Source organism: Lytechinus pictus, chromosome 18 (genome assembly GCF_037042905.1).
Source record: "Lytechinus pictus isolate F3 Inbred chromosome 18, Lp3.0, whole genome shotgun sequence".
In the NCBI taxonomy this organism is placed as follows: domain Eukaryota; kingdom Metazoa; phylum Echinodermata; class Echinoidea; order Temnopleuroida; family Toxopneustidae; genus Lytechinus; species Lytechinus pictus.
Genome location: NC_087262.1, coordinates 18,203,927 through 18,348,105, shown reverse-complemented (window position 1 = coordinate 18,348,105; position 144,179 = coordinate 18,203,927). Strand labels below are relative to the sequence as shown.

Below are 144,179 nucleotides of genomic sequence, written 5' to 3'. Positions count from 1 at the left end.
TTTCACGTCAGAATTATAGTGATGGTTTCTACCACTGAAGGGTCTAGATTTGAGAAAGCATTCCATTCTTGGCCGAGACTGAAACCATCTATACAAAAATGCTGTATTATTGAGCAGGGGAAATGATTGCAAGTGGTTGCCTAATTGTCAGAAGAGAGGAGCCTTGAACTTTATTTACTGGTTTAGTATTTTATCAATTTAGTGAATGTATTGCCTTTATTACATCTCTTGTTCTCTATAATTATATCCCCCATCTATTTTTTTTCCTATTAATTGATATTTATCTTTCAATAGACTAATTCATACTCCCTTTATCATTGTACACATACACTCATCAGACATCTCCTGTACATGCATAAATTAATCATAAAAAAACACAAACAAAATGCAAATAAATAGATATGAATAGATACATACATAAATAAATAACTGAATAAGTATTCTAAATAAATGAATGAATGAAAATCTAAAAACAAAATAAACAAAGGACTGGTCTGCTTTTTCTGGCATAGACCCTAGACCACTGCCTCCCTAACATGATAAAAAGACAGGAAACATAAGGGTGTGGCTCCGATGTCTGGCTACACGAATTCACAAAGACATGATGTACATAAGAACTATATAAGGATAACTGAGAAAAATCCATGTACAACATAGGCAGTTTGGGTAATAATCTAGACCACTTTTCTGTTAAGGTCCCATACTGTACAATCTAATAATTATTTCGAAAGCTAACCATGATAATTTCCAACAAAAGGAACAGGAATGATCTATTTGTTAATATTGCAATGGATTATCTTGAATGAGAGGGTAAGTAGATCAGGGTGCGGCTTCACGTTGGAGGAATCTGGAATAGGGTTTTCTTTTGACAAAATATTTCCCATGACCTCATGAGGTCATCAATGTGGCCTGCTTTCAAGGCTTTGGGGCCAATTTTGCAGACATGTGATCGTTTTCACAAGTCAAATGGAGTCTCACAGAGGGATATTGTATCATATTCACTAGCACTGTCAGACCAATATAGTCTTGCAGTAGTAACAATTCATACAGGCAGAAGGCTATATTAATGTCACCAAAGCTATTTCAGCATCATTTACAGTTTTTTAAATGCCTTAATTAAAGAATAGGGCCTACCCCTTTTCATTGGTGTTCTTCTATTTTTATTTAAACACTTCACCTCCTGCTAATGATTTTACTTGCTTGTAACCAATGTGATTTTTATTTCAAAGAGTTCATGCATTTTAACCCAGACAAAGAATTCCCATAACATGACAAAACAGAAGCATGTATAGAAATTCATTCTGATAACAGCTAGCCAAGGACAAGTTCAAAGAAGGTGCAAAGGGGCTAATAAGTCTTCTATACTTCATGCCCAACATCAAGGTAAATTAACATAAATAAGTTGTAAACATTTCAGCATTTCATTTTTAGGGTTATGTTTTGTAAAAAAAAAAATAAAAAAAAAAAAAACCAAACTAGTAAAATTTAATCAAATTTTCACACGACTTCCATTTCTTCTTCCCTTCCAAACTAATGTATATAAACACTTTGCAACATAAGTGGTACTCCCAAGTCCCAAGAGAAGTATTTTTTTCGCCCCTGACATTTTTCATTACCATCAAAATGACAAAACAAAACAGAACTGGTTAAATTCAAACAAATTTTCACATGACTTCATTGCTCCTTCCCTTCCCAACTAATGTACACATAACACATTGCAACATAAGTGATACTCCCAAAGTCCAATGATAAGTATTTTTTCACATCTGACACTTTTCATTGCCATCATCTCCTCATCATCACCATCATTAACCAGGTCACAATCATCAATATCAATCATATAATTCTTTAATTCAATCACTTCATAATTCATCATCAACAACTACTGTGAAATATATATTTGTGGTAGTTTGCCCCCCCCCCCCCCATATCATAAGTTAATCCAAACCAATTTACCTACGCATTGCCCATTAATTATTGGTGGATGCATCAACCATGACATGAGACCGGCCATTCCCAATTCCCATCCCAGTTTTTAAAAATTGGACCTACATTTTGCTGAGCTTCAGATAGAGGAGTAAACTCAGTGTAAAATCATGTCAAGTCAGACTTGCCGACTTCCATATGTCCCTCCTCCCTTGCCTTGCAAAATTTCGAAGAGATGGTCGTACATCTAATTTTGGACTCCACTAAGCTTCGCACGTGTACAGTAATAGACCGCCCCGAGCCGCGCTTACAGGTGTCCGCAACTCACCAGCTCACCTCCGAGTAGCGATCGGTGGTCGTGGTGTGCGCTGCGTTGCATGGTACTGGAAAATTCATATTCATATCAACTTAAATGGGTCGACTTACCGAAATATACTGCTTTGTTGCACTTTGGACAGTTAGGCATGATGTTGGATGTTCTTAAATCAAAACACGAAATGATCAGAGAGTTCTGACTGATTTAGTAGTATTCTTGTGTGAGCAGATTCATGAGATTGGCAGCTGCAGAATACTACACATTTTACTTCCGACGTTCGAGCAAATTTGTTAGTAACGTGTGCAAAATTTCCTCCTGTTTTCATTTTTTTAGCACGGACCCAATCCTGGTACACGCCCACTCCCCCCCCCCCCCCCCCACCAAAATGGGGGGAACATGGGTGAGGGGTTGAATTGACCAAATGGGGGTAGAAAATAGTATGTATTCTGCCCCATCATCGCACTGTGTGTCCATCGAAGTCAATGTCATAGCGCAGTCTGTTCATAGAATTCGAGTATACGACACCGCACTGCATGCGCTTCACTGGGGCCGCACTCTCGTGAATGCGCGCGGAAATCGTAAACTACATTGGGAAGGAGGGGGAACTCCCCTCCGTCCATCTCCGAGGTCGAGGATGTCTGAACGGGGTGTATGCAAGTATTTTATAAGAATGACGTTGTCATACGTACCAAGTCCCGTTTTAAAACAATTAATTTGGAACTATTTATAAAAATAACATTCACTTTACGTCGGATTTTGATGACATAGGGTCTCACTGAAAATTCAGCAGCACATCTCAGTCCTATATGACCAAAATTAAAGCACTCACGCCCCGGACTCACGCCTCTTTGGGAAAGAAAGAAGTTAGAAATCCTAAAACAAATAAATTGTTCAGTTCTTAATATAAAATTGAGAAACACAGTTGCTACCCTCCCAATCAAAATAATAACAATAAGAAGAAACATGACTTCAGGAGGCCGCGGAAAAGGAGAAGAAAATAAGAGGAAAATAAAACTGAGAATTGAGTGAAGTATGTGTTTTATTTCCTCTTTTGCAAGTTAGCGTAAAACAGGACAATTACGTCCATCCGAACAGCACGATCAGCTTAATAAATAGAGAAAATCAATCAAGCATTACAATCAAAATTGTATGTTAAATGCATGGGAAAAATAAAAGGGGAAAATACATTTAAAAGTTATGCTATTTGTAATATAGGCCTACGCGCGATCTTCAAATGAGGGATCAATTACTATTTCTTTTTTATTCGGATGAAATATCCACCTGAGATCGGAGATGTGAGATCGCCGTTCTTAGCGTATGATTCAATAAAAAGGTGTCTATTATTATTATTATTAATATATAACTAATATATTGAAATACAAAAATAGCGTGTTTCATCGCTGACTCCCTTTACTTTATAGATTTGAAAAATAAAGCAAAACCTGGAAGTGTTTCGATTTTACATCCTATTTTCGATTAGTTTTTATAAAGTCATCACTCTTTTATTCATATAAACATAATAAAAGGAAGTTTGCTAGCGAGTTATGCAGAAAGAACATTACAGAGGGCGGTATTGCAAATCATCAATTTAGCCATGGTCATTCATGTGCCTCTCCTTCAGACCATTTTTTTTTTTAGAGAGAGAGATCATACCCCTCATACAATAAAAGTTTCTCAGCAGCAAAGACATTTTTTATTACTGTCCATACCACACAAGGATAATAATAATTCTGATATTTCATTAAAAAACAGAAATGATTAAAATTGAAATAAGGAAACAAAATTAATGCCACAAATCACAAGCATCAAATTTATTTCATCTTTATTCAGAGTATTTTAATACTTTTTTAAATCAAATGTCCAGGTTTATGTCACAATATGACAATGCTTATGAGACATAACTTAGACTTTAAGAGGGTGGAATAAGCGTTCAACATTAATTAATGTCTATCATCCCTCCCATTTTGAAAGTTTTCAAAAAGTGTCTCAAAACTATGTTTTCTTTTAGGCAGCAATTAGATAAAAAAAAAAACATCTCATTTTCTTTTCTTTTCTTTACCACTTCATTTTCATCTTTCACACACAGAGCTGTAAACTTACCACCTCGGCCCTGTAACACAAAGGTTAGTGATTAATTGCGGGATTGATCGCTAATTTGAAAGAGCAATTCTGATTGGTTCCAAGTCAGTCTACTCAGCAAAATGCGCATGCAACGGTAATCGTAATAGGCCATTTCATTTGGCGATTGATTGCTAACATTTGTGTTACATGGGCCCAGGTTATCATATATCTTCAGGGGTGGCGCCACAGGGGGGGGGGGGACCTTACCCTGTGATTTTCAAATAGTGGGGAAAATGAGAAAAGGGAAGAAGGAAGTAAGATAAATGAAAGAGTACCAACAAGAGAGGATTCGGTCTATAAACTAGTAACCCTCATTATTCAAGAGAAGGAAAATGATGTCATCTTTAAAGGTCGTCTCCCCCGCACCCCTTCCAAAATCAAAATACTCTGGCATCACCCCTAGTAGTTCTTCAGGCTGCGTCAGTTAAAAAACAAAATTCAGACATTCAGTGAATTGTATGGACTCTGGAGCATATGGGAGAGGGGAAAAGGTTGTTGGTTCCCAAATAGTTCTGTATAAATTGTAAAAAAGTAAATACAAAAAATATACTCATATAGTTTTCCTAATCGCACTAGTAAGATGATAAGAACAAGGTCGAATGTCAAAGAAGTAGAAGTTGTTTATGTTTCACGAAGTCCAAAGATTTCAGTATCATAAAAACATCCCCACATAATATTTATTAAAAAAAACATTTCTATTTTGAAAAAAAAAATAAAACAAGTACAAACTAAATGATAAGAAATGACAAATGCCTGTTGCAATTATTTGTTTTATAATGTTTCATTTATCATTTATTAACAATAAATGGAAACTACAATTTCTATAAAATAACTCAACTTGCTTTTCTATACAAAGAAAAACAGGTAGGGTACTATTATACATGATAACAAGGTAGACTAAATACTTTGGTTTAGGCAAAATCCTAAAATACAATTCTCTTTACAGTCTATATAAAATATAAGTTGGACAATTAAAATATATTGAATAATAGTGAATAAAATTGAATAATATTGAGTAAAAGTTATAATTATGAATCAATTATTGACAAATACAATGTACAAAGGCAGTTATGTGTTGATGAAAACATTTGTTTCCCCTTTTCTTTTTCAGGAATGTTAATAACACAAGTAAAATTGATGGATGGGTAATACAGGATTTATGTAATTTGAGAAAATATCCTGCCAGTTAAAATTGACAGTGATTCTTAATGTAATAAGAATGAACTTAATTGAACAAATAATAATTCACTAAATATTACAAATATAAATAAAAATACATTACATATTATATCAACACGAACCACAGAAATTATACAAATTTCCAAATAACATTCTTATTTCCATATCTTTTGATTAAATTAGAATTCATTCTTTGGGCATGAAGTGACATGAGAAAACTCGCCAAGCAAAGGGTGCACTCCTGAACTTATACAATGCCTATAACAAAGAACACCACACCAGATTACATGGATGGGTCTAGTCTATAAATCACACCTAATACTGCTTCCAAACGGGAGGTATATTTTAACATTTTTTAACATCTACAAACAAGAAACAAGAGTAACTTTTGTGTACACAAGTACATGAGCGGTATTTGCTATTATATCCCGCAATACTTTATACAGAGCTAAAACAGCACACGCATGAATACAGTCGCCCACTCCAATAGAAGAAAATTATAAAGACTTAAAATGCCCAGAAGAGCAGTTTCGGAATACAAATTTAAATAAACAAGAAACAATACCCCCCTTTTCCAAAATAACTTTTTACGCAAAATAAGTTTGAGCAGTCATTTAGAAGGGGTGTTCCTACCAATAGATGGTCAAATATTTTGACCAAACGTTTGTATGTTCATTCACTGGTGGTTCCAGGGGGGGGGGGGGTACAGCCGGCCCATCCCCCCCCCCCCTTTTGAGAAGCAAATTAAAAATTGTAATATAAAAACGCCATTAAAACAGAAATGTGCCCCCCTCCCCCTTTTGAAAGTGAAGACCTTTTTGGGGTTTTTTTTCTAATTTTTTTTGCTTGTCAAATTTTTTCGGGGACAAAATATTTAAAAAATTTGGTTAAAACCTTTTTTTTTAATTAATTAATTTTTGTTTTGCTGGTCAAATTTTTCCTTGGAAAAATGTGCCCCCCCTTTGGAAAATCCTGGATCCACCCCTGTGTTCAATAGAGTAGATGATGCACCAACGTTGGTACAAAACTTGTCCTTTTTGCCTTTTTGCAATTGATGTACCCAAAAATAGCCAGAATGAATTTTACTCATAACACCACATATTAATGAACCCTGATATACGTTGGGAGTACACAGTCAAAAGATCAATATACATTTACATACAAAACTGATGAAACATCAACACTGCACACTTCAGCAAAACAGTGTTTTACACACCATTTCAGAGGAAAACTAAGAACACAGCAGAGATTGCAATAACAACAATTAGGAAATACACGTCAGCGACAGTTTGATGACAGTATATACATGAATGATCGACTCAGATAAACAGTGCAAATAATTTCAACCTCAACATTATTTGTTGAAAATTGATGGGCCTGAAAGCACTCAAATCTATTACAGTGCCAAGTGGTTTAGCTTGTTCATATCTTATACTTAGTCAAGATAAAAGCTTATCTTGTACAAAGTTCAAGAAAAGTTATTTCTATGTTTTGCACAAGAGGTGTTTTATCACCATTTCAAGTTATACGTAATGATCCTACTTAAAAAGGATGTGTACATAAACAATATTAGATAACGGAACTGAGCTTCCTTTTGTACTTAATTGCATATTTTGTTCTTATTTTACTTGAATACAATATGAAAATCGGTCTCTCCTGAAAAGTTTAAAGAGATAGAGATGAAGTTTAGCATTTGATGAAATATGTACAATTAAAATGGAATATAAGTTAAAAGCTAGCACATGCAAGGTTTTTGCTTTTGTACATACTTCAGCCGCTTTATGTATATAGCACAGGGATAGAAATGGCACATTATAAACACATTCTAGCTTTGCACAAAATAACATGAGCATGTTAAAACTCAGCCATCAAACCATAATATTACATTTTGGAAATTAAAATATACCGAACAGTAATGGACCCAATTAATAGTCATATATGATGATTTAAAAAAAATAATAAAGTTTTTTTCCAACATCATTTTCTTTTGTAATTTCATTCAAAAGCATATCTAAAATCTTGAGTTGCGTTATTTCATTAACATGACATGGAAAAACATGTCAGAAATATATTTTCATCAATCTTAATTTTTACATATAATTTAGAACATAATGCCATTATGAAATTACATTTATTTGAATGTTTTTCCTTTTACTAAAAATATCAATGAAATTTGATTTTGGAAATACACCTATAATTTTGAGTCCTCATTGTATTTATTGGTGATCACTGTAAATTGTTGCAATGCATGAACATATAAACATAACCATGCCCACACCAAACAAATATGTACATTATAACATTATTGGGTATACAAAATGAATGCACAAAGGCCCAAATTAAAAAAAAAGGTGGTTTAATTGTACTATGGTACGAAACTGTGGAATATGCAGATTTCTTGTATTATCACGCTTCATTCAAGCATAACATTGCACCCTTCACCAAAAGCGTGCATCTATAATTGGACTTTTCTCAGTGTTTATGATGAAATACGCGTAATTATGTACATACAATCTGCAGAGTCAAGGGTTTGTAGCGTGGTACAATTAAAACCACCTTTGTAAATTTGGGCCTTTTGAGTATAATACTGTAGGACAAATACACAATACATAGATACATCTTACTGTTACCCCAATCACAGTAAGGGACATAACAAAGGAGAGAAAAAAATGATGAATTGTTGAAGTCCTCCCCACCCTCTTTCCCCCAAAAAACCTCTTTTTGTATAATACCACATACTATCTGCCATAGTCCATAAATACCATTGTAGATTTATAATGATTACCATGCATCAAATTGACTTTCCTTCATTGATTTCAGTTCATAATTTGCATATATCACGAGGTACATTTTTTTTACAAGTAAAAATTAAGAAATCTTTAACATCATCATTTACAGGAATCACAGCCTAAACCAAAATAACACTCACTGATGAAAAATATATTAAAAAGTTTAACCTGAGACACATAGGCCCGAATTCACAAAGGTGGTTTTTAAAACCATCGGTTGAACCCATGGTTTATGAAGATTTCCTGTATAAATTAGGCTTATTTACCGCGTATATCAAGAAATGTCCAATGGCGATGCGCATTTTTGTCACAGTGCGCCAAATTGATACCTGTTGTCATGGTTAGTATGCTATTTTATTCATGAGTCCACTGTTTGATGAGTGGACTCATTAATTCAAAACAGAAGACTCATGAATAAAATATCGTAGATAACCACGGCAACAGGCATCAATTTGGCGCACTGTGACAAAAGCCTGCATCAGCATTGGACATCTTTTAATATACACGGTAAATAAGCGTAATTTATACAGAAAATCTGCATAAACCAAGGGTTCAACTGATGGTTTTAAAAAACACCTATGTGAATTCGGGCCTTAGAATTTTACCCCTAAAACATACTGTACTTATAATCAACTACTATTTGGCTATTTGGAATGGGCTACATGAGAGTACTGTAAATTGAATCTTAGATTAAAAGTAAAAAACTAGCTTCTAATACATAACATAAAGTAAACAAATAGAATTATTCACATTTCCTATGAAACCTGATACTTTACATTCATTTACTTTTAAATCATGAATAGAGGGAATGTATGAATAACAGTATTTCTTGAATACCCTTTAAACATCTGATTCAGTACAAATCGATGCGGCAAAATTCCAGTTTTTGTCACATTCTTACAAATAACAAGTGATGATAGAAATATGTCATTCAAAGATTACTGATACCATTTGAGTATTGATCAATGTTACATAACATTTTAAAATATATTCCACACAGAACAGTTGTATCTGTATAGGTTGAAAAAAAAATGTTTAAATGACAAACACATGGAATCAAATGTCATATGTCATAATGGGTTGAACTTATTAGATATATAAAGCAGAAACATTATTACTCACAAATACCCATTATGATAATGGGTATGAATTATCGAGTTACTCCAAATATCTCCAATCAATCCAAAGTCTTTTGGAATGCACAGAGATGTTAGATGATAAATATTGACTGTTTTGTTGCACTTTGCATATATGAGTTTGAGCACAGTATATTCACATCATTCAGCACCTTTGTATGGAGCACATCAGATCCCCAACCCCCATGCATAAATAACAAGTATCATAACCGATAAAGAGAGGCATACTGTCAAACTTGATCACTTAAACTTTCAATAAAGGCAGCAATCTACATACACATTTAACTGCACTGAATTTTCTCCTCAAAGCCCCCATTTCATTTACTTGTAATTTCAATAATTGTACTTAAAAGGGGTACTCCATGTTGAAAATGTTTATATCTAAATAAATAGAGCAAAATTCACAGAGCAAGATGCTGACAATTTCATCAAAATCAGATTAAAAAAACCAAAGTTATTGAATTTCAAAGTTCAGAAATCTTTTGTGAAAACAGTTATATGCACATCGTCATGAATATTCATTAGCTAGGCTGATGATGTCACATCCCCATTTTCCTTTTTCTTGTGTTATTACATGAAATCACAATTGTTTCATTTTTTCATACATCTGTGAATGATATATACCCCTTATAATGAAATAAGTTGCAGCAATGAATAATTTTGCAAGGTTGACCTGTCAGTAAAAAATGAAAGATTAAGGTAATTTGATTTGGCCTAAGGTAGGTACAGGCTTGATGGTGTTTGGACAAAGTCATGAATACAATAATTTTGTGATTGGAATGCCTCATAAATTCATTGAAGCTGCAATCAGAATACATTACATCTTGACGAGCTAAATAGGAAACAACATTAATTAATGATATAAATGTACTGTGAAGCAGCAATGTGACATGTAGACCGTTACTAGATTTTCTTGAATATGAATAATCTCATAAACATTATATCGTCACTTCACAAGACAATTGAACTACAATTGAACTAAGTATTAAACAGAGCAAAAGTATCATTTACAAATAGTTCATCAATGCATTAAAGTATTACTTAAGCCATCAATAAATGATACACAAATGAAAGTGTTTCTGAAAGAAAATTCTTTGGTATAAATAGAAAGAATTTGATTGAAAGGAATAGCATATGAAACCTCCCCACAAAGGCCTTGTACAGTATAACCCTTCGTTACTTTTTAGGTAATACACTGTACTGATATTTGTCATATGTCTTAACTTTTCAAGGCAGCACCTCTCTTTCATAGTTCAATAGTTGAGGAATTTTACAACATAAACCATAAAGTTGGCATAAAGTTCAGTGCAATAAGTCATGCAGCATGTTTAGAAATATATATGGAATGGCACAATACAGATTTGAAAAATTGTGAATGAATATTTTGTAAAGAAAAAAATCCAGAACTCCCTCACAGTGTTGACAATCTTTCAGAAACACAGGTTTTTATAAAAAACCAGCATGGCTCAATTTTATTAGGAGTTTGCCTTAAATTCATGATAAACATATATGTATTTCAAAATTATATGAGGCACATGCAAATGAATCAAATTTATTTATCTTGATTTTGCGTAGTCCACCAAATCCTGATGATGTTTTGGTTTATCATGAATCATCAAGTTACATTTTATGTTTAAAAAAAAATCAGCTTTAGGGTTACAAAAGCTTCCAAGATGGATAACCAGTCATATATATATATATATTTATAGTAAGAACATAGATAATGATGTTATATGAGTGTTGTGTACGCAGGTGCATAGATAATAAAGTGATTTATAAAAGGAAAGTGAATCATGTGATCATTAATTACTTAATATTCAAATTCATGAAGGAAATAATTATATACAATTTCGAAAATACTTCAGATAAATATGCTATAAATAGTACAGTATATTGGATTTGGTTGGGAGAATATAGGGGTCTTTTGTTGGAGACATGATCAGGAATGTCGTGAGGCTAAAAACCATTTTTCTGGGGCTGTCCCTGTCCTGTTCACTTGGAATAGTTGTAGGAGTTTGGTTGGTTTGCACCGCCGCTTCTGTAACCTGGAATTACAGGGGAAATAGGAATGGGAGAAAAGACAGAGAAATTGTTTGATTGATCATTACTTTTATAAGAATTGGTATAATCATATTATTTTTTATTAATGGAAAGTATGAGCTAAGTTGTTAGAATTTGGTCAAGATGTAGTGAAGAAATATAAATATAGTTGTGCTCAAGGGTAAGTGATCCCCTTCACAAAATCATGCTGAGTGTTTATTGTACACAACAACACTATAATGTTCAGTGAGCCAAGAGAAGCAAACTTTATTAAAAGTAATATTTTATCACCTGACTTCACAATTAAATATCTAAACATGGCAGAACTTGAACACTTTAAATATGTTCATTTTCTGGTGGAGCACTGCTGTATACCACATATATCACTCAAAGAACGTAATGATGCAATAACATAAGGGAGACGGGGGAGGGCAGCAGAGAGGGGAGGGAAGCTTTGGGAAGAAAACCAAAAAAGAGATTGGGAATGAGGGGGGTGAGGGAGGCAGAGGAGGGGGCAGGGAGGAAGAGAGGGGAGGCAGGCAGGCTGGGGGGAGGGGGTGTAGAGGAAGAAAGGGAGGGGCGGGAAAGAGAGAGTCAAAAGGGGTAGAGAAGGAAATCACATTTAATCGCTAACCCTATGCTTCAAACTTCAATTACAATGTACATGTATCAGAGAAACAAAACTGAATAAATTGTCTTCTAGAGCACCACCTCTCCACAAGAAGTACATGTAATCCAGGATTGATATTCATATATCTGAGATTGAATGAGCTGTCACCGATTCAAGTCAATCATAAACTGTGAATAAGAGAAACCAGTTGAAGTTCTTGCAAAGATTAAATCTTATCAAACTGTACAAGTTTTTTTTACAAGGTGGTGAGCTTACCCTTTGGTCCAAATAGTTTTCCATAGCATGATTTGCAGAAAGGCTCCTTGTTGTGCTGTAATCAAAAGATAATTTCAATCAAAATTAAAAAAGAGCAATAATGATGGATGACAACAGTAACAACAGAAACTAACAAAACTACCGTATTAATTATTATAATAGCAAAAAAATAATACCATATATATTAAACGGGTAGTTCACCCTGACATCAAGTTGACATTAAAAGAATCTGAAAACTAGAGATGCACATTGACCAAGGTTTCAAAATTTTCTCACAGAATAACAGAAAAGGGAACTTTTCAATTGGGTACTTCACATGCAAGCGGCTGTTTCATATTGTTCGCATAAATTTGTTAATTTACCAATGGATCATGATGACTGAAAATAATATTTTGATAATGTATGAAATGTGTCTGATTATATAATGAATGCATCTACATGTAGACGGTAGACCAGCTCTTCTTAATGTTCTGGGAAAATGTAATTTTATGGATTTTATACAAATATACTAGGCTTTGAGGAAGTACAGCGGGAATTATTTGTCCGAGGTAGGACTGGCAAGTGGCAATTACTATTTTTCGCAAGGGGCGATAATAGTGCCAGGACAACCAAGGATGAAAAGTTCCCTCTATACTTTCGAAATAAAGGCCTGGTATATTTGTTGAAAATCCAACAGTACCTTTAATAAATTAGATAAATTGATACTGGCAATCTAGTCATCCCTAATAATCTGCACCAAAAATATAGATAAAACGCTGCGCTTGCCGAGCCCACTTGCGTTACTTCCGTTGAGTGTCCTACTTTCCTGAAGCCACCGCGCACAGCGTAACCCGTCCCTTCACCATTACAGCCACCTAGCTGATAGGCGCGTCCAACAGATGGCATGATCTGTAACATCAATAATGGAATAGTGCACTATCATGGTTCAATAGCAAATTTCATGGGCACTTTGTTCCAAAAGCATACATGATGCTATTTGAACTAATATAGAGAATTTAATTCATACAATACAGCACATGATTGAGGAGCTGCTTGTACAGTACATGTATGTATATGATGGAGGGCACTCTTTCAACATTTTATATTTTTATAAAACTGTCTGAATTTACATTCAAATGTGTACTGTTGAATAATCTAGATTATAATTGCCATTTTTTCTGATTCTCGATCTGGTCCTTAAAATATAAACTCTTCATTTTCATATCCCTCACACCTTCTCTAATTGACAATGCCTCAAATTACTGTCAACTCCCGCCCCGCCTCCGCTGTCATCTCAACAACACTTCTTTATCTAGCTTTGTTTATATTGACCTCTCAAGACCCTTGGTGACAGTCATATTCTTTGTAACAAGGCTTTCAGAAGTTCCATTGCTATGGTGATCATATAATACAGTACTTAACTTGGGTAGGATACCTATATCATGCCCAGCACATGGTGTACAAAATATGAATTATAAGTTATTTTAATCACTTGGTTTGATATTCAGTTTAACTTTTAATGTTCCAATATGAGTTTAATTACTGTATTATATTGCGTACAATGCATATGAATCACCAATCAAAATTAATTTATATTGTATGATTACAAATTGGATTAAATATTAATGAGGAATTACATTTACGCTGTAATCTGATACCATCTTAATGACTTAATATACTGTCATACATGTACAAGTACTATATCTTGTAACTAAATTATTTTACTAATTGAATCAAAAGTACATGTACTGAGATAGATTCTTACAAACAAAAAATTCAATCTGAATTGAATTTAACCTGTATTTATTCTGATTTACCAGATGAATCAAATTTTTGATACCAGTAATTCAATTTATGTCAGTTCTGGAATTTAATCTGAATCATCAATCGTGATATGAATTGAATTCATTGAGTTAACCTGCATTTCAAACAAAATTTAATCTGAATTACTGAAATTTACTTTAATCAGGATTTAGGACTCAATTTCATGGTCATAATCTGTAATTTTGAAGTGACATCCATGCAGATAATGTGAAAATATCCAATAATACATGATGCAAATATATTGATTGTATCTCTTCTACCTGTTCATTTGATATTGTTTGTTTAAAAACGATGACAATGATCCTAATCAAATAACTCGCTGCCTCAGTCCATGTGACCAGTCATTTATGTCTTGATGGTAATGGTATTAATATTTTATACAGTATTTTGATTTTCAAAATAGGCTTTATTTGAGTAATTTAAAAAAGTCTTAGACACCATTCTCACTACCTTCCTAAAACTAGTTGGAAACTAGTTTAGTTGAAACTACATGTAGTTTAACGATTACGTGTAATGAGAACGGTCGAAGCGATCTTGGAAGCGATCTTCCAAACCGGTTCATAAAATCACCTCACTACATGTAGTTTAACGATTACGTGTAATGAGAACGGTCGAAGCGATCTTCCAAACCGGTTCATAAAATCACCTCGCGATGTAGTTTTGAAGATCGCTTTGCCTCGTTAAACTGGTTTTATGTTTTGTTATTAGGACACATCCGTTCTTCGGGAAGTGATCTTCACACACTGTGTGTAGAATGCCTACGCTGCGGTTTTGAATTTCGTGCGAAACGTGTCTTCAATCAAAAATGAAGGTTATTGTACCAGAAAAAAAATTGACAAGCAAAAAAAAAAAAAAAAAAAAAAAAAAAGGTCTTCAATCAAAAATAAAGGTTATTGTACCAGAAAAAAAATGGTCTTCAAGCTCGTCAGGGGGGTTAATAGTGGTCTTTCAAGCTCGTCAGGGGGGGCAGTGATATGTATTTTGTATGGGTTGTGGCTCGTCAGGGGGGGCAGAGTGCCCCCCCCCCCCCGTAGGTACGCTAGTGCATAGACTTTACACGCATGCAAAATACGAGTATCTCAAATCCAATTTTGGAAGTGAAATACGGGCATGATCCCGGCATCTGATCGGAAAATGAAGGCAACACTACCGAAAGCTTAGAATCTCAGCTACAACATACTAAAAGCTCAGGGATAACTGACATTCTGACAAGAAGAAATGGAGATATGGCTCACGAAATAGAGGAATGTAAAATCTAGATTTGACAAGTCATGTCCCATAGAGATTACATGCAAAATGAGTAAAAATTACATGCCTTTATTATTTGCAATTCTTGAGGATGATCCATTTATTAAAATGAAAAATAAAGGCAATAAATCAGAAAGAGTAAGACCTAAGCTACAACATATCAAAAATTGGGTGAAAATTTACAAATATTCACGGAGTTAGAGCCAAATTTGCATAATTATAATGATCTTCACACACTGTGTGTAGAATGCCTACGCTGCGGTTTTGAATTTCGTGCGAAACGTGTCACCACACTGAGAGCATTCCCATAGCAACAAGATCGCTTTACCTGAAGTGATTTTGAAAATCACGTACGGATGATCAAATGGGAACGCTAGCAAAGCGATCTTCCAAACTGGTTTCCTGAACCGGTTTCCAGTAAACTAGTTTCAGAAAGCATACATGTAATGAGAACGGTGTCATATATCACTTTGTCTCCACACCCCCCTTTCTCTCTCTCTTGCTCATTTATCTACCTATCAATAATACAATTCAAATTATTTAAATGAACTGAAATCATTGATTGCTCAAGGGATGCACCATTAGATATCGGGGGGGGGGGGGCTGGAAGTTTTTTCGAAAAAAAAAATTGACTCACCATCAGAGCATTAAAACAAAATTAAAAAAATTGGTCCACTGACAAATCATCTGAAAGGGGAAGAAAAAAAAAACTTCACTCAAAGAAGAAAGGAAAAAAAACAACCAAACTTCCAGCACCCCCCCCCCCCCCCCCCCCGGGTATCTAATTGTGGGTCCCTAACTACATACATGTATCTCCTCATTGACAGAGCAGGATTCACACACACATTACAAAATCAATAAATGTAAATCATCATGGATATGCATGTATTACATAATACCCAAGGGCCAAGGCAATTATCAATTTCAACACTGCATCATGATATGTGTGTATACTGTGTATATTACATGTATATGATCATTCATAATATTGCAGGTTTATTAAAATCATGGCATGAATTTAGTCCAACATGTGTAGTTTTCTTGACATATTTTCTAAGTAAAGGTGCTCATGTCAATGGGAAGGTAAAATCACTACTGTCTCCAAACAAGGTCTGGGAATAAATACCAAATTCACCATCTAAAAGAGAAATGTCCAGACAGTCCAGTTGTGATATTGTATTCAAATGAACGATGATTAAAGAAAGCAATGAAAAAGTTTTACATGTACATGTATGTGCAAAAGCCAGTCTGATTCATTTATTTTTGTCAATCAGCAATATCAAATTTAAAAATTGAGCTATGGGTTGGCTCAAATGAATATCTTTGGCCTGCCAGTTGTGATTATGCCCGTGCAACCTGAAGCTTTGACCAAGGGGTCAATAACATGCATGTATCAATATGATTTGCATTATCTATCATTCCAACCTTGCTCTGCTTTTCTATTGTGAAAATGTGAAAAATCATTTTCAGAAATATCTTTTATATATATAGCACACTCTCTTGATAGTTTTTTTATTTTTCATAAATAAGGGTGTGTTTTTTTTTACAATGTATCATTCGAATTTCGTGATCAGATATGAGAAAGCTAGAAACATTACATTACATGTAGGCTATATCCTGAAATTTTCAATCAATTCCATACTTGAGAATTGCTTGAATATAAAAAGAACAGATTAATCTAATTTTTTCTTTCACTACATCACTAAGTTCAAGATCGGGACACATCGCTGAAGAAGGCTACAGTTAGTAGTTGAAAATTTCAAGATAATTCGAGTTTTCTTTGTGTGTTGAGAAAAAAGGTTCATAATTGCCTTCATTATTTTTTTCATCATGTACCTATTAAATCAAAATGACTTCTCATACAAACATATTTGTTTTGTATCCCACACATCATAACTGTTTTAGGGAACACAGGTTCAAATAGTTCAGTAATAAATAGGAATTGCGACATGTACACTGTACTATTGGCAGTTTAGCAAAACTCAAACTAGGCTAAGTTAGTTAAAGATTGCAGTTCAATGCACAGTCCCGGAGCCTGTTTCATAAATACGGTGACACATTTTTTCAGCTGCAACAATTTCTCTGGCCTTAAAAGTATCTCAGAGGGCATAGAGAGTTACATAAAGGAAAAAGAATTAGTATTATTTAGTTTTGGTGGATAGGTTTTATGTTTGGGGCGATTCCACAAAATCCACGGTCAGTCACAATACACTTAACACTTTTACATGTTTTTTTTCTAATACTTGGTGCTGTCTGTTTTACAGGGGTGAGTCTTTCTGTCAAGTTTATACTTGACAAACAAGGCTTTATAAATTATAACAATATATACAGAAAGGTTGTATGCTGTATATTGCGGACGCTATGATGTCCCAAATGTTGGTCAGTCGCATTACACAAAAAGGACATGGAAAAAAGTGACTGATTACTTGTTAATAGTTCTTTTAAATCAAAACACTTTTACCAATTTCAATACCTGCAAATCATTACTTAATACATATATATATAGAAGTCTCAAATAAGGCATTTGAATTTGGGAAGCCACTTCGAGTTTCTTTTGCTGATATAAAAACTCTGGTCAATCGCATTACACTTTGTCTGGCACCAGAAATCTTTTGTTTATCTGGGGTGTCAATCATTCAGTTGACAGAAGTGAACCAGCATTGGTGAAGAAAATGTTACAAAATGTACAAATCTACATGTATTTTCAAGTAGGAAATACTACGTGTACATCATTTCAGATTTTTCTAAAAATCTGAAGAGAAAGAAAGAGAATATAAACCTACCTCAAGTTGCTCTCCAGCATTTAATCTTTTGTTACACTGATCATATGAGCATTTGAAGCATGTTCTGTGCCAGTCTTTGTTAAGAGCCACTAGTTTCTCAGCTGAAATACAAGTCAAATAATCAGACATTCATTTCAATATAAATTGTCTCGACTCTTTACCTCCAATAACACGCACACAAAAAAAAAGGGAAAAAAAGAGCCACTGAGTCTCTGGCAGTCTCACCTGCAATTCAATATAGCAGCAGTGCTGACTTTGAAAACGACTAGTATAAAACAATTATTCACAAAAAACGCCATTCATATAATATTATACTACGTTCATTGACCCTAAATGACATTTGACCTTGAACATGTGACCTACGACTTGTGCAAGAAGATCAGTTATACTTGATTACCCCTATGTCCACATTTCATGAACTACATGTACATACTGTAGGCCTACATAAATATTCAAATTTGTGATGGCAATTCAAGAATTACCCCTAAAATGGCAAAATTTCATTGACCTTTGATCTTGGTCATGTGACCTGAAACTTGCATGGATGTTAAGTGATACTTGATTACTCTATGTCCAAGTTTTATGAACTTGATCCATAAACTTTCAGTTATAATGGTAATTCAACAAATACCCCCGACATGGCCAAAGTTCATTGACCCTAAATGACCTTTGACCTTGGTCATGTGACCTAAAACTCGGGCAGGATGTTTGGTCGTACGTCATTACCCTTATGTTTAGGTTTTATGAACTAGGTCCATATACTTTCTAAGTTACAATAATATTTCAAAAACTTAACCTTAGGTTAAGACTTCGATGTTGATCCCGCCCCCAAACATGGTCTAAGTATATTGACCCTAAATGACCTTTAAACTTGATCATGTGACCTGAAACTCAAACAGGATGTTTAGTAATACTTGATTAATCTTATGTCCAAGTTTCATAAACTAGGTCCACATACTTTGTAAGTTACTTAGGTTAAGATTTCAATGCTGATGCCCCCGCCACTGCCACCCGCTCTGCTTTCTGCTATGCAGGCGAGACAAAAACCAAGGTTCTAGCAAGAACCAATTTAGAGCCAGGTACAGTATGAAGAGGCAAAGTGGACATTTCATAACAAAATAATTTTGCTTGTGATCAATGTTTAGTGTCTTTTGCAAAATAATGCATGCAAAATTGCAATGCGTATAAACTTCAACCTTGCTAGCTTGACATAAATTTAATGACCATTTCAAATTTCTTGCAGAAGAAGAAAATTCTAACAAGCTTTTATCCTATTAGTTGTTATAAAATGAATTTTTATGTTAAACAAGTTACCGGTACATGATACATTTAGATGTCATTTCAAGTTATCAAAATTCAACTAATTCACTTACCACTCTTTTTTTCTAAGTTGATAAATTATGTAATAAATCATACATTGAAGGTTTTTTTTTATGAATAATTACATGTTTACAATTACATTTGTCAAATTTACTTTATTCTATACATGTAGGCACCAGCCAATGTGGAGAATCTCTTAACAGAATTTTCGATACTTTAAAAATTTAAGTGATTACCTGGCATTGGCTGGGGCCCAATTCACACTACACTTGTAATGTTTCTATTGCATTTGTCATGATTGTATCATCTTGCTTGGAAATGAAATTAATAAATAAGTAAATTGAAATACAATGGAATTGACACAAATTCAACCTTTTTTTACTACTGGTCCAAGCAAACATTACACACACAAACATCATTATTCATGAGAGCCATTTTTTGAGACGCCAGAGCCATTACTATAATTTACAAAAGAGAAGAAAAAATCATTTATTTCAGTTATATATATTTTTTACTGGTCATGTCAGACCAGTACATCTGGCCATTTTTGAAAAGTTTACTGGTCCGACTGCAATTTTTACCGGTCTGGGACCATCGCCAGAGTCCGGGGTGCGCCTCGGATGAGATTTTAGGGACCATCAGAACTTCCCTTAACAATATTAGAAACAACATTTAATGAAGAATATTTTTCAAATAAGAAACTAGAAGTTTACATCAAAAACACAAAATAATAGATGCGCAGGCATTGTATTAAAACTAAGTATTATTACCGTACGTGTGCATTTATGCTTTAGAAAATACGCTTAAAATTTTGCAACATCCTCCCAAAGGGAAATTGAAAAGACAAATGATAAAAAAGGGAGTTAACACATAATTTTTAAAGTGTTCATTTTCTAAAAACATCAAAGTAAGGTCAAAATAGCTGATCAGTCATTTTGCAAATTTTCCCAGTCTGTTTGGTATTATTAATAAACCTAGGCCCTATACGATACCATTTTAATTATTAATGGTGGAAAATTGGGAATTATAAAAAATATTGAGTTTGATATGATTGAATTTATGAAAAGTATTCAGTAATACGATCCACTACCAGTACCATACCTTGTCCTTAAATAAACCCTTATTATTAATTTCAAATCATACCGACTGTTTAAAAGCAAAAAAAGAGAACGCCAATTTAAATTCGTGGGACCAGACAATATTTTTATACACAAGAATAACAATTAACATCACAAGCTTTCTTAGCTTCGTTGATTTAAAATATTAAGAAAGAAAATATTATTATCATGATACCAAATACTTACCAAAATAAACTGGCTTACTGCATTTTGCACAACTTGACATGATGACAACTAATTCTCGTCTCGCTTTCGCGCTTAATAAACTAGAAATTTTAGAGGTTAGTGGAAACGCGACAACGCTGATAATGATTACAGATGCAATTCACAACTTTAATAACGCCCTCTACGTCGGGAGCTCTACTATGCAAAAAAAAAAATAGGATGAAAATAATTACCGGGTACTCATGATTTGAATGGATTGAGTATAAAACCAGGCCAGAAAATCACTAAAAATGTAACAAAAATCGGATGAAGAATAACGAATTTATTACATTTAAAATTTTGTATTATTCATCTGCGTCCTGAATTATATACCCACTTAAATTACGATTAGGCTATTTTTCCTTAAAAAATTGAAATATGGGATAGACTAGACAGCTGGCAGCTGATTGGAGCCAACGGAGATCAGCGGAACAAACACTTTAACAGAGACCGAAGCTTTTGGTCTAGGGATAGACTAACTTTACTGATTTAAGATTGTCAGTGCTGAAACTTATTTTAGTTATCAGATTTTGATAACATTTTTCCTATATAGTAAAACAAAAATCAATAAAATGTCATTGCCCCCCCCCCTCCGCAAAAAAAAGTTTTAATTGAACATATATAGAGAATTTATTTCACATCGGCTCCCGTGAAAAATGGGTCATCATGACCCATTATGCATCTTATATTATCTAAAACATGGGGCAGCTGCTCTATTACGTCACAAATAATAGAAACCTAATAATTAATAATCTTTATGGATTTTCCTCAAACCTTCACCAATAACTTAATTTTCTTAAAGGTCTTAGCTTATCACAACGGTCCTGAGAAAAAGTACCTTAAAATGTAAATTTAAAAAAAATGAAGAGCTCACTTGCAAAAGGGGTTAGGTCCATTTTTCATCAAATTTGATTTTTATGTCTCAATGTATACATTTTTAGTAGCTCTATAAGGTGATACCAATAAAAATTTGAAATTCAAATGAAAACGTGAATGAAAGTGTCAAAGAACAATCACTTTTTAATAAGAATAGATTGGATTCATTTCAGTTTGCTTGCAAAAGGGGTTAGGTCCACCATAATAATTTATTTTAGAAAATATATAGAAAAAAATTGAAGACAGGTAAATTTCTTTTATACCCAATTTTATGTTTACATGATAGGGTGGTACATCATGACAATTGTGTTTCTCATAAGAATATTGCAATAAGTGAGAATAAAAAACATGGTTTTTTTCGGAATGGTCCACAGTGGACCTAACCCCTTTTGCAACTAAACTCTTCAAATACACACTTTAATTTTAGTCCAGCAAAGAATCATTACAAAAAAATTGTTAGTCCTAGGCGATCATTAAGTTTTTAAAAAGTTTGTGGCTCTTGGCTCAATTTATTGACTATTTTGTTCATATATATATATATATATATATATATATATATATATATATGACGATATTACGTTCCGCGTGTTGGACATAGAAGATATTAATGAGGCAAAGTGGTAATGCATTGTACTTTGTTCCAACAGTTTATTTTGAATTCCAAATTTTCGACGTTAAACATACGCCTTCCTCAGGGATACAATAAAGCTTTATTGTATCCCTGAGGAAGACGTATGTTTAACGTCGAAAATTTGGAATTCAAAATAAACTGTTGGAACAAAGTACAATGCATTACCACTTTGCCTCATTAATATATATATATTATATATATATATATAAATGTGTAAAGTTATACATGTACAACAGCTTTGGCAACTCTTTTATTTAAATATATTGTAAAGAAATGGATGAAGAAAACAATGGTAGGCGTAGCTTAAATCAAGGTTCCCCATGCAGAGCTATCTAACATTTGGAAAGGGTATCTTCTAAACAGAGGCGTCGATCCTGGGGGGCAGGGGGGACGATCGCCCCACCAATGAAAATATTGCCCCCCCCCCAATAATTCCGCATATGCATAAAAAAAAACAAGATTGTAATGTTCAGCAAGCGAGATTGAGATACACAACTCGTTCTTTATTTAAAATCGTGCTCAAAATGTCCGCTTTTCAGATTGGAATATAAAAATTTTCAGCAGGCGCTTCGCGCTCGCATCATTTCTGTAACAAAAACCCATACTTTTCATGATTAAATTGGTGAATGTAAATGTCCCGTTTTCAGTTCTAAGCCTCAAAAGAACTGCTTCAATTTGCAATCATCTTTTCTTGGATATATAGCTTGTTCTTTATCAAAAACGTCCAGTAAACTGTCATTTTTTCAGATCGAAATATCAAAATTTTCAGCTCGCGCTTCGCGCTCGCATCTATTCTTCTTTTAGATACAAATCTTAATCATTGGTACCAAAAATGCTTAGAATAACAAGTTTTCAGCTCAGAATATAAAAAAATTTGAGCTCACTCTCGGCACTCGTACTATCTGTGTAGTGAGATACGTGTCTGTGTCTCATGAGTCATATATATATATGTGTGTAAAGTTATACATGTACAACAGCTTTATTGGCAACTCTTTTTATCTAAATATTGTAAAGAAATGGATGAAGAGAACAATGGTAGGCGTAGCTTAAATCAAGGTTCCCCAGAGCTATCTACCCTTTGGAAAAATTGGTGATGCCGAAAAAATGTCTCTGCCGGGAATCGAACCCGGGCCCCAGCTTTGAACGCCGGTGCCTTAACCAGTGGTCTAGTGGTTAAGGCACCGGCGTTCAAAGCTGGGGCCCGGGTTCGATTCCCGGCAGAGACATTTTTTCGGCATCACCATGTAAGTTTGTAATCAATAGTAATTTAAGACCTAACAAAATTGTTTGGACTTCTTTGATTTCAGTGTTATCGAAAAGTATTTGATGCGGCAGATATTTCAATGAATGACTAAAAAGCATATAATTAGTTTTTTTTTTGCAGATTCAATGACAGTTTGCTGGCTTTGATCCAATTTATAACCTTTTTAAATTCTGCATTCATAGTGCTCATAGGTACATGTGGATCATGATGTGTGTAGAAAATATTGGAATCATCAGCAAAGAGAATAGAATTAACATGATATGAATTTTTCATATCATTAACATACTAAAGTACAAATAGAAAAGGGCCTTGTGGAATTCCACAGGCAACTGGCCTTGCGAGATTCTGATTCATTTACTGTAACAAACTGAATTCTATCAGTAAGATTACTCCTAAACCATTGTAAAGCTGTCCCTCTGATACCGTAATTTGATAGCTTACATAATAGTATTTCATGATATATTGTATCAAACGCTTTTGAGAAATCGAGACAACCCTACGGTATGATCAGAATTGTCAAAAGAAGTAGATATTTTATTTGTTAATGTAAATATAGCATGAGTTGTATTATGTTTTTCTCTAAAACTGAATTGATTATCACATATAATACTATATTTCTTAAGGAAAGCAACTGTATAAATTATTCTTTCAAGAATTTTTGAGAACGAAATTGACAAAGATATTGGGCGGTAATTACTAGTAATTAATTGATATCCCTTCTTAAAAATGGGTATAACTTTAGCTATTTTCATCTTATTGGGACCTGACCAAGCTGCAATGATAAATTAAATATATGAAGCAAAGGATCAGCAAGAGAATGCATGATATTTTTCACAACTCTATTAGTAATGCATGCCATCATAACCAGGAGTCTTTTCTGCTTTCAAATTAAATACAATCTCAAGTAATTCTTGTCTATGAAATGGAGTAAGAAATATTAAACTATCATTTTGTTTATCCAAAAAGTCTGTAAACGAATTTCCTACAGGCATAATATTTCTAGCTAACTGTGGTCCAGTTTGAGAGAAATATGTATTAAATTCATTTGCTATGGAATGAGTATGAACTTAATACATATTTCTCTCAAATTGGACCAAAGTTATCCTCTATCCTCCATTTTGCCAACTGGTACATGACTTTGTCGACTGTCATGAATGTTGGGGGTGTCACCCCCCCCCCCCTCCCTAGCTACGGCCCTGCTGGTTATTAGTAGGCCTATATATCTCTATGGGATCCGCATTCTCACCACTTTTTTTTTCCTTTTCTTATTACGGACACGGTACAACAGATTACGATTGTAGAGAATAGAGAATTCTGGGGCCCGTTTCTCAACACCGTCATAAGTCTAACTTCTTGACTAAATCAGAGATAGTGAGCTACTTGTCCGCTATCCGTTTCACGAAGCCCTCTTTACCAAGATCGGGTACAACAACCTCACTAAATATTTATGACACCTCCGAACCTGTCATAACTTCTTTCTTAATGACGTAGTGGTATCACGTGGGTAGACTATGACATGCAAAAGTGCCTAGAAATTTTAAAATTACAATCTTACGTAATCAATCATAGAGGTTGAAATTACATCACAAAACAAGTGGGTTAATGCATTCAATGATAATTGTAATACAAAGAAACTATAAAAACTGTCGGTAAAACGCCACAAAACGATTCATTTTGAAATAATAAAATGATTTAATCGATAAAGATTCTACCACGTCAGGCCATCCATAACTGAACTCGTATTTGTTGTTTTCAGACCCCTATACAGTGGGATAAATTCTATCTCTAATTTATGCATATAATTTGTCAAATATCGTATGTTTCGGTATAAGTGATTGAAAATGTTTCGTTAAACTATATTTTGATGACGTTTGGAATCGTAAAAGACCGTATAGTTATCATCATTTTACAAAGAAAACCGTTATGGTTTACTTTCGTAAACTATCAAAATTGGATATCCCGGGGGTACCCATCTCAACGTCCACAAGTGATTTTTTAGTCATGAAATGAATTATTCATAATTTAATTTTCTGTGCAATTGAATGCTCCAGTCTTCATGGTCTAAGTATGTATGATGCATAATTCACCTGTGCTATTATTTTAAAAAGATTTATTTCCCAATTCATCACAATATTTGCAATTTTGTCATAATTTTTCTTTTTGAAAATTATGCTATATTGTGACTAAGACCCCTGTTACACATGCGTCGGCTTTCAAAGCCGGCCCCGGAGGCGGCCTCACGCCTGCAATTTGAAGCCGCCTCAAAATCATCAAACCCCTGTTACACATAGTCTCGGGCCCGCAATTTTGCGTCTACACATAGGCCGGCCTCACGTCGCCTTTTCACGAGCTGACGTTGGGGCGCACTTCATGTAAACAAACGCTTAATATTTTCGCGCGGTTTGCAGGTCTTTTTAATTGCATTGGATCTCATCGACATCGCGACCGATCCGTACACATATCTTACCTCCATATTTTGTTTATATAATTGCATTATGAAGGTTAAGAATATCGTAACTATTATTTCTGATCGAAGGAGGGAATTTCGACGTGCTCAAAAAAGGCGATTCCGGGAGTTTGAAGCACGTCGTCGGCGAGTACGGTACTATTTTTTGTTATGTGCTATAACGTTTGCCTGCACCGTGGAAAGGAGTGTGTGGATGAAGGAGCGATCTGGACATTTCTGGGAGAGGATAGTGGAAGGGAGATTCACGGCAAGAGATTTTCGTGAAAATTTCCGTGTGAACAAGTCGACATTTGATTTTCTGTGTGGTGAGCTAGCACCGGCTATTCGTCGCCAAAACACACGATGGCGTAAAGCAGTTTGTGTCAGAAAGAGAGTTGCCATAACTCTGTGGCGTTTATCCACAAACTGCGAGTATCGAACAATCGGGCATCTTTTTGGGGTAGCGAGATGTACCGCCAATGTCATCGTCAACGACACCTGCCTTGTAATTGTACAAGAACTAATGAGAAGATATATTACCTTTCCTTCTGGAGATAGATTACGGGCAACTGTTCAGGGGTTCGAGGACATGGGGTTTCCCCAAGTTGCAGGTGCCATTGATGGAACCCATATCCCTATAATTGGACCTGTTAATTACCATGCTGATTATCATAATCGAAAGGGATGGTACTCTGTCATTCTCCAGGCAGTTTGTGACCATAAGTACATGTTCACAGATATCATGGTAGGATGGCCAGGACGCTGCCACGATGCCCGGGTGCTGGCAAACTCTTCTTTTCACCGAAGAGCGGAAAATGGAGAACTGCTTCCAAATGTACGTTTACTTTTAAATCTAATTTATAAAACTTGAATTAAATTTCATTTTATTATTAAAGATTTAAGCCACAAAAGATTATGATAGACTACAATCATTTAAAATCTCATAGATCTACAAGTCAATAGTAACATGCACATTTCATTTTTTTAAAGGGATAATATAAACAAAGGATTTAAAACAATAAATAAACCTAGAGAAATCAAGCCTAGAATAAGGGTAGATCTTCTTTTAAAATTTCATAAGTAATAATAGGCTACCATTAGTTTGCTCCACCTATTCATCTAAAAACACTGAGGTTTGTGTGATTTTGATATTTCATCAGCAGGGCCATAGCCAGTGTTTGATGTTTGGGGGGCACATACATGTAATTGATCAACGTCCTGGGGAGGGGTCTATAAGGATGGGTGTGTGATCTTGGGGGGGGGGGGGCACGTGCCCCCCCCCCCCCTGGCTACGGGCCTGCATGTTCATCAGCATGATCAATGTGTATTTTAATGAATTAATTTTAATATATATTTTTCTAAACATCTTCATGATATTAAAATAGACCTCTACTTAGTATTGATGTTATTAATATTATTAAATGATTATATTTCATTATTATCATTTTCAATACATTGTTTTTGACCAGATGACAAGAAACATCAATGGCCAAGATGTTCCGCTGATGATACTTGGGGACCCTGCCTACCCACTGCTGCCATGGCTAATGAAAGGTTTTGCCGATAATGGTCGTCTGACTGAAGATCAGACTAACTTTAACTACAGGCTCAGCAGGGCGAGAATGGTCATCGAAGGTAGTTTTGGTAGACTGAAGGGGCGATGGAGATGCTTATTGAAGCGCAATGACAGCGCTCTTGAGAACGTAACTAATATTGTTGGAGCGTGTTGTACCTTGCATAACCTTTGTCAGATGCAGTCCGATGAGCCAGATGACGAGTGGCTTGATGTTGCTCATGAATTACGAGAGTTTCAGCCACCTTGTCCTTTGCCAAATCAAAGGCCTGCACCATCAGCATCTGTAGTGCGTGATGCTCTTGTTCAGTATGTTAGGTAACTTTTTTTATGCATTTCTTCAACCACTGTTAATGATATTCCACAGGTGTAAACAGAGCCTCAAATGAACTCATTCATTCGGTTAGTCAATGACCCCCCCCCCCCCCAACCCCCGCCCTCATGATTGAAAATGTTATGTAGCCTCTGTTTTGTAATGTAAAACAGTTATCAAGAATAGAGTTTTCTCTCTTGGACATTTCTCTTTGTTTTTCCTTTTTAATTATTAATTTATGTTAATCATTCATAATAGACTATTGAGAAAATGCAAATCTGTTATTTTTTTATAATCCATTTTAAAGTAGATGGTTGGCCTTTTTGTAATGAATAATCTTTTTTTTTTTTAATAATATGCTTTTATTTCACCAAGTCATTTGTTTCATATTTTACTATACAGAGTGATGAAAAAGTAGTAAATTTAAGGTAGGCCTATGGCAGATAAGATTATCAGGGCCAGAAGATTGTCAATTAATTAGAATGATTTTTTTTTCTTCTTTGTATCAGTCTCTTTCCCAATCCATGGATACAGTAAGACTGGGTTTATGTTATTGTCAACCATAGCTGGGGGCTTTAGGTATGCATAGCAGAGGTTAATGTATGCACTGACATAGCAATGCATCTGACCAGTAGCATAGCACACTGCAATCTTCTTTTCATCTTGTGTTTCTTCCCTGTTATGACTGACATAAGTTTAAGTGTTTTAAAACCGAATATTCAAATTCAAATTCATTTGCCTATATGATCTACAAGTGATGAACACATTTTAACCATCTTATCCTGTGCCCATTCAAAAGCCAGTTTTGTGTTATGTTATTTCATTTGAGGTAAAATGCAGTTGTATTGTTATTTTTTCAAGCAAATATAGTGCCAGAAGCATTATTTTTTTTCTTGTTGTCCATGTGACTTTCTTGCTATTTCATCAATGCGATAATTTATATCAATCATTAATCTTAAAAGATGCACTTTAAACTTGACACCAGCATGCCTCATCATGGGAAGATGAATTAATTTTGTTTAGGGTTATGTAGGTCAAAGGACACAGAGGTTAATACACATGAAACATTACCTATTTGTAGTTCTTTTATCATAATATCTTGTACTATTTGCTTCTTGTATTCAATGTGCTAACAAGTATTCATTTGGAGAGGAATTTCAAACAAAGGTTACAGAGGTAAATGTATAATGTATATAAAACAATACCAGATAAACATGATTTATCTTCAAACCCATGTGGATAAGTAGTAATTGCTTGGGGGCAGGCGCAAGTGGTCATTATCTCTTTAGCTATGTGATTATATTGGATTGTATTCAACCACTATGAAATAGCTGTTTTGTACATATATGTCGTTTTTTCTTCTCTAACCACTTTTAGTTCAAAATTGTTAGGTATTTTCTGTGTATATGTTAAATACAACATGCCTCCGATAATGAATAAAAAGAAGAAAAAACATCAAGAATTCAGCTAAGGGTCTATCCTATTATTTCTGTATTATAACACTCTAAAAGCAAACCAATCTAAATTGGAATCAAATGGGGACATATTTGTTTCTATTCTTATTTAGAATAGATTCTATTCATCTTTTTCCTTCAGATTCTCTTCAATTCTGAGAATTTGAATAGAAACTAATATGTCCCCATTTGATTCCTATTCATATTTGATTAGTTTGTTTAGAAAACACATTAAGTACATGTCAGTGGCAGACACAGAAATCTTGGGGGGGGGGGGTACCCCAGGTGTTATAGTTTGTCTTGTTGATGTCCATTTTTTTCTGGGGGGGGGGGGCTGGAACATGTATCATTGTCCATTTAACATTGTAGAATCAAAAGGTAATATTTTTTATTTAAAAAAAATTTAAACAAATTATGAAGTATAAAGATACAGAATTTAAACAAAAAGTTTCATAGTACATGTACCAAAAAGGCAATTTAGGTCACTATATTACAACATTATTTTGACTGACATGGGGTGTAATATAGAATTTTGTTGGGCCTGTAAATGCTTAAATATTCCAAGAGGGACTATTTTTCTGCAAAGCATGTAGTGTTTGGAAAATGTGATGTTTTCCAAAGAGGAGAAATTAATACCCGAGATGCCAAGATATGTTATCTTTCAACTCTTGCAAGATGACATATGGCACCTCTATTATTATATTCTCTTAGGATTAAATCACACTTTCCTTGACTCTATAAGCTTTGCAAATACATGTATATATAAGATAGTCTTTTTTGTTAAAGAGCCGATTTGCTTTGAACGATCAAAATAACATCCATATTTTGTTTGCATTGTTTCGCAAATCCCCATGAAAAGCATGCTCAGCCAATCATTTGACTGGATCTAGGTAGACAATGTATTAACAGAGGTAAAGGTATAGGGTTAGGTCACACATGCAATCAGGCAAGAAGACTGGAAATATACCAAACAAATTATTTATTATTCAGAGAATAATGAACACGTACATAAAAAGTAAAACATAAAAGTGCAATATTTGCATAATGCATTCACAAAGTGCAATTTTCTTTACATAGTAACTGAAAAGTTATAAAATATACCACAATTATGTCCTGAGTTTAAATTAGTTGGCACTATCGAAAGGCAGACTTTGGTAACGTTTTATTGCCAATATACAGTTTCTTTCTTAATAAATACAAAGAAAAGGGGGGAAAAGTTTTTGAAAAGTACTGCAAATGCAATGATGACAAACAAAAATGTAGACATGTGTGATAAAATAGCAAATAGACTTTGAAACTTTGTGTGAATGCATATGTATATAACCCATCTTATACATGTAATTGCAAGATAACAAGTACTGACAAAAACAAACAGTTAAAAAATATAATACTTTACACTTTCAAGTTGTGACTCAACTTTCTTTGGCAATATCACATTGGTACAAAATGAGGGTTGGCAGCGTTTGATATAGATCTTATTTAAGAACAATAAAACATAGTCATTTGAAAGGTATGTATATAATAGAAGATCAAAATAAAAATGGAATGTTTATATATATATACTGTATATGTACAAAAGTTCACATGTAGAAATGTGTGCTTAAATAGCAAACAGACTTTGTAACTTTGTGTGAATGCATATACCTGTTTTATACATGTACAGAAATTGCAAGATAACAAGTACTAACAAAAAGAGCAGTTAAAAAATATAATACTTTACACTTTCAAGTTGTGACTCAACTTTCTTTGGCAATATCAAATTGGTACAAAATGAGGGCTGGCAGCATTTGATATAGATCTTATTTAAGAACAATAAAACAGTCATTCGAAAAGGTATGTATATAATAGAAGACAAAATAAAAATGGAATGTTTATATATACTGTAGATGTACAAAAGTTCACATGTAGAAATGTGTGCTTAAATAGCAAATAGACTTTGTAACTTTGTGTGAATGCATATGTATATAACCTGTTTTATACATGTACAGTAATTGCAAGATAACAGGTACTGACAAAAATGAGCAGTAAAAAGATATAATACTTTACACTTTCAAGTTGTGACTCAACTTTCTTTGGCAATATCAAATTGGTACAAAATGAGGGTTGGCAGCGGTTGATATAGATCTTATTTAAGAACAACAATAAAACATAGTCCATTCAAAAGTTATGCATAGAATAGAAGAAAAAATAAAAATGAATGTTTATATACAGATGTACAAAAGTTCCAATAGCAAGTAAATGGTTACTTGATGTAAAAAAGAACTACATAAAAACAAAGTTATATGTTTATAAAAATCTATAAGTGCTAAGAACAAAAAGTACTAACATCTACAATTTACATGTAAATTCCCTTGCCCTTGGCAATGATTCTGGCAGCACTGAGATGGATGGCTAAGTAAAAACAAGGGTTTCAGCATGGCAAGAGTACAGGTGAATGATATGCAGCAACAAGTACTGAGGAAAGAAATTGTGATGAACAAAAATCCTGAAAAGTGTCATCTCATATGACAAATACATGTTTACCACCGTGGGAATTCCAAACACACACACTCCTCCACTTGAAGAATGCATTATGTTTGTAACAATTACAGTGGAGTGTAATCGTGATTGTAGGGCCAGGAATTTGGAGACCGCTCTGGACCGGACTGGGAGTTGTTTCCCTGTTGCTGCCACATTGAAGTTGACGACTGCCGCATACCAGCCATTAAGGCCTGAAGCATTTGGAGTTGATGCTGTCTATCACGTTCTTTTTCTTGCTCTCTATGCTCCCTCTCTTCTCTTCTCCTCCTCTCCTTCTCCTCTAGTTTTTTTTCTTCAGTACGCTGTGCCTTCATTAGGAGCTCACGCTCCCACTCCATTTGGCGCTGCATGAACCGATCCTCCCTAGCATTGAAGGCATTTGTACTGTCCTCCTCCAGTGTCTTTATCTCCTTGGCTATCAGTCCGAAGGACTCCTGCAGCTTTGATTTCTTCCGCTTTTCCCCTGTTATGAAGTAGGTAGTATAAAATACATCGTAAATAAAAAAAAATCAATCAAATGTGATAGCGGTAAGAAAGGTATACAATCATTTTATTTCTTTCAACTTGTTACACACATACTTTTCTGTATTTGACATAAGGCATGCAATATCACACTTCTAATAGCTAATACAACAAATCAAGTGAGAAAACCTTGAGTTGCAAAAAAAAATCATACTGCATGAAAGCAACATCAACGGGATGTAAAAGGCCCCTTTTCTTGAAAATTTGCTGAATCGAATTCAAATATCATATGAACTATAAATAAGCAAATGTATGGAAACAATCTGTTTATATTACCAGTTGCCTTACGTCCATTAGCAGATGATGTTGAAGGTCCCTCTAGATCCTCCGGTGGAAAATTGCCAACTAAAGAAAATGAGGGATAGAAAAGCGATTACAATAAGTGACTACAATAATAAACATTTCATTTTTATGCATAAAATGAAGGGGAACTAATTTTTATGTTGTTATGTGTCACTGAAGTAAAAACATTTTAAAACAAAGGCTAACTTTCAATACATTTTTATTTTATTAAATTCAAATCAGTTCCTTTCATATTACTCAGTATAAAATGATACATCAAGACAATATAATGATACCAATAATGTTTATTTTAAATGCTCACACTGAGAGGGTAAGAGCCAAAAAGGATTAGTCTTTATAATTACACATGTATATACAAATAAACATGTATATGTGATTACAAATGAAAAAAGGAAGAGGAATCCTTTACCCAATTCTGTTGGTGCTTCCACATCATTTTCCTCCAGTTCATCATCCGTTATACTTCTATCTTCTTCGGCTCCATCCTCCTCCTCCTCTCTCGGCAGTGAATCAGAGTCCACCGAGTCTAGCGACTCAGATTGATCCTCCTCCTCTGGTTGCGACGCCAGAATGGCAACTGGTGCAGTCTCTGGTCTGCCCCCAAAGATCTCCTGCAGTTCGCTATAGAATTTACATGTAATTCTCCCCCTGCCTGATCGATTGTTATTGTCCTCCGTCTTTCGGAAGGACGCTCTTAGTTGTTTAATTTTCCGCTTGATTTGGTCCTCTGCCCTTTCGAACCCCCTTTCTTTCATCAATTGGCATATCTTACGAAATACCGTTTTGTTCCTTACTGTGCCATCCATCTGTTCTTGAATGTTTTTCTCCCGCCAAATATTCAGGAGGCACAGCGTCTCCACATCTTCCCACAGACTCCCTCTCCCTGTTGGTGCCATTTTGATCTAAAATGAGAGAACAAATACAAATACAAATTAATAATGGTAACCACAAAGATTACGATGTGGTAAAATTATTATATAAAATTATGTGTAACATCTATTAATCACCTTTTAGGATTTTTGATCTTGTCAACAACTTCTCTTGTCAGGGGACAGTTGACATGAATATCATCAAAAATTCAAATTTAATGATTCAGATTGATCGACCACCTAGATATATGAAGGCCCTTCTCCCCCTGCTATGTAACATTTGATGATCGATGGACAAATTATTCCGCTAAAGTTCCATATGTACCCATCACTAAAATTGAATAAAACAATTGAAAAATATGGGTATGACTTAGAATGACATAACTAATATAAATAAAGTATACAAAATATGGGAAATCACTTTCTAAAATAACTATCTAGAAATCCATATAGTATACAAAATATGGGAAATAATATTCTAAAAATCTATCAAGTCCATCAAGATAAACTCCTACAGCTCGGCAACTAACACGTGGCCAGCCGCTGATCTCTGAATACCGGTGGAAGAAGAACTTATTCATACTTTATTTACAAGTTTCTTTTGTTATCATATCACGTGTTAATCTGTTAATGTATACAATTTTTAATACAATTTGCTTCTAGTGATAATTTTAGAGACGGTTTAATGATCATTTAGAGATGGTAGGCCTAGAGTGTTAATTATAGAGACAGTTAATACTATAATAGTAAGGTACGCAGAGTCTGTTACAGCTAGGGTTAGGGTTCGCAGACCCCGGCGTCCATCCTAGAGTACGCGGCCTCCTGATGACTTTGGTTGGTTAGGGATAGGACTTCGAAGTTAGAGTTGTGTATATTATTGTACTGTAATCTGTATTAACATTGTTTTATGCACTCACCGCTAGAATCTACTTATTTTAGTCTACTTCTTTTTTGTGGGGATTTTACAGGCAGACACTATTTTATATGTAGATCTAGACCCTACTCATTTGTTTCAATGTCTAGCGACATATTTCATGTCCAATTTCTGACTATGTGCGACTCCGACTGAGTGGATTATTGGCATTTGAAATAATTAATGGCAATTGTCTAGTTTCATGTCTCATGGCCTGGCCTGCCCCTGGCCATGCCTTCAAAATCAAAGTTAAATACTTCATCAAGTTCATGCCTCATGATCATGATGACTTTGTTTGAGGCATAAGATGATGTATTAACTCTGACAGTCTGACTCCGAGTCTGATGATGATGAGTCATAATTTCATAATCATATGAGAAAAATTATGACGGCTCATGATGTATGGCACTCCTGTCCAGGCTATTGTTTTTAGTCTGTCTATTAGTATTGATAAATTATCATCGCCAACAAAAAAATAATGATCATTCTTCAGATGGTGCAATCACAGTAGCGATGTATTTAAAAACATCGAAATAAACAGGAAATGATCAGACGATCGAAAATCATAATTCCCAAACCCACAGAAATATAGGGATGGGACTGAATTACAAGTCACCATCACTCATCAGTTCTGTTCGGAGAAAATACCAGGAATAAACGGTTTAAACTTTTAGCCCACCAGTACAGAATATGTCGTGTCTTAGTGCAGGCTGCTGGATATGAGGAAATTAAAATTTAAAGCAATAAATGATGAAAAACAATGTAATTTTACGCTCGGGGCGAGGCTTACCTATAATATATACTGCATGCCTGGTCCAAATGGCAAAAGCGCGCCCGGCCGATGCATTGTTGATGATGACAGGTCGCGTCACTTCCGCTTATAAGCCGGCGCCGAGTCCACTTTGGTGTTACACCTACCGATTGCGGGACTGAGTCCGGACTCGGGCCGGCCTCAAACCACATCCAGAGGTGGACTGAGTCCACCTGGCCTCAGTCCGGCCTCAGTCCGGCTTTTCAAAAAAAGTTGATGTTACACATACGTCGAGCCGCCTCCGGGGCCGGCCTCAGTCCACTTGCAAACGTATGTGTAACAGGGGTCTTAGGCTACGTCTCGTCTGCTCTTTTTACCGATAGTATCGATATCAATGTATTCTAGTTAGGAAGCCTTTCGAGAAACAGGTTTAGTAAGATTGGAACTAACTCCGTGCTTGGTGGATAAAGATATGACTAACTTGTCCATGTGTTGAGAAACGGGCCCCTGATTTTTGGCAAAAAAAGAGAGGTAAAATCTGTGTTTATGTTTTACTTTTTCAGGTGGAAAACTATCGTTTTCAATTAATGTACTAGGGTCCTACTAGGAAAATGAATTTCGGAAGTATTATTTGATTACGATTAAACGATTCGGGAGATTTTCTGAGACTGAAAATAATGGACGTGATAGAAAACACTTCTCATTGTCCCATATACTGAAAAATGTGTGGGTGTGGTGTGCAAAGTTGAATTGAAAATGAAGCCGCTAGGCCGATTAGCATTGGCCTAGCTAGACCAAAAGCTTCGGTCTCTGTTATGTTGGTCGTTCAGCTGAACTCCGTTGGCTTCACTCACCAAATACAGAGACCGAAGTTATAGCGCGATCTGTACAGGGGACTCAAGAGTCAATGGCCATATGTTTATGTGTATTAAGTTCGGATAAAACAGGGCAGTGAAGTTGCGCAACAGCCGAGGTAAGTCACTGTTTTTGTTCCATTTAACTTGATTTTCCCCGTTTTTTGGCAATTAATGCCAAGAGGGAATACTAATTTGCATTTCGGTCGCATTAATTTTCAAAAGTTTTTTTCATTAAAGACAAAAATTGAAGAGCCCCGACGGGGGGGATTTTGCATTGTAAGTCCCCTAATGGTGGCTGCACGATAGCGAGCCGTCTGTGTATGAGGAGAAATTTAAAAAATAAAAAAATGTTTAAAAAAAACTCGAAACAGACGGCTGCCAGCTGTCTATGGCCTAGCCTGGAGGCTTCTGGGGAGTAAAAGTCATCTACTATACGTAGGCTTACTCCCGCATGAAGCCTGGGCCTGGGGATCATTCCTCTCTGTAGTGTAGAGGCTAGGATTTCCCACGGTTACAGCACTCCTAGTACCAATGAGGTCCATACAGCATGTATGGACCTCATACTAGGCGACAATGCGTTAAAAACAGGTTAGAAGTAGAACCGTTACTGTTTCCTGCACCCAAGTATGATATTACTCCCTAAATACAATTTTTTTTCCTCGTTTGTTTATCATTTATTAAAAGATTGCCCATTAAATATCATCTTATTTCTACTTAAAATTTAATAAAATAAAGGGAAACTTACATTTGAGTCCTTTTTCGATCTTTTCTTGGCAGTCAGTCCGGTCACCGTCAAGTGCGATCAAAGCGGTATGAAGCTGATTTTTAGATCACGTGATACGTGTAGTCATCACCTGATCTATCGACTATCCTTTTTTTAAGACCGCAACAATTATAAATTTTATTATAAATATATATAGAATAAATAATTGCATGATATTATATATATCTCTACAATTAAAAATATTTTGTGATATAAATTTAATATTTGACGTAAAAATCGCTATTTAACAAAATATTTATTAAAAAATAAAAAATCAAACAAAATAAAAACGCCTTGGACACAGTGCAAAAAACCTAACGATTTGGCCGCGTTGTTAACAACTATCGTAAGGGGCGCTCTATTTATAAATAAAAAAGAATGTACAGCTGTCTACCGCGACGTGGTTTGTCGCAAGATTTGGGACAAATCCGTGGGAATTCTTGAGAAAATACATCAAAAGAACTGGTGAGTACCGATTAAACATTATCAAAGTAGTAAATAGGTTATACATAACTTGTAGATATATGTTTTAAATTGATATTGATGCTTAGTTCCAAGCTAGGGCGGCCCAAATGTGCGTGAGTGGAGTCCCAGTTTATTAACACGGGTAAGTATTGGGGTGTCGCCTAGAGTGGGTTACAGTAGATCTAAATCACAGATTGTATAAATCGTTTTGAGCCCAAACTAATGTAAATGGGCCAAAACAATATTTCCCACCGAATTTGATATTTTTGATTAATTTTTTTCTCAATAAATAGTATGAAATTTAAAGAAATTTAAGAGCACGAGAGTTCACTTACCCAGTCTGTTATGGTCGCCATCTTGAAGTCTTTGTTATCGATACCTAGATACCACACGCGTGTATAGCCGCCAACTTAGATTTTAAAAATACTTGCATTGGCCGAAAATATTATACATCGTCAAATACTTGCATCGGTCGATAAATATCATAAACATTGGTTTTTTATATTTATCGACCGATGCAAGTATTTGACGATGTATAATATTTTTGGCCAATGCAAGTATTTTTTAAATCTAAGTTGGCGGCTATACACGCATGTGGTATCTAGGTATCAATAACAAAGACTTCAAGGTGGCGACCATAACAGACTGGGTAAGTGAACTATCGTGCTCTTAAATTTCTTTAAATTTCATACTATTTATTGAGAAAAAAATTAATCAAAAATATCAAATTCGGGGGGAAATATTGTTTTGGCCCATTTTACGTTAGTTTGGGCTCAAAACGATTTATACAATCTGTGATTTAGATCTACTGTAACCGTGGGAAATCCTAGCCTCTACAGAGAGGAATGATCCCCAGGCCCAGGCTTCATGCGGGAATAAGCCTACGTATAGTAGATGACTTATACTCCCCAGAAGCCTCCAGGCTACATTGGCCTACCTTGATTATGTTTGAAATTGATTTTCTGATTCTTTAACATGTAATAAATCATGGCTAAACATCTGCATGCTTTTGAAATATAGTGCAGATTCTGCATTTTTATGGCCTTAGACCTAGACTAGAGCTAGGACCTGGCTAGGTCTATTTATTTGGTTTTCATCACTTTTCAGTTTTCACTTTTGGATTTGTTTTTTTTGTGTTGACTGTTGAATTTGGAACTGTAAAGTGTCCAAATATCGGAAATTTCTTTAGAGATTGTGATCAAATATTCATTGTATTTAGATCTATTTTTTTCTCTCCATCTATTAATGTAGGCATACTCGGATCTGGCAGACGCCATTCATCATGTGCTTCGGACCTCTACGCCCCCTGAGGCAGCTGTGCCACTGGGGCCCGTTCATTGCAATATTCCTCATGATCTACATCACAACCAATGCCGTTATCTGTGCGCTGGCTGTGTGGCCTCCGTTGAAAGAAGACCCTCTGAGTGTGATTCACTGTGCGATGCTGGTCATCTGGTGCATCACTATCTTCTATCACTACTTCTATGCAATGTTCCTTGGACCCGGCTTTGTCCCCAAAGGATGGAAACCAGTACGTACGGAAAACCATCTTATATCTCTTATGGGCCAAAGGATCATACCTTCTCTTCATTTTCACATTTAATGGGGGAATGAAACACTTGGGAAATGTTAGTGTGAAAAACAAATCTAAGATCAATAAGATCAATAGAAAATCTGAGAAAAATTGGATATATACCAAAATATGTGGTCCAGTGGTTAGAGCATTGGACTCATAATCGCGAGGTTGTGACTTGTGGGTTCGAATCCCCACTCTGCCATCGTCTCCACTTTGATAAAAAGGCCTGAGAGTAATATCTGTCATCTATAACTTAAGGTCAGCCATTATGACTGATTAACCTACCCGGTAGACGTAAAATGTTTCCTAGATAATTGGTTATATACCAGCTTTACGTTTACCAGCAAAATGCTGTCCTGTCAAATTCTTACAGGAGTTACCATAAACAAACAGAAGTTATGAGCATTAATTTTGAGAAAACTATTTGACTGATTACCTAAATGAATCTGTAGTTACATCAGTTTATCGTATCCATATTTTTCGTTTCAGGAGAAGAAAGAGGAAGAGAAATTCCTTCAATATTGTCAGTTTTGTGAAGGTTTCAAGGCACCCAGGGCTCACCATTGCAGGTATTGTAAAAGGTGAGCGACACAAGCGACTTCCAGGGTGCTTCGGTAGTGTGGATATTAATTCCTTGTGATGATGTCTCAGGGAAGAAATTTATATGGGGGCGATCCCCCCCCCCCCCTCCCGAAATGTTAAAAAAGCCCTGGAAACTAAAAAAGGAGCCATGGAAAATCTCCATTCATTGCAATGTTAAAGCTTATCCAATGTTGCGGATTTAGGCAGTAAAAAAAAAAATTTGCCTGTTAAATTTTAAGCGCATTTAAGGTTACTGAACTTACCATGAAATTGTCATTAGATATCGCCTATTACACCAAATTAACGCAAACTCTCCAAAATTTGTGACTTGTCACTCGTACAAAGAAGCATGATGACATATTCCCTGTCTTATAAAACCTACAATAGTTCAATGGAACAACCGTCCGAATTCCCTTAAAACATTTGATACATTGTACAAATTTCAAACAGCTCTTAAAACTTACTTATTCAAAATGTAGCTCAATTCAACAAAGTGAACTCAGTAAATCTTGTCATTTTCTGTATGTTCTGAAGCACATAGAGATACATGTATGTTGAATTGTGTGATAAACACTGTATAAAAGCTGACTATTATTAAAGCTGCCAATTAGTAAATGCATAGTTATCTCTGAAAATCCTGTTTATCACTTTTCATTTTGCTCTCATTAATAACTCTATCTTTCATTTTTCATTTTTTCTTCAAACAGATGTGTTATGAAGATGGACCATCACTGTCCGTGGATCAACACTTGCTGTGGTCACTTCAACCACGCCCACTTTACAAACTTCCTCATTTTTGCAGTACTTGGTTGTGGTCATGGAGCTATAGTGTGCATGTATACTCTCTATATACAAGTCTTTCAGATGGTACTGGTAGGTAGTGTGTTGTGGTGAAAAAGTAGTCTGTATTGACACATTAGACCAGTGAAAGGATAATTTGTCTAATTTGTATATGATTTTTGAAGAATAGCAATCTGACATTCCATCGTGTTTATATATCTTTTGTAGCTTTTTCAAGAGCTGAAAGCAATATTCTCATCAACTTTGATAGTAAATTTAATAACAGATATAAAAATAATAATAATATGTCCATTTATATAGCGCAGTTAGTGCATATACTCAACTGCACTTTGATACTTGGTATCATATTATTACCCCGGCTGTAGCTGAGCTGCCATATTAAAGGGCCTGGCAACTGACAAATCATGGGGAAATTGAATCAATACGACATTTGCAAAAGGCCAATTGACTTGCATAATATAATCCGTCCATCATGAGCGCCCGTCGGACTAATGCGATAAAATTCGGACAGCACACGAATTTGACCGATGGTTATTTACTTCGGGTCGTTGCAGTTCTAGCTTCCAACAATCCCAATTCCTAGACTCATAGCAGGTCTCTTGATTGTTAAAGCAAAATAAATAACCTCTGTGGAGTTACATGTTTCAAAGTGAAAACATGCAGTTTACTTCTAGTTGGTTAGTCTACTAAATATTGCTCTCCTAAGATTAGACCTCCCAGACACGATGGCGTCTATTACGTAACACCCCAGGCATGCAGCCGAGTGAAAGACTTGAATCCCTTCTCTGTTTTTTTTTATTAGCCTTGATTTCCCCATGATTTGTCAATGTAAAGTCGCTTTAATAGCGCTAAAGTGTTCAAGGAACCCATTCACCTCACCTGGGTCGAGTGCTGCACAATGTGGATAAATTTCCTGCCGAAGGAAATTACGCCATGGCTGGGATTCGAACCCACGACCCTCTGTTTCGAAGTCCGGAGACTAATCCACTGGGCCACAACGCTCCACTGATAATTGATATATCATATTTCTAAGGGTTTTGATTATAAATAGACATTATGTAATGCACCATATATTTCAAACATTCTCATATATGGTAAAGACACTATCTCACTCTCTATGACAAAAAATATGCAAAGGCAGAGGTTAAAACTGTTATTCGCTGTAATAACGAGTTAACTTGCTTCCTCTGATGTTACTTTATTACACTTGATTTTCGTTTTTTTTTCACAATTTCGGGATCAGTTAATTATCATCCAGTAATGTCTTTCAGAGTTGGCTGGCTCCACTGTTGTAACTGTATTACAGTCATTTCTATTCCTTTTCACAATTTTGGGATCAGCAAAATATTAATTCCCAACAAAAGCTGAAGATTATATGCCGTTGATTTAAAAAACAATTTCATGCTCATTCATGATAAAAATCAAGTGTACCGGTATTTTTTTTTGGGGGGGGGGCCGTAGGGGTGTGGGATAATTTCTCATTTCTAGTAAGACATATAAATGTGATTTAAATATGAATTTAAAGTAATCTTTGATTTTTCTTTTGCACAGTATCCTCGTAGACGATACACGATGGAATCTCTTCAAAATTCACCTTATCTTACATTTGGTTTTGTACATCTTATATGTGCCATCTTAGCTGTTGGTTTTGCCCTTGGGGTTTGTGTAGCAGTTGGAGTATTATTCTTTATTCAGGTAATGTGATGCATTACTAACATATTGTGAATTATCCCTATTTCAAAACAATATGTCACATTTTCTTTAAAATGGTTGATATTTTATTCTTTTAATTGGATTTAATGTGTACAAAAACAACCCCTCTTGATATCGTTTCATATGGCATTTTCTTGCTCTGAGAATTTTTTTTTTAATGAGAGAGGCAATGTACTAAGTTGAAGTGAACACTGTTTGATAGTTTGGGGGTGATCATGGTTTTTGTTTAGTTGTTTATGCATTGTATTGTTACATTTTGTATTTACAGGATTATCATTTCATTGCTGTCCATTGAAATTCATTTTAAGAGATTGGCCTTAGATGCTCATGTTTGATATTATTATTCTCCTTTGCAGATGAAATCTATTCTTAAAAATGAGACAGGCATTGAGTCTTGGATAAAAACAAAGGTTAGTTCATGGGTACTTCCTTACAAATGCTCTGTCACATCGTTCCGTGCAAGCTTTGTGGGTGAGTTGCGGGTGATTGCCCGCAACAAAGTTTTGAGCATGTTCAAAACTTTTCTGCGTGCGAATCAGACTTGTGTGTGCTTCTGTGGGCAACTGCGTCTGAGATAATGTCAATGCAGCTGACCTTAGGTTTAGGGTCGCTGGTCATTCCAAACGCTAATTCTACAAATATTTCACATCAAAATGTCCTTTTTTTTTCTTTGTTCAGCAATGTTCATGAAATTTGGCACTCCCATAATCCTTTGGTGAAAATGTTCTACCCAAAAGTTTTATTGTGTTGAAAAACTGTGTTGCCGTGGTTACAACTTATTTTAGCATTTCAATTAGGGTTAAATCTTTCAGTTTATCAATTCTTCGTGATCTGAGCGAAGCTCATGAGACCAGGCAAATACATTTTAAGTATATATATGAATCATTTGCATTGATCCTCTACTTTGATTTCTTAACCATGCAAATTCTATTTAGAAATGGGCAAAGTTTTCATATTTTCATTTCATGCTCAAGAAATCAGTCATATCTTGCTAAATATGTTTCTCCACGTCCTTTCATCCATCGCTAGTCAAACTTAATTCTGTGGGTTATATTCTGCTAATTAAAACTAGGTTCAGCCCTGGTCCAAACTAGAATTAATTTCCCATAGACTCATGTGTTAAAGGGGCACTTAAAAAAAAAATCATAAAAATAAGGAGGAAATTTGAGGGTTGAATGTTTACTACCATTGGATAGGATATATGTCTGACATTCCATATCTGACCAGAAAAGGGTACCTTGACTGGCTCATTTTAAAAATAAAATGGCATTTATGAAGACTACACCTGACGGGATCAAATTCGTCACAAGAGAGAGTAAAATGGCCCTAATTCTTCCGCCAGTAAAAAAATAGTTCCATAGTAGTGATATATCTTTCCAGTGTGGAGGAAGAAATTTCAGTAGGTACCCTCCCTAGAATCAGTGTTAGATTGTCAGTCATATTTATTCATTTTTGTCAATCAGCAATATCAAAATTTAAAAATTGAGAATGGGTTGGCTCGAATGAATATCTTTTGCCTGCCAGTTGTAATTAGGCCCGTGTAACCTTTTAAACTACACTTCTATGGAATGCTAGGCGTCATATTTCTTCTATATATTTGGCATTTATGATGTATCAATTAATTCATCAAAATTCATTATAATTTTGTATTCACTTATTCTTCCTATTTCACAACTCTGTTAATTTTTGACATTTTTTTACAGCAGGATAAGAATAATTTTTGATTGGTGAATGAGTTGACAAGTGGCACTTCATAAAAGTGTGGTCTATTATTAACCAAACATAACTACCAGAATACCACCCTATGTTGTCAAATGTGTTTCTCGTCCTTGTCTTTACATCATTCATTAGGCAAACTCAAGACACAGGCGTTTTGGAAAAAACTTTGTCTATCCATATCATCTTGGCTGGAAGAAAAACTTGATGGAAGTATTTACATTACGTGGTGTTCCAAAGGGAGATGGGTTTACTTGGTCTGTCATGGAGGGGTGTGATCAATATACATTAACAGTGAGTAATCAAGGAAAAGCAATGTTTGAAATTTGTTGCCAATGGCCCTTATCCTGTAGTCGGGTTTAACTTAGACCACGGTCTAACTCTGCTAAAATTATGGGGAGCCAAACATTCTGTTTATATTGTATATTTCTTATGTTTACTATTTTAATTCCTTTTGCTTTCATAGTGAAGAAAAATATTTCAAAATACTTCAGTTATCATTCCCAGACAATTTGGGCGTCATATGAGTTAATAAATTGGATGTGTAATCTTAGGGATTTGTGCCCCAATAGGCTCTCCATAGTTAAACCACAACTTTCAACAAGGGTTTAATTTAAACCAGAGTCCAGCATACAGGCCTTTGTGTTTAACAGTCATTTTGCTCTTCTTCATGCTTTCTTTGATGTTTGGCCGAACTGTATTTGAGATTTAAAAAGAGTCATGTCCAGGACTTTATAGTGGCTTTCCAGACCACAAATTGTTTTTTTTTTAAAGAGAGATTTTAGAGGATTTAAAGGGAAAGATGTGAAGCTGGATTCCTGTCTGGATATTGGAGGACTAAAAGATAAAATTAAGATTTTGATCAAAATTTTCACAAGTAATTGCAGCCAGAACTTGCTTAGATGTCAAGGCACTTGCCCAAGTAAATTAATATTGATATAGTGTTACTGCTTGTGAATGTGCAAAACATTGCATAGGAAACTTAGAAGTTAGATGAATAAGAAAATTATCTTTAAAGGACAAGTCCACCTCAACAAAAAGTTGATTTGAATAAAAAGAGAAAAAATCAACAAGCATAACACTGAAAATTTCATCAAAATCGGATGTTAAATAAGAAAGTTATGACATTTTAAAGTTTCGCTTAATTTAAAAAAACAGTTATATGCACATCCTGGTCTGTATGCAAATGAGGAGACTGATGACGTCATCCACTCACTATTTCTTTTGTATTTTATTATAGGAAATATGAAATATTCTAATTTTCTCCTCATTGTCAAGTGATACAACGATTAATTCCTCCCTGAACATGTGGAATTAGCTTTGTTTAATACTATATGGTTCAGTCAAGTTGGTCCTTATTGTCAAATCTATAGAAAATGAAATATTGTATAATTCAAACAATAAAAAACAAACGAAATAGTGAGTGATTGACATCATCGACAGACTCACCTTGTTGTGTATATCACTGTTTTGTCAAAAATAAGCGAAACTTTAAAATGTCAAAACTTTCTTATTCAACATCCGATTTTGATGAAATTTTCAGCATTATGCAAGTTTGAATTTTCTATATTTATTCAAGTCAGCATTTTCCTGGGGTGGACTTGACCTTTAAGGTTGGGAGATATTGTTTCGCATAACTCATGACTCTTTTCTATTGCTGTGAAGCTTAGTATTGATGTTCTTGTTTCTTTGCAGCGAGAACAATTGGCACAAAAGGCTGAGAAGAAGCATCGTTTGGTGAGTACAGTATGGCGATGACTTTGTCTTGTAATTTTGTTAATGTTTACCAGAATTTGTTTATTTCAAAAGACAAAGAAGCAGAGCTTGGTAGTATGCATATAGTAAATATGCATTATTATGATGGTACAAGACTTTGCATGAGGTAGAATAGAGCCTTTCTCTTTCACCAAATTTGAAATCTTTGTTGACTGAATAGGAGTAATCCTTGTTTGTGTTATACACAGAAAATGGTCAAGAAATAACAAAGTTCTGGTTATTTGAAATAAGGCTTGAATTTTCATAATTTCATTAAATAAACTGTTTTCACCGGTTTCCCACAGAAGCTATCGCATGGTTAACAAAAGACTTAAAGGTATTGTTTAACTTTGTGAGCAGCCGATTTAAAAAATTCTCAAACCAAGATGAAACATGTGTACAAGTGCATGTATTAGAACTAATAAACCCTGAAAGCAACCATTATTGAGAATGAAAAGCTAAAACTACAAGGCAAACCCCGATTTTGTAAATAGGCGTCTTATAGACGCCTAAATAGTACACATAAGTGTATGGGATGAAATTAAGATGGTGTTTTCTGTCACTTTATATTTCAATTTTTGAAGCACTAAATAATTATTTTCAAACACAATTTTTTCTGGGCTTCATTTTTGTAACATATCACAGACACAGGTGACAAGTGTGACCTTCTAGCTCAGATTTTTTAAAAGTCAAACCAATGTTAACCAATCACTTTAATGCATGGCTGATCGTAAACAAAACGGAGTGTTGAGTGAGTTTGAACTGTAAAACCTCTAAAAGCCTGTAAAACCTCTTCATTTTATGAAATTATTGAAATTTATGGCACGCTCATAGGGAATCAATTAAATATATATTTCACTTGAAAAAAATATGTTTCTCTTCCACTAAACCATTTCACTCAAAGAAATGTATATTTCACTTTTAAAAATGTATTCCACTTTATAAAAAAATATATTTCACTTACAAAAAAAAAAAATATTTCACTTTTCCCAAAAAATATATTTCACTTTTCAAAAAAATATATTTCACTTTTCAAAAAAATATATTTCACTTTTCAAAAAAATATATTTCACTTTTCAAAAAAATATATTTCACTTTTCAAAAAAATATATTTCACTTTTCAAAAAAATATATTTCACTTTTCAAAAAAATATATTTCACTTTTCAAAAAAATATATTTCACTTTTCAAAAAAAATATATTTCACTTTTAAAAAAGATATGTTTCATTTTTCCAAAAAAATATATTTCACTTTTCAGAAAAATATATTTCACTTTTCAAAAAAATATATTTCACTTTTCAAAAAAAATATATTTCACTTTTCAAAAAATATGTTTCATTTTTTCAAAAAAATAAAAATGTAAAATTCATCTATCTATCTATCTACCTACATGATATATCTATCTATCTATCTCTCTGCCTAATATATATCTATCTGTTTAAATATGTCTATCTTTCTATCTATCTATCCATCTATCTGTTTATTTATCTATCTCTCTGCCTAATATACATCTATCTGTTTAAATATGTCTATCTTTCTATCTATCCATCTATCTGTCTATTTATTTATCTATCTCTCGAACTACTTATTTTTCTATCTATCTGTCTAACAATTATCTGTTTAAATATGTCTGTCTATCTATATATCTAAAAATCTATCTACCTGTCTGTCTCTTTATCTATTTATCTATCTAATGATTTATCCGGCTGTTTAAATGTCTGTATATCTGTCTTTCTATCTATCTGCCTATTTATCGTTATCTATCTATCTATCTATCTATCTTATGTCTATCTGTTCAAAATATGTATGTCTATCTGTTTTTTAATATAATATCTATTGATCTGTTTAAATAATTATGTCTGTTTATTTGTCTGTTTATCTATTTAATATTTATCTATTAAATCTGTTTAATATGTTAATCAATATGTCTATCTGTGAATAAATATATCGATCTATTTTCTCTCTATCTATATATCTATCCATCTATAATAATAATAATATAGGGTATTTATATTGCGCACATATCCACCTTGTTAGGTGCTCAAGGCGCTCCTATATTACCCGGCTAAGCTAAGCGTTCATAGGGCACACAGCTTTTTAAGGAATTACTTCCTACCGGTACCCATTTTCCTCACCTGGGTTGAGTGCAGCACATTGTGGATCAGTTTCTTGCCGAAGGAAATTACGCCATGGCTGGGATTCGAACCCACGACCCTCTGTTTCAAAGTCCGAAGACTAATCCACTGGGCCACAACGCTCCACTATCTATCTATCTATCTATCTATCTGTCTATCTTTGTATGTATACCTATGTATCTAGCTGTCTCTGAATCTATGTGTATATCAAATATAATATCATAATCACCGTTATCATCATCATCATATTTGCCATCAATCATTAGCAGCATCATCCTCCTCATCATCATATTTTTTATCGTCAATCAATATCTAACTAATGTCCATCTGTCTATCTATCTAATACCTATTCATCTGTTTATATCTATCTATCTATCTATCTGTCTATTAATATATCCACCTATCATTTATCTCTCCATCCATCTATCTAGTATCTATTATCTATCTTTCTTATATGTATCTGTTTAAATATGTATGTCTGTCTATTTATCTTTCATATTTATATCCACTCATTTGTTTAAATAGTTATGTCTGTTTATTTATCTACGAGAGACCACCTAGTTTTACTTGTTACATTTTAAATCTGAGAGAAAAACAAATCATTTCACTTTTGGTGGATAACACATACGGCTGCTCTATGATTAGACCGTACGTAAATTTCATTCCTCACGTAAAAATCCATTCCTCTCGCTACGAAAAACATTTCACTCCTGTTGCAAAATTCATTTCACTCAATTGCAGAAAAATACGTTCCTCTTTTTTCTCGGCCTGTAGGCGGCGCGCACAGAGATGGCCAATTTTCGCTGTGCTGAGGGGAGAAATCATGAATGCGGTTGCAATACACAAAATAACTAGTATATGGGAATACCAGCGAACCCAATTGCATCACTTTCCCACGTGCACGAGAATGCACCACGAGGTGGACCCATAAACACAAATACAAACACAATAGCCAGTGCAATCAGCTGTTGCATTTGGCCCTATGATCAATCGCTAACCTTTGTAGGCATTAGGCATGAATGCTTTATACATACACTATCTACGGAGCTGAATGGTCAAGGTATAAGTGTTGAAATTTCCCTTTTCTCCATTCTGTCTGTCTTTTACTTCATTGACATACGATAGTCGTAATGATTGATGAAATGAAGCTTACAAAAAGCTACATTTCACTGGTCAACCCACTTGTACCTGCACCGCAAAACCAAATTCTCTCCATTTTGTCTGAGACATGAAGGGGGGGGGGGTGTTCACCATCTTTAGAACAGACATAAAAAGTGAGTATACGGGACTGAAGTTGGGTGATGACGTCATCGCTCAACCCGAAAATGTTGGTGTTAGCCATGAGATATAACGCGTAATTAGAGATGTGTGACGTTAGCCGAGAATGTCCACCGAAAGCGATGATGTCATCACCCAACTTCAAGTCCCGTATACTCACTTTTTATGTCTGTTCTAAGGATGGTGACCCCCCATTCATGTCTCATACAAAATGGAGAGAATTTGGTTTTGCAGTGCAGGTACAAGCGAGTTGACCAGTGAAATGTAGCTTTTTGTAAGCTTCATTTCATCAATCATTACGATCATCGTATGTCAATGAAGTAAAAAAACAGACGGAAGGGAGAAAAGGGAAATTTCAACCTTGACCATTCAGCTCCGTAGATAGTGTATGTATAAAGTATTCATGCCTACATAACGTATAGCCAGACCGTGCTAAGGTTAGTGTGATTGATCGTAGGGCCGAATGCATCAGCTGATTGCACTGGCTATTGTGGATAATCAGCGATAAATTCAAACTTTACGATTTGTGTTTATGGGCCCACCTCGTGGTGCATTGTCCTCGTCCCACCAACAATGGTGTGCGCCGCCTACAGGCCGAGAAAAAAGAGGAACGTATTTTTTGCAATTGAGTGAAATGAATTTGCAACAAGAGTGAAATGTTTTACGTCGCGAGAGGAATGGATTTTTACGTGAGGAATGAATTTTACGTACAGTCTAATACGGCAGCCGCCGTCGTATGTGTTATCCAACAAAAGTGAAAGGATTTGTTTTCTCTCAGATTTAAAATGTAACAAGTGAAAAAGAAACTAGATTTTAATTCGTCGTGCGAACGAATTAGGTGGTCGGTCGTAGATAAACAGACATAATTATTTATACAAATTAGTGGATATAAGTATGAAAGATAAATAGACAGACAGATAGACATACATATTTTAACAGATACATATAAAAAAGATAGATAAATAGATAGATAGATCGATGGATGGAGAGATAAATGATAGGTGGATAGATCAATAGAAGATAGATATATATTAATAAAAGGGATTAATATATATAGATAGATATAAACAGATAAATATAGGTATTAGATAGATAGACAGATAGACATTAGATAGATATTGATTGACGATAAAAAATACGATGAGGAGGATGATGCTGATGATTGATGGCAAATATGATGATGATGAAAACGGTGATTATGATATTATATTTGATATACACATAGATTCAGAGACAGATAGATACATACGCAGATAGATAAACAGATGGATAGATATATAGATAGAGATAAAATAGATTGATATATTTATTGATAGATAGACAGATAGAATAACATTTTAAACAGATTTAATAGATAGATATTAAATAGATAAACAGACAAATAAACAGACATGATTCTTTGCACAGATCAATAGATATTAGATTGAAAGATAAAAGGTAGACATACAGATAGACATACATATTTTGAACAGATAGACTTAAGATAGATAGATAGATAGATAGATAGAAAAAAAAAATAGGCAGATAGATAGAAATTAAGACAGATATACAGACATTTAAACAGCCGGATAAATCATTAGATAGATAGATAGATTGAATGATAAATAAACAGATATAGACATATTAAAATAAATAAATAGATATTAGATAGATAGATAGATAAAGAGACAGATAGATAGATAGACAGACATATTTAAACAGATAATTGTTAGACAGTTTGATAGAAAAATAAATAGTTCGAGAGATAGATAGATAAATAGACAGACAGATAGATGGATGATAGATATATCATGTATAGGTAGATAGATAGATAGATGAATTTTACGTACGGTCTAATACGGCAGCCGCATGTGTTATCCAACAAAAGTGAAAGGATTTGTTTTCTCTCAAAATTAAAATGTAACAAGTGAAATGATTCTTTTCAAAAGTGAAACATATTTTTTTGGAAAAGTGAAATATATTATTTTTTGAAAAGTGAAATATATTTTTTTGAAAAGTGAAATATATTTTTTTGAAAAGTGAAATATATATTTTTTTGAAAAGTGAAATATATTTTTTTGAATAGTGAAATATATTTTTTTGAAAAGTGAAATATATTTTTTTTGAAAAGTGAAATATATTTTTTTTGAACAGTGAAATATATTTTTTTGAAAAGTGAAATATATTTTTTTGAAAAGTGAAATATATTTTTTTGAAAAGTGAAATATATTTTTTTTGAAAAGTGAAATATATTTTTTTTGAACAGTGAAATATATTTTTTTGAAAAGTGAAATATATTTTTTTGAAAAGTGAAATATATTTTTTTGAAAAGTGAAATATATTTTTTTGAAAAGTGAAATATATTTTTTTGAAAAGTGAAATATATTTTTTTGAAAAGTGAAATATAAATTTCTTTGAGTGAAATGGTTTAGTAGAAGAGAAACATATTTTTTTCAAGTGAAATATATATATAATTGTTTCCCTATGGGCGTGCCATAGAAATTCAAGCCTTATTTCAAATAACCAGAACTTTGTTATTTCTTGACCATTTTCTGTAATTGAGGTATCAAATTAAAGAGCAGATATTGAACTTTTAAAAAATGTGGTTTTCCTTTTGAAAGCCAGATACAACCTGCCAAATGACTTTTTGGTATCCCCTCTTCAAATTGTTTTTGCTCACTCATGCGTGAAGGAGAAATAATCTTAGTAATATCAGATGAAAGAGGAGATTCTAAGCTTTACATTGGCAGGTCATTTGTCTATTTTATGTGTGATTAAGTTATGATTAATCATCGCTAAATCTCGGTTTCGTTTTTTCTGGGACGCACTGTACAATAGTTTGGAATGGAATTTCTATAGGCTTGCTGGGGAAGTTTCAAATCAGAGGTACCGAGGTATTCTTATTTCATTGTGGCTGTGTCATGGACCAGTGATGGCCTGGTGGTTGAGTCGCTGAACAACAGTCAATAGATGAGAGGTTCAAATCCTGCTGGTTTCAAGATTTTTACCGAAAGCCAGAAATTGTACCTTCCATAGCTGGGAAGTTAGCGAAAATATGAATACGGTGAAGAAAAATCATTTTTTTCCTCCAGTATTCCATGAAAATGTGGAAACAATTATTTCAAGCAACGAGTAAAATCCCTGAGAAGCATATGCCTAACAATGATTCAAGCACATGCATTTGCAGCAGCAGTGTGCATTTAGCCAGGTATGGCTATGTGTATTGTCTCTGCATTTATTTTCCTAGTGCAATGAATTGAATCGTATATGATGTCACCCTATTATATAATTTGAATGTTTCATGTTCGATGAAACAAATGTTGCATGTGGCATTCAATGATTGGATATACATTTAAAATTGACTACATTTGAAAGAAAAACAGTTCAGCCTCCAATTGATTTGCGTACAACAAGCTAATTAGGTTTTATGCAACTTTAAGAATGTTCTATTTGCAAACAAGAATTGGTAAAAAAAGTAATGTTATATTACAAAGATGAAATACATATTATCAACCAACTTTAGTAGCAAATATATTCTGACATTTTGATATATTTTATTGTTTGATCAGGTGGAATATGAGGTCATAGATGACTACAGTGGTTATATCTGTACACTTTCTCATGGTCTTTGTACCCTGGTAAGAGTACCTCTATCAGATGAGCCAAGAATACCGGTAGAAATTGGTGATATCGTCATGGTTTCCAGATGGAAAAAGTGAGTATTTCCCTTGTCATTTCCTGTTTCAGTTATTTAAAATATTTTAAACTTCATTTTTTTCATTTCATTTAGAGTTTTTTCAGATCTGAGATTTGAATGCCTCCACATCACTTAAGACTTGTGCCATTTAGAATTTTGTATGGCTTTGCAGATGTTAAATGATGATAGTAATAATGATGATAATGATATGCAACAAATATGTAGCACTTAATGATACAATGTACAGTTACCAAGTAGGAATATATTACAATTTTATAATCTGATAAGTTCAGTTCAGTTCAATTTATTTATTTTGTCAGCATTAAAAATGATACAATATGTACAGGAATGACAGATAATATCAGAGAAAATTGGAAACTACAGAAAAGTTTATAAAAACTTGTGAGTAGTAGTTCCCAGTACATTGAATGATAATAATATTGAATGAAAAAAAAATGCACACACAGCATCAACAAACACCAGCAAACACACAGGGAAGGTGGGGCAGTAAATGTATGAGATTTCAGCAAGGAGAAAGGAAACAAATTATTTTGCATATTCATTTATATACATTCTTTTCAACTTAGATTTAAATGACGTAATTGTTGTTGAGTACTTAATTCTATTGGGGAGATTATTCCAAATGCGTGGGCCATAATGCCTTATTGAATTTAGGAGAATTTGTGTTTAAACCTTGGGATAATGAAATTTATTACTTGAGCGAGTATTGTGACAATAAACAGAATTATTTATTAAAGACATGCGGGATATATAAGTAGGAATTATGTTATGGGTAGTACAATTAAATTTATTGGTTGCTCAATACAAGTGATTGAAAGGCTCAGTGAGTCTGGCACAGTCTAGGATATTTAAATCAGTTTGTGTATAAACAGTTGTGAATGTAACGCGACATGAATCTCTGATGATATTCCTCTCTAGATATTGGTTATATGGTGACGTGGTGCTGGACGATGATGGAGACACCAAGAAACGTGTGCGGGGTTGGTTTCCTGCCAACTGTGCTCAAGAATTCAAGATTGAAGAAGATATGGAAGAGAGTACCAGTAATAGCCCATCAAATAACAAGGTCAAGCCCAAGTCTAAGGATGATTGAGTACATTTACTGTGGAGCGTTGTGGCCCAGTGGATTAGTCTTCTGACTTTGAAACAGAGGGTCGTGGGTTCCAATCCCAGCCATGGCGTAATTTCCTTCAGCAAGAAATTTATCCACATTGTGCTGCACTCAACCCAGGTGAGGTGAATGGGTAACCGGCAGGATTAATTCCTTGAATGCATGAGCGCTGAAAGGCAGCTCGAGCTAAAGCCGTGGTAATAATAATAATAACACGTGCCTCAGAATAGAATATTTCTAGATAGATGGCGCTATATAAATGCCTATTATGCCTATTATTATTATACAAAGTGGCAACCATTTCCTTGGTGCTACAGCGCTACTCTAAAAGCTGAACTTGCATCCCAAAGCTAAATCAGACCGTTACTAGGTAGATGAGAACTAACTTCTGAAGGTTTCCTTGGTGAAGAATGAATCAATATAGAGGATTCATGGTGCACCATGTATTCTTATCGAAGACAAGGTGTAAATGTGAAGCAGCTATGCTGATGGTTGAGAACTACTAATTTGGGAATCTCTGAGATTTCCAAGTAGGTATCTCAGATCCCAATGGACAATTGTTACCCGGGGCTTCAGATGAATCTGTTAGCATCTCTCATGGCCAAGGAGACATTGATACATTGTATGCAGAACAAGTTCCATGGATTCATCTTTGCCTTTTTAGTTCATGTGAAAATGGATGATGATCGCAACTAACCACTGATCAAGAAGTTAATGAATTAATACCAAATGGGGAGGGAATGTACAAAATGTACCTGTTTAAAGGTAAATAAAAGAAGTTGCAGTGAACACTGATTTCATGAGAAAGTCTGTAAGACCAAGGGTTATTGTCACTATTTCGTTCTAGATTTAGCTCTGTTACGGTTATATAAACTGAATTTTTGGAATAATGAAATTTAAGCTAAATTTAAGCTAAAAACAATCACAATGAAGATCGATAACACAGATAAGCACATGTGAGGACAATGCACTATTATTTTTTGGGGGGAAAAAGACAGATGTTTGGCTCAAATACCATGCTAATTTTGCTAAATTCTCAGCAGTTACACAATTTTTTCCAAAAAAGCCTTTGGCACATATTTTTCATTCATACATACAAACACTTGGGTGGTCAATTTATGTGGTTCTGAATTTATTTTGAAATCGTTACAACTGGCATTTATCTCTTAATATTTTATATTATGAAATTTCCCAGCATCACAAGCAATTTATGCAAAGTTTAGCCAGCCATGGCCGAATTATACTTGCCTCAGATGAGAAATTGTATTAAAAATGATTCATAAAGCCTCTCTTAATAGTTCATTCTATTAATAGGTGTACACATTGTACTATATATTTACTTTCTTTCATTTTTTTCCAAGTTTTTTCTATCCCGATTTGTACTTGAAAGAAAATGTTCTTCTCTTTTAAATCCCCCTTATTAATGACTATTTCTTATCAGAAAAATGTAAAGCCTTTAATGACACCGCTTGAAATGTCATAAAATGTCTTCCTATTTTGTCATAGTAAACAAGATATTTTTCTTTGTAGTTATTTGTAATATGTATTTATGTAATATTTTTATTCATGTTTTATTTCATATAGAATCTCAGCATCCTTAATGCAATCGTTTGTAATGTGGGCCCTGTTTTACAAAGAGTTATGATTGATCCAATCAACGTCAGTTATATGGAAATCCACCAGTGTCATAATATTTTCCTCAGAAAATTTCCACAATGTACTTTGTGAACAAAGAGAAGCACACTGAATTGTTAAGAAAGCGAATGTATGAATATACATATCTAGAGAATAATTTGAATAAACATGCATTTTAGAAGTTGACATTGCTGGCTTTCTATAGTTGTGGTTGATTGGATCACTCGCAACTCGTTGTAAGATGGGGCCCTATTTTTGTATTTGGATCAGGGAGTTGCTGGCAACTGTTGCATTGTGCAGCTTGTTTATTTTTTGTGTAAATTCTTGCATTGATGTGGTGCTGTGGGTCACAAGATCATTGTTTTAGAACGACCTATGAGAGATCAATAATATTTCAAGTTTTTTATGCCTGTTAAGTAAAATCAAACAATCACACATCAATCTTGACTTACTCCACAATGCGACAGATAGCATCACAGATAGCATCATACTGACTGCTGAGAGCACAGCTGTGCATAGTGCTTCATATTCATGTCACGTAAGGGTTTTTTTTTTTTTGGGGGGGGGTTACACAAGTGAATTTTAGAATGGCTCCCATGCCCAAAGCTCAATGTTGGCAAATTTGATATCTTTAGTAATTTCTGTATTGTCTTTGCTCAAATGAACTTTATCTTTGTTGAAATTTATATGTACATTTTCATTCTAGCTTCTTGTTAAAATTTATATGTACATTTTCATTCTAGCTGAGAACATAGTTATTATACATTAAGTGCCAATTCTCCAACTATTGGAGAGTGTATCGTTAATGTTTGTCATCTGGCAAATTTCCTTGATTTGATTGGCTAAGAAGCACAGATATCTGACTGTTACCATGGTAACTGCTGGATAAAACAAATGCTGTCTGATATTACATCTAACCTATAAGCGCTCACCAGAACTTTATCTTCAAATTATATGTAGATATACTTTTATAATTTAATAGTTATAAAAATGAAAATACATGTAGAATATTTTTATGTAAGAAGATTTTATCTTCTTTACTGTCATTTGCAACTTTTCTAGGTCTTGATATGAAGATACAGATTCGTCTTTCACTTTTCATTTTTGTTTGTGTTAGGTGTAGTAAAGTAAAAAAGTAGAAATTAATCCTACAAATCCATTGTATTGTTGGTGTATGGAGATATTAATGAAAATGATTAATGTAGTAGTTAATTCTGTCCACCAGTATTTGTCTTAATTTAGTATCATCAACATATAAATGTTGCCTGTGAGAACCCTTTAATTCTAATTTGACTGTTAAAGAACTTTTTATGATGTCGGTGTGCAATTTCATTCATCAAACAGCGGATAAGTTTTCTATGTTTATTTAGCAAAAGATGATCTTGTTTTTGCTGATAGTATTGGAAGTCCACTATATTTACCTGTGGTGTAACAGAAAAATGTTGAAAATATTCCGTCTCCTATTGACATTTGTATTCAAAACATTCAGGTAGGGAGAAAATGACGAGATGTTTTTAGGGAAAATGACAACTGCTATCCATCTTCTGTCTTTATTTTTCATAAAAATCATACTTTTGAAATATTTGGACTTTCTCTCAACTATAATGACTTTTTTGATAAATATTTTAGAAAGGAAACTTGTTGCTTATTCAGATTTCTAAAGCTTATCCCTTGCACTTTGATTCAAGTTGACTTCACATTCCTTTCCCATGTTACTATTGGAACAGTTTCAACATTTATTGAAAAGTCTATATACTGTTCTAATTGTTAAAAGGAGAAAGGAGACAAGCTTCCTGTTCATAAAGTACTCAGATGTGAAGCAGAGTGAAATTTGATCATATTTTATGTTTTCTGTGTTTTTAGTGCCTGGATATTCATAAATTCTCTAGGACCAAGTCTTCTATAACTTTATTTTGTATAAAAGTCAGTGTATTGTTCTTGATATACCTTTCAACAGGGCATTGAATGTGGAATTTTGTAAGTTAGAATTCTGCACATCAATCTTACTATAGTCTCTCAAATACAATTGTAGCTGGCTGCTACTCCTAAAAGGAGAGATGTTTAAGTTGTTAAGATACTTTTTAAGCTCTCCATGTGAGTAGAGCTCACTCACAAACAAAGTTATGAAAAGAAAATTATTTTGGAAGTTCTCAATTGAATTTCATTTTCAGCAGGGTTGCTTGAAGGTACCAGTAGTGGATCCAGAGGGCACATACCCTCCCCCATCCCACCAGCCAAAACTAAAGGGCCTCGCTTGTCAAATACTTTTTTTTTTGCTTCAGAAAACATGCCCCCCACCTAGTAAATCTTAGATCGATTACTGGCTGTATTGATTCTTAATAAATTGATGCATATTAATTGTTGGTTGCATGGAATGCTCTATTGGATTTACTTCAAATGCTTCTTGAAAAGTGACTTGCAAAAACTAGCCCAAATTTTTGAAGCAATTCTCCTCTGTAGCCTCTTGCTTTTGTTCAAGTTTTACCTGCTGTTATTATGCGATATGTTTGATTTCTGAAATATATATATTTTTTAATATTATGCCCTAATCAGTAAATACATCAGTAATTTTTTTATTCTTGCATAATTCTTAGTATAGGAAAATTAATTTGGTGAGAGGGAAATGAAAAATAGCTTAATTGCAAATATTTAATGTACATACATTTATGTATTTGCACTTGCTTAATAAATGCAATTTTTTAATGAAATGTCCTGTGTAATCTTTTTCGTTGTGGGCACACAGATATGGGGAATAACAACATATAACAAGAGGGGGGTCAAAAAGGGGAGAAAATGTTGAACAAATTTATAAGGTGCTTATCTTCAAAACGACAGAGGGTAAGGTGAGTGTATGTGAGAGATATGGGGAAGGATAGAGAGTGTGTGTGAGAGAGAGGGGAGCACAGAAAGGGGAGGGAGGAGAAAAAAGAGGAGCACAGAAAGGGAGGGGAGGAAGGAAGAGAAGAGGGGCACACAGAAAGGGAGGGGGAGGAGCGAAGAGAAGAGGGGCGCACAGAAAGGGATAGGGAGGGGAGGAGGGAAGAGAAGAGCACAGTGAGGGGAGGAGGGGAGGGAAGAGAAGAGCACAGAAAGGGAGAGTGAGGGGAGGAGGGAAGAGAAGAGGGGAGCACGTACAGAAAGGGATAGGGGAGGAGGGAAGAGAAGAGGGGAGCACAGAAAGGGAGAGAGAGGGAAGAGAAAAGGGGAACACAGAAAGGGATAGGGAGGGAAGAGAAGAGGGGAGCACAGAAAGGGAGAGGGAGGGAGGAGAAGAGGGGAGCACAGAAAGGGAGAGAGGGGAGGAGGGAAGAGAAGAGGGGAGCACAGAAAGGGATAGGGGAGGAGGGAAGGGAGCAAAGAAAGGGATCGAGAGTGAGGGGAGGAAGGAAGAGAAGAGGGGAGCACAGAAAGGGATAGGGAGGGGAGGAGGAAAGAGAAGAGGGGAGCACGTACAGAAAGGGATAGGGGAGGAGGGAAGAGAAGAGGGGAGCACAGAAAGGGAGAGAGAGGGAAGAGAAAAGGGGAACACAGAAAGGGAGGGGAGGGGAGCACAGAAAGGGATAGGGAGGGGAGCACAGAAAGGGAGAGGGAGGGGAGGAGGGAAGAGAAGAGGGGAGCACAGAAAGGGATAGGGGATGAGGGAAGAGAAGAGGGGAGCATAGAAAGGGAGAGAGGGGAGGAGGGAAGAGAAGAGGGGAGCACAGAAAGGGGTAGGGGAGGAGAAAAAAGAGGAGCACAGAAAGGGAGGGGAGGAAGGAAGAGAAGAGGGGCACACAGAAAGGGAGGGGGAGGAGCGAAGAGAAGAGGGGCGCACAGAAAGGGATAGGGAGGGGAGGAGGGAAGAGAAGAGCACAGTGAGGGGAGGAGGGGAGGGAAGAGAAGAGCACAGAAAGGGAGAGTGAGGGGAGGAGGGAAGAGAAGAGGGGAGCACGTACAGAAAGGGATAGGGGAGGAGGGAAGAGAAGAGGGGAGCACAGAAAGGGAGAGAGAGGGAAGAGAAAAGGGGAACACAGAAAGGGAGGGGAGGGGAGCACAGAAAGGGATAGGGAGGGAAGAGAAGAGGGGAGCACAGAAAGGGAGAGGGAGGGAGGAGAAGAGGGGAGCACAGAAAGGGAGAGAGGGGAGGAGGGAAGAGAAGAGGGGAGCACAGAAAGGGATAGGGGAGGAGGGAAGGGAGCAAAGAAAGGGATCGAGAGTGAGGGGAGGAGGGAAGAGAAGAGGGGAGCACAGAAAGGGATAGGGAGGGGAGGAGGAAAGAGAAGAGGGGAGCACGTACAGAAAGGGATAGGGGAGGAGGGAAGAGAAGAGGGGAGCACAGAAAGGGAGAGAGAGGGAAGAGAAAAGGGGAACACAGAAAGGGAGGGGAGGGGAGCACAGAAAGGGATAGGGAGGGGAGCACAGAAAGGGAGAGGGAGGGGAGGAGGGAAGAGAAGAGGGGAGCACAGAAAGGGATAGGGGATGAGGGAAGAGAAGAGGGGAGCATAGAAAGGGAGAGAGGGGAGGAGGGAAGAGAAGAGGGGAGCACAGAAAGGGGTAGGGGAGGAGAAAAAAGAGGAGCACAGAAAGGGAGGGGAGGAAGGAAGAGAAGAGGGGCACACAGAAAGGGAGGGGGAGGAGCGAAGAGAAGAGGGGCGCACAGAAAGGGATAGGGAGGGGAGGAGGGAAGAGAAGAGCACAGTGAGGGGAGGAGGGGAGGGAAGAGAAGAGCACAGAAAGGGAGAGTGAGGGGAGGAGGGAAGAGAAGAGGGGAGCACGTACAGAAAGGGATAGGGGAGGAGGGAAGAGAAGAGGGGAGCACAGAAAGGGAGAGAGAGGGAAGAGAAAAGGGGAACACAGAAAGGGAGGGGAGGGGAGCACAGAAAGGGATAGGGAGGGAAGAGAAGAGGGGAGCACAGAAAGGGAGAGGGAGGGAGGAGAAGAGGGGAGCACAGAAAGGGAGAGAGGGGAGGAGGGAAGAGAAGAGGGGAGCACAGAAAGGGATAGGGGAGGAGGGAAGGGAGCAAAGAAAGGGATCGAGAGTGAGGGGAGGAGGGAAGAGAAGAGGGGAGCACAGAAAGGGATAGGGAGGGGAGGAGGAAAGAGAAGAGGGGAGCACGTACAGAAAGGGATAGGGGAGGAGGGAAGAGAAGAGGGGAGCACAGAAAGGGAGAGAGAGGGAAGAGAAAAGGGGAACACAGAAAGGGAGGGGAGGGGAGCACAGAAAGGGATAGGGAGGGGAGCACAGAAAGGGAGAGGGAGGGGAGGAGGGAAGAGAAGAGGGGAGCACAGAAAGGGATAGGGGATGAGGGAAGAGAAGAGGGGAGCATAGAAAGGGAGAGAGGGGAGGAGGGAAGAGAAGAGGGGAGCACAGAAAGGGGTAGGGGAGGAGGGAAGAGAAGAAGGGAGCACAGAAAGGGAGAGTGAGGGGAGGAGGGAAGAGAAGAGGGGAGCATAGAAAGGGAGAGAGAGGGGAGGAGGGAAGAGAAGAGGGGAGCATATAGAAAGGGATAGGGGAGGAGGGAAGAGAAGAGGGGAGCATAGAAAGGGAGAGTGAGGGGAGGAGGGAAGAGGAGAGGGGAGCATATAGAAAGGGATAGGGGAGGAGGGAAGAGAAGAGGGGAGCATAGAAAGGGAGAGTGAGGGGAGGAGGGAAGAGAAGAGGGGAGCACAGAAAGGGAGAGGGAGGGAAGGAGGGAAGAGAGCACAGAAAGGGAGAGTGAGGGAGAGCAAAGAAAGGGAGAGTGACGGGAGGAGGGAAGAGAAGAGGGGAGCACAGAAAAGGAGAGAGAGGGAAGAGAAAAGGGGAGCACAGAAAGGGAGAGTGAGGGGAGGAGGGAAGAGAAGAGGGGAGCACCGAGAGGGAGAGAGAGGGGGGAGGGAAGAGAAGAGGGGAGCACCGAAAGGGAGAGAGAGGGGAGGAGGAAAGAGGAGAGTACAGAAAGGGAGAGTGAGGGAAGAGGGGAGCACAGAAAGGAAAATGTGAGGGGAGGAAGGAAGAGAAGAAGGGAGCAAAGAAAGCGAGAGTGAGGGGAGGAGGGAAGAGAATATGGGAGCACAGAGAGGGAGGGAAGAGAAGAGGGGAGCACGAAAGGGTGAGTGAGGGGAGGAGGGAAGAGGGGAGCGCAGAAAGGGAGAGTCAGGGGAGGAAGAGAATATGGGAGCACAGAAAGGGAGAGGAGGGAAGAGAAGATGGGAGCACAGAAAGGGAGGGAAGAGAAGAGGGTAGCAAAGAAAGGGAGAGTGAGGGGAGAAAGGAAGAGGGGAACACAGAAAGGGAGAACGAGGGGAGGGAAGAGAAGATCGAGGGCAGAAAGGGAGAGGGGGAGGTGGGAAGAGAAGAGGGGAGCACAGAAAGGGAGAGGGAGGGGAGGACGGGAAGAGAAGAGGGGAGCACAGAAAGGGAGAGTGAGGGGAGGAGGGAAGAGAAGAGGGGAGCACAGAAAGGGAGAGTGAGGGGAGGAGGAAAGAGGGGAGCGCAGAAAGGGAGAGTGACGGGAGTATGGGAAAAGAGAGTAGAGCAGAGAATTGTAATCTCCAGGTCAAAAGAAAAAAATATGAGGGGGACTAATAATGTAGGGGTGATATGATTTTTAGTCTACCATATTAGGTTTAGAGAAAGGAGAGCGAGATGGAGAAGGAAGTGATTTATGAATTCTTGTACAAATGCCAAATGCCTTTTATCTCATTTTTGTTTTCTATCAAACTTTAAGCTCATTATACTTCTGCTAATTACGCTCTTTAAAATCATATGAGAATAGCTGGAGAATCCTGCACAAATGCAGTGGCTAAGCTTTTAGTTTTAATTGTTATATAAAAGCTACTTGATTTCATAATGTATACAATTTTCATATCTTTTCCAATTTTAAAGTATTTTTACCCTTCCCTCTCCGTCTCTCTTGATCTCTTACTTTCAACTTTTGTCAATTCGTCTCGTTCTGTCATTTTCTATCCTTTTCTTTCTCTCTCTCTCTTTCTCATGCCCTCCCCATTTAATATACCACGTGAGTAAAACAAAAATTGACACCTCACAAATCCCCAATTTAAGGAAAGAATATTTCATGAACACATAATCATTACATATGGCTGGAAAGGGTATTTTCTCCCAAATAATTTGATACCATATTTATGTGGTATGTGTTAACGTTTAGATGGTCAGGAGGTATTCTTTGCAGTGATGTAAAAAAAAAAAAATTTGATTTGCATTAAAGTAAGGCGTGACTGCAATGAATGAATCCAGATATCAATGTTATAATCCTACAAGGGTTGGATCAAAATCCATTCCAAAACACATTTTCAATAAATTTACAATATAATTGTTAAATAAAAACTTTTTAGTATCAATTCTCAAGTTAATTTCATTGAAAAGGGATTAGGAAATATGTTTACTGACTCAAGTATGATTATAACATCACATCTGGATTCATCCTTTGCAGTCATGCCTTACTTTAGCCTATAATTTAGGCGGAGGCTAATGTCTTTGCTGTTATGCTGAATGCAAGCGATACATCTGTGGCAAAGACTAGGCTAGCCTTACTTTGGCGGAGTCAAAATGTACATCACTGCAAATACCTCCTGATCATCCAAGCATTAACACATACCACATGAATATGGTATCAAATTCTTTTGGAGAGCATACTCTTTCCAGTCATATACACTGATCATGCGTTCAGGACTTATTTTTTCCTTAAATTGGGGATTTGTGAGGTTGTCAATTTTTTTTTTTTTACTCACGTATATAAAATGAAAATAACATTTTCAGCAAAATGGTCTGTCAATACACATAATTCCAGGAGCAACTGTCCTTTATAAGGCCCCCAACCCCCCATTCGAAGTGATACACACAGCCATAACTTCATAGTAGAGCAAATAACAGAAACATTCTTCTTTATTATGCTTCTTAAAAACTGATATTATTTTGAACATACAGCTTAAAAAGATCCATTATGAAATGCGACATATAATTCATATGTGACTGTAACGGGGGACATGTGAGTATATTGTACTTACGTTTTTTTTTTATTCTCATGCAACAACTGAGTATAATATGGAGACCAACTTTTACAGGCTGTCATAATGCAGTAAAATTATGTATTTTAAAATACACAAAGGATTTCTTGTAAGCCAGTACATATTTCTTTTATTACCTGCAGCCTTAATGATTTGAACCTACTTACATATCCAAGGCGCCAAAGACAGACTATCAACAACAACAAAATCTCAAGACATTAATTTCAGTTTTAACTTCACTTTTTCTTTAATACAGTATTAAACATGTGATAGAGACAGATCATACATACATATTCAATTTACCACGTAAAAGAAATAGGGGAAAAAAACATAAAGAAATCATTTTCTGCTGAATTCAGTATGACGTACTGACTATGATGAGTTGTCAACATAAAAAATACATGCAAATGGTTTTTTTTTACTTCACAAAAAGAAACAATAACTTTATACACATTTGGCCTATTTCATATGGTATGCTTCTGATGGCATATTTAACAAGAAAAAAGTACAAAAATAAATTTTTACAGGTTTGCATAAATTTTCTTTCAACACTTGTACATATCAAGTTTTACAAATCAAGGTTATGTGTACCAAGGTAACTTTGAATTGGTTAACATATCGACTGGCACAGATCTTTCTGAAATAATCAACAGAATGCAACAAAATTCCTCAAACTTGCACCTCTTTTCTACAGAACAGACTCCATCTAGATGCGTACCTTGTTCCCTAAATTTCAGTATTTTTATGGCATAATGAGGCACATTTTGGCAGAAAACAGAATATTTACATTTTATTCTTATAGAGTGAAGTAAAACTTCAAGCTTATCTTGTATGAAACTACAATCATTTTCTTTCTTTTTTTTTCATTGGAATCTGGCATGGCAATGATTAATCTTGACATATTTTTGTGAAATGCATTCAGAAAAACTTCTTTTAACTAGGACTTGAATGAATTTGCAAAACCTTTTTATCAATGCTCAGAATGACAAACTTGGCATTTCAAATTTGAAATCTGAAAATAATTTCAGATTAACTCCCTAAAGAAACACTTTTAGGGGGGACCAAGAAGTCTATATATGTCAACAAAATAGGCTGTTTTTGTTGTCAAAAAAGGTTACATGATTTCAAGCACATCATTTCACGAATATCCATAAATGGATGCACCAGAAAATAAAAAACATTTACATGCAGTTTAACTGAAAGACTTTTTTTCATTTAATTTTGCTTCATTTTCTTGAAAGCAAAAACTTGAAAGCCTGAGATTCCTCAAATGAAGTCATAATTCCTGGCTTCATTGCATCCAAAAATTATAAATTTCAGATGTTTTACTACCAAACATAAGTAACATGATATGCATGTGATACAAGGTGGAAATTATTTGACATGAATATCAAAAAGATACATATCATACATGATACTTTATATATCATACATGTTTGTCAGTTGGAAGAGGTAAGAGGGTCAAGAAGTACATGACTATACTTCATTTTTTTTTTTACTACAGATAAGGTTTTTACTTCTTCAGAGATATCCAAATTGATGGTAAGAAAATAAATTGTGAACAATCTTATATTTTTGGTTGTGAAAGAAGATGGATTCAGCATCCCCTATCCTCATTAAGTAACATCCTGCTAATTTCTTGAAAGATCTTATAAAGGCTTTTAAAAACAAAGAAACATATTTGTGAAAGTTTTAAAAAATCCGATAAAAATCATAACAAATTTGGAAAGTAGTAATTGCTTCATATGAGAAAGTAAGTTTAGAAGATTAGGTACTAGGCATTATTAACCATTTGCCCAACCATAACAAAAACTGGACAATGATTTGTTTCCAAAGAAAAGTTGCAAACAATGACATATATGTAATCTATTTGGATAACTCCCTGCAAATGGAAGGTGCACATAAGAAAAAAATAATCATGAGAATTGAGTGAAAGAAAAGAATTGTTATCCACATTTAACAATCAACCCATTCAAATACCAATTGAGATTATTACAATTTTAAGAATGTCCTACTTTTTTCAAAATATCTATAATATTCTTACTCCAATTCATGTCAGACTTTTAATTAGCTTTTTAAATCCACACGATCACTTTACCCACTGATTGGATTATATAACAGAAATTCAGGACCAGGGAGATATATGTATATATATATAGTATATACTATTATGTATAGTAATATACCGGTATATATCAGACTTAGAGACAAAAACAGACAGATTTTAGTTGAATCATACAGTTTGTGCAAAGATATAAAAACATAACGGAAGACATACATATGTAATAAATACAAATATATTTCTTTCAATTCACTTTCATGGATAATACAACCAGCAGATTTCAATGACTATTCATCACATTGCAAACCAAATCCCACTTTGAACTTTACAGCAGTATCACATGTGCTAAACAGGCTATTGATTTCCTGACTTACCGACGTCAAAATCAATTGCCAGCCTTATCCTGATATGAACAATATTGATGGTTATATAGGAAGACTATAAATTTTCAATTACCAATCACATTAACAGAATACAACTCTTACTTCTAATCCATAAAATTTATCAGGGGCGGATGAATAGAAGATAAATTATGTTTTTGACACAGCTTGTTGCAGCATTTATAGCTAAACGCTAATGAATTATCAAACTGCATCTGACGAGGAGCGTGCTTTGCTTTCCTTTCAACGAAAACTTGCTCATGGCACGATCTCTTGACTCCTAATGGTATAGCTCTGCATTAATCATATGTCAAGGCTGTGAATTTATATTAGGTGTTTGGCAAGTGGCAGTATGTTTGTACTTTAAGGTCAAGGCCACTATTCTACAGGACTCATTGCTATATACTGCATCACAAATTATAATAATAATAGTAACATTTATTACAGTCTGTTTCTAAGCGCTTTACGTTGCAATTGTTTTTACCACGGTCATAGGATCCTGGCATGCCCGCACACAAAGTATGCCTTTCTCCACTCCCTGGGGAGCATTCCAACAAGAGTTCTAAGACCCAATTGCTTGGCATACTACATAGGCTTTCACATCCTACCGCCCGGGAATCCATTTAACACCTTGGTGGAGACGGCACTGTGCTAGTAAAAAGGAAAACTGTACCTATTTAGAGGGTAATAAATACCACATTGCGTGTTGAGTGATAAAACAAAAAATGTTCTGATGGTTCTCGTATGCAACTTCGTGATGCATGCACGATCAATGATACTGAAATTTCTCATTAATCTTTCAGGGATGTATGAAGAGCTTTATCTCTGGAGCTGATACATGCAAGCACTATGACTTGGAGCATCTTTGTTTCAACTGCAAAATTATCTAAATTGCAAAGATAGTTCATCCTAAGGTTGTTGCTGTATCAGTTTTCCCTTTTTTATTTTTTAAAGTAAAAAAAAAATGAAAATAGAGGGATACTCCATTTGGAATTCTGTTTTTTTTATCAAGAAAAAGCGAATTTCAACATAGAAAAGAGTGATTTTTTTTTAATACGACGAAAATCGATAAATATACATTGATTGTATATGTAAAAACATTTATTTCCAAAATTGAGAAAATAAGAGTGGATGATGTCATTTATTCATAATTGATTTGTACTAGATCATATAATATTATAAATATTTCAAATTACTGTTCCAAGTTATTAACAAGGAAAACATGGTTTGGATGAAGACGAATCATCGAGTACTGTTAATATTGATAATTTGATACAAGAACGGGAACCCTTAATTTTCAGCATATTTGCATGCAAATTTCAGACTTCAAATACAAAAAAAAAAGACAGCAATACTAACTTCAGAATTTCATTATTCCATTATTTTTAATCCCATTTTGTTACATTTTCACTCTTTTTCTTGCTTCATTGTACCATCATTCATTCAAATGTACATAAGATATAGAAAAATTCCCCTTGAATCAACTTCAGAGTGCTGCCAAGTATCGTATGAAAATACCTTTTCGACACAAAAAAAAAATGAATAAAAGAGAATATGAAAACAAGTGTACTGAAATTGAAACTATTTTCAAGTAATGTAGCATATTAGCAAGCCTTTAAAACTATAATATGGAAGAGACAGAAATTTTCAAAGTAATGTATTTTGGGGGAATTCCACTCATCAGTTTTAGGCAACAACAACCAACTTTCAGTTTCATAATCGCTGGTGCATAGGGAAATACAGCATGGAGCTTATTTCTTTGTCTGTCATTTGCATGATAGTTGAAGCTGAATGGAAAGGAAAGCTCAACTACAGCGTCTGCTTAATGTATCCCCCCTATTTTTGCAACTAGTCATCACAGCTTCTTATCCATTCAAAAAGTACCTATTAATAATACAGCCAACTTTTTATAGCAAATAATGATACAGTTCTGCATATTCATAATGATATGTAATATGCCTAATTAAGTAATATCTTGTTCATAATAGAATTGATTCCATCGCTAAGTGAACAAATACAAATGTCATCAAATCACTATAATCAATTTCATCAAGAATTTGTAGTAAAAGTAAGAAACTGAACAATAATTAACTGATAAAGGCCTTGGTTCTAAGAGCTTTGCTATAGATACATCTAGGGTATGTTAATGAAGAAATTTATGTGAAGTGATATAAAAATACAGTATGATCAATAAGCCAGTTTGTACATGTAGTTCCACTCTGCGCATGATCAGAGGAGGGTCATTGGTACTAAAGAGATAAGCACCAACTTTGATGTCTTGATTATTCATATATTCTTTTGAATTGTGTTTTTCATTTACATCCACAAAAAACAACCATGCGTCCTCGAACGACTGGGAATTCACAGTTTGCCAAGTACATTGTAGAACATGCTATAATAATATGCATTCAAAGTAGAAATTTTTTATGCAACAAATACCTTTAAAAGAGTGTTCATTGGTGTGCTACTCTAGTCACCTGTTCTATTCAATTTCTTCATCCTGCTATGTAAGGCATGTACATAAATTCTTGCTTTGAAATCTGCCTATCATAATGAAAGAAATAAAAGGCCATTTGACCAAAATTGTCCATGAAGTAACGTCGAACTCGTCTATTACAAGGCTTCATTTTCATAAGCAAAAAAGGGAGAATCTGAAGACTGAAAATAATTTTTTTTTTTTTAAATGACAGATTGAGAGGGGGGGGGATAGACAGAGACAAACACAGAGAAACAGAGGAAAATGGATAGAAAACAATAGGAGGGGTGGGGGAAGATAGTCAGACAGTAACAAAAAATAGAGAGAGAGGAGAAAGTGGGGGTAGTCTGCAAGCAGACTCATTTTTGACACTTTAACCAATAACAGGTCTAGAGTAAAGACTAGACGTCAAAGGCTCTGTCTACAGCCATCCACAGTACATAGTGAATCTAGTCTCACTGCTTCAGACTGTGCATTATGCAGTATGCGAATTGTGAAAAACAAGGGTCTGTGCCTGCAGACTAGGGTGGGGGTGGCAGAAAAGACAAGAAACTTTAATACACATCGTCACATAATCCAATCTAAATCTGCCCAACTATCGAACCCATATTGTATGATACACTCTATTTTCATATCCTGCCCAATACTTCCTTTCGAAATCCCCTAAAGGGGAAGTTCACCCACAAAATATCTTTGTATTTCTAGCAGAAAATAAAGCATTGTCCCGGAAGATGAAAATTGGCTATTAGAATACAAATTGGCCTCTAATGTAAGCATATTCATATTTGCTCACTATGAAAAATATGTAATTTTGTAATAAAAAAAAAAATTCAATAACCTATACAATATGAACAAGTTTCTATCATACACCTCTTGTAGCCTGGAATAAAGACCAACTTAAATATCCCGCAATTGTTTTTCCATAATCCCATATGATCCTTTTCCATTTCCTGTATATTTTCCCGCCTATACTCTTTACAAATTCACCTTAAATGGGCAATTATCCATTTCATCTCATTTTAAATTTTCTTATGACACACATGTACGAGGAGATGGCATTATTCATTAATACTAAGTTCTGTATGGTGCCATGAAAACACTGTATCATGAAATAAATTTCATTTTAGCATTGGAAACATGAATTTGTCTGATTAACTCAATGTGTATTTGTGTCAATACAAACAGATGTTACTGTGGATTCAAAATGCATTCAAAAGATAATGACTGAGTGATTTGGGCTCCGTAACACAAAGAAATAGTGATCAATCGCTAAATGAAATGACCAATCAATATCAATATCAGCTCAGAAAAATTCCATGATAAACCAAGAGAATGGAAGAATACAATTCATGCAATGGAGCATGCTTTATTAACAATAAAATGCAGCAGTATGGAAGGAAGTATCATTTCAGGAGCTCAAGTGGCTCTTGAAAACCAGATAATGTTGTAAATATAGCTCATGAATAATATAGAACCTCAAAGCCACGATGGAACTACATGTATATTGAGCACAATTATACCATGGTCACATTTGCTCTACGGCGGCCGTACGGCGAGTCGAAAACAGCCGTTTTGTTCATTTTTACTAAAATCATCTATATGTAGCTGGTACAAATAAATGTAAAACGGCTGTTTTCGACTCGCCGTACGGCCGCCGTAGAACAAATGTGACCAAGGTATTAAAGATAATGATACTGTTTACCTAAACATGGTAAATGCAGTTCATTATTTCATGAAAAGACTTTATAAAAACATTTATACAAATAGAAAATGAAACTGAAAATATTTACCACTGTACCAGTTCCTTGGGTTGACTTTTTAATAGAAAAGGCCTTTCTTATTTTGCAGTTTCCTGAAATAAAGGAAGTTCAGCGCAGTCGTTTTGGATCTCTATTCCTGGACATAGTTTGTTGAAGGTCACACAAGGTTCTCATGACAGTCCTTATACAGTATATCAACATATCAAAGAATTCTGATATATCTTTGACTTCCAGATACTACTACATGTTCACTTATACATTCCCAAGTCTCTAAACACAGTCAGATAACTCCTTACAGGGCCGGTTGTTGATGATACAGAAGGTCACACCACTGACCAGGTACTCCTGATTGTCCTTTATATCAAAAATGTTCTTTAATTCATCTTTGACTTCCAGATACTACATGTTCACTTATACATTCCCAAGTCTCTAAACACAGTCAGATAACTCCTTACAGGGCCGGTTGTTGATGATACAGAAGGTCACACCAGGTTCTCCTGATTGTCCTTTATATCAACAATGTTCTTTAATTCATCTTTGACTTCCAGATACTACATGTTCACTTATACATTCCCAAGTCTCTAAACACAGTCGGATAACTCCTTACAGGGCCAGTTGTTGGGAGAGTTTTATTGATGATACAGATGGTCTCCTCCCTCTCCTTCTCTCCTGTCAACACTGAAGAAAAGCAAGCAAGACACTGGCTTTACCAAATTCATCTCCATCAACAAAGATTTCATTACCCGTGTTGTTGCTCGGTATTCTCATCTGTAAAACAACAAATATCCTGCATAGACCTCCACAATACAGGTTGTTCTTACCTTCATTCCCTATCTACTGCCCATGCAACAGAGAGAGAGAGAGACCACAAAGATGGTAATACCGCAGACTTCTTTGCTACACAAAGTACTCCTGAGGCATTTGGACTTGCTCTCTAGAGCTGGAGAGCAAGTGCCGAGTAGCAACAGAAGTTAACACTGTCCTGAGAGATCATGTAGATTGAGAGATTCTTTGATATTGTTTCAGGCCACCTCTGGGTATTCTCACATCTTTTTTTACTGAAGTATCCAGAAGCAGCCAAAGACTACATACAGGTCCACCTCTAGGAATCGAAGACAAGCTCTTCAGAGTCATTTGAGTTGTTGTGGGTAAATAATCTACAGAATATCAGGAGAGAAACAAGACAGAATTTACAAAAGTCAATATGCTGACAGAGAATAAATTGAACTCATGTGTCTACACAAATTCAAGTAATACAGGTCATATTCATTAATATCCCATTTGCTTTGCTCATCATTAAACATAATTATTAATAGCAAATGAAAAGCTTAGCAAAGAAATAACAATAAACAGGTGTGAAATTTTTGAAAGATTGAGAAAAGTTCTCCCTCCGTTTCACTCTTGTTAGCACTCTATATAACAAATACAATAAAACAAATATAACAAATAAAATATGAAAATAAATGAGGAATCAACAACACAAAAATGTGGCTATTTTTACAAACAAATTCTAGCTTCAAAAACTTAAAGGGATCGTTTAACTTTGTGAGCAGCTGATTTAAAAAATTCTCAAACTGAGTTGAAACGTGCGTATGAGTGCCTGTCTTTGTCCTCGAAAACCCTGAAACGGACCACAATATAGGATGAAAAACTCTAATTTAGATACAAGTAGCAATTTATTAGCCTGATTTTGAGAACCGTCTAGTAGACGGGTTCAGCTTATGACCAGTTTTCTCCAATTGAAAAAGTCTGTTGGCTATTTTGACTGCCTTCTGTTGTGTGTATCTCCTATACATACACTATTAGCTGCACTGTACATTCAGTGTATACCTTGTACACACTGTATGTAGGTCATGCTGTGTTCATCTAGAATTAATGTGTTGTGGTGCACAGATTCCCTGTATACACATAGTCATTGAAACCAACTCCCAATTATTTCAAACTTTGGTTTACATCTCCAAGGTTTTAAAATTGATCCTGTAAATATAATACTTTGAAACTTTTGGGATGGTATTTTTACACTATAAGCCTAATGTTTAGTCCATTTTCAGGAACCAAAAGGAGAATTTTTTTAATCAGAACAAAGTGAAATGATCACTTTAACCATGATACTCTTCATGTAATATTGCTTTATTGATTCCTGTTAAGTTATTGGAGTTAACAATCGATCTCATCTCAAGTATGAAATATATGTGACCAGGCACCGCAAAACCCACAAAAAGTCGCCAAAAATGAAATTTTAGTAGAGGAGATTCTAAGCTTTATAATGATATATAACTCATGCACAATGATTGATCCTAACCCACACAAGTAAGAGGAGAATTTTCATGGAACACTTTTGAGAAAAGGGGGATCAAATATTACTAGTCTATTGAAGAGCACTTACTCTTCCACTATTGTGTATTGTAGACAAAAGAAGAAGTCAATAGAATTTTGATAAAAAGATTTATCAGCTTTCCCCCAAAGTTCACACACTAATAAGGTACATCTTGTCCATTAGTTTGAACAAGTATCAATATTAAAAGTAACTTTTTGTGGGTTTTGTGGTGCAGGGTCACATTTATGAAACGGGCCACAAGGGCCTGTTTCATAAAGGACTTGCAACTGTTGAAACTTTGCCATTATGGCAGCTACCATGGAAACCTTGATTATGATTGGCTGCTGAGGCCTGTTACTATGGTAGTTGCCATTATGGCAAAGTTACAACAGTTGCAAGTCCTTTATGAAACGGGCCCCTGATCTATGCTTACCTCATATTGTCTCTTGATTCTCTCTATGATCCTACATTACTTGGAAGACTTTCAGCATTAGATGTACATGTAGGTGGTAATGATTCTTGGTTCCCAACTTTGGCACTCTCTTTGGCACTTTTCTTAATAAGACAGCTCTCCTCATACTCATTGTACATCTTATTCAAGTTATTTTTATTCATCCTTGGAGATGACAGTTCCAGCTTTGAGGATTCTGGTTTCGGACTCTTATTTGTTCCCTCTGACTGGAACTTTGCCAGGAAATGCCGCTTCTTGGAATACCTGGGAGATTTCACTTCAGGTTTTCCTACATTAGTGTCGCCTTGACTTGTCTGCTCATCTGAAGATGATGGTGTGCGTTGTACTTTATTTCGTTTCGAGTTCTTTTCCGCTTCACTCTTGAGAAGTGTTTGTAGATCAGAACCTGATTCTGGAGACATCAGTGTCCTGGAGGCAAATCTCTGTACTCTGGAGATGTAGAACATTGGTTGGGATAGGTGCGTTGGTGTGGTAGCAGGTTGAGAGCAATTTACAAACCCAGATGGAGTGGCTTGGTCACATGACACCTCAGAGACAAGTGGATGTTCTAGAGGCATTTCCTGTGGAGTGCCAGTCATATTAACAGAGCCACTATCTGCCTTACAGAAACCAATTGGTAGGACCTGACTTGGTTGAGCATTTTGGTCACCACCTACTAGCCTATGGTCTCTGTTTGGTGGAATATCAATAAGGCTGAATGATCTTGTTTCATTGACATCACAATAAAATGGAATATCTACAAGTTCTTGGTTTTCTTCATGAGAACTGATAAGCCTTCTGACTGGTTCTGGCGGATTTCTGAAGGCTGAAGATGGACTAGGTTCAGGAAGGTTATCATGATAGGCCACAAGATAGTGTGTAGGCAAACGGATCTCTGAAAATGCTTCAGGCATACTCTGAACCTCGGTTACAGGGGTGCTAGGGCCAAACTCTGGACATGATAGAACTTCAGGTGAAGTCTCTGCATTCTGAATTCTTTGTTCTGCATCTTTGTGATCTTCACCTTCAGGCCTGGTGGTGTCTGGTGAAATGTCACTTCCTGACCACTGCCTACTTCTTGGGGTAATTCTATTGATGCGCTCGTCTAGCCTTCTTGACTGTCTCCTTTCCAAAGCTGTCATTGCATCAACTCTGTCTTGAAGACTCCTAATTTTTTTCTTGATCAGTTCTCTAACAGCCATCAGCATTCCTGAGTTCTTCATCAAAGACAACCAATTCATAACCTTCAATTCAATTGCTGGAGTAATTCTAGGAATACCGGTTATATTGGGGACAAACTCGGCCATCATTGCCTCCTCCTGTTCAGGTGGTATCAACTTCCCAAGGGCTTCTGCATGAACTCGGATGTCTGCCATCAAGATCTCATACTTCCTCCTATGCAGGTACATCTCACGTCTGTCATATGAGATCCTACTACTCACTTGTGTCATAATGCACTCTAAAGCATCATATGCTGCCATCTGGAGCTTCAATAAAGGAGCAACCTGTAATTGGGATGATGCTTTCCTAACCTCTCTTGAGCTCTTTTCCACAGCAAGCATTTTTGCTTTAATCTCTGACAGGTCAACATGGATATCTTGCCAGGGAGTAATATCCTTATAACCAAGTTCTGTCATAGACATGGTAGGAGTGTTCTTCACTTCTTTTGTAATGTCAATGACATAGCGGCCCCTTTCCCTCCACGGAGTAAAGACAGGTGTACGGCCATGTAAGAACCCCCTTCCTCTTCCTCTGTAAGTACTGATGATTCTTTGGTTTCCATAAGGCTTTCCTAAGTTCCCTGGGTATATATATTTCCTGTAATCAAATCTCTGGAATGGGGTACGAGATCGAATGCTAGACCTGGGTCTTAGAGGCCCACTCCTTATTGATCTCCAGTCAGAAGCTTTTGAAAATCGAGAGAAGTGTCCGTATCGCTTCAATTTGCTTCTTGCTTCATGAACACGCTCCCTGTCACTGTCAATATCACTTTCTGAATCTGAAGAATATTTCCTTTTGTGTCTTGGTTTCTCCTTGTCATGTCCAGTGTGTCTGCATTTCTTGTGCCTCTCAGGTGTCCTATCACTTAGCTTTCTCTTCTGAGGAGAGTGTTTACGAGATTCATGTCTGTCATCGTAATCATACTGCTTTGAATCTGGACTTTTCCTTTTCTTCTTCCCGCCTGAATGACTGCTTTCAGGAGTGAAAGATTCTCTTGGGGTATCTATCCTCTCATCTTCACTTCCTCTCCTAGTGTTCGAATGATCTACTGAAGTAGTACCCACTGGACTGCACTTTGTAATTTTACTTCGAACTCTGTTTGTTTTACAGTGGCCATGTATTTCCCCTGAACTGTGATAATTTTCTTCTTCGCTTTCAACATCATTCTTGTTAAAATCAAGCCTTGCTTCATTTACAAAGTTTTCAATTGTATTTTGACCTGGTTTATCTGACACCTCACTGAAAGCCTCCTTGTGTTGCCTCTGAAACTTCCCATCAGATGTTTGTTCATCTTTTTTGCCAACTGCTTCAGTATTTATACCTCTCTCTGCAACACTTTCTTTAACTAGTTTCTCATTCTGAGGTAACCTTTTAGATATTCCTTCAAACGTTTCTTCTTTCTTACTTTTCAGCTTCCTTGAACCAGATAAACTCCCATTTGGTTTAGATCGAGTTGCATTGTCTTTGTCTTTTTGCTTGTGCTTTTTTACTTTGCTTCGAGGCCACTTTAATCGCCTGAGTTCCTTACGCCCACACTCGGGATCTGGAGTCACACTTCTCCGTGGATCAATCCTTTGGTGTACAGTGTCCTCGTTCTCAAGCGGAATAGAATGAGGATCAGTTTTATTTGTCCTATCTTTGATAAGTGGACGCCCGTGAAAGTCTTTTGCCTTTTTCTTTGATTTCTTGTTTACAGACTTCTTGTCTTTCTTCTCTTTTCCTTCCGGTGATGCCTTTGCATGTCTTTCTCTGCTGGATGAATGCCTGTCATTAGCCCGTTCAGATGAAGTACTACAAGAACGGCCTTTTTGATAGTCAAGAGGTGATACTTGATGATAAATCTTTCTGTCTTTCTGAAAAGCATCTTGGCTTGGATTTTCATGAGGATCACTACTGAGCTCAACAGCTCGATGGTAATGGGAATCCTGTTCACGCTTCATAGAGGACTCAGTGATCCTCTTCTGATCATCATAAGAGGGCCTTAGGCCCTTGCTAGTGTCTCCTGTCCTTGATTTCTTGGTACCATCTTTCCGCAATAATTTTTCATCATCATCTCTCAAAACAACTGTGAATTCAACCTTCCTGTTGCCAGGATCTTTGTAGGCATTATCATTATGAAAGCGATTTGATGATCCTTCATCCGACACTTCTTTGTAATCTGACTGTCTGTCTCGAATCGTAGATACCTTGGCATGCGGAGGCACTTCTCCAGCAGATGACTGCACTTGAGGTCCTGTGATAGCTTGCAATGCCAATACAAGAGCTGCTCTGTGAGCTGGATTAACAGCAGCATTTATTTGAAGCTGCAGTGCCTGAACAGCTGTCATTTGTTCATTTACCATTGGGTGATTTCCAGTTCCTTGGAAATATCCTCCAGAATTTCTCCTGGAACGCTCGCCATCACTTTTTGTATACATATTTGAGTTGGAACTCTCCTCTCTATACACATGGGTTGGTCTATCTGGATCTTCATATATCTGACCCCTTTCTGTTGGGAAGGAATAGGAGCAATCCTTTCCCTTCTCATTGGGAGATCTTCTTGGACCTTCATATCTGCGTACTTCCTGTGACAGTTGTGGATATGCTTCAACTCTTTCATTGTTAGCATTTTGTTCCATTCCAGGAGGAGAATTTGAGTAGTGAGGACGCGTTTCTTCCCGTGAATGAGTAGTCATACTCCTGTGTGCATAATCCCCATCCTGTTCATACGAATCCCTCCTCGATATCCTTGGATTATTTCTTGGGTACTCTGTGTGATCTGTTCTTCTGATGTCTCTTGCTGTAGATCCTCTTACAAGCAATGGTTCCACTGCTTCTTGGTTGTAATCATCTCCTACATTGTCAAACTCATCTCCCATACTGATATCACTGACATTACTGAGTTCTCTCATGTAGACAGGTTTTGGGCCATTTCTTGGGCTATCAGGGTATCTATTGTTGCCTCTGTTTAAGCTCTGTTGAAAGGCTGATTGATCCCCGTTCCTTGCCTCTTTCATGCCATAATGCAAATGGTTTCTGTTGACATGATAGTTGTTGTTTTCTTCCAAGAATCTCTTGGACATGTGACCTTCAATATCTGACGAGGTGAATATCTTGGTGGTGCTTTGTGTTTCAAAGGGGCCTTGGTCTGAATACTCATCTTCTACGGGTGTACCTGGTGATTTGGATTGTTTCAATGCTTCTTCAAAGATGGCCTTGTTTATGACATCCACCCTGGGGATTTCACAAATATCAACCACATTATCCTTGAACATAGCACTTATCTTTTCTTGAGGTTCAAGTTTATCACCATTTCCAGACTTGGCTAACTTGATGCTTTTAGGGAGAGGAAGAGTATTTCTTTCATCAGAAACTGCTTCTTGTGGGTTTGTCTGTACACATGTGACATTTCCTTTTTCACTTTCAACATTTGACGCGTTGGTTATTTCCATTTTTGAGGTGTTCTGGACAGAGACATTCTCATCTGCGCGATTGGGGCAAGGTACAGCTGTGGGTACATCTAAGCAAGGTAGTGGCAGTGTACATCCTGGCTTTTCTGCATTACCAGAAACTTCAGAAATATTCTTTGGCACTGAGCAGCCAACAGTGGAAACTACTTTTTCTGCTAATCGGCTCTCATGAGTAGCAACACCAACTTGAAACGTAGGTTGCTCAATGCTTAAGGATGGACCCTTTTGAATTTCTTTTGCCTGATTGTGGATAGTAGCTTCATCACTGCTTTCATCAAGGTCTCTACTATGGCTTGAGGTCTGCATGGTGCTTTTGAGTGATGAGAGAGCCTCTTTAAATGACTGCTTGGAACCAAAAGCTGATTTCAATGGACTGTTGGTGTCTTCATGCAGGTATGTTGTCCAATTGGAAACTTGTTCCAATTGAACCTCAAGACTACTCTCCATATTAGACACAGCTGATGAGCAAATTACCTTACTCTCCTGTATCTCAGTGGTTTGGGATTCCTTCATACCATTCTTGACATTTGTTTCTTCATTGGCCAGCACAGTAGAATGGGGTTCCAAGGTTTTACCAATACTTATAGATGGCACCTCTGTCTCAGTTGAGATACCTTCGTTGCTGCTAGGTGCATTATGGGCAGGTGTGGAAATATCCATGTCGACAACTTCAAGATTATCGCCTTCTGTAATTTTCTTTTCAAAGGATGTCACAGTTACCTTTTCACCGGCACTTTCAATATCCTGTTCTGATGCTCTAGCTATAGCAGTTAATGTTCGATGTACAGGCTTACTAGGACTCTCCTTAGCTTTGATAACTTTGTTTGAAGTTTGCATATTTTTCTGTATACACACAGTTATCGGCATATTCTCAGTACTAGCAGCTGGAACCTGTGGACCGCCCAGGTCAATGTCTTTTTGGTGTGGTGTTGGAACTGCCTTAGTTTGATCTGGTCTTGTCTTTCTTGGACTAACCACAGTCCCATACACATAGGAAATTGGGACTGGAGGACGATTGTTTACCTGCACAACAGATTGATGAGTAGATACCTGAGCTGTTTTTCTTGCTGTCGTGTAAACACATCCAGAAGAGGCCACTGGACTTTGTTGTGGCTTTGATCCATTCATGCATGTATGGGCATTATTTGCTACAGTGGTTGGGCTTTGATTGTGAATGCCCATGTTGGTACAACTTCTTTTGGTTTGACCACTGACACCATTAGAAATACGAACCTCAATAGGGGATCCCTTCTTCAGTTCTTCATCTGTTATAGAGCACGGTACTGATGTGCCTAAGTCTTTTGGCTCATCTACAGATGCAGTAGCTGCTTTGGAACTGTTTTCTATTGACAATGGAATGTCCACTTGCTCTTTCTGCTCTTTGGAGTTGGGTGTCTCTTGATCATCTTCAGAAGATGAAACAACAGTCAAGTTAATTTTACCATTATCAATCGAAGGTGTGATTGAAAATTTCAGTACAATGTTTGGAGTGTTGGGAGCAACAGAAATAGTTTGGTTTTTCACATCCTGTTTAGGCTTGGTGACGTTTGTGGATCCATTGACATCGCCTTTTCCAAGTACCTCGGGAGTTGCACTTTGCTTCATTATTGATTGTATTGGTTGATCCTCTTTCACTGCATTCCTATCACACCCAGACCCTTTGGTTGAAGAATTCCCTGTACTCCTCAACCTTTGTTCAGTTGTTTCAACCAAGTCAACAGATGGATTATTCTTCTTGAGGATACCCTTCACAACTATTGGTATCTTATCTGCATCAGGAATAACTGCTGAGGCTACTTCTTCTGCCTTCTTGGATTCAGCTATTCGCTTAAGAGCATTGTGACTTGAGTGATATTCCTTCACTTGGGGCTTATTCTGGTCAGTATTCTGCTCAGGTTTCTTCTTCAAAGTCATCTCCACGACCCCAGTTATTTCCTTGGTGACTGCGTTTCTTTTTACAACCTTGATTGTCTTATCTCCATCTGACTTTTTTCCAACACCCTCCAAACCAGTAACACTACCAGACAAAAGCGAGTCTTCAAAGCTTTTTTTCTTTTTAACTGGATTTCTAATTTTGTCTTGGTTTTCAAGTTTCCTATGGTTTCCAGGTTTGTCTGCTTGTTCTGATTTGCCTGGATTTCCTGACTTAGCTGGACTTCCTGATTTCTCTGAGTTTTCTGCTCCATCTCCTGCTTTGACAGATTGGGACACCACTCCAGCTTTCTTGGCTAGAACGCTGTACGTTCCTTTGCCATACAATAAGCGTGGATCCCTCGGTCTTTCAACACTTGGTGTAACTCCACTCTGCTGTTGATTACTCAAACCTTTTGAAGGCTCATTCTTCATTTGTTTGGATCCATTGAGTGTCTTATCATTGCCAGGTTTCCGTTGAATTGCTCCTCCTGGTTTCTCTACAGATTTCTTTTGCTTTACTTTCTCTGCACGTGACTGATCGATTCTCTTCTTTTGACCAGTTCTTGTTTCCTTAGAGTTGCTCTTCTGTTTCTCAAATTTTGCTTCCTTCTTTGTTGGTTTCTGACTGAATAACTTATGTAGAGATGTAGTGGAATATTTCTTAGCACTTGCCACCTTTGAATGTCCACTCTTACTCTCTCCATTGACAGTTATTTCAAGAGAGCTCAACTTCAAGATTTCATTAAATGACAGGTTTGATGTGGAACGATGTTCGAATTCTCTTTCTAGTGAGGGCAGTTTCCAAGGGTTAAGTCCTTTAAAACGTTCACTCAGTGTAATTCCAGTTCCCGTCATACTTCCTCATTATTTCACACCCTGGGGAAGAAATAAAAAGTAGATAATTAATCAAATTTAAGTTGAACCAGAATGATTATCAAATGTTAACCAGCATCATAAAAGAAAATCAATTTAATAGTCAGATATGATTACATACTGAAGCTTGGTCTGATCCTTAGGAAGAAAATTCTTGTGCTTTTAATAAATATTTAAAGGAATGTATGTTGCTATCTCATTATAAGTCCATCCTGCAGTGGAAAGTTGTCCCCAACTCAATCAATTTCATTCAAATTCAAATTTGTATTTAAATTGATTTCTAACAGAAAGTATTACAAAGATCATTACATAATAGGTTACATTCAATTTAGCATAACTGAGAATTAACAGCTTAACAATGAATACAAACCTGAATCATTATTTACTTTTATTGACAATTATTTGTTACACACATTTTTTTTAAAAGTGGAGATGTAAATGTCTGTAAATAGGGGGGTCCACTGAAAGGAATAGTTTCAATATGAAATGTGAGAAAATACATTCAATTAATGTCAACAATTTTTCAGTAAATACATGAATAGCATATTAAGATGAAGCTCAATGTTCCATTCTTTAATATGGTGCTAAAGTTAAGAAGTACTGTACAATGCAGTTGTTATTTTTTTTTCATTGAATATTTCTGTAAAAATCAGTCAATTTGCAAAGAATTCAATTCTCTTAAAAAGACAATCTGCCCCCCCCCAAAAAAAAAAAGAAGAGAAAGAGAATATCAAGGGATGGTATGATTCTGAAAATCATTCTCTTACAGACATTCATTTTCTTTACCCGGTGAAAACATGAATTCAGTACCGGGTAATTTCCATAGACTTTTACAGAGACTGACCCGATTCCAGTAGGCAAGGGGTTAACCCATTGACTGCAATACTGCCATTGACCTTGTACAGGGACCTCCTGGTTCCGGTGAGTATCGACTTAACTGGGCTAACTGGGAAAACATAATAAGCAAATTTTTTGGCATTGGGCAACTCTTTCCAAACAACACTACAAACAGAAGACTTTAAAGGTCAAGTCCACCCCAGAAAAATGTTAATTTGAATAAATAGAGAAGAAAAAAAATAGGATGAAAAATAAGAAATTTATGACATTTTAAAGTTTCACTTATTTTTCACAAAACAGTGATATGCACAACTCAGTGACATGCAAATGAGATGGTCAAAGATGTCCATCACTCACTATTTCTTTTGTTTTTTATTGTTTGAATTATACAATATTTCATTTTTTACAGATCTGACAATAGGGACCAACTCGACTGAATCATATAGTTTTAAGCAATGCTAGTTCCAACTGTTCATGGAGGAATCAAGCATTGTTTCACTTGACAATGAGGAGAAAATTAGAATATTTCATATTTCATGTAATAGAATACAAAAGAAATAGTGAGTGGATGACGTCATCAGTCTCCTCATTTGCATACCGACCAGGATGTTTGTATAACTGTTTCGTGAAATTAAGCAAAACTTTAAAATGTCATAACTTTCTTATTTTACATCCGATTTTGATGAAGTTTTCAGTGTTATGCTTGTTAAATATTTATCTTTTTATTCAAATCAACTTTTTGCTGGGGTGGACTTGTTCTTAAAAGGTCAACTAGACCAATGAGAACTCCTACACAAACCAAAATATAACCCCCAAAAATGTGAAATTATAATAATGATTGAGAAAGTGAATGTTTTTGTTAACAGAGCTAGGATTGATCAAACTGTAGAGAGAATTCAAACAGATAATCATGCTCTTCAACTTTGATAAATATTACAGTAGATACATGTACCTGCAGTCCTGTGTACAGATTTTATCTTGAAGCAAAGGGAATGATGATTATAAATACCATCGGGATTGCATGTATTTACAAGAAGCTATGCTAACAGACATCATCTTTGCCCTTTACTCCAATATAGATATTTTCACCATATCATCTTCATAAATCACTCACTTATTAGGTACAGAGTACACAGATTGAAGAACACAGATTTGAAACTGAGAATTTTCCAATCATGCAGGGGGTAAATCACAGCAAGTTTTGCAAGCAGACACTCCCACAATATGGCGATCCCAGAAGACTGGCAGCATTCAGTAAAAACACATTGGAATTGGTGACAGGAAACTAATTGCAGCCTACAACTAGAATGAAATCATCAAGCCTGCTTGGCCATGCAAAAACATATGCTGTATTACCCATGGCCGATAGAATGTCTTAAGATGAAAAATCAGATTTTTTAAATGGAGTTTTTTTTAAATAGAATAATATTCTTTTTATGTCTAATACATACTTCATGTACATGTAGGTCTGGAATGCAGTTTGGCACAATATATTGCATAAATCAGGTTGAAGATTTGGTAATGCCAAAGACTATGCCATACGTCTGTATCAAGTTCAACCAAAGACATAAGAAAATAGAGTTGGAAAAAGTCTTTTTTTAGCTGCAACATAAAGTATATTTGTGTGAGCTTTCTAGTTTGCTTCTCTGCAGATGGGCTTACTTTCCGAAGCCATGCAGGTTCCAAAGTCTTTTAATTCCTCACAGCACCTAACAACTCCACTGAAAGCCAAAGGCCACACCAGTTGCACACTATTGTAGTATTCTGCAATAGATCATGAATAGATCTACATTTATTTAGTTTTCACAAATACACTAACATCAAGTGCAGTATGAAATCATTGTTCCGTGGAATGCATGGATATGTATTTCTCTGTGCAAAGTGAAACTACGAGCTTAAAGTATGTAACTCTTTATGAAGCACTGTAGTGTACAAGCAGACATGCATGAAACATTAAAATTGAATTTACGCACACAGCATGTTGAAACCTCATGTAGGAACTGCAAGTTATTCCCGTTTGAAAATTATGTACAAATAGGGTATTGATGAATCATCAATGAAATATATATAGGCCTATAAAACTTGAACATTAAATTTGTAAAATTAGCTCTTTGGTAAAGCACATCCGATCTCACTTCAATAATTATACATCAGTGGCAACTTGCATTCATATACATGTACAATGAATGCAAGGCCATCCAAGGCCATGGACTCCCGATGCTCTCAGAAATGGCTGTGATACCCTTCAAATACATGTCAAATTATTAAAAGGCCAAAAGAAGTGCCTTTTTCCCCCTGTGGCCTTGGTGCCCTGTGGTAATCCAGTGCATGTGTCATCAGATTACTGTATTGTTGATGCCTTTGGTCTCGGGATGCCCCTAAAGTCAGCACCACATTCCTTTTTTTTTCAATCAAGGTGGTTCATGAACTATGAGTCTCTGATTTGATTTCGCGATCAATAAATTATGCAATATGGTCTTTTGACCCCTAGATGACCCTTGACCCCATCATCCTCATGAACACACATGTGGTATTACCCAAGGATCATTTGTGCCAAGTCTGAACATAACTGATGCAGAAATAAAGAAATTTGAACAGTTTGAACAAAAACTTGATCTTTTGTCCCTTAGATGACCTCTGATCCCATCATCCTCAACAACACACTTGGTATACCAAATGATCATTTGAACCAAGTGTGATAAAAATTGAAGAGGAAATAAAGAAATAAAGAACAAGTTAAAAAAAAAGGATGGACATGACCTCTTATCATTTGACCTTATGACCCCTAGATGACCTTTGTCCCATCATCCTCATAGACCCCTATGTGGTATTACCGAAGGAAATACATACCAAGTGTAAGCATAATGGATGCAGAAATATAAGAAATGAGAGCAAGCTGAACAAAAACTTGATATTTTGACCCCTAGATGACCTTTGACCCAATCATCCTCAACAATACACAGGTATTACCCAAGGATGGTTTGAACCAGGAAAGTATTTCCTTTCTACCTCCATGTTTGAACCAAGTGTGATAAAAATTGATTAAAAAATAAAGAAATGAGAGCAAGTTGAACAAAAACTAAAAAAAAAAGGATAACATGACCTCATATTATTTGACCTTTTGACCCCTAAATGACCTTTGACCCCATCATTCTCATGGGCTTGCACATGGTATTACCAAATAATCATGTGTACCAAGTATGAACATAATTGATGCAGAAAAAAAGAAATGAGAGCAAGTTGAACAGACCAACAGACTAAAAACAGACCCAACAGGAAAAGTGATCACTAGGTCTCTGCCAAAGTTCATTCAGGTTCAAATAGTGGGTTTGCCCCTTTGGATTCCTAATTTGGGCACTGAAAACAGTTTATCACGTAAAATTAAGTTTATCAAATAGACATATCATCACTATGCAAGGTCAATGGGTAATCAATTGCATACATTAGGTAAGTTGTAAAATGAAACTTCTAAAAATTAGACCTAAAATGTGAAATCAATATTGTATTCCAGTTTCCATGGTCATTTCAGCCTCTTAAAAAATAATTCCATCGACCAAAAAGTGAGTTTAAATATTAAAGACATTACATAACATTTAAAATTCAATCAAATTTGGCTGTAAAAGAAAAGAAAGATGACATTTTAAACGTTTCTTATTTTCATAAACCAGTAATATCACTGATGATAGGCAAATGAATGAGTTGCTAACACACTCACTCTTTCTTGTCAGTAATATTAAATATAAAAAATATATATTTTTTTTCTTCAAATTTGACATTCAGGAAGCATCTTTACAAGTGGTGGTCACATGGGCAATCCTACATATATTCAAAGAGAATGATGAGGAAAAAAATACAGTACAGTCACTGGCTCTCTCAACTGCATACAAACATGGATGAAAGTTAGTAGTTTTATGAAATAAAAGCAAAACTGAAATATCATAACTTCCTAATATTTAACATCTGATTTTGAGGAAATTTAAATTTTTGTAGTCTTTGTATAATTTTGGTCTTTTGATTGAGATAAACTTTTTGTTGGAATGGCTTCCCCTTTTAATAAAGTTAACATGGCTTGCAGAAGGCAAACTTTAGTCTCAATAGTCGCACAATACAGCAGGTAACAGTTTTGTATGGTATGTTGTAATATCAGAATGGGAATCCCCTTACAATGATGTAATGCCATTCCAAAGTACAAGAGTATTGAATAGCCCCTAACAAATTACATCTGAACAGTGCTTTAGAGCTACTGTTTCATGGCTCAAATGAAGAATATAAAGGAGCGAAGCCACATTTTAATGGGCACTTAAAAAAAGGGACAGCGGTGCTCACTTTAGGGGGTATCCAAGGCCAGTAAAAAAAAAGGCTCCTGTTTTGGCCGTATTGTTGAGGGTTGATGTATAATTCCTGACAAGGTACTACGCAGGTGCGCTGGAATACTTTTATTCTTTTATTACTTAGTTTTGTTTAGATGGGGGGCAAAATCATAATGGGAGCCTAATTGTGTGACAGTATAAGATCCTCGGCGAGAAACCGAAGCGACCGAACGGGTGAGGGCGCGGGAGGGGGATCCCTTAACCAATGTAGGTACTTTTGTTGTAGTATTGACAATTGGAATATCATAACTGTTTAGGATTGACAATATAGCCATTTAAAATACGGCCAAAACACACACATTTGGAAGGGCATCAAGGCCATTTTTTAGGGTGTTGGGAGATCATGGCCTTGGGTTAATTCAAGCCCTGCTGTTTCAACAAAAGCATTAAAAGTGGAATATTACCTTCAATAAGTAATAATAATAAATATAGGATTTGTATAGCACACCTTGCTAGGTGCTCAAGGCGCTCCTACATTTAATGTATATTAATTACCCCGGCTAAGCTAGTCTACCAATTCCGGTGCACACAGCTTTTTATTAAAAGGAAGCGTAGTATGCATTTGATTCCAAATATACTCTTAGAGGTCAAGTTCACCCCAGGAAAATGCTGACTTGAATAAATAGAGAAAAATCAAACTAACATAGTGCTGAAAATTTCATCAAAATCGGAGGTAAAATAAAAAAGTTATTGCATTTTAAAGCTTCGCTTATTTTTCACAAAACAGTGATATGCACAACTAGGTGAGTCAGTTGATGATGTCCATCACTCAACATTTCTTTTGTTTTTTATTGTTCGAATTATACAATATTTCATTTTTTATAGATTTGACAATAAGGACCAACTTGACTGAAACATATAGTATTAAACAATGCTAATTCCACATGTTCAGGGAGGAATTAATCGTTGTATCACTTGACAATGAAGAGAAGATTATAATATTTCATATAAAAAAATACAAAGGAAATAGTGAGTGGATGACGTTATCAGTCTCCTCATTTGCATACCAGCCAGGATGTGCATATAACTGTTTTGTGAAATTAAGCAAAACTTTGAAATGTCATAACTTTCTTATTTTACATCCGATTTTGATGAAATTTTCAGTAGGTGGTTTCAGACCGCCTCGAAGTTCGTCAGTTCCAGGTATTCTCTGATCGGGAAATTGATCGGGGAATTTACCCCGATCAGAAAATACCAGGTATTTTGGTAATGTGAAAGCAAACTACGGTACGCGTAATTTCCCCGAAAGAAAATACCCGCTAAATAGTAGGTACTTTGCGAAATTACGAGAACTTTCGCGGGGATTTTCCAAGGTCGCAGGTATTTTGGCAATGTGAAAGCAATTTACGGGAACTTTTTGCCCAGCGTGTCGTTGGGCGTGGGCGCCGTGGGTGGCTGCTGGGCTAGTGGTTTTGAATCTCGCGTCTTGCCTGCTTATTAGACCATACTGCGCATGCTCCCAACTTCAGGAATTTATCCCGAAGGGTATGTTTCGGGGTGATGTGAATGCAGGAATAATTAATGGGTATTTTTTTGCCTAAAAATGTTCTCGTAATTTAACGGGGATTCTTGTGATCGAGGCGGTTTCACGCCTAGTGTTATGCTTGTTGGATTTTTCTCTTTTTATTCAAATCAACTTTTTGTTGGGGTGGACTTGTCCTTTAAGACACTACTAGGCCTAGAGGACATTGCAGACATGTAATTACATCCTAATTTTTTCCCAAAATTGCAAATATTTGAAATCCCCCAATAATTTTCTTAGTGATTACATTTTGAAAATTGTTAGACTTTTTAAATAATATAAATGCTGTACAAATACAATGACAGTAACCAACATTTATTAAACAAGCATTCTTATCAGGGAAATAAAGCGTAAAGGGAAATCTACATGATGAAAAAAATGAAATAATAAGATAATTAATGTATACAAAAATAGTTAATGCTCAACGAATGTATCAGATAGGAAGCAAAAAAATTTCAGTAGATCAAAAGAAAATGTGGAATCAGAGTAGGATTCATGAGAAGCGGAAAACGGGATTGTTGACAATGTAGTGAATGAGGGGAAGCAGACAATGTCAGTATAGATCCTCTAATATCTGATTGATTGAAATTTACAGTAATAAATACCTCTCCTCTGGAAAATTGATTTCAGTTGAATACCATCGAGGTTTTGAGTATCAAGCTTTTGAACACCGTCACCTCCCCCCCCCCCCCCCGAAAACCCCAACATATTTTGGTTATTTTTTGCCTCGCCATATTGTTGCTAAGTCTGGCAATCTTCAAAGTGCACTAATTTTACAATAACAAATATTACAAACTTCAACTGAAATACTTTGATTTCAGTATTGCTTTTTCTCTTCAAGACAACCTCCTCAATGAGTAGATTCACTACTGAACAGCTCTCAATATATATATACACAATTAATACAGTAAATTTCAAATACATATTTACCTCTTTATTTCACATATCTAGGGCAAACAGAGAATCAAGCACTGACCAAGAGGTTGATATAAAAGATATTGTAAATTTGCCCGTCACTCACAAATAATATTTCGTTGACCTCTCATTCTGTTTGCCCTACAGTTTCAAGTTAATAATTACTCATGCATGAAATTGAAAAATTTTGCACTGTCTTGTGTCTACTATCTTACATAACACTGCATTGCTCTGTGTACTATCACTGTGTACTATCACTGTGTACTATCACTGTGAACTATCACACCAAATAGGTTTTTGTCACATAGTGGCATATATCACTGACAAAAACTTGTTGCACTGTGTAGGCATACTTTATGTACCTTCAAAGTCACCAAAAGCAAATCACACACAAGGTCAATCACAGAACTACCTATCATTAGCAGAGTATAGCTCTGTAAAATCAAAGTGGGCTTCTTGCCTCGATCTTTCCATTACTCTTTCTCTCTCAATAATTATAACACTATTTATGAACATCATAGCTGCACTTACGACAATGTGAATTCCAATTAAGCTGACAGGCTGAGCAAGAGCAATCACATAGAATAGATGAGTAGGTATCAACACTAGCAACCATGTGGCAAGGAAGTAAGCACCAGAATGAACACTGATACGATCAGCACAGCATTTATGGCAGGCACACGTAGTGCCTGTGCTCAGCATAATTCCCTGGCGTGCATGTAAGCACATAATTTAGGGGCATCCCCTCTTACCGCATTCATCTAGTCTCACAGTTCAGACCCAATACCGGTCATGCAAGAATATACCATGGCTGGCTCATCTCCATGACTGGATGAAAGCTTTTTCCCCAAAAATCTCAACAACAAAAATATGTGATTATCCAAAACTACATGACATTGCATCACTGAACAGACAAAGCAAATCATAAAAATCAGTTGAGTTTAAGAAAAAGTCTGAACTTTTTAAAAAGAGGTGAGACTACTCTAGATTGATAGTTCAATGCACAAGAATGGCAAAGATCATAATCAGCTCATATCATAACAAGCTTGGTGGGCGTGTACATGATGTATGCACTCACCCTGGGGTCTCTTCCTACAATGAAATAAAGGCCAATGTCAGGATTTTAAAATGCCTGTTTTCAAAAGACTTTCATGCATGGTTGCACAATAAACAAATGCTGCGATTACATATTCCATGCTGTGAGTTCACTGCAGTGGTTTTCTTCACTCGCTCATTTTCCACTCTCCTCTAATTTATTTTTTTTTTCACCCGTGGCCCTAACCTCATAACCTCAATTAGTTTAATACAGTATCTCTATGAAAATGCTGCTTTCACTGTTTATACTGTCAATCTCTTCCTGTACCCCCCTCCCCCGCCACCAATGGTGGTGAATTTTTATAGCTATAAACCTGGGGGCCGTTTCATAAAGCTGTTCGTAAGTTAAGAGAGACTTTAAGAATGACTGGTGAGCCTTTCTTACGCGCTAAACCATCGCCAATGGTGTACCATTTACCAAAAGAAATGATCACCAGTCGTTCTTAAAGTCGCTCTTATCTTACCAACAGCTTTATGAAACACCCACCTGATCACCAAGAGGGGAGGTGGTGATCTACTGCATCATGCCATTTAATTGTGATATCTTTGAATGTGGTACAGATAAACATAAGAGAAAGATGTCCGGCCTTCTCAGGACAAACCACATGGTGAACTGTAAACCTCCCCACATTAAAAATTGATGTCCCAAATCGCACAAGTCCCCCATCCTCTTGCCAGACACATTCACAAAAAGATTACCCATTGTCATATATGTCACATCGTCACTAGTTCATAAAGTATGCCTTTTTATAATTTATATAGAATTTCAATTTTGAGTTACTTTAACAAATTTAAAAACGTAATCGTGGCTCCTCCCATCATTTTTTTATGATACAACAGGGAGAACAAAATCTAAATCACAACCGTTTTTTTCTGGCTTCACAAACCAATATGCATTAGTTTAATGGAATTAATTGAAATTGGAAGGTTATTGAAATTTTATATCATGCACTTGCCCTGTATTCTCATAAAACAAATATTTATACAATCACCCAACAATCACTTGCTAGTTAGTAATTTGTGGATTATCAGATACCATACTGTTAGTAGGCCTACCAAATATTGCTATCTGCTCATATGGTATATATTTTATGATAGGTGATTAGGTGATAAGGCCCAAAGTTGCAAAGTCCATCAAGTTCCTCCCAATTTTTTTCATAACTTAATAAATTTAAATGATGCAATTAAAAGATAAGTAATCAAGGAAACAAACAAAACGGAGGAAGAGAGAGGCGAACAGGAAGTTCTACTAAAGTGAGGAGGGGGGAAATGGGGAAAGGGAGGGAGAGAGGAGAGAGGAGGAGTGAAATAGTGAAATAAAAATGGAATGAAAGCCAGAAGGGGGAGTGGGAAAAGGGATAAAATGAAACAACAAACAGGAAGAGAGAGTGAGATAATATGGGGGGAAGAGGGGGAGGGGAGAATAACAGGGGAAATAGATGGGAGGGGGAGGGAAAATAAAGGAGAAATGGATGGGGAGGAAGATGGAGAGAAAATGGAAGAAATGGAGAGTATATGAGAGAACAGGTTGGGAAAGAGTGAGGGAGAATAAAAGGAAAAGAAAGAGATGAGGGATCAACATATGAAACAGGCAAAATATAAATAGATCTACAATGTAGGGATAGAAAGGGGGAGAAAAAGAGGGCAGGGTGTGATGGAAGTTGGAACAAACCACTACCGGTATTGTTAATTAACATTTTTGGAAGTATATTGTTTGCTCTGTAAACAATTCATTAGTATCTGCTCCACCTGTGCACAGATATCATATGTCAACATCGATGATGATTATAGTATTTTCTTAAATATCTTTTCTGATAAATGTAGGACTCCCCTAATTCTTCTTGTGATTTTGGCAAAAGTTCGTTGGTGCCCTTGCAAAAAAAAATGCTATCCCAGGCCCATTCTTGCATTGGGCTTGGACCTGTTTAGCATTTGGCCCAAGGTTTTAAATATAACTTGAAAAGAAAGTGTAGGCCTACATACTGTATAACAATCCCCATCCCCTATTTACTCCACTTATATTTAATAAAGGATAGACCTACATGTAAATCTACAAATAAAGACTTGAAAGTGGAATTCAACTGGAATCACATTTAGGCCTTAACATTTAAAAGGCCTAGGCCTAACCACTCATCCACTAGCTGTACAAGGTTTGTCCTTAGTACCCCCTGTGTGGTAACATAACGTTGGCAATGTTTGGAACTTTGGCTTATTTCCACTTGTGCATAATTTTTTTCACAAAGTCATTTTTCCTTGCAGCTATTCATCATATAACTTGGCTCTAACGTATGGTATATGGATTCTTTTTCTGAATTAAAAAGAGAGCTTGCTTGTGGTATTCCATTTCAGATCAACTCTACTTTCCACCAATAGAGGGCCCACACAAAAATATGGCTTTGCTAAAATGAAGCTTGTTTAAGCACTCTGTTGAAAAAAAAAATGATCCCCAACCAACTTTATGAATGAATTTTAACAAATCATAATGGAACTGAGTATTTAAGGTTACAAAAGTAATACATTAAAGACATTTTTTTAATGTGTTGTAGATCTATGTAGCATATATATGTCGACCCACCACAGATCTCAGACAGGGTGGTTGCACTCACTGTGCAAGTCAAGTGGGCCTAACTGCCCCCCCTCCCCCCCTCTTGATCTTGTTCCAGTCCCACTCCCATTCAATGGGTCCCAGTTCACAAGAAAGTGAACAAATATGAATAGATCAATAATCCTAATATACTTTAATCATAGGCCTACCTTCATATGATAGATGTAGACTGTCATCAAATGAGGTCTCCTTTCAACCAGATAACTCATGAACTTGGGGATAACTTTCATCCTTCAAATGATCATCAATTTCAAGTGAAGTGACGCGTCATGAGACATGACCAACCACAGCACCACGGGTCTTGGCACGATCTCCCGGCCGACAGCTCAGGCATGTATTCTGCAGATCTTCCGACAGTCTTTGTAGAGTTAGACTTTGCTTTCTATCCGAGACTTTTTTCACCTGCCGCTGTTGAATTCTGAATTACGAGAAAACCGTACAATAATATATCACACATGAATATCAAACCAGGGAGCATGCATTTTTCATTGTATTAACAGTTTATCAGATTAACTTGTTATAGACATGTAACTTACCTCGGCAACTTGGTAATTAAAGTAACATTTCCCTGTCAGGATTGAATATGGCGCGCTTGCAAGCGCGGCTAGTACAGTTGCAAAGCTACTTGTGGCGCTCCTCCCCATTCCAGTGCTTTCTCAGTGCTTAATTCCACAACTTACAGTTACAACTGAAATTCCTTTTTTGAGCTTCGAAAATTCCTTAGATTTGGTTAAACTATCTTGAGTTGAATAGATGTTTTGAGTCAAATTGACTATACCTGGGCGTCAATCGGTGGGGGACGGGGGGGACGTGTCCCCCCCATGATTTTTTCATGGGGGGGACACGTCACAAAAGAAGTGTGACCATCTGGGGGGGGGGATATGTGCATACCTTCTCAAGGAAATGAGAGTTGATTCCCCTTAAAAAATATAAAGAAAAAAAAACAACTGTCATGTAACTTTTCGATGCAATTAACGGTGGGTAAATTCACATTCAAAAGCAGCGCGCGCAGCTAGCCGTCTATGAGCCGTTCCTGTACGTACGACGCCGGGGTACACGCGAGCACCCATATGGAGACCCGCACGAGCGTGGTGGGTTTTTTTCATGTGGGATTGCACGGCATGACAGCATAGGCGGATCCAGGGGGGCCCGGCCCCCCCCCCCCCCCTATTGGCGGAGCACAAAAAAAGGAAAAAAAGGGAAAGAAAAAAAAAAGAGAAGAAGAGGGGAAAAGAGAGGATAAAAAAAGAAAGGGAAACATAAAAGGAGGAAGGAGGCGCGATAGCTCAGTCGGTAGAGCGGGGGTTTCGGATTCCGGTGACCCGGGTTCGATTCCCAAGTGGTGCGCTAATGCCCTTTGGTAAGGCATTTATCCTCATTACCAGGTCCCTCGGAGAGGACCTTAAGCCGTTGGTCCCCTGGTTGCTTGTTCACAGGCATTCGTGCTTATTTAGCAGTCAGGTAAAAAACCTCGATATAAGATAAGAAGACGAGTGAATAAGATAAGGGGAAGACTTGGAAAGTAATAATAAAAAATATTTCATGCCGGGATATAGAATTTTTGCTCGCGCTTCGCGCTCGCATCGCCTTTTAGGTGATTGACATATCTTGCTCAATATGGAGCTTAAGGACGTTCCACAGTTATGTTTGTGCACATTATGATCTGCGCATAATTTACACTCTGCGCGCTGACGTCACAATGGATGAACAGGTGATTAATTAGCTGCGGGTATGAGCTGATTTTTCTCATCTTCTGCACTTTAACTGCAGATCCGATGCGTTATTTCATGAATATAAAAAATGGAATTATCCCATGGACCATTCAAAAAAATATTCTCTACAATTTCAAAATACTTTACTCTGCAGTGCTGCCAAGAATCACGAATATTAGCCCGAGTTTGAATAAATGGTAGAGTGGTTTTGATTTTTTCTTTACATAGATACTAAGCATTCGGCGCATTTTTGGTGTTTTAAAAAGCACATTTGCTCTAATAAAAATGGTGATAGTTTAAAAACAAGCACATGAACCCCTATTTTTTAATGTTTGTACCTCTTAGGTATACCTTCCTCTACAACTCTGCAATTTTTTTTGAAAATGACATGGATTTTGAATAAAGTGCAGCATTTATTGTACGTTTGTAGTTTGTTACTGAAATTTTACATTTTTTAGATTGGGATTTTGTTATCTTTTACGCCATTTTTAAGAACTGACAGTGCTGTTAAACTTAAAATTGCAAACAAATAGCACTATAAATATATTCTCCATTCTAACGATACAATTATTAACTCATTTGCGAAATTTGATGACTTTTTCATGTATTTTGACTGAGTAATAGAGGTTTAAACTCATTGTAGTAATCTTGGGCGGTCTAAAAATGCCAAATTCTTTTGAATGCGCAATTCTTAAAAACATCAATTTGGGTGAACTTTGAAGCTCTATAGCAAAAAATCAAGCACATGGACCTATGTTAATTTTTGCATATTTCGAATATTAAGGTTCTAAAGTATCTATGTGCAAAGTTTGGTGAAAATGACATGGATTTCACTTTAACTGTGGAACGTCCTTAAATATCAAATCTTGAAGTCAATATACAAAACATATTTCAGCTCGAAAATTTAACTTTCATTATTTTGTTTGATTTGCAAATTTGATTTTTAAAAAGTGTTCTGTAATTTTTTTTGTTTTATGGTCTGAATATTAACATTTTCTGCTTGCGTTGCGCGCTCGCAAAATTTGATTTGTCAGGTACCTATTATTTTCCTGTACGTATTCCATAAAGTTATCAAAATATCCCTATTCAGGTCAGATTGTGAAAACGTATCAGCTAGCGCTGCATGCTCGCATTTTGATTGGTGAGTTCTCATGCATCTTATTCATAATTAAAAAAATGCTTTAAATGTCCAGTTTTCAGGCCATAATATTAAGAGATTTCGCGCTCTCATGCTTAGAATGAGAAATAGGAAGATAGTTATCATTTTCATATGATGACATAATGTCCCGGTCCTATGTCAAAACTCAGAGTAATAAAAATGAAACTTATCAGCTCTTTTTAACTGTGATCCATATCCACCTCACAATTTTCCCACAAAGTGCTTAAAAAACAGAGCTTAAATTGACCCTTTTCAGAGCGGAATATCATATATTTTTAGCTCGCGCTCTGCACTCGCTTTATTGATTTTCATGATAAGAAATGTATTTAAATTACCCTAATTCTACATGTTCTAGGTCGAAATCTGAAACACGCGTTTATTTAGATACGCAGCTTGTTCTCTATTTAAATCATTATCCAGTTTCAGATCACAATATAAAAAATTGTCTGCTCGCGCTTTGCGCTCGCATTATTAATGTAGGAAAATTTCCAATTACTCGTTTTCATGATATACAAATCATGAATAGAGGGTCCAGAATTTTTCCGCTCGCGCTTCGCGCTCGCATCAATTGTTTAGTTATATTCTTATCCTTTTCACGATTACAAAAAGTGCATAGAATTTCCATTCTTGAGGTAGAAATGTCAAAATTTCCAGTTCGCGCTCGCATTATTTGGTAGTAAAAATATGTAACGTCATCATGGCTAACACGCAGCCGTTAACAGATCAGATCAAAGCGTATATATCAAAAATAAATAAAACAATTTGTGCTCGCGCTTTGCGCTCGCATTATTTATGTAGGAAGCCGATTTCCAATTACTCATCATTTTCATGATTTACAAACTATGAATAGAGTGTCCAATTTTTAGGTTTGAATCTCGAATTTTACAGCTCGCGCTTCGCGCTCGCATTAATTATTTAGCTATATACTTAACCTTTTTCATTCTTCAGGTAAAAATGTCAAATTTTTCAGCTCGCGCTTCGCATTATTTGATAGTTGAAATGTGTAACGTCTTCATGGCTAACAAGCTGCCGGTAACAGATCCTTTTTTATCAGATGAAAACGTATATTAAAAATTTCTGCTCGCGCTTCGCGCTCGCAGCAATTATTTAGTTAAACACACATCTCGTTTAGGATCATAAACATTGCCCAAAATGTTTGAATTTTAAAACAAATACACAAAATAAACAAAAAGCTCGCACTTTTTAAATATAAAGGCTTGTGATATTATATATATAATATATTACCCCTTCAAAGAAACAAACAAAAATTAACTTCGAGCGGCCGATCGGGGAAAATGTGGGTGAAAAAAATTCCGCCCCCCCCCCCCCCCCTATTGGCGAAGGCTGGATCTGCCCCTGTGACATACGGTACATGTAGCGGTGGAGTATGACGAAAGTGTAATGGATCTGGAAAGTATACCTATAAAAGTGACATGCTTGCATGTTGCTATTGTGTCCCCCTCATGCTCAAGTTTGGATTGACGCCCATGCCTGTAGGAGCGTAACGAGCCAAACCCTTAAAGGGACTCCTGAAGACAAGTCGTATGCCGGCAAAATTGAATTTTAAAAGGCTGTGAGCGAAGCGAGCGAGCAAATAATGCTGACTTTTTTAATAGAAATATATATATATATATATTGTCATACATTTAAACACATTATTCAGAAAACGATCTATTAACCCCTTCGCCATTCCTTTTCTTCCATTTTTTTTTTTTTGGGGGGGGGGCGTCCGCATGCCCCAACCCCATTTCCCATCTGTATGGGAGTGTTGTGTGGTACAAAGGAGAATTTTCTTTTTAGAATTCTGATCTGAAAACGGGGCATTGTTAATATGCTTTATAATAATTATAATAACATGCTTAATTGATCATCAAAGTTTGAAACGAGAGTTGACATTATTACTTCACTATAACCAGATCGGATTTTATGGACTTAAATATATCTAATTACAGGGGACTAATACAGAATATACAGTGCATCCCACAAAAAACGAAACCGAGATTTAGCGATGATTTATCATAAATACAATAGACAAATGACCTATCAATGTGAAGCTTAGAATCTCCTCTTTCATTTGATATTACTTAGATTATTCCTCATTCACGCATGAGTGAGCAAAATAATTTGAAGAATGGTTACCAAAAACTCATTTGGCGGGGGGTCTCTGAATTTCAAAATAAAAATCACATGCATAAAAATTTCAATATCTGCTCTTTTATTTGATACCTTAATCACAAAAAATGGTCAAAAAGTAAGAAAGTTATGGTCGAAATTAATGAAATTCAAGCCTTATTTCAAATAACCAGAACTTTGTTATTTCTTGACCATTTTCTAAAATTGAGCTATCAAATTAAAGAGCAGCCAAAGGCAACTTGAAAGCATAGCAGGTACTAACTAGGTTTGATATCTTATTCTTATTCAGCTTCGGGTTATTCTTTTAGTCGTTTTATTTGGCAATAATTTAGAGCTGATTATTTTCATTTTCATTTTGAGTTTTTTTAATTTAGGGGGGGGGGGATAAATATACGCACTTTGTTTACAAACGATAAAACTATGCCAATTTTAATATTTGAACAAATTATCTTTCACTAATGTGGTAAATATTCTAGAGATCCTTAACCAAGAAGATAAATCGCAAAACTCACTAAATACGAAAACCCCCGTGTGTTCTGCCGGGGGGGGGGGGGTACTCGCGTGTATAACGCATACGGGAATGTGCCGCTCCAGTGGGTCTTTTTTTGCAAAAAAAACCTAGACATGGGTCTTGCTATTGCAAGGAAACCTTAGCCATGGGTCCTATTTTTCAACTGAATAATCATTAGACATGGGTCCGTTTCTGAAAAAAATTCCAAATACTTAGTTAAGAATCCCCAGGACAAGCCCCCGGAAAAGCCCCGGAATTGTCTATGTTAGTCCTGGTCGAGAATACGAATAGCCGCGCCGGGACCCTGTAGTATTTCCACATCTTAGTAAGATAGTCGTTTGTTTTGAGTTGGCCCTACTGTCGATTAACAGAGTCAAATGACCCTTAGAAATGGGTAAGGGTTTCAAGCCCTGAGCATCACACCCCCAGCCCCCACCCATCTGTATGCCCAGTGGCGTAACTACGGAGGGGGGGGGGCATGGGGGGCACGTGCCCCCCCAATCGGCTGGCAAGAAAAAAAAAAAAAAAAAAAGACGGGGAAAAGGAGAAAAAGAGGGAGAAAAAAGGAGAGGCGTAGTAGAGGAAGAAGAAACTAGTGCATATATTAAGTTATATATATGATATATTATTTTATAATATATTATATTACATAGATATTTTTGTCATAACTTTATGAAACATATTTTGCTGAGGGCCTATGACATTGTGTTCATCATTCCTGGTTCTCGCAATTTCTGTTTGATGAAATGTGTAATCATGTTGTACTAAAACATTCCGTTTTCAAGTCAATATACACCATATACATGTATTTCCTCGCACTTCGAGTTATTGTTTTATGTAGTAACATGCTTCTCTTTCATGACTACTTAAAAGAGATTGCCCCTTTTTTAAAAGTCTGAATATAAAACATTCCCATTTAGTGCTTACGTTCGCATTAATGGACTGGTGAGATATGTCTGCTCTTCATGAATTCCTGAAAACAGTCCTTAAAATTTTCCCTTTACTGGTCTGAAAACTCTATCAGAAATTTTCAGCTCGCGCTTCGCGCTCGCATAATTTAGTAAGTGAAATACGAATGAATTTTTACAAACAAGCCTAAGAATGCCCCTCTTCAGGTCTGAATTTCAAAAATTTCAGCTCGCGCTTCGCGCTCGCAGTATTTGATTAGTGAGATATATATCATGTTCATGATTACAATGAGTACAAAAAGTGCTTCATGTGTTAAGGTGTAATTCTTACAAAATCAGCAAGCGCTTGACGCACGCATTAGATTACTGGTGAGATATGTATGCTCTTCATTAATTCCTAAAAACTAGTACTTTTGTCCCTGTATGGGGTTAATTTATACAAAAATTTCAGCTCGCGCTTCGCGCTCGCATTGTTTGTTTAATGAGACAGGTACGTATCATGATTACCAAAAATTGCTTATATCCCCTTTTTAGGTCTGAATGTCAAAAATTTTCAGCTTGCGCTTCGCGCTCACATTATTTAATCAGTGAGATACATATCTGTTTAATGACACAGTCCTTAAAATGTTTCTATTAGTATACCTGGCAGTATACCTGGCAATTGAGCGTGCTTCGCGCGCCCAGTAAATGACTCAATTTCTTTGCTGGTGCCCCCAATGCCGTGATCCACGGTACGCCACTGACGAGATATATAATCCTGTGGTGCTAAAAACTTCCATTTTCAAGTCAATATACACAAATATATTTCCTCGCACTTCGAGTTATTATTGTTTTATGTCGTGACATATGCTTTTTTTTCATGACAACTTAAAGCGATTGCCCTATTCTAAGGTCTTCATATAAAACATTTCCTGTCCGTGCTCACGTTCGCAATAGAGGATTGGTGAGATATGTCTGATCTTCATGAATTCCTAATATCAGTCCTAAAAATGTCTTTTTTTCTGATCTGAATATCAAAAATTTTCATCTCGCGCTTCGCGCTCGCATCATTTGGTCAGTGAAATATGTATGGTCTCAGTGAATTCTTACAAACAAGCCTTAGAATCTCCCTCTTCAGGTCTGAATTTCCTAAATTTTCAGCTCGCGCTTCGCACTCGCAATATTTGATTTGTGAGATGAATATAATAATCATGATTACAATGACTACAAAAAGTAATTCATGTGTTTATTCTAACAAAATCGGCAAGCGCATGGCACTCGATTAGGTGACTATGGTGAGATATGTATACTCTTAATGGATTCCTTAACAAAAAGTAGTCCTTAAAATATGCCTGTTTGGGGTCAATATATACAAAAATTTCAGCTCGCGCTTCGCGCTCGCGTTGTTTGTTTAGCAAGACCGGCATGTATCATGATAACAAAATTTTGCTTATAATGTCCCTTTTTAGGTATGAATAACAAAAGTTTTAAGCTCGCGCTTCGCGCTCGCATTATTTAATTAGTGAGATATATATATGTTTAATGGCATTGTCCTTAAAATGTATGTTAGGTCACTATACGTGCCAACTCAAAATTTTTGCTGGTGCCCCCCCCCCCCAATGCCGTGACCCACGGTACGCCACTGTGTATGCCATTGCTTATCTACCCCACTCACATGACACAACAAACTTAAGGCACGAAGGATTATTCTTACAACTTGGTTTTTCCTTCATAACTACTAACAGTAACCTATAAAAATGAGAATATTGCTTTCTTGTTACAAAGGGGCACTCGTTAACACATAAAACGGGTCCTTCTCATTTGAAAGGGCACAGAAAACGTTCGCGAGGAGCACTTTTCTTAGGTAAAAAGGGGCACTGATTTGAGAAAGGGCACCTATGAGAAGGCAAGGGGCACTTGCTAACACCTATAACGGGTCCTCCTCAGGTGAAAGGGGCACAGCACACGTTCGTGTGGGGGCATTTTTCTTGCATAACAAGGGCACTTTTCTTGCGTAAAAAAGGCACTTTTTAAGTGCTTAAAAATGGGGAAGGGCACTGTGGACCGGCCCCCTTAGGATCGCCGCCCCTGGCTAAACTAGCTACTGAATAAATGATTGCCAGTTCCACAATTCGCATTATTTTAAGATTTTTGAAAACGTACTTTGCATAAATTATTATGCTGGCCATCATGAGACAAGTCACAAGATGGCGCCCATCTACTCCGGACAGCTATGAGCTGCACTCAGTGTTTGTAAACTCACTAATAGGCTCACACGGCGTGTCAAAAATGCGGAAAAGTTCGTTGTTTAGAACCACTGACCAGGGTATATTGTTACTTTACTTTAATCCAACGATGTTGTAGCCTGTTCATCGATCAAAGTATAGATGTCCATTGCTGCTCTTCTTCAGACTTGTGTTGGCCAGGGCCATGGGAACGAGTTTTTTTAGTAGGGTGCTGAAGTAAATTTGAAAAAAAAAGAAAGAAAAAGGTTTTCACTACAAAATGGAGATAAAATTGGTCCCGAGAAATGTTTAAAGCAAAAAGAAAAAAGAAACAAAAAAGGGGTTTTTACTACGAAATATAGGTCGTTTTGGTTATATATTTTTTTAGTACAGTATTCACCTTCCAGAAAACCTGAGGTGCCGCCTACGGAGAATGATACACGCAGCACACCCAAGTTAATTTCGGGGGGGGGGGGGGGGAGGATGCTTCAGCACTCCAAGCACCCCGCTTCACAGACAAGGTGAAAGACAAGGTTTGGCTTTCATGGGGAAAAATCTTCATTACAGAGTGTAGGCCTACAGGACAGAAACTCATTATCATCAAATCTACGCTTTTACAAAATTAATACATTCAAATATTCACTTTTCTACGTATATACTGTCTTGCTTACTTTAAACTGTTTATGCATTAATAAAGGATGGGCTCATGATTGGTGATATTACAAAACATTATACCATTAGAAAAATATACTATGAAAAAGGCGAACAAAAGTGTATCTCGGCCAATAAATTCTGCTCCGTTTCCCCTTTTGACTTGCAAGCTCGAGTAAATTAAATTTCATGCCGTTTCAAATGGCATGAAATTGAATACACTCGATCATAAACCATTTGCTTGCTCTTGATTTCTTTACCTTTTCACTTAAAGAAAATTATATTAAAAAGGGGGCGATTAAAATGGTCATTCAAAAATATTACTGAAAACCTATTTCCACATGGGATATGAAACATTAAGTAGAATGAATAGAATGAAAATCTATGACCTAGATTTTCTTCCTAGAATATCTTTCCTGGCCAGATCTATATTTTGTCAACGTAAATAATATCGTTACATAAAAAAATTATGCAAGATGATCTGTCGCTTTCTGTGAGCCCATGAAATGATATAAGGTCATCTCCTAAAGATTTATTCAATTAAAAAATATGAATAATAAGAATTATCATATGCCACATAATATTCTTTCAAAAAATTCTTTATACATATATGAATTAAATTTGTTAGTGGATAGGAAGATTACATGCAGATATAATTATCAATTTACTCTCACACTTAAATAATAACGAGTGCTGACGACGACAACCATGATGACGTCGATGATGCTATATAGTCTGATGGTGATAATGATGAATGATGATTCAAAATGATGATAGTGATGATGAGGAGGAGGAAGAGGTGGCAATTGGCTTTGGTGACGATGATGATCACGAATACGATGACACAAACGCGCGATGGTAGCAGTGATGATGACGTTGGTGATGAAAATTATGTTTATCATGAAGATTGCTTTCATTTCAATAATATGCAGTACTGTCGATTAACGTCTTATATAATCAAGGGACTTCTTTGATATATATATAATGTATCGAGTATAATTATTATTTCTGATATTGATAAAGCATTATTTATGAAAAACAGGTAATCCTCATAGATCTTATTCGAACAGCATTAAAGGTCTACTACTTTGAAGACTCGGAACTAAAACGGGGGTGGGGGCAAATGACCTATCAATGTGAAGCTTAGAATCTCCTCTTTCATCTGATATTACTTAGATTATTCCTCATTCACGCATGAGTGAGCAAAATAATTTGAAGAAAGGTTACCAAAAACTCATTTGGCGGGGGGTCTCTGAATTTCAAAATAAAAATCACATGCCTAAAAATGTCAATATCTGCTCTTTTATTTGATATCTTAATCACAAAAATGGTCAAGAAGTAAGAAAGTTATGGTCCCTCGAAACAATGCTTGTATTTCCATAATTTCATTAAATAAACGTGTTTTCACCGGTTTCCCACAGAAGCTATCGCGCGGTTTTCGGAGACTTAATGCATGGCTGATCGTCAACAAAACGGAGTGTCGAGTGAGTTTGAACGCTAGCCTGTAAAACCTCTTCATTTTATGAAATTAATGAAATTCAAGCCTTATTTCAAATAACCAGAACTTTGTTATTTCTTGACCATTTTCTGAAATTGAGCTATCAAATTAAAGAACAGATATTGAACTTTTTAAAAATGTGGTTTTCTTTTTGAAACCCAGATACAGCCCGTTAAATGAAATTTTGGTATCCCTCTTCAAATTTTTTTGCTCACTCATGCGTGAATGAGAAATAATCTAAGTATTTTCAGATGAAAGAGGAGATTCTAAGCTTTACAATGGTAGGTCATTTGTCTATTGTATTTGTGATTAAGTTATGATAAATCATCGATAAATCTCGATTTTTGTGGGACGCACTGTATTGCGAGCTGAACATTTTTTATATCCAGCACTTTCGTTTTATCATGAAAATAATCATGATGTGTACGCATACGATTTCGCTAGTGTTTTATTAGGTGAAAATTGCACATTTTCTAATATTCATTTTATTATATTTTACTTGCCTTGAATTCTACTCTGATTTCCTTGAATAGGGCAAATTCCTTGACTTTTTTCATTTTTCCTTGCAATTCCTTGAATTTTCATAATTCCTCAAAAATTCCCTAAAATTCCCCAATATATGTGAGCTGGCCAGATTCCCATATATGGAACTCGAACCCGGGACGCGCGTTTCCGTTTTACACCCTAGCGAAGGCATTTTCCGCAAAAATAGCCACAAAGCGACTAGTGAAGAGTCTACACACGTCGCTGGTTGCAGCGTGCGACACAGGCGAGTCCTAGTCTGCTGGCAAACCCTTCACTCGAGTTAAGGGTCTGAATGTGCAGCCTACTCATGCCTTGTGTACTGAAGGCTCTCTCAAGTTTTGTATGTGCTAGTCTTTGCGTGGAGGCACACTTATTGATCAAAGTTCCAATCAGGGTCTGTGCCTGCAGACTAGGCGAGTCCCACACCACCTCATGCAATCTGCACAGTTACTGATCAGAGCATTTCATGTACAGATAGCAGTCATATGAGCGAAATCCGAACATGCTTTTGCAGTTAGGTTTTTTTTATGAAAAGTTAAGAAAAAGTTTTTTTTTTCTAAATATAAATTATTAACTAAATGAATAGAATGACAGACAAAATAAAAATAAACAGATACATACAATAGAAAGAAAATTGAAGTTTGATGGATTGATACACTTAGATGCCGAAAGATAGATATTTAGAAGACGGATAAATAGATAGAGACATAGATAGATAGATAGATAGAAGTAGAGAGAGAGAGAGAGAAAGACAGAGAGATGGATAGATAGATAGATAGATAGATAGATAGATAGATAGATAGATAGATAGATAGATAGATAGATAGATAGATAGATAGATAGATAGATAGATAGATAGATGGGGGGAGAGAACTTGAGAGATGGAGAGATGTTATAGATAGATAGATTGATAGATAGATAGATAGATAGATAGATATATGGACGGATAAAGAGAAATAGAGAGAGAGAGAGAAAAAGACAGACAGATGGATAGATAGAGAGAGAGAGGGAGAGAATCTGAGAGATAGATATTAGATAGATAGATAAAGAATGAGAGAGACAGAGAAGATGGGCAAATTCACAGATAGATAGATACTGTAGTTACATAGATAGATAGATAAATAGATAGATAGATAGATAGATAGAGAGAGAGAAATAGAGAAAGACAGACAGATGGATAGATAGTAGAGAGAGGGGGGAGGGGAGATAGAGAATTTTAGAGATAGGTAGGTGTTAGATAGATAGATAGATAAAGAATGAGAGAGACAGAGAAGATAAACAAATTAACAGATAGATAGATACTGTAGTTACATAGATATATAAATAGATAGATAGATAGATAGATAGATAGATAGATAGATAGATAGATAGATAGATAGATAGATAGATAGATAGATAGATAGATAGATAGATAGATAGATAGGGGAGAGACCTTGAGAGAGGGAGAGATGATATAGATAGATAGATATATATATGGACGGAAAAAGAGAAATAGAGAAAGAGAGAAAACAAGACAGATGGATAGATAGATAGATAAAGAATGAGAGAGACAGAGAAGATTAACAGATAGATAGATAGATACTGTAGTTACATAGATAGATTTAAAAATAGATAGATAGAAGATAGATAGATAGAGAGAGAGAAAGACAGAAAGATGGATAGATAGATAGAGAGAGGGGGAGAGAGAGATAGAGAATTGAGAGATAGATAGATGTTAGATAGATAAAGAATGAGAGAGACAGAGAAGAGCGACACATTAACAGATAGATAGATACTGCAGTTACATATAGATAGATAGAAAATAGATAGATAGATTGATAGAGAGAGAACTAGAGAACTAGAGAAAGACAGATGGATAGATAGAGAGAGAGATAGATAGATGTTAGATAGATAAAGAATGAGAGACAGAGAAGATTAACAGATAGATAGATACTGTAGTTACATAGATAGATAGATAGATAGATAGATAGATAGATAGATAGATAGATAGATAGATAGATAGATAGATAGATAGATCTATATAGATATGATTTGAGAGATAGATATATAGACGGATAGAGAGAAAAAGACAGACAGATGGATAGATAGAGAGCATTTGAGATCAAAGACTGAAATAAGTAAATGTTTACATACAAATAGAATCATAACAAAATATAAAGTAAACATTATAAATAAATATCAAATACAATACAAATTCATACAGATGAAAAAGAAATGTATCATAAATAAATACAAAGGGCCAAAAGTAATACAAAGTGTCACCAAAGAAGAAACAAGCGGAATGAAAGATTAAGAAGAAAGAGGTGAGAGAAGGGAAAGAAATTGGGATAAGACAAAGAGAAGGGAAAGCAAGAGGGGGAATTTGAAAGAGAATAGGAGGCAACCTTCAGAAAAAAAACTCATTATGCAATACAAGACATTTAACAATATGGTAACAAGTAAATAAAGTAGTAATTGAATCGAATCGAGCACAAAAAAGGGAAAAGCAGAGCTGAGGAAATAGACTCCCGAAGGAAGTCGAAGCAGTGTTGATATTGCACATGAGTAGATTAATAGATGGATAGAGAGAAATAAAAGAGAGACAGATGGATAGATAGAGAATTTGAGAGATAGATGTTAGATGGATAGACAGATAGATAGGTATATAGAGAATGAGAGAGACAGAGTAGATAGACAAATTAACAGATAGATATATCATGTAGTTCCATAGATTGATTTATAAGATAGATAGTGGATAGACAGATATGATAGATATAAGGATAGATATAATATGAAAAAAAGGTAATTATGTGTTTTATTTTTCAATATTTTAGCTATTATTCGTTTTCATTCATATAAACGATCATGTGCGATAAACGGGGCGATAAAGTAAAAAAAAATATCATGAAGCCAACGTATATAGTTCAGCGGAACAACCAAAATACAGAGACTAAAGCTTTTGGTCTATAAGCTCAGCTGCATTTGCACGTATGTTCTGCGGATATCTTCGGTGCGGACTTTTGGATCGCGCGCCCAGCTGATTATGTAAACAAACGTAGACGTAGACTCTTCACTAGTCGCTTTGTGGCTATTTTTCCGGAAAATGCCTTCGCCAGGGTGTAAAACGGAAACGCGCACCCGGGACTCGTGCTCAGCCAAAGGCAACTTGAAAGCATAGCAGATACTAACTAGGTTTGATATCTTATTCTTATTCAGCTTCGGGTTATTCTTTTAGTCGTTTTATTTGGCAATAATTTAGAGCTGATTATTTTCATTTTCATTTTGAGTTTTTTTAATTTAGGGGGGGGGGGGGTAAATATACGCACTTTGTTTACAAACGATAAAACTATGCCAATTTTAATATTTGAACAAATTATCTTTCACTAATGTGGTAAATATTCTAGAGATCCTTAACCAAGAAGATAAATCGCAAAACTCACTAAATACGAAAACCCCCGTGTTTTCGGCCGGGGGGGGGGGGGGGTACTCGCGTGTATAACGCATACGGGAATGTGCCGCTCCAGTGGGTCTTTTTTTGCAAAAAAAAACCTAGACATGGGTCTTGCTATTGCAAGGAGACCTTAGCCATGGGTCCTATTTTTCAACTGAATAATCCTTAGACATGGGTCCGTTTCTGAAAAAAAATCCAAATACTTAGTTAAGAATCCCCAGGACAAGCCCCCAGAAAAGCCCCGGAATTGTCTATGTTAGTCCTGGTCGAGAATACGAATAGCCGCGCCGGGACCCTGTAGTATTTCCACATCTTAGTAAGATAGTAGTTTGTTTTGAGTTGGCCCTACTGTCGATTAACAGAGTCAAATGCCCCTTAGAAATGGGTAAGGGTTTCAAGCCCTAAGCATCACACCCCAGCCCCCTCCCATCTGTATGCCATTGCTTATCTACCCCACTCACATGACACAACAAACTTAAGGCACGAAGGATTATTCTTACAACTTGGTTTTTCCTTCATAACTACTAACAGTAACCTATAAAAATGAGAATATTGCTTTCTTGTTACAAAGGGGCACTCGTTAACACATAAAACGGGTCCTTCTCATTTGAAAGGGCACAGAAAACGTTCGCGAGGAGCACTTTTCTTAGGTAAAAAGGGGCACTGATTTGAGAAAGGGCACCTATGAGAAAGCAAGTGGCACTTGCTAACACCTAAAACGGGTCCTCCTCAGGTGAAAGGGGCATAGCACACGTTCGTGTGGGGGCATTTTTCTTGCATAACAAGGGCACTTTTCTTGCGTAAAAAAGGCACTTTTTTAGTGCTTAAAAATGGGGAAAGGGCACTGTGGACCGGCCCCCCAGGATCGCCGCCCCTGGCTAAACTAGCTACTGAATAAATGATTGCCAGTTCCACAATTCGCATTATTTTAAGATTTTTGAAAACGTACTTTGCATAAATAATTATGCAGGCCATCATGAGACAAGTCACAAGATGGCGCCCATCTACTCCGGACAGCTATGAGCTGCACTCAGTGTTTGTAAACCATAGAGGTAATTAGTATACATCTCTATGTTGTAAACTCACTTTACATACTCTATATACGTGTATGATAAAAGGCTCACACGGCGTGTCAAAAATGCGGAAAAGTTCGTTGTTTAGAACCACTGACCAGGGTATATTGTTACTTTACTTTAATCCAACGATGTTGTAGCCTGTTCATCGATCAAAGTATAGATGTCCATTGCTGCTCTTCTTCAGACTTGTGTTGGCCAGGGCCATGGGAACGACTTTTTTTTAGTAGGGTGCTGAAGTAAATTTGAAGAAAAAAAAGAAAAGAAAAAGGTTTTCACTACAAAATGGAGATAAAATTGGTCCCGAGAAGTTTTTAAAGCAAAAAGAAAAAAGAAACAAAAAAGGGGTTTTTACTACGAAATATAGGTCGTTTTGGTTATATATTTTTTTAGTACAGTATTCACCTTCCAGAAAACCTGAGGTGCCGCCTACGGAGAATGATACACGCAGCACACCCAAGTTAATTTCGGGGGGGGGGGGATGCTTCAGCACTCCAAGCACCCCGCTTCACAGACAAGGTGAAAGACAAGGTTTGGCTTTCATGGGGAAAAATCTTCATTACAGAGTGTAGGCCTACAGGACAGAAACTCATTATCATCAAATCTACGCTTTTACAAAATTAATACATTAAAATATTCACTTTTCTACGTATATACTGTCTTGCTTACTTTAAACTGTTTATGCATTAATAAAGGATGGGCTCATGATTGGTGATATTACAAAACATTATACCATTAGAAAAATATACTATGAAAAAGGCGAACAAAAGTGTATCTAGGCCAATAAATTCTGCTCCGTTTCCCCTTTTGACTTGCAAGCTCGAGTAAATTAAATTTCATGCCGTTTCAAATGGCATGAAATTGAATACACTCGATCATAAACCATTTGCTTGCTCTTGATTTCTTTACCTTTTCACTTAAAGAAAATTATATTAAAAAGGGGGCGATTAAAATGGTCATTCAAACATATTACTGAAAACCTATTTCCACATGGGATATGAAACATTAAGTAGAATGAATAGAATGAAAATCTATGACCTAGATTTTCTTCCTAGAATATCTTTCCTGGCCAGATCTATATTTTGTCAACGTAAATAATATCGTTACATAACAAAATTATGCAAGATGATCTGTCGCTTTCTGTGAGCCCATGAAATGATATAAGGTCATCTCCTAAAAATTTATTCAATTAAAAAATATAAATAATAAGAATTATCATATGCCACATAATATTCTTTCAAAAAATTCTTTATACATATATGAATTAAATTTGTTATTGGATAGGAAGATTACATGCAGATATAATTATCAATTTACTCTCACACTTAAATAATAACGAGTGCTGACGACGACCATGACGTCGATGATGCTATATAGTCTGATGGTGATAAATGATGAATGATGATTCAAAATGATGATAGTGATGATGAGGAGGAGGAAGAGGTGGCAATTGGCTTTGGTGACGATGATGATCACGAATACGTTGACACAAACGCGCGATGGTAGCAGTGATGATGACGTTGGTGATGAAAACTATGTTTATCATGAAGATTGCTTTCATTTCAATAATATGCAGTACTGTCGATTAACGTCTTATATAATCAAGGGACTTCCTAAATATATATATAATGTATCGAGTATAATTATTATTTCTGATATTGATAAAGCATTATTTATGAAAAACAGGTAATCCTCATAGATCTTATTCGAACAGCATTAAATGTCTACTACTTTGAAGACTCGGAACTAAAACGGGGGTGGGGGCAAATGACCTATCAATGTGAAGCTTAGAATCTCCTCTTTCATCTGATATTACTTAGATTATTCCTCATTCACGCATGAGTGAGCAAAATAATTTGAAGAAAGGTTACCAAAAACTCATTTGGCGGGGGGTCTCTGAATTTCAAAATAAAAATCACATGCCTAAAAATGTCACTATCTGCTCTTTTATTTGATGCCTTAATCACAAAAAATGGTCAAGAAGTAAGAAAGTTATGGTCCCTCGAAACAATGCTTGTATTTCCATAATTTCATTAAATAAACGTGTTTTCACCGGTTTCCCACAGAAGCTATCGCGCGGTTTTCGGAGACTTAATGCATGGCTGATCGTCAACAAAACGGAGTGTCGAGTGAGTTTGAACGCTAGCCTGTAAAACATCTTCATTTTATGAAATTAATGAAATTCAAGCCTTATTTCAAATAACCAGAACTTTGTTATTTCTTGACCATTTTCTAAAATTGAGCTATCAAATTAAAGAGCAGATATTGAACTTGTTAAAAATGTGGTTTTCTTTTTGAAACCCAGATACAGCCCGCCAAATGAATTTTTGGTATCCCTCTTCAAATTGTTTTTGCTCACTCATGCGTGAATGAGAAATAATCTAAGTATTTTCGGATGAAAGAGGAGATTCTAAGCTTTACAATGGTAGGTCATTTGTCTATTGTATTTGTGATTAAGTTATGATAAATCATCGATAAATCTCGGTTTTTGTGGGACGCACTGTATTGCGAGCTGAAATTTTTTTATATCCAGCACTTTCGTTTTATCATGAAAATAATCATGATGTGTACGCATACGATTTCGCTAGTGTTTTATTAGGTGAAAATTGCACATTTTCTAATATTCATTTTATTATATTTTACTTGCCTTGAATTCTACTCTGATTTCCTTGAATAGGGCAAATTCCTTGACTTTTTTCATTTTTCCTTGCAATTCCTTGAATTTTCATAATTCCTCAAAAATTCCCTAGAATTCCCCAATATAATTATGTGAGCTGGCCAGATTCCCATATGGAACTCGAACCCCGGACTCGTGCTCAGCCAAAGGCAAAGCATGGCAGGTACTAACTAGGTTTGATATCTTATTCTTATTCAGCTTCGGGTTATTCTTTTAGTCGTTTTATTTGGCAATAATTTAGAGCTGATTATTTTCATTTTCATTTTGAGCTTTTTTAATTCAGGGGGGGCTAAAGATATACGCATTTTGTTTACAAACGATAAAAACTATGCCAATTTTAATATTTGAACAAATTATCTTTCACTAATGTGGTAAATATTCTAGAGATCCTTAACCAAGAAGATAAATCGCAAAACTCACTAAATACGAAAACCCCCGTGTTTTCGGCCGGGGGGGGGGGGGGGTACTCGCGTGTATAACGCATACGGGAATGTGCCGCTCCAGTGGGTCTTTTTTTGCAAAAAAAAACCTAGACATGGGTCTTGCTATTGCAAGGAAACCTTAGCCATGGGTCCTATTTTTCAACTGAATAATCCTTAGACATGGGTCCGTTTCTGAAAAAATTCAAAATACTTAGTTAAGAATCCCCAGGACAAGCCCCCGGAAAAGCCCCGGAATTGTCTATGTTAGTCCTGGTCGAGAATACGAATAGCCGCGCCGGGACCCTGTAGTATTTCCACATCTTAGTAAGATAGTAGTTTGTTACTGTCGATTAACAGAGTCAAATGACCCTTAGAAATGGGTAAGGGTTTCAAGCCCTGAGCATCACACCCCCAGCCCCCTCCCATCTGTATGCCATTGCTTATCTACCCCACTCACATGACACAACATAGCACACGTTCGTGTGGGGGCATTTTTCTTGCATAACAAGGGCACTTTTCTTGCGTAAAAAAAAGGCACTTTTTTAGTGCTTAAAAATGGGGGAAGGGCACTGTGGACCGGCCCCCCAGGATCGCCGCCCCTGGCTAAACTAGCTACTGAATAAATGATTGCCAGTTCCACAATTCGCATTATTTTAAGATTTTTGAAAACGTACTTTGCATAAATTATTATGCAGGCCATCATGAGACAAGTCACAAGATGGCGCCCATCTACTCCGGACAGCTATGAGCTGCACTCAGTGTTTGTAAACCATAGAGATGTATACTAATTAATACATCTCTATGTTGTAACTCACTTTACATACTCTATATACGTGTATGATAATAGGCTCACACGGCGTGTCAAAAATGCGGAAAAGTTCGTTGTTTAGAACCACTGACCAGGGTATATTGTTACTTTACTTTAATCCAACGATGTTGTAGCCTGTTCATCGATCAAAGTATAGATGTCCATTGCTGCTCTTCTTCAGACTTGTGTTGGCCAGGGCCATGGGAACGACCTTTTTTAGTAGGGTGCTGAAGTAAATTTGAAAAAAAAGAAAAGAAAAAGGTTTTCACTACAAAATGGAGATAAAATTGGTCCCGAGAAATTTTTAAAGCAAAAAGAAAAAAGAAACAAAAAAGGGGTTTTTACTACGAAATATAGGTCGTTTTGGTTATATATTTTTTTAGTACAGTATTCACCTTCCAGAAAACCTGAGGTGCCGCCTACGGAGAATGATACACGCAGCGCACCCAAGTTAATTTCGGGGGGGGGGGGATGCTTCAGCACTCCAAGCACCCCGCTTCACAGACAAGGTGAAAGACAAGGTTTGGCTTTCATGGGGAAAAATCTTCATTACAGAGTGTATAGGCCTACAGGACAGAAACTCATTATCATCAAATCTACGCTTTTACAAAATTAATACATTCAAATATTCACTTTTCTACGTATATACTGTCTTGCTTACTTTAAACTGTTTATGCATTAATAAAGGATGGGCTCATGATTGGTGATATTACAAAACATTATACCATTAGAAAAATATACTATGAAAAAGGCGAACAAAAGTGTATCTCGGCCAATAAATTCTGCTCCGTTTCCCCTTTTGACTTGCAAGCTCGAGTAAATTAAATTTCATGCCGTTTCAAATGGCATGAAATTGAATACACTCGATCATAAACCATTTGCTTGCTCTTGATTTCTTTACCTTTTCACTTAAAGAAAATTATATTAAAAAGGGGGCGATTAAAATGGTCATTCAAAAATATTACTGAAAACCTATTTCCCCATGGGATATGAAACATTAAGTAGAATGAATAGAATGAAAATCTATGATTTAGATTTTCTTCCTAGAATATCTTTCCTGGCCAGATCTATATTTTGTCAACGTAAATAATATCGTTACATAAAAAAATTATGCAAGATGATCTGTCGCTTTCTGTGAGCCCATGAAATGATATAAGGTCATCTCCTAAAGATTTATTCAATTAAAAAATATAAATAATAAGAATTATCATATGCCACATAATATTCTTTCAAAAAATTCTTTATACATATATGAATTAAATTTGTTATTGGATAGGAAGATTACATGCAGATATAATTATTAATTTACTCTCACACTTAAATAATAACGAGTCTGACGACGACAACCATGATGACGTCGATGATGCTATATAGTCTGATGGTGATAATGATGAATGATGATTCAAAATGATGATAGTGATGATGAGGAGGAGGAAGAGGTGGCAATTGGCTTTGGTGACGATGATGATCACGAATACGATGACACAAACGCGCGATGGTAGCAGTGATGATGACGTTGGTGATGAAAATTATGTTTATCATGAAGATTGCTTTCATTTCAATAATATGCAGTACTGTCGATTAACATCTTATATAATCAAGGGACTTCCTTGATATATATATAATGTATCGAGTATAATTATTATTTCTGATATTGATAAAGCATTATTTATGAAAAACAGGTAATCCTCATAGATCTTATTCGAACAGCATTAAAGGTCTACTACTTTGAAGACTCGAAACTAAAACGGGGGTGGGGGCAAATGACCTATCAATTTGAAGCTTAGAATCTCCTCTTTCATCTGATATTACTTAGATTATTCCTCATTCACGCATGAGTGAGGAAAATAATTTGAAGAAAGGTTACCAAAAACTCATTTGGCGGGGGTGTCTCTGAATTTCAAAATAAAAATCACATGCCTAAAAATGTCAATATCTGCTCTTTTATTTGATACCTTAATCACAAAAAAATGGTCAAGAAGTAAGAAAGTTATGGTCCCTCGAAACAATGCTTGTATTTCCATAATTTCATTAAATAAACGTGTTTTCACCGGTTTCCCACAGAAGCTATCGCGCGGTTTTCGGAGACTTAATGCATGGCTGATCGTCAACAAAACGGAGTGTCGAGTGAGTTTGAACGCTAGCCTGTAAAACCTCTTCATTTTATGAAATTAATGAAATTCAAGCCTTATTTCAAATAACCAGAACTTTGTTATTTCTTGACCATTTTCTAAAATTGAGCTATCAAATTAAAGAGCAGATATTGAACTTGTTAAAAATGTGGTTTTCTTTTTGAAACCCAGATACAGCCCGCCAAATGAATTTTTGGTATCCCTCTTCAAATTGTTTTTGCTCACTCATGCGTGAATGAGAAATAATCTAAGTATTTTCAGATGAAAGAGGAGATTCTAAGCTTTACAATGGTAGATCATTTGTCTATTGTATTTGTGATTGAGTTATGATAAATTATCGATAAATCTCGGTTTTTGTGGGACGCACTGTATTGCGAGCTTAAATTTTTTTATATCCAGCACTTTCGTTTTATCATGAAAATAATCATGATGTGTACGCATACGATTTCGCTAGTGTTTTATTAGGTGAAAATTGCACATTTTCTAATATTCATTTTATTATATTTTACTTGCCTTGAATTCTACTCTGATTTCCTTGAATAGGGCAAATTCCTTGACTTTTTTTATTTTTCCTTGCAATTCCTTGAATTTTCATAATTCCTCAAAAATTCCCTAGAATTCCCCAATATATGTGAGCTGGCCAGATTCCCATATGGAACTCGAACCCGGGACTCGTGCTCAGCCAAAGGCAACTTGAAAGCATAGCAGGTACTAACTAGGTTTGATATCTTATTCTTATTCAGCTTCGGGTTATTCTCTTAGTCGTTTTATTTGGCAATAATTTAGAGCTGATTATTTTCATTTTCTTTTTGAGTTTTTTTAATTTAGGGGGGGCTAAAGATACGCACTTTGTTTACAAACGATAAAACTATGCCAATTTTAATATTTGAACAAATTATCTTTCACTAATGTGGTAAATATTCTAGAGATCCTTAACCAAGAAGATAAATCGCAAAACTCACTAAATACGAAAACCCCCGTGTTTTCGGCCGGGGGGGGGGGGGGGGTACTCGAGTGTATAACGCATACGGGAATGTGCCGCTCCAGTGGGTCTTTTTTTGCAAAAAAAAACCTAGACATGGGTCTTGCTATTGCAAGGAAACCTTAGCCATGGGTCCTATTTTTCAACTGAATAATCCTTAGACATGGGTCCGTTTCTGAAAAAAAATTCAAATACTTAGTTAAGAATCCCCAGGACAAGCCCCCGGAAAAGCCCCCGGAAAAGCCCCGGAATTGTCTATGTTAGTCCTGGTCGAGAATACGAATAGCCGCGCCGGGACCCTGTAGTATTTCCACATCTTAGTAAGATAGTAGTTTGTTACTGTCGATTAACAGAGTCAAATGACCCTTAGAAATGGGTAAGGGTTTCAAGCCCTGAGCATCACACCCCCAGCCCCCTCCCATCTGTATGCCATTGCTTATCTACCCCACTCACATGACAAAACAAACTTAAGGCACGAAGGATTATTCTTACAACTTGGGTTTTCCTTCATAACTACTAACAGTAACCTATAAAAATGAGAATATTGCTTTCTTGTTACAAAGGGGCACTCGTTAACACATAAAACGGGTCCTTCTCATGTGAAAGGGCACAGAAAACGTTCGCGAGGAGCACTTTTCTTAAGTAAAAAGGGGCACTGATTTGAGAAAGGGCACCTACGAAAAGGCAAGGGGCACTTGCTAACACCTAAAACCAGGGGTCCTCCTCAGGTGAAAGGGGCATAGCACACGTTCGTGTGGGGGCATTTTTCTTGCATAACGAGGACACTTTTCTTGCGTAAAAAAAGGCACTTTTTCAGTGCTTAAAAATGGGGGAGGGGCACTGTGCACCGGCCCCCCAGGATCGCCGCCCCTGGCTAAACTAGCTACTGAATAAATGATTTCCAGTTCCACAATTCGCATTATTTTAAGATTTTTGAAAACGTACTTTACATAATTATGCAGGCCATCATGAGACAAGTCACAAGATGGCGCCCATCTATTCCGGACATCAGCTGCACTGTCTGCAGCGTTTGTAAACCCACTTATAGGCTTACATGGCGTGTCGAAAATGCGGGAAAGTTCGTTGTTTAGAACCACTGACCAGGGTATTATTACTTTCCTTTAATCCAACGATGTTGTAGCCTGTTCATCGATCAAAGTAGAGATGTCCATTGCTGCTTTTCTTCAGACTTGTGTTGGCCAGGGCCATGGGAACGACTTTCTTCAGTGGGGACGCTGAAGTAAATTTGAAAAGAAAAGAAAAAAAGGTTTTCACTACACAAGGGAGATAAAATTGGTCCCGAGAAATTTTTAAAGCAAAAAGCAAAAAGATTTTTTTTACTACGAGATGCTTCGATCAGCAATCCAAGCACCCCGCTTCACAGACAAGGTGAAAGACAAGGTTTGGCTTTCATTGGAAAAAAATCTTCATTACAGAGTGTAGGCCTATACAGGGCAGAAACTCTATCATCAAATCTAGGCTTAAAAAAATTAGTACATTCAAATATTCTCTTTTCTACGTATATACTGTCTTACTTTTAACTGTTAATGCATTAATAAAGGATGGGCTCATGATTGGTGATATTACAAAACATTATACCATTAGAAAAATATACTATGAAAAAGGCGAACAAAAGTGTATCTCGGCCAATAAATTCTGCTCCGTTTCCCCTTTTGACTTGCAAGCATGGGTGTCGATCACGGGGGGGGGGGGGATGGGGGGATATATCCCCCCAATATTTCAAGTGGGGGGGGGGTGGCCTGTTTTATCATTCCCCCCCCCCCCCAATAATTTAGGGTAGAAAAATTATAATAATGATGATGAAAAAATGAAAAGTTTGATCATGATGATTATAGTGATGATTATAGTATGCCATCAATCAGTTTGTTTCCCTCGCAATTTGTGTATATTGTTATTAAATGAAAACATTCTTTTTCAGGACTATTAAACAGATGGGTGGAAGTTCAAGATGAAAAAGAATGAAATGTTTATGTATATGATATTTTTTAACACATGACATAAAAGGACCCCAACGAAAAACAACTTTTGTTGATAGGGTGTTCCATCCCACCAGTGGTGAATGAATTAATTTTAATAAATCAATTAATTCAAAAGGGTGGAAAAACAAACGGGAGTAAAAGGGTGGCAGGATAAATCGTCTAAGGAATGACCATATAGCTATTAGAGTAATAGCCCCACCAATGAAAATATTTGGGGGGAACATATCGTTTTGCCCCCCTCCCAATAATTCCGCATGTGCAACTAAAAATAAAATAAGATTGTAATGCTACACTGAAACCAGCAAGCGAGATTAAGATACCAACTCGATTTTGATCTAAAATCGTGCTCCAAATGTCTGCTTTTCAGATCGGAATATAAAAATTTTCAGCTCGCGCTTCGCGCTCGCATCATTTCTGTACCAAAACCCCATACTTTTCATGATTAAATAGGTGAATAGAATGTCCCGTTTTCAGTTCTATACCTCAAAAGAACTCCCGCTTCGATTTGCAATAATCTTTTGTTGGATATATATCTTGTTCTGTATTAAAAGCGTCCATTAAATTGTCTTTTTGTCCAGATCGAAATATTAAAATTTTCAGCTGACGCTTTGCGCTCGCATCTATTGTTCTTCTAGATACCCATCTTAATCATTGGTACCAAAAGTGCTTAGAATATCAAGCTTTCACGTCAGAATATAAAGAAATTTTAGCTCGCTCTCTAGTGAGATACATGTATCTATGCTCCTCATGAGTTACTACAAGCAAACCTAAACAGGTACATTTTTCCTGTTTTCATGTCATACTAAAAATTTTCAGCTCGCGCTTCGCGCTCGCATTGTTGGTGAGGTTGAGATATGTGTCTCTTTCTCATGATTCATATATATATATATATATATATATATATAAAATATAGGCCTATGTGTGGGGTGTAGGGGTGTGTGGGTGAGTTTGTTCGTTTTATATGATCGAGCGTCTTTGGAACGTTGATTCATGATTTTGCCCCCCCCCCCCCCATCTGAAAAATGGATCGATGCCCCTGTGTATACATCATGCTCAATCAACAGATCACTATGTACATGTTCCAGAAAATTTTTGTCATTTTTTCTTTCGTATGAGTTTAGAATAGGCTTACTTGTAACACAAATTGAATTTAAAAAAAAATTATGTAAGTACAGTACACTACAACAATGAAGGAATTTCCAAGAACACCATGCATATCAATCACTCCCAAATGTCATAACTTGTGATTTTAGTGGGGGTAATGTTGAAAGATCCCCATCCACAAGAACTTTTGTGTCATCATCCCCCCCAACCAAGAATACTGATCGACACCCATGCTTGCAAGCTCGAGTAAATTAAATTTCATGCCGTTTCAAATGGCATGAAATTGAATACACTCGATCATAAACCATTTGCTTGCTCTTGATTTCTTTACCTTTTCACTTAAAGAAAATTATATAAAAAAGGGGGCGATTAAAAGGGTCATTCAAACATAATACTGAAAACCTATTTCCACATGGGATATGAAACATTAAGTAGAATGAATAGAATGAAAATCTATGACCTAGATTTTCTTCCTAGAATCTCTTTCCTGGCCAGATCTATATTTTGTCAAAGTAAATAATATCGTTACATAAATTATGCAAGGTGATCTGTCGCTTTCTGTAAGCCCATGAAATGATATATGGTCACCTGCTGTAGATTTATTCAATTAAAAAATATAAATAATAAGAATTATCATATGCCACATATTATTCTTGAACATTTTTCTTTATACATATATGAAATAATTTTGTTCTTGGATAGGATGATTAAATGCAGATATAATTATTAATTTACTTTCACACTTAAACGACAGGGGCCGCGGAACGGTTTTCAAAGTGGGGGGGGGGGGGGCTGAGCCAAAAGTGGGGGGGGGCTGACCATGCTAAAAAACACAATCATATGGTAATTTTTACATTTTTGTACACGGTTCCGCGGCCCCTGAACGAGTGCTGACAACGACGACCATGATGACGTCGATGATGCTATATAGTCTGATGGTGATAATGATGAATGATGATTCAAAATGATGACAGTGATGATGAGGAGGAGGAAGAGGAAGAGGTGCATGGCAATTGGCTTTGGTGACGATGATGATCACGAATACGATGACACAAACGCGCGATGGTAGCAGTGATGATGACGTTGGTGATGAAAATTATGTTTATCATGCAGATTGCTTTAATTTCAATAATATGCAGTACTGTCGATTCACGTCTTATACTGCATAATCAAGGGACTTCCTTGATATATAATGTATCGATGCGAGTATAATCATAATTACTGATATTGATAAAGTATTATTTACGAAAAACAGGTAATCCTCATAAATCTTATTCGAACAGTATTATCATTAAAGGTCTACTACATTGAAGACTCGGAACTAAAACGGGGGTGGGGGCTATTTTGGAAATTATGATTTTTTTTACTAATTAGTATCGAAAATTCAATCGGAAAACCTAAATCATCTAGACACCCTTCTTCCAACATGTCCCATCTTCGTAATACGAGATGACGCTTTTGTGTGGTTTCATATATCTTCATCTTCTCAAAATTGTAAAAAGACCTCCTATTTTATTTACAACCAACTTTAATGGTGAGTGTTCCATCAATTCATCGAGGGCAATATTTGCCGACTTATCAAATGTTTGCTGATATCTCATTCCATATTTACATTTCTCTGCCGCTGGCGATGATAATGTGAAATAAATTGAATTTTCTCTCACCTATTCAGACAGTAGGCAGGTCCCCAATTAAAAAGTGACTTCTTTCATCCAAGTGATATTCATGACGAGAGGTTTTGCATATTTAATGAGCTTGATGCGGAACAAAACACCTCTTTTAATTCAGTCATTTCTGCTCTGAAAATACATCAAATTTCATGATTTTTGTATCATTGTAAAGAAGAAGAATCATTCTTTCAGATCATGTGTTTGAATTTATTTAAAGATTATTTTAATGTAGGTGAATCTTTTGATCTAAAATGTTATGCAACCAAATAATTATTTTTACCTTACAAAATTTGTTATTTTTCACTTGATTTTGTTTGAGCCCAAGTAATTTTAAAAACTTGATAAAGCTGCATATATGCTTTAAAATGATAGTTTCAAAACAAGAATTCGTTTAATCGTGTCAAGATCACACTTTTCACTGGCCAAGTACATTGAGCAGCTTGAAAATAAGAATACTCCACACTGATTGGTCAAAGAGACACACATCCAAATTCCAACGGATCCAGTGCGTGGTTCACGGCACGATCACACTCCCCATGTGGTAATCTCATCAAGTTACCCGCGCTTGCAGTTTTGAAGCTTTATCCAGCCAATCAAAACTCTAGATTTCATGCTACTCCAAAATTTTAGAAATCTCGTCTTGTACCTTGGTGGGAAAAGTGTGATCTTGACCCAAATAAAAGGTGCCGCATATTATGAGTTACATTGTGAGAAAGTACAGAAATTCAGCTATGTGGTGATATAGATATCTTCGAGGCTCAAAATAAAAAGTTTTGCGCAATATTATTTGCAGAAGAAAACAGAGGAAGAAAATTCAGTTTTCAAACCTTTGATGCACATTTTCAGGCCTGAAATTCACTGATTCATTAAAAGATTTTACACAAAATGAATGACCAATATGAGAAAGAAACATTTACTATGTCCAATTGTGCAAATATATTTAATTTGACTTGAGGATAAAGTAGGTAAATTCTTAGAGAAAGAAAATCTCACGATACACGAGATTTTGTAGGGAGGAGGATTCAGCCACGAGAGGATTTGGATTGAATCTGGCCTATTTGCTCTTTAGCAAGGGACCTGCGGTCCGAGTAGAATGCCATTACAATATAATGTGATCTATCTTATCATGTCTCGATTCTGCCAAAAAAAAGATTCCTTAGTCTGATTAGAACTATTGGAAACTGACTTTTGAAGTGATTATTTTTCTTCTCGACTTTCCGTTTCGTATAATCTCTTCAAGAGGGGGAGGCAAAGAGAAATAGATGACCGCGTTTCACTTTTCTCCTGTTCCAGGGGGAATGTGACTCTGCACATAAAAATACCCATTTCGGTTCCATATTAAGACAGTGCACAACCACATCCATCCTGAAAAAATACCTTGTAAAAAAAAATCCCCAAAGCATAACTGTTCTTCTAAATACTGTATAGAAGCAAATCTTTTGGAGTAGTGCGTTGACTTTCATTCGTAGTAATATAGTAATAACGCACACCAGTTTTAGTGAAAATGGCAGTATTTCGTCATCATCCCTTTCACGTGCTAGGAATGTAGGAGAGAGAGAATTTTGTTTAAACATGTCCAATTCTGTCTCGGAGACACACCTGCAACTACAGGAGACATCTTTGAGGTCTCCGCGACTTCCAATCAATTTGACGTCTGGTTTGGAGATTAAGTTCTGATTATAGTCTCTTGGAATTTGCGCCTAAAGGCCCTATCTCTGCAATCCATCAGAGACTACACTCGCGAAGACGTCTCCAACATAAAAAAAAAAATTTATAAGTTTCTTTGGTATAACCAAGGAGACATGCATCAGCGACATTTAGAGACATATCAGCGACGTATCCAGACAACGTGACAAGCGGTTTGTCCGACAGTCGCCGTGATGTTGCTGCAAAATCTCCAAGTAGTCTCGACGACGTCTCGAGTCGAGACTCTTGACGGATACTATAAGCAAAGTTCCCAATAATTAGCCAAGTTGCGAGTTGTGGTGAGTTATCGCGAGGTGCCAAAAGTAGACACTCGCGATAACTTGCGTATAGCTCTTCGTGTACGTAACTCGGGATAACTCGGAATGGCTCGGCGGAACTCGTTTAAACTCGCACAACTCTCCGAGAAGTCGTGGGCAGTTCCAGTTGTTTTTAACAAGTTCAAAATTTTCACTAGCTCGTTGTACCTCGTGCTGATCTCGCCTTAACTCGTTAGATACTCGCAACAAACTCGCCACCTTCAGGTAAACGCGAGTGCTGCACTGCTGTTCGAGTTTACAAGAGCGAGATACGAGCACTACGAGTGTGTTGCAAGTCAAGCAGAGGTGCCCACGAGATTATAGCGCGAGTTTAGATCGAGTTAACAACGAGTTTCGTATAATAATAGCTTATTCAGAATGCATTGCAAGCGCATCGTGATACGTCAGCTATGCAGTGATATAAGTAAACATATAACTTAAACATATAACTTAAACATATAACATGACGTGCTATTTAAATTCTTTTTTTTTTAATAAAATATTTTTCTTATTAAAGGCGGTATGACATGTGACTAATGATATATCCACTATACAAATAGAATCACTCTTATTTCTTTGAGAAAATGACATTTTGTGAATTTATATCACATAATATAGAGGAACTGGATATCTGTGACGTCACAAAATCAAAACGCTGAAAATTCACAACTCTGTTGTCCTTTGACAAATTTTCATTAACCTTCACCAATATTTTTCTTCATTTTTTCTGCTCTTATTAAAACCAAGTTATTGTCAGGTGAACTTCCACTTTAAGGTCTGATAAATGTGCTTAGTCAATTACTCTGTGACAATAAAATAGCGAAAAACCTGAAAAATACACTAATGTCTTTTTATTTTCGATTCCAATGCAATATGTTGACTGGTATACTATGCTATTCATTTGAATAATTCCAATTCCTGAGTCAACTTTATTTTGAAAGTTTGGGGAATTTCATGAAAAACACCAGCACTGCTATGAATAGATTCAGCGAAATTCTTGGTTTTTATTGGCACTGTTGAAGCACTATAGTGTATTTAAAAACAAATCTAGAAAAGTACATCACCTCATAAATACTATGATCAGTCTGGGGATTCATTGCAGAAAATAGCAAAATTCAAAACATGTTGTAAAAAAAATAAAATTAATGGTTACTTTGAGAAACACCCAGAGAAAACATTTTACCATTTTACCATGTAGCTATCATTCATGTAAACTTTAATGCAAATGGAACGAGATTTCAAGTATATGTTCAATAATCAAGTCCAATATGATTATCCACTTTTCAAGGAATAAAATATCTGATATTGATAATATATATTATACATACACTTGTACATAGAAAAAAAATTTAAACATGCAAAATGATTTTTTTTATTAAAATGTGTAAATAAAGATTTAAAGATTGACTTTATAATTAGAGGGTTGTGCAAATAATCATGGAACAATTTAAATCATTACTAGAGTGATTTTTTTAGAAGACAAGACTTAGCCCAATAATAATAAACACTGGAAATTAATTTGAAACCATGAATGCTCCATAATATCAATTGATAATATTAATTTTGCATAGTCTGACTAATATACAAGTGGAAGTATATATTTGACATAGTATTAAATTCAAACTTAACTACACATTAGAGTTGTACATAACAAAATTAATCAGATCTAAATTTGCTCAGAGCACATTCAAATCAGCCTTTTAGTAAAGCAGCTATGTCAATTACAATTTATCAAGATGACTTGACAATTATCATGATTATACATTTTTGTGTTTTATTCAAAATACATGCACATAAAAATTTCACCTGCCCAGGTTCGTGTCCTGAATTTCATATTTGAAAAAAAATATATATAGATTGACTTTCCCTCTCAACTTATGAACATTTTGGCACTATCTAATAATTATTTTCAACTACGATTTTATTTTACAATTATTGAACAATATATTAACCATTCTACATATAACAGGTGTCGCGGAACGGTTTTTAAAGTGTGTGTGTGTGGGCGGGGGGCTGAGCCAACAATGGGGAGAGGCTGACCATGAAAACTCACAATAACATGGCATTTTTTACGTTTTTGTACACGGTTTTGTAAAAAAAAAGTGTGAGGCTGAAGCACATCCAGCCCCCCCCCCCATTTCCACGGCCATTTGTAAATTTTCATTTCATATGATTCCACTGTTACAATGAGTAAAATCAAATCGCACTACCACTTCTTTTCTCTCAAATGGGTAGGTGTGTTGATGAACGTTGGTGCATTGTAGCCTTACAGGACGGTGGTTAAAACAAGCCTTCAAAATTCCTCCCCTGCAAGTGGAGAATGTGAATGCGCTTTTGTCTCTTCCTGATAATCTCTTTTATGCGGAGCTTCCTTGACAACATGGTTGCACCAATTGTGCAGAAGATCAAGGTCTCTTCTCCATCAAGCAGAGCGAAAATGCGTTCGGCTTTAATTTTTCGCCCTCTCGAGCGCATGAAGCTCAGATCTTGATGACTCGTTGAGATCGGTTTAAATCGTATACAGCTCGCTGCAAGTCCTTCTGAGCACGGTATGACTCGTAGCGTGCTTGGTTTACTCGTGCAGCAATCGTAGTAAACTCGACGTTGCGTTTCGGAAAAAAAAGTAAATTTCGCGCGAGTTAAGGAGAGTTCAAACTCACACAGCTCGCGCTTGGCTCGCTACTCCATCTCGGCTAAGTGGGAACCTTGCTTTGTTGCATTAACGTCTCAAAGATGTTTTCGAGACGTCGCAGCGTCTATTTAAATTAAGTAGGGTAAGTGGAAGCATTGAGAAGCAATTATTGCCCACATTGAATGTTAAAAATGTAATTATGACTAATAATGGCAAGCACAAAATGGAAGCTCGATACGATACTCTGACATTAGTAATTAGAAAGAGGAAATTTAGTTGCGTGATTTGAAGAGGAAGCATCGGGTGAGCCCCCCCCCCCCTTACAGGCGCCTTTTCACGAATACCGAATCAGTATTTGCGAAGATATCATAACGGTGGAAGATTCTTGAACAAACTTGTACGATGAACTCGATAAATCCGAATAATGTTTTGCAGTTTTGCATTTCTGTCGGCGGGGGGGGGGGGGGGGGGGGATCATGAGCTTGTGTTACTATATATAATGACTTAAATGCGAACGATAAAGTGACTCTTGATCGAAACAGAAACCCTCTAAAAAGATGAGATTATGACAAAACAAATACCAAAATCGTAAATATTTCAGAATCAAAGAAAACGGATACAAATATGTGTTCGCCAAGGATTTTATACAAATTGTGTTTATTTGTCAGGGCACACGAGTTAAATAGCTTTACATGAGTATATTTGAAGATTGAAATGAGTATAGGAGTCGAGTCCTTTCTATGGTCTCACGGGCTTGTATCCTGCAAAGCATAGGGGTCTCTCATAAGGTATTAGCGCGTTTTCGCCCAGCGTCGTACGACGCTATCTACGACGTAGAACGATCTCTTGGTTCGTGCGTCCGTCGCGCTCAACTCTCGCTTGTAAGCAGTTTCGCAAATCGCTGAACGGATCCGGATCGACCGGAAGTACGTAGACTGCATGACGTCACCACTACTAGGGAAAATCCCGCGCCCGCGCTCTATGAACTGGCTGTCGGCGCGGCTCAGCTCAGCTTGCTCGCTCTACAAGCGATCTGATTGGCTGTTGACGGCTGTTGACAAATCCTACGTTCTAATGCGGACGCCCGCTAATTTGCGGAAGAACCGTCCGTGATTTGAGCTCAAGAACGCTCGGGCCTCTGTTTCCATGGAAGTTGGCGATTTTTGCACACGACCCTTACGTTCTACGTCGTACGACGCTGGGCGAAAACGCGCTAAAGAATCCCTACCAACGTAAAGAAATGTAAATACAATCCTATATTGACAGAAATAAAACTTAAAAGGGTGGCGATGTTAAGATTGACGATTGGGGCTATTTGTCGGATCAGCTTCTGTAACTACAGTAAAATTAAGCCAATCACAAGGATCGTGAAGGATAAGCTCAAAAGGTTTTTGAAATATCATCCAATCAATAAATTTCACACCTGGGTGCAGAAGTGCAAAATCTGGATTGACGCCTTGCCCATCAGGGACCTATAGTCCCAAGGTGAGATTCGAAACACGACGCTCCGATTGAAAGGTGAGAGTCAGAACCACTACATCACAATGCTTGTATGATATCAATAGATCTTTTGTTATTCTGTAGAATTTAGTTTTACCTTCTTGCACTCACATCGATCCCACACATTACCAGAGAGCACCCTCACCCACACCCACACCCACTCCTAGTCATATCTTGCAAGAAGAAGGAAGGGGAAATGGAAAAGAACACGACAGAAATATCTGGAATCAAAGGTGATATTTAACATGTTTAAAGCAAATATTGTGAGATACATTGACTTTGTGATATCACCAAAGGATGAAAGCAAACGAAGACATAAAACTTGCTTTTACAAGACCTACAGCTCTGCAAGACTGCAATAATTAAGTCAATCCTAGAGTATATTTTGATTTCATAGATCCATCAGCCAATCAGAACATGTCGTTTATTTGGTGTATAGTGTGCGTACTGGAAGCGCTGGCGTGCATGACTGTGTGTGAGCTCATCTCAAAGCTTGGTATATCATCATTGCCATTTCATTTAAATCTCACCATTTTGCAACAATTTTGCCAATATCATCACAGCTATTACCATCGTTACCACTTCATCAGATCGAGCCCAGAATTTCTGGCTGGAATTAGACGTTTCAATCTATCTTTGGCAGAAAAAAATAATCTCGACGTGTTGACTAGCTTTCGTTTGAAATGCCTACACTGGTTTAAAACTTGGGCATTTTTGTGAAAAAAAATTATTAATTAAAGACGATAATAGAAGAATGACGAGTTTTATATTACCAAGATTATGAACCAGTTTAAAATGGGCTGTGGGGTTTTGTTGAGGTGTTTCCTGGTTTCATTTGTGTTTTTGTTTCAAGGAGGACCTGTTTTGGGTAAGTCTGCTGCTTCTTGATAACAACTTTGTAAAGAATTTACGTTCGCTCAGAATACGGGCCGATATTTTTGCAGACACAAGTTGTTAGTTTCGTCATTAAGTACTATGACTTCTTTATGAATGTCATGTACATAATCATAAATATATTTCTAAAAACTCTTCCAATATACTCATGATAATCCAGCAAAGTAGGCCTATATATTGTTTATCTTCGTTTACAACCATGAAAACAATGACAAATCAAATTTCCCTAATATCTAGCATCCATATTCATATTTTAAAACCAAACTCTGCTGTTAAAAGTACTATTACACTCCGTAAGCAGCACAAAGGGCGTTGGTTTTCCTCCAATTTGATTGTCACATTTTGGGAAGAAATAGGCAATTACAGTGTTTCACGTAGATGAAATCTATATCTTTGCCTACTTGTTTTTATTGATCCTAGTTTTGAGAGGTTTTTAATTCATAATCCTTTCATGAAACTAAATTAGGGATATAGATGTGGTCTGAATTGGGAGACTGTTATTACAGTAATTCTTTATCAAGTTTCAGTTATGTTTTAAGGAATTTCTTGATGTGTATTATGTTTATTTTTACTATCATTAAACTGCACATACATCAGAAGCTCGTTATCCAATTGTCCTGTCTCTCTAATACAATTTGTACTAACACCACTGTCAAACGCAACTGTTGACTTTTTAATCGTGTTGTATAGTACAACGAGACGTTGTTTAAATTGCAAGTCAAATAATCATATCGTATGGTTAAGGTGTGCGTACTTTTTCATTGATTGTTTGTAATAGTGTTAAACCAGAGAAAATCTGATCAAATATTGTTTGAATTTTCTTCCATGAATCACGTCAAGTCAATAATTGTCATGACACCTATACGGGTCTATGCTCTGCCCAAGTGGCAAATCAAATATGTAAGATTTCCTCTGGTAGTCTCAAGTCAATCACTATTGTACAAACTTATTGGTATTTAAGACGTTTGAAATTACGATTGACGGGAATGTGAAATGGGAACTGTGTTTTTCCATTGTCATCGAAATGACCCTCTGCCTTAGTCAAAATTAAGTGTCTAACTCTATGTCAATGAATTGCAATCGTAATTGATTGATTAATTTTATTTGTCAGGTAACTATGAACAAGTACAAGAAAATATGAACAGAAGTGTATACCTTGACAGGATAACCCATGAAAGCCGAGATGGCTTATTTCCAATGGGGTCCTTAATTACAACTAACAACTCTGATTCCGTTTAGTTTGGAGATTTTATACTGAGAATATTTAGAGATCACGCCATGTGCTCATAACGTATTTTTTTACGATTACCGATTTTCGTATTCTAAGATATAATTTTTATGAGTTCGAAGTTTCTTTCTGACAACTTCAAAAATGTGAGATTTTATACTGAGAATATTTAGAGATCACGCCATGTGCTCATAACGTATTTTTTTACGATTACCGATTTTCGTATTCTAAGACATAATTTTTATGAGTTCGAAGTTTCTTTCTGACAACTTCAAAAATTGATCAAGGCCTGTCTCTGTTGTCTGGCATGGCAGCTTATTGTAAGCACAACATATGTTGACTGACCGTTTATAAAAACTACGAAAGAGAAGATAAATCTATTCGTTTGGACCTACTTTAATAAAACGGAGAACAGTTTCACGTCCGATTCGGGGCGCTTCTTCACTCGTCTGAAGATTTATATTCTCTTTCGTAATTTGACTTTCTTCCTTGATGAATCAAAACTAAATCAGTTAACCGATTATAAGTATTTTGTAAAAATAACGAATGATTAGAACCGCAGTAAATATCATCTACCCTATTAATTCACTTTTCAGTCTTGACAAATGATTGGTCAATGTTTCATTCCATGGGTCGTGATGTTCATTCAAATACGAAGCCTTTGGATGGATGGATGGATGAATGAATGAATCAAGATATAAAAAAGTGAATAGGCGAATACAAACTTTGAAAAGAATAAGTAGATGAATAAAGTATATAATTGAATAACTATGCAAACAGATAAAATCAGCATGCATGCAAGCTACTGTACAAAGTTAATATTCTGTTGACAGTGCTTCTTGTATCAGGGTCCCGTAACACAAAGGTGAGCGATTGATCGTAGAACATATTTCTACGATTGATTCCATTGAATGCAATGTACAATCAATCGTAAAAATCAAGCGTCCGATCAATCGACATCCTTTGTGTTACGGGACCCAGATAAGATTTTTACAGTAAAAATTATAAATCCTAGTTTCCTGATGATAATTCCAAACATAGTATATATTTTGTAATTCCAGGAGCGGAAATGCTTTATCTCTAGATTTCCCTATTCTGACCACGATCACAGTCAGGTAATCGTATATTTTGAAACATGTTAAGGTCTATGTTTTCATTTAATGAGAAAGCAATCTCTCACCACGTTATATTAATGTAAATTGCTGCTGCATCACATGTTTAGAACTTTGGCAGTAATTATGGAGACAAATTAGTGAGCATTATTGTACTGGAAGCTGAGTTGTTTTACAATCAGGATATGCCGAACTGTCTCATTTTGGCTAAAACACGGTTGCTTTGTTTTCCCAAAGTTGTGTGTGTGAGGATGTGTGTGTGTGTTGTAAACAAGTGATATGATATTTCAAATTGTGAGGCATAAGGTCCTCCACTTTTGTTTTCATAGAGATTTAAGCTTTTGGTCACACATTCTATCAATTGCTTCATTTTTCGGAGAGGACACTTTGGACAGAAATGGATTTTTGACAAAATTGTAACGTGAACTGTCTGAAAAATAAGAGGACGCGGCAAAGTGAACATTCTCTGTTTGTTGCATGTTCTTGTACACACCCAAAAAACATTCATTATTAATCCAGTAATGTCTGTGCGTAAAAAACACAGAATTTGGAAAGGACATTTTAAGTAACATTCGTAATTCCGAAGGTTCGTTTATTCCGGAGATTCGAATATTCCGAAGGTTTGTTAGTCCGAAAACACAGTAAGATTCGTAATTTCGAAGGTTTGTTAGTCCGAAAACGAAGTAAGGTTCGTTAATTCGAAGGTTCGTTAGTCCGAAAACGAAATAAGGTTCGTTAATCCGAACGTTCGTTAGTCCGAAAACGAAATAAGGTTCGTTAATCCGAACGTTCGTTATATAGTCCGAAAACGAAATAAGGTTCGTTTTTCCGACAATGAAATTAATTCATTTTAGGAACAATAACGGTGTTGTAATTAAAAAATAAGAGGATATTATGCAGTAATAGTTTCAACGCAGGACTTGTGTAGGATGTGGTCAAAGCATAATTTTGCGTTAATTTGCATCAATAATTGGCGCTTGGATCAAACATCTTTTGAGCAATTGCTGCCTGATTGAGCGAATGGATTAATAATTTTGGGGACTATGTGTTGGTCACATGTGAATAACCTCCAGGTAAGGGGATTTTTTTAGGGGAGGGTGTCATTTTTTACAGCTTCTGCTGATAACGATTTAAGAAAAATCCCCGTATAGGAAAAAATTCTTTTTTTTTAATGAAATGCGCCCTTTTTCGAAATTAAATACTTTTTTTGAAGTACAACATAATACATTTTAGATTAGAAAATCACAATTTTTTGGGCTCGCGCTTCGCGTTCGCCTCAGTTATTATGTAGTTAGGTACTCACCCTTTTTTCTGGTTATAACAATGCTTAGAATGTCCAGTTTTCAGGTTGGAATATCATGAATTTTCAGCTCACGCTTCGTGCTTGCGTTGATTCTTTAGTTAGATACACATCTTTTTCATGATTACGAGAACTGCTCGGGATGTTTACTTTTAATTTCTTATTGATATGTCCTGAAGTTTGAGCTTGCGATAAGCGCTCTCAACATTTTAACAGTATGGCCTAATAGCCCCATAATTGACCAAAAAGAAATCACTTCAAAAAGGCTTTGCCCAACTCAATTACTACAAAACACACGACGACATCACACAGATGATAATATCATGGTGAAAATATCACCAAAAGGCCAATTTTTACATATAAGTGCCCCTTTTGGGCTTTGCCCCCCAAGGAAAATACGTTCCACCGCGCCCCTGCCTTCCCATCCTCATCGCAATTGAACATGAAACGGTGATTCCCCCCCCCCCCCCCCTCCACCACGCTTGCCGGTTTTCCCGGCTTCGACACAGATTATTTCATTTTTCGGATTAACGAACTAGCTTCGGAAAAACGAACCTTATTTCATTTTCGGAATAACGAACCTTATTTCGTTTTCGGAATAAAGAACCCTATTTAGTTTCGGAATAACGAACCTTCGGACTAACGCCACAAATTGTTCGGATTAACGCACCCTTTTCCGTTTTCGGATTAACGAACATCGAGGTATAGACAATTTACGTGTTTCTGAATTATGAACCTTCGGAATAACGAACCTTCGGAATTACGAATCTTCGGAATTACGAAGTGTACCCGACATTTTTTTACACAGAATTGGCACCCCATATTATAATAAATGTTGTAAAAATCTAATTATCTGTAGCTTTAAACCATGACTCGCTAACAAATATTTCGTAATGCATCATCAGGGGCCTGCTGCAGAAACAGTTGCGTTTAAATGCAAGTCAAAATATCAAACGCAAGTCCCGAATACGGGCGCTGAAAATCAAGTTGCGCAAGATTTTTTGAGTTGCGTTTGATCGCAACTCTTTCTGCAACGGGCCCCTGATCAGTCTGTATAATCACTGGCGTAAATCCCGGGGAAGGGGATGGGGGGATATATCCCCCCACTTTTCGAGGAGGGGGGATGGCCTGTACAAACATCCCCCACTTTTTACGAAAGAAATGAAAAAAATCACAATAGATAATTGTTTTATTGGTGAAAATTTTTCCAAAAATACCGCTTAACAAATAAAATAATTTGTTATTATTGAATCATAAAATGCAAATAAAGAGCCAGTTCACCATTTCCAAACGAAATACTTATGTCCTTATTATAATATTGAAGAGAAACCCCCGTTTCTTCCAATTCATCAATGTTGGGGTCTTTGGGAAGGGATTAAGATGGAATGTCAAAAAATTTTGAATGTAATCTTTAATAAAACCATTAAACCATCATGGGGTAAAAAAGATAATAATATTGGAGGGGTATTTGCCATATGGACATACAGTGGCGTAACTACGGGGGACATGGGGGGCACATCCCCCCCCCCCCCCCCATCGGCTGACCAAAAAAAAAACGGGGAAAGGGGGAAAAGGAGAAAAGAGGGAGAAAGGAAGAGAAACGTAGTGGGAAAGAAGAAAATATTATTAATTATAATGTTATATTATATTATAATTATGTTAAGTTACATTACATAAGAAACATTTTTATCATAACTTTATGAAACATAATTTGCCCAGGGCCTACGTCTTCATTGTTCCTGGTGCTCGCATTGTCTGTTTGACGAGATATATAATCCTGTTGTACTAAAACATCCCGTTTTCAAGTCAATATAAACCAAATATATTTCCTAGCACTTGAGTTATCATTCTTTTATGTAGTGACATAATTTTTATGCTTCTTTTTCATGACTCAAAAGTGATTGCCCCAAGTTAAGGTGTATGTATATATGAAACATTTCCTGTCCGTGATTACGTTCGCATTAGTGGATTGGTGAGATATGTCTGCTCTTCATGAATTCCTAAAATCAGTCCTTAAAATGTCCCTTCTTCTGATCTGAATATCAAAAATTTTCAGCTCGCGCTTCGCGCTCGCATCATTTGGTTAATGAAATACGTATGGTCCTAGTTAATTCCTACAAAGAAACCTTAGAACGCCCCACTTCAGGTCTGAATTATCTAAGTTTTCAGCTCGCGCTTCGCGCTCGCATTGTTAAGCGAGACAGGTACCTATCATGATTACACAAATTTTATTATAATGTCCCTTTTTGTGTGAATATAAAAAAATTTAAGCTCGCACTTCGCGCTCGCATTATGTGATCAGTGAGATACATATCCGTTTAATGACATTGTCCTTAAAATGTCTCTATTAGGTCACTCACTCAGTCATTCAAAAATTTTGCTGGTGCCCCCCCCCCCCAATGCCGTGACCCACGGTACGCCACTGTGGACATATCAATGACAATTCCTTGCATATCTAAAAACATAATTGCAAAAAAATGCCAAAATATTTCAGTCATCCCCCCACCCATCAACACGGATTTACGCCAGTGCTGTATATTCAGCTTTAAATAATTGCATTTCAATAATCGATTCTGATTGGTAAAACATTGCATGAACAAAGCATTTAATGTACAATGTTCTTTTATCCTGCTTTAAAATAGATGGAAATGCTATAAGCATTATATTGGTAACTTGGTGTGCACTTGTTTGAAAAAAAAAAAAACATAGCCCAATGATTACTGAAGATAAAATGATTCGAGGCTTGGCTATAAAAAACGAAATGCGTCAGTAATTTTGGCTATATAATATATATATATATATATATATACATATATATCTAAGAAGTAGAGGTGTATTTCAATAATAAAAGTTTTCTTGCAGTGCCCAACAGCTTGCCATCATAGATTTGATAGTTCAGTATTCATATTTCTTTTTATGATGCGCATACATGTATAGGAGGCAAGTTTTTGAAGGCATACCCTGATTGGAAAACATCCAGCTGCAAGCTCGCGTCGTACAGGCAAAGAAAAAAAAAGGTTTCATCAAGTGTCTTTTAAGGGGGGGGGGGTGACCCGACATTTGCTCCTGCGCTCAGAGGGTATAGTGTTAGGGTTAGGATTGTAATAGAGTTTTTGGTTCAGAATAATTTAAAGATAAGGATTAGGATTCAGTTTTCTTAGTTATAGGTTTCATGCTTGGCTCAACGATTTTCGATCGGAGAAAATGTCGCCGGAGCAAATGTCATGGAACCTTTCATGGTGCTTATTGCCAAAATTAAGGGTGACTACGAATCCCTTAAATATGTCTGTCATCATCAGTTTAACAGTTTCACGGTAACTTTCAGAAAGGTTATATGCTGATGCCTTTCAAATTTCTAACCAAAGCCATTCCCACAAGAGTGGTATTAGCACCCTAAAATTGTCACACCGGTGGATGATTATTATATTGAGGAGGGGGGGGGTAAACTCCAATGGTAATTATTAACTTTAGAATTTTCATGGAATTATACTTTACCTCTGTTAGATTTGACGTTTTACACAGTAGAGAATTAAAAAAAAAGGAAAGAGAGAGAGAGAGATTAAAGTCTTCGGTATTGTCCAACCATTTTCACTTTTCTTTCTGGATTGGAAAATTGTTCTTTTTACACAGTAGAAGTTATGTAATATCGCTTGTACTTCGTTAAATGTATTGTTTAACTGTGTGAGCAGCCGGTTTGAGAATTTTTTAAATTTGTTAAAAGTTCATGTATTAGAACTAATAAACCCTGAAAACAACCATTATTGAGAATGAAAAGCTAGAACTACAAGGCAAACCCCGATTTTGTAAATAGGCGTCTTATAGACGCCTAAATAGTACACATAAGTATATGGGATGAAATTAAGATGGTGTTTTCGGTCACTTTATATTTCAATTTTTGAAGCACTAAATAATTATTTTCGAACGCAATTTTTTCTGGGCTTCATTTTTGTAACATATCACAGACACAGGTGACAAGTGTGACCTTCTAGCTCAGATTTTTTAAAAGTCAAGCCAATGTTAACCAATCACTTTGAATAAAGGAAGAATGAAAAATTATTCCATGACTCCGCAGGACCTAAGTGTGCAAGCCATTACCGAATCAATTTCATCATTAAACGGAGAGTAACTTATACCGCCTCTGTATGTGTGGTTATTCAATACTTTCGACCGTTAGATTAGATGACACAATTCAAAGAAATTTCAGAAAGAATTTTCAGAAATTGCCACTAAAATCACTTCAACAATTACCAATGATCGCACACACCTGGTGGGTGTTTCATAAAGCTGTTTGTAAGATACAAATTACTTTACGCACTGGTGATCCTTTCTTATGCTATTTGATATCCCTATGTAAGTGATTTATGACCTAAGAACATGTTCCAGTCGTGCGTAAAGTCGTGTGTAACTTTACGAACAGCTTTATGAAACACCCACCAGGTAAATTTGTTAAGTCAGATTAGAAAATGCGACATGAAAAAAGGCAATGGGTAATCTTGATTTGTGTAATGTGTAAAAGAGAAAAAGTGGGATATTATAATTGACCTGCCTATATATATCATTGCATTTCATTTAAAATCGCAAAACGCTGTAGGAAATTTTAAAATATATCCTTTGAATGTAGGATAAGATGATATATCCTTTTTAATGATTGGCTTATTAAACAGTTAAATAATTTTCCATTTGTTCTCGAGTCATTTTCAATCACATCAAAATAATGTAAAGGTTTACTTTCTTTTTACATGTAGGTAAAAAATGAATCAAACACCGACAGATAAATAAATATATATGTATATATATATAATACATGTATAAACATGTATATCAGTTTTAATACCAATAGAGATGATTCAAACTTTATAGCTTCCTAGTACCGGGTATTCTTCATTTTCAGCAAAATCTGTAGATCCATGTACTTTCATTCTAAAGAGGTTCCATCAATGTTTTCAACTTATTTGCTCTACCTTTTTAGTAGAATTAATGAAATATAAGAAAATATATGAAAAATGAAAAGAAAATATAAATGTATAGATTGGTGTTATCAAGGGTTACGCTCTAGAAATTGAGAAAAGGGAGAAAAAAGCGATTATCAAGAAAGCAAATGGATTGTACTTCTTTATTGAGCGGAGGGATACTGATCAATCGAGAGGATCGGAGTGGTTGTGAAATCGGAGGAGAAACAAACGCTTTACACTTTGTATCAGGTAACAAATTCAATAAATTTTCAAAGTTGAAAGTAATATGCAATAGAGAGAACGCGTTTGGACAGAGGGAGTGGGAAATAGAATGAAATACAAAGAGAGAGAATAAAGATGGCGGGGAAACCAATCAAATATGAAAATTGGCTCGTGACTCCGTTACAAAAAACATTATTTAATACAATAATTACTCAGGAAGTGTAGAGGTTATGCAGTGTCAACACCTCTCGACTCTAGGCTCTCCAATCTTTTCACACTTTGTTTGAGATCATGTGAGAATGGCAAACAATCTCGCTCTAACTTCTGCATTTTGACAATTTTGATCCTTTTTCTCTCTTATTTTGATGTTACACCCCTCTTTTTTAGAGAGAGTGAGGGGGATTAAAGCAAACTTGATTAAGAAATCCTTGACGCCAGTGATTTGAGAAGTGCAAAACTAATTAAGGCTCCGGGGAAAAATTGAAGGTGCGATGTCGGAAAAGTGGTGCATTCGCGAAACTCATGCGATTGATCATAATATAAAGCTCAAAGAAGGTCGTGCCAGCTTGACAAATTATCAGAAGTTTTTTTTTTAAGTCTCGCATCCCTAATTCTTAACATAAAGTATATTTCCTTGATCCGGAAGTTTATTTAAATGATCAGCGCATTTCCACTTCCGGTATACTAGCATTTAAATCCTAACATAGCCTCATCTATATCCCTCTGGTAATTTTCTTTTAAAGATAATTTATATATACAGTATATATATATATATATATATATATATATATATATTTAAAATAAATAAAAGAGAATTACCAGAGGCTATGCTAGGATTTAAATGCTAGTAAACCGGAAGTGGAAATGCGCTCATAGGTATATATATATATATATATATATGATGATAGATAATGATATAACATGACAAAGAAACAAAGAAAACATAATGGTGCATTAAGAATGTCTTGATGTCGCCAAAATTATTTTAAAAAAAGTAGTATGTTTTTTTTATAAAAGAAACAAAAATAGGGAAAAATTGAAAAATGGGTGAGAGGTTAAAACCTTGTTTTTAAAGCATTAACAAAATACAAGACATACGTCATTCACATAGCACAGCCTCCTTTCCGTGCTTGTAGTTTACGTCCAGATATTACGGAAAGTGTGGTTTTGATCCTGCCCATGGCAAATTGTGTTTTATGGAAGATCAGACATGATTAAGTTATCAAATTCTATCAAGAATGTCATCAAATAGCTTTCTATTTTCACTGTTCGGTGAAGTAAATACCAGGAGATATCGAAAGAGAATATTTATTTGTACACTTTATCTTCCGAGCATTGAACTGTCAGATCGTGATGACTTTTAATGAATGAATGAAGGTGTCTTTGAAGAAAGAGGTAGGACAGTCATAGGTGACCCGAATCACTTGTCGCTTTCAGAATAATAGGGAGTTTTCGTTCCACGACACACGACGTATTTAACAACATAGATAATGTATTGTCAAATGCCCTTCATGATAAAGAACGACCAAGAAGTCTTTGTCGAAAATCGGTGAATCAAAACAGCAGTTTCGTCCTGAGCTCTGGACAAACGACATTCCTATCGTCAGCTCCAAAACTTAGGTACGAAACTGCTGTTTCGGTTAACCAATTTTCGACAAAGACCTACTAGAAGTTTTCTTTTTTGTCATTGGACGGGCATTTTCAATATATTTACTGTGTCTTTGAATCCGTCGTGCATCGCAGAACGAAACTCCCTAGCGGTTATAACGACGAAGAAAATCCCAGAAGAGAGTAGGTTGTCACCTACTTTCCAAATGGAATTTCAGACTGTTATTAGTCTAAAGATATTCATGAACACTTCTTACTAATGTCTATTACAGCAACCTTAGAATTTCATTTCATTGCTGATCTTTATCTTCCCCCTTTTAACATGACATGTGTTTGCTCACGATTTTGGATAAAGCATGATTTTTAATTACATGTACATGTATTTCTAAATGCTTGAAAGTACTATAAACCACTATACATCATGGCTCAAAAATCACACATATCTTGACTTTCAGCTTTATGACTTTATCACAAATGATTCTAAATGGTGAGTCGTGGGGTCGAGAGAGGGATGTTTCAGAAAAAGTATAAAGTTTGACTTCGACGTTTCGTAAAGCTGTTTGTTCGTAAGCTTTGGGCGACTTCATGAACGGCAGATGATCGTTTCTTTTATGTTATATGGACTGAATATTTAACGGTGTTGATTTTGCTTCCAAAAAAGGATCACTGGTCGTTCGTGAAGTCGCTCGATCATAACTTACAAATAGCTGTGTGAAACACAGTTGCGTGCTGGATGGTACATCAGCGTATTTTAGCATGCACTTCGCAGACGCTTTCTGCAACGTTCAGAATCTATTGAAAATGCCCGTCAAATCACAATGACCAGATTAGAGTTCATTGTCGAAAGATGGTGGACCTTGCACTCACCTGGGACCGGGACAGCGCATCGCCTTAAACCCCCCCCCATCACATTTATTCGGAATCAGCAGGAATCAAGCAGAAGCTGGAACGAAAAAAATATTCAAAAATCTAGACATTTTTAGGAGGAACTTATGAATTCACCAAACTGGAGTTCAAATTCAGTAAATTGACCAGGTGAATCATCATACACTAGTCAAAATGAGCCGCAATGGAGTCAGACTGATAATTCGTGCTACATTCTTGGACATTCTAGGCGCATTCTAAATATTCTGACTGCATTCTGGGTGCATTCGAAATATTTTTGTCATTTCTTTTGGCCGTCCCGAAGGTTTTGGTCATGTTCAAAACATTCGAGGGGTATTTTCGAACGGTGTTCGAAGTAGATTTAAATGACCAACTGGTGGTCAAACAATAGTCCTTTCATTCAGGCCAATTCTGCTTGATTCGGAATAAGTGTGATGGGGGCTTAAGATTCAGACAGGACAAGTCCAACACGACACTGGTGTTTTGAGTCACCGATTTTCGACAAAGGCTGCTTTGTTATGAAGGGCTTTTGACAAAATATTATCTGCGTTATAGAAGGCGCCTGCGAAGTGATTGCTAAAATTCCCTATTACAGCCTTAGTAAGGGACGCCATCCTTATGCATCCACGTTGCATGGCACTTAAGCATGGCTTTCAGTCATACTTAATTCTTAGTGCGACGTTTCCTTTGATCAGGAAACCCGATGCTGCGCAGTCCCTTGTTGGATGCAATTGCCTTGTTTTCCATCAATTCAATCTTGTCTATGGTGGGTGTGTAATCGGTTGACATCGGGATCTACATTCGTCTGGCATCATGATTCTCGATGCTTATTAGGGTGATAAAATTTGACAGATAGACCTGTCGATACTAATTACCCCGCAAACATTACTCTACCAGACGCCGAAATTGATGTCGGAGTTGAACCAGCAAAAGAGCACGTTCCCTTAAAAGCGCCTAGAAATACATAAGTTTTATGATCTGAGTGCCTGGTAAAAAAAACAGGTTCGATGGACACCCCGATCATCATGATCACAGACTCGATATATTGCAGGATAATTCAGTGCAGCAACAAATCATGATCATTAATTTATGAACTATGCCATCAAAACAATTACTATCATGATTTTCTGAATACTGTAAAGCACACCATTGATTTACTGTGTGATTTTCATACCAAAATATTTTCGACCACAAGTCTCAGATTACTGAACATAAGGCTTTCCCCATCTGGTAGGCCTATTTTTAAGATTCCACGTTCTCTATATTCGAACTTGTGATGGTAAAAAAATAAAAAATTATTATATTCTATAAATAAAGTTGAACGAAAGCTATGTCTGAAAGTTTTTCTAAAATTCCAATCGATTATTTTGGAGGAGTTCACAAGTGAATATGTCCTGAAACATGATAATTTTTTGATTTGCCATTGTAAACGGGCTGCCCCATTGTTAAACGTGATCCAAATTATATATTTTGTTTTGCATAGATCTTATGAATGCAAAGGACGGTCTAATAAAAAAACATAGTCTACAATGAGAAATTAATTGTCATTATAATACCGTAGTAATAGTCAGACACTTCTCAACCAATCGAAACCGATGATAGTTGCCAGATCTGACGACTTGTCGGACGACAAAACTTGGTGAACTGATGACATCTATTTAATTGTCTTGTACTGTCTCTGTTTGTTTGTAATGCATACAGGATCCACCGAGAGAGTACTAAACCTATCCGCATCCGACAGGGTCGTCATAGACTATCCTGAAACGCCTGGATCTTATGGTGACAACCTGAAGATCACTTGGTTGATACACGTCCCTGATAACAAGAGTGCACTCCTTGAATTCACACGTTTCGGCCTCGAGCGCGGCTTCGATTTTCTTCACGTTGGCTTCGGAAGTGAGCCCGGATTGGAGGAGACGAGATTGATCACATTGAGCGGTGAAGAACGACCGACGGCTGGAGTATGGGAGGAAAGTAAATCAAAAGCAATAGGCACCGATGGGATCAGAACGAGACATCAAACATCGTGGCTGCTCTTCACTACAGATTCATTCACACCGACAGACGTAGAGGGCAATCATGGGTTCAATGTCACCGTCAGCGTAATCGGTATAAAACTGATTTTGACCAGTTTTGACTGTGGGGGCCGGAACGTTCTGGATCGCGTACCATAACGCTTACCTTGGTCACATTATTTTGCTCTACGGCGGCCGTACGGCGAGTCGAAAACAGCCGTTTTAACATTTTTTTGTACCAACTACATGTAGGTGGTTTGAATCAAAATTAATAAAACGGCTGTTTTCGACTCGCCGTAAGGCTGCCGTAGAGCAAATGTGACCAAGGTATAGCGATTGACCATAGGTCTGATTTCTGCAGTTGATTGCATTCTATGATCAGTCGTAAAAAAAATCAGCCCAGTGAATAATCGCTAATAGATTTATGTTACGAGACCCTGATAATGATTACAGGAGGCGAACTTGTCCTTGTCCATTCCACATACGATTGGGAATCGGGGATATGAGGCAGTTGAACTACAATGGTAAAACCTCTGTCACATTTGCTTTACGGTGGGCGTACGGCGGCCGTAAATACTTGTAGCATACTGACCGCACAGAAAAGTTGTTAGCGCTAACAATGCGCTAAGTAACAGAGCCCTGTTACGACAGGTATACAAATGTGGCAGCGATGCCTAACTATTATGGTTACAACAATACATTATATTGAAATAAATGTTTTGACTTCACGATCCGAAAGATGTGACTGAGCTTACTGTTGGCGCTCTGTTATGCTAACAATAGCCATCTTTCGCAAACCTCAGGGACGGTAACATTAGGGTCCCCTAACACACAAATTAGCGATTAATCGTACATTCGATTTTCACGATCAATTGTACATTATAATCAATGGAATCAATCATAGAAAACTGTTCTACATTCATTGCTAAGCTTTGTGATACAGGCCCTATAGATCTGCTTTTCGTGTGCAAAATTCTTTCACGCGACACCCGCACCATGCTGCGAGATTAAATCCCGTTTCCATGAATGTACGTCTGGTCATCGTCGTATATGCCCCCTTAGCCGACGGCGAGCCTACTATGACAGCTGGCTGGAGATATTTGAAATGCAGGGCCCACAATAGATTATGACATGGATAAAAAAGTGGTTTTCCAAACAAATCGAGTACATATTGAGTGAGGAAAAACTTACTGAATTAAGGCTTAGATATAGATCATTACAGTCCATCGAATCCGTCGATATTGCATTTAATGTGGATTATTGGTGGAACACTGGCAATTGATTCCATGGGTCAGATCACCTCTCCAGCCGAAACCATTTCGCATGCGTTGATATGTACACAGCATATCCAATAGGCCTATTCGTCTGAACTTCAGCCGAATTTGCGGGTTTTTTTTCTTTTGTTTAATCCTTCTACACAAACAATATGCCTCTAGCACACAATGTAATGGGCATTATGTTTTAATTTCCCCAGAAATGGGGGATTAGATTCAAATTCCCGGGGGGACCACTTCCATTGATGAGTGGATACCAGGCACGACCATCACCCTAAACAAGGGAAGCAAGTCTTTTCCAGATTATGAAAATGCATCTCTTAACAAGTATTTGGCTTGTGGAACTCTACAAGTATTGGAAATATATCCCTTTTTTCAGTATTTTACACCCTTATAACGTTACATAGGCCTATACGTAATGTACTTGCCCACTTTGTCCCCTTTTACGCGTGGTCGCGCCTGGTATCCACTCGTCAATGGAAGTGGGCCCCCGGGCGGCCTCTCGAGCTCTGGGAGGAACCAAATGTGGCTCTGGAAAGTCGTCCTATCGGATATATCGCTGTTACCATAGTAGCAACCAGAATTTTGCACACGAAACGCATATTGAATGTTTCCGTTGCAGATGCGAAACGAAAAAAAAAATCTCATGTCACACATTTTGCATTGCAGGACAGAGTTTTACGACCATGACGACGGGCCCAAAAGTCTCTTCCAAAATCAACTACCGTCGTAAATAAGCATTCGCATTCTCCAACGAAAGGCGGGACTGTTTCTGTGCGGCCGGCACTAAATTCGAGAGATTTATGCGGCGGCCGCAGAAAATCTATGGCAGTCGCAGGGACCGCGGAACGGTTTTGAAAGTGGGGGGGGGGGGGCTGACCATGTAAAAAATCATAATAAATGTGATCAGGACAATGTCAGGATATTTGACGTGGGAGGGGTGAAAATTTGACCTTTTTCTTCATAAAATGGTAAATAAATTTTAGAACAACTTTATTCTTGGAGGGAGGGGGTTGTTAAATTTCTCGGGACCAAAATGTCTCTCATTTTGTATTGAAACCATTTTTTTTTGCTTGTCAAATTTAAACCAGCACCCCCTGTTAAAAAAAAACGATCCCAGGGCCCTGTTCCTATATGACTGTTGGTGAATTTGAATATTAATGAATATAGGTTGCAAATAATATACCATTCTTTCTTTTTCTACAATTCTATATATATATTATACTCCTTAAAGACGAAGGTGTGGACTATGAACCGAAGGTCGATTTCTTCGGTGATAATGGGAAAGTACATCTTCCAAACTATGCGTCTGGATCAGAGGTTAAATATTTTAAATCGAATACCCTGGTATCTTACGTGTTTCAAGCAGAAGAAGGCGCTTGTCTGGGGATGTACCTGAAAGAATTCAGAACTACTGACAGGTGAGTAGTTCATTCACTTGCAGATTAAAAAATTCAAATTAAATGAGAATAATTTTTCTTTAAAAAGTTCAAATTTATAATAGTTAGATGTTAATTCTTAAACTTCCTGCATAAGAATACTCCTCCGTAATGAGCTAAATTCTTCATCTCTGCTTACATAATTTAGCCTACCTTCTGCATTGATCATGTTTGAAGGTGAGCAATTTCAAACAAACCAATTACATCTGTGATGAGTTTTGGATCGGATGAAAGTCAGATATTAAAGGGATGGTCGAGGCTGGAGATATTTATTTCTCACTAAATAGAGTAAAATTCACAAAGCGAAATGCTGAAAATTCGATCAAAATCGGATAACAAAGAAGAAAGTTATTGAATTTTAAAGATTTGCATTATTCCGGTGAAACAGTTCTAGGCATGTCTTTATGAATATTCATTAGGTGGGCTGATGATGTCATATCTCCACGTGTTCTTTTGTATTGTATTATATGAAATTAGGTTTATTCAAAAATTTTCTACCAAGAACTAAAACAATTGGATTGACAACTGATTAAATGCATTTGTTATTTATTGCCGCAATTTATTTCATCATAATGGAGAAACACCATTTATGTATGAAAAAAATGAAACATTGATGATTTCATTTATTAATATAAGAAAAAGAAAAGTGGGGATGTGACATCATCAGCCCACCCAATGAATATTCATGACGATGTGCATATAACTGTTTAAAAAAATATTGATAAACTTTAAAATTCAATATATTCGCTATTTGTTATCCGGTTTTGATGAATTTTTCAGCATTTTGCTTTGTGAATTTTACTCTATTTATTTAGCTATAAATATTTTCAGCCCGGACCATCCCTTTAAGGAAATCGATTTTAAAAATACAAAACGAAAATATAGTATGTTGCAAAATCATATTGTGAATATATGCATTGCTAGGGATAACAGCCCACTTCTCATAGCCCCCCCCCCCCAAAAAAAAATAAAAAAAACCGCGCCAAACAAAGACCATTATGCCAGTGATGAAAACGTTCCAAGCTGGCCAAGATAAACCTAATTTTTAACGACTTGGGGGAACTTCTCATTTGACCAGGAGTGCCATACTATACATTGGAGATGGCAAGGACGTTGGGAATAGAGATACAGTAATACATCGTCTGGTTGATACAACTACCCAGTTTGATGCATTCCCTGTTGAAAGCACAGGGAGGTGGATGTGGCTCATGTTTACCAATAGCTACAAAAGCAACGAAGAGCAGAGTGGCTTCAAATTACGAATCACAGAAATAAAACGTAAGTTTTTATTTAATCTTTTATTCATATATCTTTCTAATATACAACTCCCAAGAACGTTCTGTAATCTGATTGGTCCAAATAGGATCACATGATATTCAGCGAATTGCACTATTGCATCCTTACTATCCTGCACTCTGACGTCATTCCAAAAGTACTATCCTGCACTCTGACGTCAGAGTGCAGGATATTGCGAGGTCTGGTATTATCTAGAAATATCTAGAATTCAGATTAAATGTAGCATTCGGGACAACTCAGTAACATGGGGAAGGAGGGGGTTGTATAAAACAAACAATTCACGCATTCTTGTGCATAGAGGACCTAAATAATGAACTCTGTGCTCGACTCGCCAAATGGATATACCGCACTAGGTCCTGTGGACCTCGGGGCGGTATATCCATTGGCTCTTCTCGCTCACCGTTCATTATATGGCCCTGCTTGCACGCGCTTACGTGCATTATTTGTATACTGAATAACAATGTAATGTGGTAACACGGAATTAATATGACAAAGAAATTTTGACAATAAATCAGATTACTATACATCATTGAACAGAATATCATTTGCGGAAGACGGATTGATAATGTAAGCAACTATATATGCTTGAGAATAATGAC

At 36.3% G+C, this 144,179-nt stretch overlaps 4 protein-coding genes and 1 long non-coding RNA gene across 7 annotated transcripts; 2 read left to right on the top strand and 3 right to left on the bottom strand.

Moving 5' to 3' along the window:
• Positions 1 to 9,351: 9,351 nt before the first annotated feature.
• Positions 9,352 to 21,000, bottom strand: LOC129281908 (cysteine-rich protein 2-like). Its single transcript, XM_064112996.1, has 4 exons — positions 20,852 to 21,000; positions 18,228 to 18,328; positions 12,394 to 12,448; positions 9,352 to 11,512 (listed from the first exon to the last, which is right to left on the bottom strand). Exons 1-4 carry the CDS (start codon positions 20,889 to 20,891, stop codon positions 11,460 to 11,462), a joined length of 249 nt encoding a protein of 82 aa, XP_063969066.1. The 5' UTR covers positions 20,892 to 21,000; the 3' UTR covers positions 9,352 to 11,459.
• Positions 21,001 to 26,046: 5,046 nt separating this feature from the next.
• Positions 26,047 to 29,434, top strand: LOC135157558 (uncharacterized). The gene is made up of 2 exons (XR_010296544.1): positions 26,047 to 26,921; positions 27,556 to 29,434. It is a non-coding gene; the product is annotated as an uncharacterized LOC135157558 (long non-coding RNA).
• Positions 29,435 to 30,388: 954 nt separating this feature from the next.
• On the bottom strand, positions 30,389 to 36,163 carry LOC135157557 (trichohyalin-like). 2 transcript variants are annotated; one of them, XM_064113561.1, is made up of 5 exons: positions 36,100 to 36,163; positions 35,344 to 35,657; positions 33,181 to 33,673; positions 32,745 to 32,813; positions 30,389 to 32,409 (listed from the first exon to the last, which is right to left on the bottom strand). In XM_064113561.1, exons 3-5 carry the CDS (start codon positions 33,665 to 33,667, stop codon positions 32,012 to 32,014), a joined length of 954 nt encoding a protein of 317 aa, XP_063969631.1. In that variant the 5' UTR covers positions 33,668 to 33,673; positions 35,344 to 35,657; positions 36,100 to 36,163; the 3' UTR covers positions 30,389 to 32,011. The 2 variants fall into 2 exon arrangements, with proteins under 2 accessions (XP_063969631.1, XP_063969632.1); XM_064113562.1 differs by lacking the exon at positions 36,100 to 36,163 and having other exon boundaries at positions 33,181 to 35,619.
• LOC129282176 (palmitoyltransferase ZDHHC6-like) lies at positions 35,513 to 58,096 on the top strand. Its single transcript, XM_064113560.1, has 10 exons — positions 35,513 to 35,835; positions 38,641 to 38,920; positions 39,455 to 39,546; positions 40,255 to 40,420; positions 41,900 to 42,043; positions 42,418 to 42,471; positions 43,913 to 44,071; positions 45,473 to 45,514; positions 52,494 to 52,639; positions 53,561 to 58,096. The coding sequence occupies exons 2-10, from the start codon at positions 38,672 to 38,674 to the stop codon at positions 53,733 to 53,735; spliced, it is 1,227 nt and encodes a 408-aa protein (XP_063969630.1). The 5' UTR covers positions 35,513 to 35,835; positions 38,641 to 38,671; the 3' UTR covers positions 53,736 to 58,096.
• An 11,893-nt stretch (positions 58,097 to 69,989) lies between these two features.
• On the bottom strand, positions 69,990 to 88,644 carry LOC129281824 (uncharacterized). 2 transcript variants are annotated; one of them, XM_064113023.1, is made up of 4 exons: positions 88,453 to 88,618; positions 81,122 to 81,223; positions 72,803 to 80,280; positions 69,990 to 71,209 (listed from the first exon to the last, which is right to left on the bottom strand). In XM_064113023.1, the coding sequence occupies exon 3, from the start codon at positions 80,257 to 80,259 to the stop codon at positions 72,826 to 72,828; it is 7,434 nt and encodes a 2,477-aa protein (XP_063969093.1). In that variant the 5' UTR covers positions 80,260 to 80,280; positions 81,122 to 81,223; positions 88,453 to 88,618; the 3' UTR covers positions 69,990 to 71,209; positions 72,803 to 72,825. The 2 variants fall into 2 exon arrangements, with proteins under 2 accessions (XP_063969093.1, XP_063969092.1); XM_064113022.1 differs by lacking the exon at positions 81,122 to 81,223 and having other exon boundaries at positions 88,453 to 88,644.
• Positions 88,645 to 144,179: the final 55,535 nt, after the last annotated feature.

Excerpts from the sequence above, each read along its gene's own strand:
- LOC129282176 (XM_064113560.1), top strand. The coding sequence starts at position 38,672 with ATGTGCTTCGGACCTCTACGCCCCCTGAGGCAGCTGTGCCACTGGGGC. Across the intron at positions 42,472-43,912 it reads AGTCTTGGATAAAAACAAAG|GCAAACTCAAGACACAGGCG; the intron begins GTTAGTTCATGG and ends ATCATTCATTAG. Across the intron at positions 52,640-53,560 it reads ATGGTTTCCAGATGGAAAAA|ATATTGGTTATATGGTGACG; the intron begins GTGAGTATTTCC and ends ATTCCTCTCTAG.
- LOC135157557 (XM_064113561.1), bottom strand. The coding sequence starts at position 33,667 with ATGGCACCAACAGGGAGAGGGAGTCTGTGGGAAGATGTGGAGACGCTG. Across the intron at positions 32,814-33,180 it reads GGAAGCACCAACAGAATTGG|TTGGCAATTTTCCACCGGAG; the intron begins GTAAAGGATTCC and ends CATTTTCTTTAG. Across the intron at positions 32,410-32,744 it reads TAATGGACGTAAGGCAACTG|GGGAAAAGCGGAAGAAATCA; the intron begins GTAATATAAACA and ends ACTTCATAACAG.
- LOC129281908 (XM_064112996.1), bottom strand. The coding sequence starts at position 20,891 with ATGTCAAGTTGTGCAAAATGCAGTAAGCCAGTTTATTTTG. Across the intron at positions 18,329-20,851 it reads CAGTAAGCCAGTTTATTTTG|CTGAGAAACTAGTGGCTCTT; the intron begins GTAAGTATTTGG and ends CTTGTATTTCAG. Across the intron at positions 12,449-18,227 it reads ATGCTGGAGAGCAACTTGAG|CACAACAAGGAGCCTTTCTG; the intron begins GTAGGTTTATAT and ends TTTTGATTACAG.
- LOC129281824 (XM_064113022.1), bottom strand. The coding sequence starts at position 80,259 with ATGACGGGAACTGGAATTACACTGAGTGAACGTTTTAAAGGACTTAAC.